The sequence below is a fragment of the Lepidothrix coronata genome, unplaced genomic scaffold, assembly GCF_001604755.1.
Source record: "Lepidothrix coronata isolate B3197 unplaced genomic scaffold, Lepidothrix_coronata-1.0 Scaffold47, whole genome shotgun sequence".
NCBI classification, from domain to species: Eukaryota; Metazoa; Chordata; class Aves; order Passeriformes; family Pipridae; genus Lepidothrix; species Lepidothrix coronata.
Genome location: NW_016690227.1, coordinates 809,779 through 953,957, shown reverse-complemented (window position 1 = coordinate 953,957; position 144,179 = coordinate 809,779). Strand labels below are relative to the sequence as shown.

General features: G+C 38.9%; 2 protein-coding genes across 6 annotated transcripts in view; both read right to left on the bottom strand.

Moving 5' to 3' along the window:
- CUNH7orf72 (chromosome unknown C7orf72 homolog) overlaps positions 1 to 19,955 on the bottom strand; it is a 21,502-nt gene extending 1,547 nt beyond the window's left edge. The window contains 7 exon segments of the mRNA XM_017814893.1: positions 1,843 to 1,950; positions 9,826 to 9,829; positions 13,159 to 13,262; positions 16,946 to 16,991; positions 16,994 to 17,287; positions 17,290 to 17,342; positions 19,810 to 19,955. Coding sequence (XP_017670382.1) covers positions 1,843 to 1,950; positions 9,826 to 9,829; positions 13,159 to 13,262; positions 16,946 to 16,991; positions 16,994 to 17,287; positions 17,290 to 17,342; positions 19,810 to 19,955 — 755 coding nt within the window.
- Positions 19,956 to 51,296: 31,341 nt separating this feature from the next.
- VWC2 (von Willebrand factor C domain containing 2) lies at positions 51,297 to 106,291 on the bottom strand. Of its 5 annotated transcripts, none has more exons than XM_017814974.1 (4): positions 106,235 to 106,291; positions 104,337 to 105,118; positions 97,546 to 97,675; positions 51,297 to 51,783 (listed from the first exon to the last, which is right to left on the bottom strand). In XM_017814974.1, exons 2-4 carry the CDS (start codon positions 105,048 to 105,050, stop codon positions 51,632 to 51,634), a joined length of 996 nt encoding a protein of 331 aa, XP_017670463.1. In that variant the 5' UTR covers positions 105,051 to 105,118; positions 106,235 to 106,291; the 3' UTR covers positions 51,297 to 51,631. The 5 variants fall into 5 exon arrangements, with proteins under 5 accessions (XP_017670463.1, XP_017670462.1, XP_017670466.1 ...); XM_017814973.1 differs by lacking the exon at positions 106,235 to 106,291 and adding an exon at positions 105,886 to 105,980; XM_017814977.1 differs by lacking the exon at positions 106,235 to 106,291 and adding an exon at positions 105,874 to 105,929.
- Between the last annotated feature and the right edge of the window lie 37,888 nt (positions 106,292 to 144,179).

The following is a 144,179-nucleotide window of genomic DNA, read 5'->3' as shown; positions in this document are numbered from 1 at the left end:
AATAATCTCCCTTCTCTTCACCTCTCCACTACAGTCTAGCTTGACCTGGGATTACTGAAATTAGTAGGATTTTTTATAATTTATTTTGCAAAGGGAAAGAATCAAATGTTAAGCTTCTCTCTTTTACGGGCATCACTAACTAATGTTGAGGGGAGATTCTCAGCATCCCTCATAGGTTTACATAGCAGTTTTATAGAGGACTAGAACCTTCCATCTTAACTCAGTGATTTTTAACACTAATTTACTCCACAAGTAGGACCAGAGAAAGTAAAATAGATCTGTTAAAATTTTGCAACCAGGGATACTGCCTACTCAGGGGAATGCACAATACAGCTCAGGAAGAAGGTGGTAAAACCTGCTCTACAACCTCTGGATATTAAAGTCGGGAGATTCTGTCCTGCTTGTGGAAAGTATTCATTAGCACAGAACAAGAACCCTGTTCTTGATATCTGTTAAAAATGAAGAAAATTCATCCACCATTAATTACACCCACAGTAACATCTGTGTAAAGTAAAAGGAAATAATTGATGTGTTTTCCTTAGATCACAATGGCACCTGTCTTTTTGCTTTTGAAATCTGGTACCTATCTGAAGTCTGTCAATAATCTTTTCTAAGATGCCTTTGCCTTTTTATTTGCCTGTGACATTTACAAGCAAATTAATGTTGCATCAGACTGCTATGAGTACAGCTTTATTAGCCTACAGAGACTCAGGACTTAGTCGCATCTTTTCATTCCCTGTCAACAACAACCCTTGACTACAGATGACTGCCTATTTTCCAAGTTTAATCACAAGAGAAAAAGAGCAGAGGTGACATGGATGGGCATGGAGGGCAGCAAAATGGAAATCAGTGCATTCATCACAATGATGAAACACTTGACAAGGTGAATTTTTTAAAAGCCATGAAGCTCCCTAAATCTCCTCAAGACTTTTCTGGATACTTTTCACTGGCAGTGCTGAAAAAGAGTGTGATGTGTTGTGAACAGAATCCTAAGGCCAATGAAACAGTTTATTAGAAGATAAATTTCTCAGGAAAAAGTGGAAACTTGGGATAGCATCGCCATATCCTAGATCATTACAGATAACAAGAAAACACAGTATAAGCACAAAATCATAAAGGAGAGAGGAAAAACAAATAGTTACTAAGTTGTTCCAAAGCTATTGGAAGAAAGGCTAGGTTGGTCCTCTGGCAGTGTCAGAAGCTCTTTGTATTAACAACAGAAAATGAATTTTTCAGTTGTTCTGACGTGTCCAGGTCTTTTGAAACCAACATCTAAGTATTTATACTAGCTCATAGCTTTAAAAAGCCATGTACAGAAGAGCAAGAGAGAATAAATATTACTAATTCACTTCATGAGGCAGCCATAGTAGTCATGGGGAGCTGCAATGATTTTGTAGTCACAGGGTCCTGGGCTGCATCAGTGTGGTGGCATGGCACGATTTTGCCTCTCACTGCCCTTTAAGTAAAACCACTGATTTTTAACATTTTTGTATAGAAAATACCGATTTCATAAGTCTGCCAACACCAGTTTAGAAACTTCACAGTTTTCTTTTGGGACTTTGACATTCATTACCCTCTTCAAAAACACAGAGATTAGTTATATATAAAACCAAAAAAGTCACCTTCCTAACGCATACTTATGATCCTGAAAAATTCTAAAACTTCAAAAGGATTTCAGATTAGCATCACAATAATATGGTGGGATCCAATCCCAACTGTTCTGTACTTTGTAAACCAATAGAATGTCATACTTAACATTTAATTGTTCTTTAACTAAATAAATACAATTATGATTTTCCTGTAATCTTTCTGAACAAGCTGAGAAATATACCTCATACCTACCCATGCATTCGTGCAATTACTGATGGGGTTGTTGATGGAAGATTAGAATTTCCTGGGTGAGTTGCTGATCAATGAACCTTGCCAGTGCATCCAGGGATAGTTGGAGTGCTAAAGGAAACAGTTAAAGGGGGGTGGGGGTGGAGAAAGGGTAAATTAAATGACTAGAGGCTTGAAATATAACTTATGGGTCAGTTCTAAAATGGTTAGTGTTTATCAAAGATGGATGGGGTAAAACCTCTCCATAATATAATCCTTAGTCCTTAGAATGTATCAACTGGCATAGCTTCTTTAAGGTCAGGGAAACGACTTTATGATGATCTAGCTGAAAATCTCTGGTTAGACATGGTGAAAGTGATTTCTTTAGAGACCTTTTTTTTTTTTTTCCAATTAGTTTAGGTTTAATATCTGTATGATATTCATGATCACAAGCAACATTCAATCATAAATAAGAAATGGAGTCACAGGGTTTGCAGAGACCACAAAAAGTAAGAAAATATACTTTAAAAATGTAATAGAGATTTAGCTCATATTTAGGTTCCACCTTCAGTATGGAATTTAGATAGCAGACTTTATGCCAACAGGTGTGATTTGTCATAAGCTAAACCACAAATGGTTTTCCAAATTATTCTACAGTTCTCTAATCTTCCCCTAGAATTTATTAAGATGTAATATTAACAACACTGCTAAGACATATCTACTTAAATTCTAGTTTGAGTGCACCAGTGGACTGAGACAGTAAGTGCCACATCTTGGAAAACTAAAACCTTTTGTTAATTCTAATGCTAAGTTTTAGTGTGAAAATGAAAAGCAGAGTTCCTTAAAGAGATGGAGTAAAAAAATTCTACTTATCTGAGGTAGCATAACAGAAGATTTTGATAACAACTACTGCAAGATGAATATGGACAAAATTAGAGAAAAAAATAGGTACTAATATGAATTCAGACAAATAATCCATGAATATTAGAAATAAAAAATATAAATTCCCAATATGGTACTTTTTTTTTTTTACAGCTCAAAGTTATTCAGAGAGTATCATCAATATTGTTCTATATTGACAGCTAAAGATAGTACATTGTTGAAGTATACAGACACAGATTGCCCATACATATGGAGATAAAGGCTCATGACAGGTTGTTGCATCCACTGAATTGACTAAATATTTGCCATTACACACCTTGTCTCCATTAGTCCCTTGTGGGTCTTCACACTGTATAAATGATAACAGCGCCTCCTTTAAAATAATTTCTGAGGTATTTTTTTAGTTCCCCTGTACTCTGGGTAAAAATAAACAAAATAAACAGTTCCTTTGATTAAAAAGTGCTATTAGTTTCATACAGCTGATCAGCTACTTCTCTGCAACTAAGTTCAGCACAGGATGCAAAAATGGGCATGTGAGTGATGTGGTTTATCAGACTTTGTGTGTCTTTGACTTGAGTACTAGGAAACTTGGCTCTGAAATTCCTCCCCAGAATAGCAGAGGTAGTGACAAAATGCTGTATCTACTAACCAGGATTATAACAAAGGACTGTGGGTGAACTATATTTGCCATGGGAGCATTGGGGGTATATGTTGTAGTCTTTGTAACCATAGTTAGTAAAAGCACCATCTAGGTCTTTGTCTTATTTTGGAGTAGTCTTGCACTAACCCATACATTCATACACTGCTACGCTCCCTGGGAGCACTGCTATGCTCCAGTATACGACCCTCCAGAGAAGATGGCTTTGTAGAATCAGTACAGAAGTTTTGCAGCACTTGGTGAGTTGTTGCCTACAGGGAATCACCAATTATTTGGCTGAGCACCTAACAAATCTACTGTCTGTCTTGACAGCAGCCACACAGGCACAACAAGTAGGCTTTAAAATCTAAGGCAGTAGTAGAACATATTTTCAGAATTGGCCAAAATTCCATCCAAGTTTGCTTTTTTGTGTCAAAGCAGGTAATTGTTAGGTTATGTGCAGATTAGGTGACTCTGTAGGAAATTTATTCTGCATATCAGGATCCCACTAAGGGACACAGTGGATACTGGGTGGCTGTGAGTATAAGCACGTGCATCCATCGAAACCTGAAAACGTACCTGATACCTGAAGGAATCAGTCAGACTCTGAAAACAGTTTTATTACCTTGGTGATGGGATACATACCAAGATACATCTCTCCCATGTCCTGGAATTCCACTGACTTCCTTGAAATTGTATGGATGTCACACAGAAGAGAAGCAAATCACAACAAGAAGCCCCATATTAACTTGCAATATTTTATAAGCCTATTTGAAGTTAACAAACGTAATAACTATACAACTGTGGAGATATTAGAATACACTGTGAGGCATCTGCTTGATCAAAACTTCTCACCTTTAAAACTTGCAAAAGTAGAAGAGAAGACAAAAGCATCAGAAATGTCCAAACGACCCAAAAGTCAGTCTGAGAGATGATACAAGATGAAGATTTGTTGTAGACTGTCTGTTAGAAGCAGTTGACAGAAGTTGGTACATTGATAACACGTGGGATGGATGTAGATCTAAAAGAGAAGAGAGGTGGGCATGGAGAAGACAAAAGTACCAGGAAAGTAAGTAAGCTTACACTAAAGTAAAGCAGCTACTCTCCTGGGAACATGCAAAGAAGATGCAAAAATGTGCTGCGGTTATGTAGGTGACAAGGCAGAAGAAACTGAGGTTCAAAAAATACTCCCCTGGGTTTTTGTTTTTTTCGATCATGCTGTCTAGCTCTCATGTGCTTTCTCTGATGAGCTGCTAAACCATATTGCTGCTGCTAAAGAAAACAACTAAGTGCCAAGCTACCACTGGGCAACACATACAACTCCTCTGTGGTTATGCTGTCGTCATCAAGCTTTCTTTCTCTAACCATGACATCTCTCTTGTTCATGCACTTCCTTGTTATCGTCCTAGCAGCTCTTAGTCCTGACAGTGAGAAACATATAGTGTTGACAGTTGAATCTGTGTAAGCACTAAGATTTTCAATTGGACTGTAGTGATTCTGAGTGCCTCTGCTTTGGTGTGCCTCTGTTTTGTATGCCCATAGAGTCATAGAATCACTAAGAGCTGAAAAGACCTCTAAGGTCACCGAGCCCAATTGTTAACCCAGCACTGCCAAGTCCAACACCAAACCATGTCCCTCAGTGCCACATCTACACGTTCTTCAAATATCTCCTGGGATGGTGACTCAGCCAGCCTGTTCCAGCGCTTGACAACCCTTCCCATGTAGAATTTTTTCCTAATATCCGATCTAAATCTCCTCTGGTGCAACTTGAGACCATTTTCTCTTGTCCTATTGTTTTTTACCTGGCAGAAGGGACCGAGCCCAACTGCCCCTCATCTGGTTTTCGGGTAGCCAGATAAGATCCTCCCTGAACCTCATTTTCTCCAGGCTAAACAACCCCAACTCAGCTCCTTTAGCTGTTCCTCAAAAGACTTGTGCTCCAGACCCTTCAGCAGCTCCTTTGCTCTTCTCTGGACATGCTCCAGCACCTCAGCGCTGCTTCTTGGAGTGAGGGTCCAAATCTTGAACACAGGATTTGAGGTCCAGCCTCACCATCTTGGGATGTCTTTGAAGACTTTTATTTCCTGGTAATGTTCAGGAAAAGCAGTGTGAACGTAATTTAGTTGGCCCTCCATACTGTTATTTAGAGCTATTTGAGATGCCTTAAGGTATCTGAGATAATCCCCTATAGCACAGGATTCGCAGGAGATACATATTTTTCTGAAGCTGCATCTGGTAGTGATGGTCTAGGGTGCCTCTAGGTTATTTGATGCCTAGGTTCGCCATGCAAATTCCGTGTCAGCTGTATTTCAGGGAGCAAAATCAAGATTCCCTCAATCTTGGATCTAGCACTTCAGCTTGAGCAGTGGAGGTATCCAAGTCCTTTATGCAAAAATTCTGTCAGGTGAAAGGAATACGGTAGATTCTTACCTTGCACTTCCAAGGAAAGAGTTCATAACATCTTACTCTTTCTTATAAACACTCCTGTATAAATATCATAGAACTAAATCACTATATTAAGTTATTAACTAGCTCTTCTTGTTACTGTAATTATAAAATAGGTCTCTCAGATCTCATTTTCAGTACCTAAGACTTGTAACTGTCTTCCACCTTAAATTTCCTTTCAGGAAGACTGACATGCCACATGTTTGTGGCCCTTCTTGATCCTATTTATCTCCATGATCCTACTTGCTAAACAGAATAACCTGTGATAAAAATGCCTCAGACATGATCCTGTTTCAGGAAACTCAATGCATACACTCTCTTGTGTTGGGAAAGACTACACCTAAGAATATTTGTAAAGTTAAACCAAAGTGCTTCATGCAGAGAATGGGACTGACAGGATTTTTGAGCAGTACATTATGAGTTGCATTTCATATCCTTCTCCCTCAGCCATCAACACAGGATAGGGAATGGGTACTTATAAACGGATTTGGGGTTTCTAAAAGAATAAAACCATCAAAATGGCAACTCCCTAGAAAAATTTTGAATCTTGTTGACCTGATTTTGTTTCTGCAATTTCAAACTGTTTTATTCTGCTTTCAACTTTTTCAGCCCCCCATTTTTAGTGTGGGATAATAATTTTCAGAAACAGTAAAGCATTTCAAGCCAGTAATAAAATCTCATTTGAAAAATGTCAGAGTAGGATATGTCAGCACACCCCTGCGCCCTGCCTCAAGCTCACCAATGAGTCAAACTGGAATACAACTAAAACGGTGTCCATGCTGGACAAGCTATCATTTTCTGAAGAAAAGATACATTGTGAGAAAGCTCTTAGGCAGCCCATGGAAATGACTGTGCAAGGTGCAAGGCACCACAGGGTCCTCTTCCCACCTAATTGTGCCTGTGAGGTTTTTATGATAACTTGAAATTATAAGGGATGCATGCACACAGTCAATTGGAAAATGACTACACTGAAGAAATATGACCAAAGTCACTACAGATATACTGATGTGATAGTAGCATTTTGCTCAATGTGCTTGAGAAACCACGATTAAAGGGGAGTGCAAGAACTGCAGGACTTGAAACACTTACGACTTTATCTTCTTAGAAACCGTATGTATTAAGTTCCCATTTCAATCAAATGCTTTTGGCCAGATCCCATCCTCTCTCTGACACAGACAATCTCTGTGGGCTTGAACAGGTCACTTCAGCCTCACCTGTTGATATCTTTCAAAAACCAGTATTGTAACCTATTTACCAGTGTTCTGGCAATGCATTAGTTGATGTTTCAAAGGTGCTGCCAAGTAATTAACGCTTAGTGAGAATGCACATGCATTGTGTAAGCACTGCCCTCTACTGTGGATTATGAGAGCTGAGGAATTACGAGTACCAAGTTTTAAAAAGCTAATGACTGCCAGATTTTTTTACTTAATTGTGGAGACAAAGGCTTTAAATCTAGAACAAGAAAACATAATCACTGTCCTGCTTTTGTCAAATTTCAAGAAGCAGGTTCCAATAAGTACCACAGTGAAAGCCCCGAAGTTGTTGTGCTATAGTATAAAAGACATACGAAAGAGGAAAGCACAACTCAGACATAACACTTCATTGATATGAACCGTTGCTGCACATGCTGGAACGCACTAAGTGTGCTACGCTATTACTGCAACAAGTACAGCCAGCTCACTAAAGGTGTAAGTGAGCTCTAACCATACCAAGGAGAGGAATTATTTACGCCTAACATACCAGAGCCCTGCCCATGAATACTACAGAGGAAATCCCCATCACCAGCGTGGGAGGCTTTTTTTCCATTGACCCTTAAAACACCTGCAGAACTAAAATACCACATAGAGCATAACCTTGTTTCAGCAGCTGCTTGGAGAAGAGGTCAACAAAGAAAAAAAGCTGGTGGCTCGGAGTGGAGGGGAATTATACAAAATTTTACATATATATGTATATATATAAAGATTTTAAAGTAAAAAATATTTTAAAGTAAAAAAGAACAGTAGATGATTATGTTGGAAATACATATGAGGCAGCAAAAGCACTTTCTCTACGATTTGCAAAATTATTAAGTTCAAAATACATTTCTGAATAAGAAAGAGAATTTTTCAAAGTAGTCGTTAGTAACAAGAAAATTAATTTGGTCATTACTTATTTTCACTTTTTAATAACACGGAACCTCTCAAAAGTGCCCAAAGGATTTATCAGTCAGTCTTCCTGGAAGTCTCTGTAGCTGTGATGCAAAGTTTCCTCCCCTGTATAACTTGCCCAAGGGAGATGAAAATACAGTGTTTCTCCAGAATTTGGACTGTGCTGCTCTTCCTTGATACACATTTGGGTTGGAGCGGCAGCTACAGGCAGGAGATGAGATTGTGGTGTTTGTGGCCAGGTTTTCACAGGAGCTTAGCGATCAACGTGCACTCTTTCAGAATTCTGGTTTTCATGTGTGGTTGCTGAGCTATTTTTGAAAGCCTGTCTGCCTGCACGAAACACACTTGTTAGCACTCAGTTGCTTATCTACCTAGTATATGGTTCGTTATGTGACATACAAAACCAAATGCAGTATTCATCTTCCACAATTAAATAAACATTATAAGCAAATACTTAATAATCAAACCAGTAAGAAACAAAATAAAAATAACCAAGGAAAACAGACACAATCAATTCAGAGTTTAAAATCTTGTAGAAGAAAAATCTTGTAAAGTCTTGTAAAAGAAATCACAGAGGTTGCAGTTTTGCAAAATATATGAACAGATACTCAATCCTGTCCCTGTTCAGGAAATCATGCTAAGCAGGTACCTTTAACTCACTGATTCCAATGAAATTTACACTTCATGAGTTTGAAAGACAAGAAAGCAAATATAAGGGAGGTTAAAGTTGGCAGACAAGTAGAGAAAGTAGGAAAAAACAAACAAGAAAAAGAAAACATGCACAAAATATAGGTAAATTTCAAAATACAGCAAAAGACATTTGAGCCACTGGACAATTGTTGTTTAGTAAATGTAAAAAAAAGCAACATATGATGAAAATACAAAAAAACATCAATGCATTCAGTTTGGAAGCTTGTTATTTAGTGGCATAAAAAGATGAGATTCAAGCCTGCAACACCCGTGCTCTGAAAATGTAGTCCTCTCAATGAAAAGTCTGTAAAATGAGATCATACTCTTAAAAGTCTAAAAGTGTAATCTCAAAAGTGTAAAAGTGATTACACTCTTTACAATGAGATTGTAAGTTTTAGAAAAGATTTTTGGAGATCTGTTGGTGAAAAAGACTGCATCAGAAAGAGATTTTCAGAGTGCTCTTTCACAACAACTTCCTAATTTTTTGATTGCCTCTTTACAAAACCCCTGATTTCTGTGTTACCCTTGGCAAAGAAATGACAGAAGATTCCAACTTTTAGGCATACATTGCTACATAACCAAGGATGAAAGAGAGGAACATGTTAATTTTAAAACAAATTCAAGAGTGCATATACAAAACATGGATATTAAGAAAGATGCTACATTCCAGGGCTGGAACAGACTTCAAGCGATTATGTCACTAATGCCTTTCCCCTAAGACAGGTTTTAATGTAAACCTGGAAGAGAATGAGAAGAACTGAATTATGATCCAGGATTTTCGGTCAAGTGTAAAGATGAAGCATCTGACCTGAAAAGCCACAGCTCACTTAGGGAAATTCCCACTGATCATCCTAGACTGCTACCACTTCACAAACATAATTGTAATTAATAAGTTCAGATTCATAAATTAAGCACTTCTAGATGAATCACAACACCTATGACATGGCTTTTTATGCATGCTGAAGGCTATCACAGCTATTCCATGTCTGAACCACTGAGAAAAACTGGATAAAATATGACTAAGATTCCCAAGTCTTCACTTACATCTCAGCCTAACTTTTAAGAACTATGGCCATAATTTTGTGCTAATTAATATTATTTAAAACCAAGTTTCAGCAAAGCACCATTTCAAAAGCTTCAAGATTGGAGTTCAGTTAAAAAACAGCAGAGACTTCGGCTCAAGTTATTTGAATTCTCATTCCTAACTGTGCTACAGATTCCGAATGGGATTTAGTAAACGAATTTATCACACTGCACCTGGATTTCCATCTGTAAAACTTCCAAATTGCATGGTAAAGGACTTCAGAATATTATCTAGAGTGCTGGATATATGCACAGCAGCTCTTCACAACATTATTGTGAAGATCTTATATTAGGTGCTTTTAGGCTGATCTACAGTACAAGTCAAGACTTCTATCTTTTTTCTAATTCCTTAAGAAAAAAGAAGAAAAACAGAAGATGGTTTCCTGTTCTGCCAAAAGGAAGAGAGGGTGGGTGCAAGGCTAACATACAAAACATGCCCAGGTTCACCACTCTTCCTGTTTGTCTCTGCAGTTACATGACAGATGACTCTTAGCTACTTGCAGCTTTGCTAATAATTTGAGTGTTGGCAACCACTTTCTTGCATGGTCTGGGGAAGAACAGTGTTTCACTCCGGAGTAATGCCTGAGCACCAATACTGCTGCCCGAGGGCTACAGGCAGGAAGTGCAGCTGTTGGTCCATGAGAGTGAAAGTGACTTATCTACAAAGAGGTTTTTATACTTTACATTTACAAACCATATTTAGGCTTCTAAATTCAAAACATAATCCTAACTTTTCAAGGATTTTGGTGGGAGATTAGCAGCCTTATATTTTTTCACCTCCTTCCAGAACTACTGACAAACACACAAAGTGGGAAAAACAAATTATAGGCAACAGTTTTATGCCTTCTCATTTTCTTCTTTCTTTTGCTCAGAATCATAGCAACCTTGATGTCTGAAAGTCATGGACAGGGAACAAATATGAAACACTTGATAGAATTTTCCAGGTGGAATTGAGTTTTTCACAGCTTTGACATGTTAGAATCTTTTAACTCTCAGAGATCTTGCTGGTTGCCAGAAATCAATGAAACCTATAGCCTCATTCACTAAAAACCAGAAAAATGAGATGTAGCATACCAGAGAAGGTAATACAGAACCAGTTGCTTGAATCCACCACAGTACCATATGCTGCAAATAGTTCCAGACAGGATGTCTGCCGGCAGCAGAGTGTACACATCAGCTTCTTTTCTTCAAAGCTCCACAGCAACAGCAATACAACACAGCAGAACTAAGGGTTAGCAGCTCTGTAATTTCACTACAACTCAGACCTCTGTTCAGCACTATGTTGTATTCTCTATGTGCTCTACTTTTAAAGCACATTCGTTTCTGCGTAATCATTTTATACTATTTTATGTTTTAATTCAAGCAGAAAAATTAGACACAGGTTATGAGAAACCAGATGACTTGTGCAGAAGGTGTAATAAAACTATTGGAATGGGGCATTATGTCATAAAAGCTTGGCATTAATAGGCTTGGCTGCAGTAACATGGGGTCAAATTTGACCACCTTACAATGCTTAGTGCCTTACTTTGCCTGTGAACCTACTGCTGTAATAAGGCTGTCTGAAGAATGATGGACTGTTTCCCACGTGTGTGAAAGCATTTGATGGATACACATTCACCTTGAATGCCATGTAAGAAACATAAATGAACAGACCTAAGGCAAAGTTCAGAAATTCCAGTTACTTACAAGGCAGCTCACAAAAAGAAGAAATATTTAGCACATACTCTGACATAAGCAAATAAGAGCCAGCATTGCATCTTCACAACAGAGAGGGCAATATTTTTACAGCTTTTGTCCCTCTGCTTTCCAAGTGAAATATCCCTTCTGTAGTTTCCTCACAACAGTGAATTGTGCAAGACCACTCCAAGGACACACAGGAGAGACTGATGAAAAGAAAAATTCTGATTAGGTAAACAGAAAGTCTCTTTCTTCTTTTGTTTTATTGTTTTTAGTTCTTACCATTAAGCTGCTACCTTTTTCATTTTGCTTACTCAAAAGTTTTTAAATTAATGCTTAATATCAGCTCAAGCTACTAAAGACAGGTTTAGGAAAGGCTTAAAGTGAAAACCTTCAAATTTTGAAGTTCATCATCTAGCTAAAAGTATGGTGTTCCTAATAGCATTCAGGGAGCTTTTGCACACTCAAAGGCCATCTAGTGACTAAAGTTAAAAGTCATACACTTTTAACATGGCAATATTCAAGTCATACTACCCATCAAACAATGGCACAGGTATTTCTACAGAACAGACTTGTCCATTAATACTAACGAACAGAAAGCATCCAAAGTATGAAAGTATGGCATAGTTTGAAAATAAACATATTTTTTTTGGAAGTAAGGACTCTATTCAGAATGGCATCAGCAGAAATTCCTGGTGTATACTACACTCAGAACCTTCTCTTCCATGTCCTACTCAGCTGAACCTTGTATGTAACACAAATCTACTTCCTGCTGCTGGGCATTCACAGGAATGTCTGTGTTAGGTAGTCTCAGCATCACCAGGAATCATGAGCCAGGTGTTTTGGGGTATGATCCAGCAGATGTGCACAAGCTAGCTTCACATGGAACCTTTCTCAATTCAGAAAAATGGAAAGGTGCCTGCTGAATTCCTAAAATTTGGTTGTGCAATTAGTCTAGCAAGATTAACAGCAGGAGAGATACTCTGATTTCCATCCCAGCCTAGGTCAGAGCCTGCTGAGCGTGAAGAGTTCATTATACCATGACAGTATATTGCACTGGTGTTACCACAGGCAGCTTTTACTTCCCAGGATGGGCACACCAGGGGTAGCTTTTGGTCTGATGATCAATTAATGTCAATTCCTTATGACCATTCTGTACAAGATGGATGGCAGGGTCACTTGGGCCACAGAGCAATTCCTGGATGACAACCCCCCCCCCAAATCAACATTTCTGTTGAAAAGCATGAGTGTGGTCTTAGGAGCATAATTTCCCTGAAGCTATAACATTAATGTGATACAATAAATAATCAGGCCTTAATGTTCTATGACAAATTCATACTTAATCAAAACAGGTTGCATTTCAGCTTACTGTGAGACAAGTAGATGGATAAAATCTGTTATGCTGTCATCTCAGTAGACATCTCTCTGGTCATTTTGTATTAGCTTCCTTGAGTATTTTTATATATCTATTCTGGATGGTCCTTTAGATTTTTACAGACCTAAACTGACCACTTGAGGGAGTTACCACTGTAGGCCATTTACTATTGACTCAATTATTAAAAAGGACTCTCAAAATTCAGCCCCGAATCTGAAACCCCGTGGTGCTTCTTGTGTTAACAGACTTCATTCAAGTTATTAAAAAGAATAAAGAGTGTTACCCCAAATTTTTCCATTCCTTTCATCAAGATCAGATTCTTAACTGTTTTTTCCCCCTTCTCCAAGTAGCAAGAACTCAAGAGGCAGTATCAAAATCATGCTAATAAACAAAACATGCTGTACAGTGGCTTGTATAGCGAGACTTTGAAGTTTGCACATGGTTAAGTGGGATTAAGTCTACACTGGCATTGTCAATGTCTTCAAAATATACTGCACCAGCACAGCCACTGTTCGGATAGAAATGAAACCAAAAATATGTACATTATTCATAAGACAGATGGTGGAGGCAGCTGAACAATATACTGCATGCTCCAAAATTCTAATTATTTATTAAAATGGTCCACAAGAAAAAAAAACCCACAGAGGTGAACTGCCCAGTGTGCTTGGCATGTCCCAAGATGAAAACAATCATCTGCTGAACTTGCAGGACACAACAAATGACAGCTCTACTACATATGTGAAGGCAAAAAAATGGAAATAAGATAGAAACGTGTAATCTATCTCCTTTTGGCTATGCTCATAATCAGATTGGGATATTCTTAAAAAAAGGAGATAATAGATTCTGATTTCTAGTTTACTGGTAAAAGGCTGGAGACACCCACAAGCCAAGGAAACATCTACAACTCATTTCAGAAAATGAGAGAGGGACTGGGCTAATAAAATATGTAGAAAGTAGAAACAATCCAGGGACGTTGTACATATACAAAGGGATATGACAGGTTCAAGAGCTTCAGCTTACACTGTTAAAGACAAAATAGATCAATCACTTTTTTCTCACCAGACAGAACATTCTGATAGAATATTTATGCGGTCCTAAAAGATAGGTCAAGGTTTTGCTCTTGGAATGATGCAGTGCTCATGTGAATTTGGTAAAATACTGTGGCAAATAATTAGGTTGGCATGTATGCTAAATGAACCAGTTCATCAGGGAGAATCTTACCTTTCAATCTCCTCAGATACTGGAACTTCGGTAAATTTCGTAAGCATGTTTTCTTTAAAAATGAACTGCTTCTCTTACTGTAATAAGTGTAATAACTTACTTCTCTCATTCAGTTCTTCATAACACAGGGCAACTTAACATCAGGTCTGAATTTCTCTCTTGGTCTCTCCCTGCAAGCGACTCTCACCGTCCATGTCTATATTTCTTTCAAAGAGTAAAATTCAAGAAACCATGAAAGGATTTTCTATCTACATATAGCATTTTTCTTCCACCCTGCAGAGGTACCTGTTTCTCCCATTGTATGCCTGACTGTGCCCAGTAACACACATGTCCACTGGATTTGCCTGAGCAACTCAGCTGCCTCATGGCCTGGAAAGATAGATGTGTTAGCTTCCAGCAAGGGCAAGAAGTCATCTCTGCTCCTTATCAGACATGTCAAACAACCTGGTTCATTCTGCAATCCCCATGCACACCTCTGTGTTAAGCCCTACAAATAGAATAAAAATTGCAAATTGGATATGGGGGCTTTGTCACCAGGTTCCCAGCTACAAATATACCTGCATAGTCAAATTCTGTGGTCCTCTCAAACACTGCAAATAAAACTTTAGACCACAGAGAAAAGAGTAGAAAATTCTGTTGTCATATGAGTGAGAGAAGGGGACTCTACAGGCAAACACTGTCAAGACCTTGTCTTCTAGCATTGAGCACCTTCCCTATACTGACTCAGAATACATGAAGGATAGTTCTTCAGCTGTCTCTTTCTCTGGCAGGCGATGATTCTCCAGTCTTAGAACGACCTTCATTGTCAGTTTTTTGCATTTGCTTTGCTGTTACAGAGCTTCCCTGAGTTTGCTTTGCTCAGCAGGTGCAAGCGCCTGCTAGGGAAGTTCAAAGTTGTTGACTGCCAAAGCCATAGCACTACATCTTCTCACAACAGAGAAGCTCCTGTCTGCTGCAGATGTTTTATAAACCGCAGCTCATCCGTATCAAAGACTGCTTCTGTCTCCTTTTTTTACATTCATCCTAGACACAGTGGAGAAAGTGACTGTAGAATTTGCTTGCAAAATGCCTGACTGATCTCTCTTTCAGCACAACTTCCCCAAACAACTTAGCTGTGGAATGTCTTGGGACTTACATCTAGAAAGATTAGCAACTTACATCACACAAAGTGCCTGCAGGTTGGTAGTTGGGCCCTGAATTATGTAGCTAAAATCTGGAATTCATTTATGCAGTCTCATTAAAAATAGTAGCTAAAAACTAATCTACTTTTTATATTTACTCATTTGTAGTTAATACCTCAGCATCACAGGAAAACTAGTAAATGCATACTATGTTTGGAAGAACACTTACACGACTGTCCTTAAGAAATTTATACTGGACTATGCCTGTTTCAAGGTTTGTCCAAGGGTTAAATTTGATTTTTTCTGATAGCTTGAGTGGAGTCGGCATTTCACTCTAATAGTGAACTTTACAAAAAAAAAAAGTCACCAGAAAGCCAACAGACAGTTTCTATTTGTGTTCTGGAACTACTCTCCATTTCAGACCACTTTCTTGACTGTAACCTGGATTACTGACTTGATGACATTCAGATTTTGTCTGTGTTCATTTCAGATGTGTCCCTATCTGACAGAGTATATCTCTGTCAGCTTTTATCTGCATTGGAATACTTAATGGTCAGATAGAACTGCATATCTCAAATATTCTTTCCCCTTCACTTTTGCAGAAAAAAACAGCTGAACAGTTCTGACTGATGTCTGAGGTCTAATTTCATATGTTAATGAAGAATACAGTAACTGAGAAATAAGAGTGAAAATTACATGGGATGGGCAAGAAAAAAAAAAGACAAATCATGTAGTCTATTTTTTATCCTTTGTGGTTTCTTAGGTTCTTTAGGGTTCTGTTATATGACTGCAGAAAACATAATGAAATTTAAAATGCAAAGTTTGAAGACAGAAACAAGGAACCAAAACCACTGTCTGAATTTACGACACTTAGAGATTTTTTTGGTGACAGTAATACATATAAAGCATCTCTAACTGTGCAGTAAGTAACTGCACTACTGCATAATAAAATGGAACAAGGACCTTATTTACATTTCTTTACCATGTTCTAAGAAATGTTTCCTCTCATCTATGAGCATGTAGCATGAGACACCATAAAATTTTGTTCTAGCTGTAATGAGCATCTCTCCATGAAAATCACTGAAATTGATTTCAATCATATTGCTTATTGTTGATTATGTCTATCTTTAGAAGCCCTGGGCAGATATTTCTGCTTTCCACAATTTTTATAAGACAATTCTGAAACCATCAACCCAATTTTGCTTCATGTTATAAGTGGTAAATTTCCATTTTGATGCTGTAATCAATATGAAATGATCAGCCTCAATCAGACTCAATGTGTAAGACATTGACATAAAATAAGAGAGTAATATGTACTTTGACTAACATGTGATGGCAGTCCTGAAGAACTTCTGTTCTCTGATCAGCTAGGCACTGGAATAGGTCTTTAAATGTGCTGCACCGCATCTTGTCAGGAAATACAAAGACACAGAAATATCCAGGGGATTTCCCAACTCTGGATTGACTTATTATTTTAGTTTGTAGTAAAGTAGGTGCTCATTAGAACTATGGTATGTAGCTTCACAATTTACATAAATAAATTTTTAAAAAACATTAATTACCTTCAAAGATTTTTTTCTTTTTTAGCATTTGAATTCCCATTGGAATTTGCTGACTAGTAGTTCCTTGCTTCAGCAGGGACAACGAAACATACAAACAGTACTGCAGTTTTTATATCCAGTTCAAATATCGAGGGCAAATATGTTTTATAAGCTTGTTCCTTTAGGACCCTGGAGAATGGAGCTCAGAAACTCATTTTATTTATTTGTCAAGCATCACCAATTTCTTTGGTGTTTAAGAAATAAAAATAGTAATTTGCTTTACCTCTGAATCATGTCCTGACTCCCACTATCTGTTCTGGCTAGTTTCCTCCTGGAGGCCTCCTGTGGGGACCACTGGTGAGGTTTCATATCACTGTAGTCTACCAGGGATTCAATAGCTCTTCCAACACTGGGCTGCTGTTCAGCATCTGCTATTGGACTCACAGAACCTGAGCAGGGATCTATTAAGGGCATAACATCCTGGTGTGGGAATTAAGGGTAATTCACGCCTACGGGAGGGGTGAGTAGATAAAATTTAGGGAAAGAATTACTGTTTTTCTCTTCAAAGCTGGAAAAGCCATGATTGCTCTCAAGACCCCTCACAACAGGCATGTACATCTTCCTTAACACTCTTGGATGCTGTTAGTGATCATCTTGTGAACTGGTTCAATGGGTAAGGCAGACTTTTCAAAGACACTCGTTGGCCTTTCAGGTCCATCAGAAGATAGTCATTCTCTTCTATCATCCTTATGTGGCAGTAAACTTAAAAGATGCAACTTGCCCCTGTTTCTTCAAGTTTCTGAAGTTCCAGCTAACAAATCACTGTAAAACTAGAGGTCATTCTCCAGAATATCAGTGCATAGAAAAGCATGGCAGTCGTTTAAGTACTGAATTCTTTCCTGAAAAGATATTTATCAAGTATGGCACAAAAAGAACAGAGCCATTGAATGCACAAAATTTTTGTTTCTCGGTAATGATGGAAAACACCTTACAATGAAATGTCTCCTGGTGTGAAACATAGCTCAGGAGTACCACTGTAACCCAGTCCTTCAAGGGACATACATAGCAACTTGCAATGGCTCTAAAAATTACTGATTCATTTAGCAGAGACAAAATGAAGAAGTTTTCAATCTCACTGACAATTACATGGTGTTTTCATTGAAAAATTTTAAAATAAACTATTCTGTTGCTATAGAAATCACAAACTAATTAAATTGAAACACAGATTTAACACGAAAAATTTATCAAATGCAAGCACAGACAAATGCAAATCCAGAAAACTTACAATTATTACTCAGAGTAAGTAAAACACATTAACATCAGAGTTTTCCATGCAGCTCACTTACCTCCAGAGCTTTGCCAGTTGTTCTATCAGTAGACAAGTCCGTTATTGTCTCAGCTCAGAATAAGCAGCACTCATTTCCTGATTCCAAGGTTGATAGTATGCATCTAGAACTCTAAACAAAAGCAGTCTGATTTATAAAGGTCCTCTCCGAATGAATTCAGTGCCAACTGCAAAGGTCTGGCTCTTCAGAAAAATCAAACTATGTTTATTTGGACAGCTTAATTCAGACTATGGGGCCCTTTATTTTATGGCCTTGTCAGGAGAAATTGGGGCAGAGAGTCTGATAATTCCTTCATTTATGTTAGTCTCACACAGATGTAATTTCTCTGAAATCCTAACTTGCTGCTGATTAATACAAAATTAGAAATGAGCCTAAAATTTATTACAGTACAGGTTTATAGTAATAAAAAGATGTGTTCTGTAATGCAGAATCATGGTGGGTCTTTTTTTTTTTTTGAGTAGTTTGTTGATGGAGCAGAATAAAGAAATAAATAAACACACCTTCCTTCTTTATCAAGGTTGGTTTCATATATAGATCACAAGAACTAAAATGTGTAAAAAGTGACAGCTGAGGATATTTTATTTGCTGTATGGGCAGTGTAAGGCTAAGCCAACACTCTGAAGACACAGAACTCCATCTGATACATCCTGCTTTCTATCACAGTTGTACATTCATCTGAGTGAAATGAAACTTTCAAAATTTGACTTCTGTCAGTAACAAGCCTTTAAAATGCCATACTGGTTTCTATATTTACTGAAACTCTGTAATCTCCATATCAAATATAATCAATTTTACACTAGAAATTACATTCAGTGTTGCAGATTGACTTTTTCCTCCATACCTTCTTACCTCCTCCTGGAAAGATTTAGAAAGAGATTACAGGAGAGGTAAAGACGTGGGAACCAGGTAAAGCATAGGATGGAAGACATTGCAAGGATGACTCATTTTTTGTTGCATTCCTTTTGTAGAGTGAAATGCAATTTAAACTTTACGTTAGATTTTGTTTACAGGGATTCTGTCCGGTTTATCCTGGGAAGTAAATTTGCCAAGGAAGGCCGAATTATTTCTGCTGTCAACATTCTGAAGTGATCTGTGCTTTTAAAGAAGCACATGGATGAATTGGTCACGTGTCCGAGCTAGTTCTCTTTGCTAGATGTCTGCCTTTTACTTTGTTTTAGGATTTCTGTGGAGCAGTCTTTTTTGCTTCTTTGACAAGAAACAGCTAGTTTCCCTCTCTGGCACAGTAACAACATACCAAATCTTTCAATAAAGTGACGTTTACCTGTCAGACTTTATTTACTTCCCAGAAAACTCCTCGCATCTCCCCCCCACCTTCAAAAACTATGCATTAAATACTCGTATGCCACAGGAACATGCAAGTGTCCTGGGATTCCAGACACTTCAACTGCTCTCTTGCAACAGCGCAATGTAGATGGAGCAGCAGAGCTGTAGGTGCTCATGACAGTGACTGGATCACTGAAGTTCTTTGGCTCTGCAGTGGCAACTTCCTTACTTGCTTTTTTTTAGGAACAACTGCCAGGAGTGGAAGGCCAGTTCCTTATGTCTCTGGCCGGGTGCACTCCGCACTGCCACAGGCCTGGCTGTTTCAAAGGAGCTGCCCCTGGAGTGGTGATGGATTGGGATTAAGTAATTTATCTCAGTGGTGGGATGATTTTGGATGGCACTGCGGCGCCAGCAGCAGCAGATGTTTCCCTGGGGTTTGAGGATGTGAAAGCCTCCCCTCCCCTGCCTTCCCTTCCCCGCTTTCGCCAGAAATGCAGAGCTTGGCACTGCGGCTTGGAAAGCCCCGCCGCCGCCTTCCCCACTGCAGATCCACGGCCGGGAACAATGCGCCCCGAAGGGCCTGGCGGGGCACGGGGCCTCTTCCCTCTCCTTGGGCTGCTCCTCCTCCTCCTGTATCACCTTCTCCTTCTGCTGCCCATCTTGCCCAGACAACCAACCCAGGTACCATCCTGGCGCTGGGCCAGGGGTTCAAACCATAGGCCACCCCTTCCCAGCTGAGTCCAACCATTAACCTGGCACTGCCGAGCCCGCCACTAACCCGTGTCCCTTCAGTGCCGCATCTACACGTGTTTTGAACACTTCGAGGGATAGTGACTCCACTATTTCCCTGACAGCCTGTTCCAATGCCTGACCAGCCTTTCAGTGAAGCCATTTTTCCTAATATGCAGTCTAAACCTCCCCTGGTGCAGCTTGAGGCCATTTCCTCTGGTCCTGTCACTCCTTACTTAGGAGAACTCTCTTTGCAGCCTGGTAGTTTTAAGGTTGTGTTGCTGTCTGGGACATGCTTTTTCATAATACAGGAGCTCTGCCCTTTAGTGTCCAGCTTTACCCCCGCGGGTTTAGTTCTACACCTGCCAGTGCTTTTCCCATGTACATTCACCATATTTACCAGCAGGATTAAACTTCCTTTCCACATATTTGGAGATTAATGCAGGAAAGCTAAAGAATGATCTAATTTGTCTAATTTGACCTTCCCCCTCCCCCCCCCAAAAAAAAAATGAGCAGTCAGTGCTGTGGGGAGGGGTTTTTCTCCTCCCTATGTATCAAAGAACCTGTGTGACGAGGTGGGCATAACACCACAGGTGAGTTGCATGGACAGCGAGTAGCTGGTAATGTTGGTACCCAGCTGAAGCAGCTGCATCACTTGGTCAAAGGCTCTGAGGTATAGAAATAGTTATGTGTTAGGATACCAAGACTGTACATTTCTGGTGTTCTAGTGCTGATTTTGTACCCAGTGTGTGTATACTTGCAGCTGTCAGCAGCCACGGATGGGGAAATTCCATCATACAGCCTCCTGAGGCTGGGAAGGGCCTGAAATGACAGTCTCTGCTTCCTACTGAGGTTTTGAAATTTGAACATGGTTAGTTGCTTAGGCTTTCTGATACTATTAAACTAGGTTATTTAATTTGTACATTAGTATGCATATGTGCCAGATTTTATTCTATGGCTTGGTTGTGATTGAGTTTCACCAATTCCTTTAGAAAGTCAAGGTCGTTTCCAGGAGCGAGATCAGAGGTGAAGTTCAAAGTTCTTCTACTCCCTGACAAAAAAGGGAAAACCATACACAATATTTCAGCATATATTCCCTGAGATGTCATAATATTCTTCTGTATCTGGTTTTAGTAGGCATAGTAGACATTGTCAGCTTCAGAAGAGACACTTCAATTAATAACACTTGGGTGTTTTTAATATAATATTATTTCAAACTAATATAAAAACCATGATTTTTTATTTATTAATTGTTTTTTAGTTTTTACTTACTAATGCTGACAGTTCTGGTGTATGTGTTTTTCCTTAAGTGAATAATTAAATTTTTTGAGGACAATGTGAAGCATGTTTCTTAAAATGCTTTGATTATATCTAAGTTTTCTGAGTCATCTTACTGAAAATATACAACCCTGTAAACTTAAGCATGCAATATGATAAGCAAAAAAGTCTCCTTTTTAACTTGTGAAATGCATTAGTGGTGTAATTGTCAGAAAGAAAATATGAAGGCCCACTTGAAATCATAATATAGTTCATATCTTACAGGCTTTCTGTCAAAAAAGTTATACTTAACTGAGACAGACTGAAGTTCAGTTTCTCCTGTATGACTTTAATATGACTAGTAATAGAAATGGTAATATTTGTGCACACAACATCAGTAGGCAGCTTAAAAATGCCAGCTGTAATTAAAAAACTGCTTGACTATTAGCATGATTGAACAAAAATAACTTAAGTAAGTAGAATCATTATCTATATAACCCTCTGGTGCAGAAATCTCTTTATGAAAATTATCTCAAAACATAATTACTTTGAAAAAACTTTTAGCAGTTACCATAACTTAAATATTTTCCTATCACTTTATAGAATTTTCATTTCTAAATAAATGGTTTGGAATTATGCCAGCTGAACATTATAATAATACAGAATTTTATTAATTAATGACTTGATTGTTTAATTATTTAAGGCTTGTTTTAAACTGTTTCCTGCCAATGCAATTTTCTGACTGAATTTAATTCTTTGATAAGTTATTGTGAAGATGATTGATTTTTGCAACGTAATGCTCATTTTAAGGCTAAAAGATTCAGGATAAAATATTTTATGAAATCGTAGAATATACTTGATGAGAAAACTTTCAGAGGGTGAATGGTATTTTCTTTCAACTCAATGGGCATAAGAATGAATGTTAATTCAATAAGTACTAATCTGCCCAGATTCCTCCTATGGGCAAGAAATGGGAAGAAAAGCCCTCTTTATCTGAGACTGTTGTAACTTTCTCCTCAGGGAGGAGCAGGAAGGGTTGTTTTTCCGTGCAGGTACAACCCACCTGCTATGGTCATCTTGAACTGAGACTCTTCCCACTCTGTGCAGAACCTAAAATACATGAGCTCAATTTCTCTGTGTTTAAATAGAATCTGCACAGCTGTCCAAGTAGATTTTAAACGCGTTGAACAGGATGTCAGCATTTTACACTTAAATTTAACTCACTTTTTGGCCTGTTTCAGTGGCATAAATTGGTAGTAAAGCTGTTGAATTGAACTCAGTCTGATTTCAAAGTTGCCCAATGAATCCTCAAGTAACAGATACTTTATATGGCAAATGTACTGTTTGGGGTACATTCCAGTCTTTAGGAATGGCTCTTCAGGCAGCTGGGAGGTTTGAACTACCCTAGACTTGGGGGTGAATTACTCCAAACTTCCGTGTGTCTGATGGGGATGTAAACTATTTTTCTTCATCTGTGTTCTTCTGCAAAAGGAACTGTTGCTTACACCTTGTATAATGCCCATAGGAAGTACAAGACGATGAGGAATCAGACCCTATATATTTTTAGTGTATTTGGCTGCTTAAAAAACTTAATTTTGGGAATTAATCCAGAAACTCATTTATTTTGCTCAAAAATGACTGAAACAAGACTTTTTGCAGTGCTTGTTAGGTACAAGTTCACACTGAAGGGAAGGAATAATATAATTAATGACTTTAAAATGTGGTTTAAGCAGTTCCCTTTCATTTATTTTTTGTTGCTCTTTCTGTGGGACTTAATGACCTCTTGATCCTTTTTTTTTTTCCTGTGGAAAGGATCTTTTTAACCTGGTCACGTGCACTCTTAAAACACAGACTGAGAATGGGAAGATCATTTGTCCTAAGCACTGCTGCACAAAGTACCATTTAAATTCCAAAGGAATTCCAGGGGGAAATCTAAACAAAAAGTTTTGAAAACATTTTGAAAGAGAGTGTCAAACGTTAGGGAAAGAGTGTATAAGAGTTGGGATTCATATGCGGACAGAAACATTTACCGAGTGAAATGGCTGCTATGCAAGTGAAATGTGTATAGACATGAAAGAGCATTTAATCTGACTTTCTCACAGTCTAGCATGCAATGTCATTGAAGGTAGTAAGAAAGTAATTCCAGAAGTTTTACATTATCTTTCTTTGGTAACTATATTGCCTTCATGTTTTCTAGTTCTTTTAAAATAAACAGTTCAAGAGCTCCATCTTCGGGTTTAAGCTATTATTGTAAAAGAATATTACTTTCCTTTGGCATTGATTAGGTAGTGCCTAAACGTCCTATAAAGTTATGTATATCTTATGTTACCTTCATACCTTGTCAGTTTGCAGTGCTTAACATTTCTAGATGCATTTGTTCAGTTGCCTTTTGATAAATTTTGAATACTTTCTTCATAATATTGTTGGTTTTAGTTTTTCTCTCAATAATTTATTTGGTTTTGGTGGATTGTTTTTCCTTTCCAATAATGATACATAAATCAGCTTGACAGTTCATAAAATATTTATGGACCATGACAGATAACAGTGGCAGAAGGAATTTTAAAAGAGGATGGTTTTCATGTAGGTTTTATTATTTGGTAGAAATTAGCATGGTTTTATTAAAATCAGAGCTTGTGCTGATTTTTGTCAAAGGGGAATCTGATCACGTTATTTTGGGAGCAGAATTTTGTTTCTCCCAGTGCAGCAGAATTCCAAAAGACTTAAATATTCCAGTGAGAAATTTTTAATCCATTTTGTTTTTCAGTAAAAAAACTCCAATCATTCCAGGAGATCTTTGGAGAAAATAAAGTTATTTGAAATTTTTTGCTCCTCAAAAAAGTTGTGGAAGTGGTACCTAGTGAAAAAATATTGCAAAGTAAATGAAACTGTTAATCAGAGAAATCCACCATATACGAGACACTCTTATCTCATTGCCTTCTGTCTTCTTTTTTTTTTATCTTCTGAAGCAAAGTTTTACTTCTTCCTACTTTCTAAGTATTTTCAATGGCATACTTTGCTGATATTTTGAAATGACAAGTACAGGCAGTTCTTTTAACTCACCTTGATTGTCTTGTCCTTACAGCTTGAGAATTTGCATTCTGTTTTCCATAGAAAATTGCTTCTGTTTTCCATAACAACACTGTAGAGAAGTACAACTGCCATTTTTGTAATAAAAGGGGTGAATTGATGATTACCCATTATTGTTTAAATCAAGATAAATCAAAAGAAAGCTGCGACTCAACCTCATCTCTCTCATTGTCCCCAACAAATGCCTCAATCTATAACCAACTTATGGAATTATTCATTGTTGCTTTAAATTTTTGTATATAATCTAAGTTAGCAAAAAGCACTGATCTGGTGCCACATAATTATTTAGCCCATCTTCATAAAATAATTGCTACTGACATGTTCAGTATTTTATTGCTCTCTTGTGTATTTGAGACTTTCTCATCCATTGTTACTTATTTTCTTTCCCAGATTTCTCCAAAAGAATTAGAAATCACAATACCTTAATTCCGTGCAACCCACGTTCTTTCCAAGCAGGAGGGGGAGACAAAGAACACAAAAAGCTGAGAGGATAATTGCTGTCTTTATCTTTCTGCTGGCTTCAATTCTGTATCTCTGCATGAGAAACTCAGATCTGACTGGTACTCGAATGCCACCTGAAAGATACTCCAGTTTGCTTCCAGAAGTCTTGTATGTCTTGCAAAGCTTCGCAATCTTTATGAACGTGTTTTTAATTTCTATTTAAAATAAAAGCGAATTACAATAGAAAGAAAATACCTTATATTTCATTTCATGAGGAAATTAAGAAAATCACAATAATGACAGAACCCAAATTGACTGCTTCATTAATGCTTGGTGAATATATTTGTCATATATTTGACATATATCTGATTGACAGACTGACTGAGGGCATTGTAACAATGCAACTAAATTTTATCCGCATTTTGGAAAGTGCCTATTCCCATTTTCCCCACTACGGACAATCTTAATTTAAAATGTGACAGATCTTTTGTAAATTAATATACTTAAGGGTAAATTTAAAGTGTTTAGAATAAGGATGCTTTTCTGATATCAGGTGTTTGCCATTGTTTTTTATTGCTTTAATGAGTTATGGTTGTATAAGATATTAAGCAGATATAAATTTAACACCCCTTGAAGAAAAAGATTATTAAAGGGTGTAGATTAACTTAAAGTATGTTGCTTGCTTTTGCAGATAAATTAAGCAGTTGTATTAATACCACTGTTTTAACAGTTCAACCCTCACAGAGTTTGTTAAAGTGCAATGCCAAGACAAAACAGCTTAAAAATGGTGGGATCTGTACTGATTTATATAAAATTTATAGCTCACCCCACAGACTGCTTTTTATGTTTTTTTCCTTACTCATAATTTTTATGAAGCCAAGAAAATTATTTTCTGTGCTTGTTGCAACAATAACAACATTGTACTCTTCCACCTGTCTGTAGAACGTTTACTCCAAAATGCTGCTTTCTTCTGCTGTAGGTATTCTAATTTCATCTAACTGGTTATGTTCACAGAACCTGAAGCTTGAATTTTATGTTATATTCCACAACAAAAATTAAGAAGAGTTAAGAATTAATTGTTTTCTAAGTTAAATCTATCTAACACCAGAATACAATATTATCACTTTTTTTAATTAAAGCAAACAATTGTACTTGGAGTGGAGAGAAAACTGTGGTGGCATTACTGCCAGTTGCCATAAGAAAAAGCCGAAAACTTTTTCTGTGCTTTAATTCTTTCCTGCAGCAAATACTTGAAGTGTTTTCCTCTTGCAGGGAATCTGAAATAGTCAATGGTAAAAGAACATTGAGATAATCTGTTTATTTGATTCAGTTTTAATTATTACTCAGACTCTCCAAATCAGAAATGTTGTAGTAGCTGTAATGTTTTATACTTGTAGCTTTTCAGTGGCATTTAAGTAGCCCGATACAGATCATACTATATTTAAGCTTAGACCTTACTAAAGTGTAAATATCTACCACCCCATCCTTTTGAAGGGGACAAATCCTTTGCAAAATATCACTGGGAATGAAAGTTAAAGAACATGTATACTCTGAAATCCTGCATGTTATGGAAGTCATTATCCCTGTAGCATCTCCCCTAAACTTTGGTAGAGCCTGGGGCAGGGCTGGAAAGCAGCCTTTGCTGGGAATGAGTGAAACAAGGGAGATGTTGCATACCTCAGTGTTTTCTATGTCATTTGTCACTAGATCACCAGCCGCCTTCTGCCAGGGGATGACACTTTTATTGCCCTTCCTCAGCTCTTTGCCTCTTCACATCCCTTCCCAGTTTCAACTTCTGGTTAATCCACTCATGGAGAATCGAAACATTCTTTTTCAGAAAGATGCCTCTAATGATGTCATTGTCCTAGTATGGTAGTAAGGCATGAAAAACCAAAATCATTGTTTCTACATGGAGTATGTGCAGTTACTTGTACGTTTGTTATTTTACTCACATCATAAGGGTTGCTTAGAGATTGTGACTGGCTCATCAGCTTCCAAGTCTGAGCAAGTTCTGTTTTTTGTTTCTGAGTTCTCTGTATGGCTCAATTACCCTTTAGTGTAATTTCATTTTTAAAAAGAATAATAAGATTATGATGAATTTATGAACCTGTTTAATCCCTTATTTTAGTTTACAATTCAGACTGTGAACCCTTCATCCTTTCACAAGGCAAATCCTATTTGCTTTCCTCTTAGTCTATACTAGTGTCTATCAGAACTCTGCCCTTGGTCTTTTATTTGCCTATTACAGAATCTGAAATACCATCTATACCATAGTGATTCTTCATTCTACATGCCACCCTTCATAGTAGAGCATCTCTCATTTATATGATATCTATCTAACACTGATCTGTGTTTTTGCTCTGAATCTGATAAGGGAATTTGCCCTCAGAATTTTTAGCATTCTTTGCCTCAAAGTGATATAGGTGGTTTTGTTTGTATTTAAGACTGTGGGCTGTGTAGTTTTACTTTAAGCTACTAATCTCCCTCTGGATGCATAGGTTCTGGTTATCTGAGTGTCCTGCATTGTAACTGATATATTTTAACGCCCAGTCTTGTGACTAATGACAGACACAGTATCGGGCATATTGTCATGTGTATAAGCACTGAGCTTAATCTGAACTGACAGAAGAAAACCTCCTGATTCACAGTTAACAAAAATTGCCTGGTTCACTCCTCTGGCTTCTGTTTACTCAAACTGCAGTTTCATCAATGTAGAACAGAAAACCATGGAGACCTCAGACTTCTTCCAGTTGACAGGGTTAAATCCCTTCGTGCAGATTGCTTGAATAGTATCCATAGTTGCTATGCCAACCTTGGTTCCTGAGCAAAAAAGCTATGGTGACAGGGCTTCTTGGGTCTGTGGCAACTTCAAGTGTACAAGAATCAGCAGCAGATGGGTAAAAAATGTTTCAGTAAGAGAAGAAAACTTGTGATTTCCTGATGTAATTGTATAGTGATGAGATAGGTTTTAGAAAAAAATATTTTTAAAAAGTGGTAATCAAAGGGCTTCAGCCACCACAGTTTTGGGTAAATAGCACAAAAACAATTCATATTTTAGAGCTGTCGACAATTATTTTTTTTTTTTTTTTTTACTCGAAGAAAGTCATCATGGCTAGGCTTTGCGAACGAAGATTTGGGAAGGGCTCTACCCACATTTGCTACAAGCCCGTTGGTAGCTAGAAAGGCCAATATGAGAGAGACAAGTCCAGTTGCAAAAGGCACAGCAGAAGGACTCCTTAGGTGGTATTGGCAAGATATGATTCTTTCTGTGTTGTCTTTTCTCCTCAAGGGTGATCCTGCCTGCATTCTCAAAGGAAGCAGCAGCATTATAGACAGTGTGTTTCCAGACCTCCCGACTGGAGGCCAGAGTAGGGCCTCCAGTTATGAGACCAGTTATGTTGATCAATATGGCCAAGGCTGAGATGTTGTTTCAGGGAGTCCTTGTATCTTCTCTTCGAGGCTCCTCTCTTGTGGCAGCTGGTGGCAAGTTCACCATAAAGCAAGATCTTGGGGAGGTGGTGGTCCTTCATCCTGGAGATGTGCCCTCAGAGAACGCAGCTGTGTTCTCAGCAACATGGCCTCAATACTTGTGACTGCTGCTTGTTCTAGAACGGATGTATTGGTCACATAATCTGACCAGTGGATGTTTAAGATTGTACGGAGGCAGCGTTGATGGAAGCGTTCTAGGAGTCGCAGGTGGTGGTGGTAGATGACCCATGATTCGGATCCATATAAAAGAGTAGACAGCACTGTGGCTCTGTAAATACTGATCTTTGTACTTTTCTTCAAGTGTTTATTACGCCATACTCTTTTATGGAGTTTTCCAAAAGCACTGTATGCCTTTGCTAACCTGTTGTCTATCTCTCCGTCGATCTTACCATCTGAGGAGATGAGGCTACCTAGGTAATTAAACTGCTGGACTGATTTGAGCTCTGATTGGCCAATGGTGATGTGGGGATGATGGGGGACTTTCTGAGGTGCAGGTTGATAGAGAACCTCTGTCTTCTTTAAACTGACTTCCAGCCCAAAAAGCTCAAAAAAAGTATAAACAGACAAAATGCAATTTAAAGTTTGTTGCTCATTAAATGTTTGCTGTGTAAAAGAACTTGATCATTTGGCCTTACACTTTTAGAATAAGTGTAATCCTCTGTAAGTGGCACAAAATACTGGGGTTTTGGTGTGACAATATCTCCGTAACCGTGGGAAATTAGGATTCATAAACCTTGCTTGATACATCATTTCATACTTTTTCAGTGCGGTTGTAGGAAAGAAAAGAATACTTTCAGTGGAAATGTAGAACTGTGAATCAAATTTTAGGAAACACTAATAAAATACTGCTTCTTCAGACGCTTTAAAATAAATGCAATTATTTAAGCATAAATCTGTAGGAAGAGAACCCATCTTTCATTATGCTATTTATCAGGGTTGGAAAAACCAGATTCTCTTTTCAGGCTCACCAGCTCTTGACACATACATATTCTAAGAAAGTGTTTTCTGCCCCAAAACTCTGTCTAGCTATATGCATCAAACATCATGACTGCAGTAAAAGCCCATAAAATGCAATAAACACTTCCCTTTCTGTAGCATTAAAAACCACTTGGTTTTTTTGAACAAGAAACTTTGTTCACAGATTGTTCCAGTCCACTTATATTCAGTTGAAAGAGTAATGAAAAATTAAATACTGCACAAAATGTAATTTAAAATCATTACAACTTCAAAATTAGCAAGTCATTTTTCTTCAGTTGGCATAGTGACTCTTTTGTACGGAGATCTGGAAATTGTACTTTGAAGTTTTTAAGCAGCTGTTGGGCTGGTTGAGAATAAGAGGTTTTCAAAATATACTTTAAATGGAGGAAAAAACTCTTCAAAATAATTGCTTCTTATGTTCAGGATCTTAAAGTTTTACTGCATAAACCAGCATTTTTGATGGTGTTCTGAACAACTAAATAGAACAGAAAAGAGACAGTGTTTCAATTTTTATTTTCAAATGCAAACATTGGAATAGGCCTGTTCCAGTTGGGTGAAAATGAATGTAGGAATTTGGATTTACAGGAAAGTAACCTCTTTTCCTACACACCACCACCTAATATATGCATAGAAGGAATATATGTGTGGGAAGATTGTGACTGTCCTTTCATAGGACTGAAAAAATGTGTACTATAATTTTGTAAAATAAGGCAAGGGAGAAATGAAATATCTGTTCAACCTCTCATCTACAAGCTCAACCCCTGAGATATTCTAAAACCTGCTGTTGATCTATCAAACAGTTCTTCTGTGGATAGGAAAAAAAAGAGAGTCATAAGAAATATGAAACTGCTTTTAGTAGATGTGTCTATGTGTATCTTCATGTTAATCCTTATAGCTGATACATGACTTACACGTATTTCCTGATAAGACTGTCAGAATCCTACAAAACAGAGTATGTTTCATTCCTAAGAAGCTTTTCAGTAAACTCAAGTTTATTATATACTTATAGATATAAATATATATATGTATCATATATGCTTATGAAACTATTACATATGCCAGCTTTTGTTTCTGTACATGCATAATTAACCACTGACTTTACCTATCTGGACATTGTTAGATATTACATATTAAAATTTGAACATCCTTGGTAGTTTCATCTGAATTTATGGTTTGGATTGATAGCTGCTTCTAAATGTCTGAAAAATCTGTTTCTGAAAAGCCCATTGCCCTGATTCTGCTGTCATTTAGTTTTGTTCTTAATATATAATTTCAAAATATATAAGTTGCTCTGCTGTAAAACTGGTCTGAATAAGAGATGGGGTGAGAGGATGGGAAGTAACTTCATTTTTTACACTGAAAGAATTGGAAGGAGAATCAATCTGTTGGTTTTAAGTTTAGTAAACAGAGAAAATAAAATATGGGAACACTTAGCTTTAAATATAATTACATAAGGCTTTGGAAAATTAAGGAATTTAGAATTCATAACATAGTTCTTACAGGAATAGCTCTGTTTGGCACCCTTCTAATTCCTGAGGGTCCTGGAAAATTGTCTAGCTTTCTCTCTTCGCATGAATTTAAAAAGAACTTCTGTTTTATAACATGCCAGTTTTTACTAACTCCAGAGAACCTCTGATATTGCTTTTGGTCCATCATGCAAGTAAAAAGCCTCCTGTGTAATAAAGGCATATTCACAGAATATTCTGAGTTGGAAGGGACCCAAAAGGATCATAGAAGTCCAATTCCTGGTCCTGCACAGGACAAGAGTCATACCACGTGCCTGAGAGCATTGTCCAAATGCTTCTTGAACTTTGTCAGGCTTGGTGCTGTGACCTCTTCCCTAAGGAGTCTTTTCCAATGCTCAACCACCCTTTGGGTGATAAACTTTTTCCTGATATCCAACCTAAACCTCCCATAACACAGGCCATTCCCTCAGGTGCTGTCACTGATCACCATAGAGAAGAGATCAGTGCCTGTTCCTCTGCTTCCCCTCACAAGGAAGTTCTAGACTGCAATGAGGTCCCCCCTCAGTCTCCTCTTCTCCAGGCTGAACAGAACAAGTGCCCTCAGCTGCTCCTCATACGGCTTCCCCTCAAGGTCCTTCACCATCTGTGTTGCCCTCCTTTGGACACTCTCTAAGAGCTTAATATCTTTCTTATACTGTGGTGCCCAAAATTGCACACAGTATTCAAGGTGAGGCCGCTCCAGTGCAGAGCAGAGCGGGACAATCCCCTCCCTTGACCAGCTGGCGAAGCCCCCAGGACACAGGACACAGGACACAGCTGGCCCTCCTGGCTCCAGGGCACTGCTGACTCATATTCAGCTTGCCGTCGACCATATTAAATCATAAAATGTAATTCACGTCACAAACCTGCTCACTTGTCTTACTAAACCTGCTGCAGAGAAATACCATGGAAAAAATTCTAGATTCAGAGAAGGGTGAATAGCTCAGTCACTTTAAAATTTTTGCTTTAAAGCTAACAGTCTACAGACATGAACACAAACTCATCTGAGTAGGTGCTATTCATTTACATAATCCCATGGAGCAAGGCGTTTTAAGTGTGGTTTCTTTTAAAAAACTAGGGGGAAAAAAACACCTAAACCATCAACTTAACGGGCTCTTGATTTCATGATCCAAAAGGAGATTCTTTGCACAGAGATGCAACATTGAAATAATTAATGGTTATCATGTAAAAATTCTGTTCTTTTCTGATATACGAAGCATTCATTGTTAAAGGTAGGATAAAGCTCCATAATAAAGTCAGCGACTCAGTCCAGCAGAAGAACCCTTTTCTGTTGCTGCTGCCGTACTTGCAAAAAATATTTGTGAACAGATCTCTTCACTGGATTTCCAAGCTTTGTCTTTTGCAGAATAGCAAAGTTGTCTGTGATATATCTTAAGGGTGTTTCAGCCATCCAGTCAACTAACAAGTGTAATTGCTTTTGGCCCACACAGAGCACTTGCATATGTCAAAGATCAGAACTACAGTTCTTAAATCTATGCTGTTTTTCTGGCAATAATAATCTATATATTAACTATTCCAGCATACAGTAGAAAAAGACATCTAGTTCATAGACTAAAAACCTTTTCATCATCCAAAAAATGAAAGATAGTGTACCATTAAAGTGAGGGCCTAGGCCGATATGGAATCCCAAACCATTCTTGTCAAAGAATTCGTACTTTCAGTCTTTTAATAGTGCTCTTTTTTTAACAGCACTTGAATTATTTTTTTAAACACAGTCATATTTATGACAAAATTAATTAAAAACTTGAATAGTTTCTTGTAGAACAAAGTTGTCCTATGACCTTCTGCTAAGCACATAAAAAGATGCACTTCAATCGTGTTATTATCCTCAATATCTTTCTTAAAATCACATACCAGGAAAATCAGTATGCATCTACAGTAATACGTTGGTTTGGATAGGAATGTGACTTTGAAGTGAATTGCTTGATTGTACCCACTTACCACATTTTGTTTGGATCATGGTCTATTTCTTGAGTGCACAAACTGGATTCATTTCGAATGAAGCTAATTTGCTTCCAGAAATACGTGTACAGTCTGTAAAACTAGATTAGAACCGGTCTGAAGTAAAAGCCCTAAGATGTGTGTAGTATAGGTCTTTCACTGATTTTTTTTCAGTCTAAAAATATGCTACTTTTGCACCACACTAATTGTCTAAGCTTGCACTGTTTACATAAAAGTTATAAATTATTTAGAATGTTTAAAGTTCTGATGTTGTGGGGGTTTCTTTTGTCTGAAAATGGAAACAAAAATCCTTTGTCTAAGTATTTTATCAAAGTGAGTATTTTACCTTGAAATACATTATAATTGACTCTAATACAGTGATTCCCAAGATTTTCTTAGCAAGATGGGCTGCATATTATTATTTGAGAAACCCACACCTATATTGTTACTGCCTGAAGACTTTTCAGGTCAAGAAGGGACTCATCATGTAACCCACATAGAGATTACATGGAAAGACTGTTTGGCTCATGTTCAGTGCCTAGCTCTGACCTTAAGCAGTGCTTTACTTTCTCTTTAAAAACCTAGCTTAAGAGCCATGCTTATGATTTGTTCTTTGAAGTAGGATCCTACTTCCTCTCTGCCTTGAACTGAGGAGTAATGTTAAGACTTTGGCCACCGTAACAATGCATATCTTTCCATTCAGAAGGGTTATTTTACAGTCTTAAACACGAGTCTCACTTTGGCATATATATATAATATTTTGAAGTTCCATTATAAAATACTTGCTTAATTTGAACTTCCTGTCTTGCCTAGTTTCATGTTTACTCCATGTTAAAACACAAGTGGCATGATTCATGATTCATGATTCATGAAGCAGTTCTGAAGGCTGTTAGTCTGTTTGGCTTTATAAAAGTACAAAAGGACATTATTTGCCTACTTTGACCTTTTTTTTTCCGGGATTTTTTTTTTTTGAGTGGAGTCTGCCTTTTCCCCCATTGTTTGCAGTTTCCAGTGCAACCTGACAGAGCCCTCATAATAAAGTATCTTACTTACGGTAAGTTATCAGTCCACAAAAGTGTGGTCTTGTTGCCTTGCAAAGGTTTTATTTCTTAAATATATGTTGCTATTTTAAAACAGATAGGCTTATTTAGAATTTAATTTGCAGACATAAGGACATTCTGTCTTTCTTGGAAATTGTTTTTATTATTAGTTACTAACAGGCAGTTCATTTAATGTCATTTAAAAGGCCTCAAATGAAACTCAGTGGCTGACTGAGAAACTTATGATACAGTTCATTTTATAAAAGGAAGATAAAACATTATTAAATGTAAGAAATTGAATAGGCAGTAATCCTTAATAACATTAAAATAGTATAATTTTAAACAATTATTCTTTATGAGATTAATTTTAGCGTAACCATATGGATTTATTTCACACAGTGTTTTTACAGAACATATAATACATGCAGAATTTAATGATATAATATTTGTAGCTTATTCTTTCCAGTTCTGATTACATTTTCTACTGTCAGATGGTAGAAAATCTTTGATAAAGTGAAAGATTGTAAAGGCAACATCGTTTATTCATTACTAGCTCTTCTTTTTCCTTTTAAGTCTATTTTGTTCTTGGGGTGATGAGTTTCCATCACCTTCAGCAGGAACTATGTCTGTTCTTGAACTTAAAATGCACACCAGTGCTCATTCAGAAACATGGTAAAGTACAATAGCTTAAGTTAACCTCTGACATAAATTAATTTTATTTGGCATGGTAGCCTTCATTCAGAACAACCATGACTTTTATCAGCTAGCTTCCTTCACAGAACTGGAAAGGAAAAGGTTCCTTTGAAACAATTTTAATGGCAAATTTTCAGCAGTGCAGACTCAAGTCCTTCAATAAGGATTAAATTTGGATATTAGCATAAAAAATTCAAGTTTCATACATATATACAAAAAAGTCTGGAATATTCAGCATCGAGGTAGAGGATCTAATGAGATGTCTTAATTGGGTACCATATTCTGGATGTTCTGCTTCTTCTTTCAGCTAGTTTGGTTTCTGTTCCTTCGTTCTTTCTTCCTTGCTGCCCCCTTCTCATTTCTGTGATTGTACTCACACCATGACGTCTGTTCTTCATTCTTTTACTCCTCTTTTCTATTTAACATCGTGCTCTTTTATCTTCAGCCTTGGATAAATAGAATGGTTATTATGAATTACTAGAAACATGCACTTTATGGTATATTGGGTTATTTGTAAAAGATGCCCAGGTCTGCATTTAGTTTCACAGTAAAGGTGAAATAGCTGATCCATCCATAAAAGCAAATTTCACACCTATATGGAGGCTCTTTCAGTTGCTTCTGCTCAGAGACGGAATTCCTGTTCATCTTCTATTAGTTCATCTTCTATTGATCTCTGGGCAAGAGGATTTGGTTTGTAAGCTCTTTAAAATACTTTTTTGGTAGTTGGTTAAAAATACGTAACATACTACTGTAATTGGCCATGAAGTGTGAGATGAAATATTGTGCCACATATTAAAGGGTATTTTGCATGCTTCTTAACCTTGGAGTTCATATTCCTGATCCCATTACTGTAATCTTCTGCTGGTTTAAAAATTAAAAAAAATACAACAACAAAGAGTAAGACTTACCTACGGATATAAATAAGCATGTTGAATTGTAAAACTCTCCTTAGTGTTTCCAACAGGCCCAACGTGTGCTATTTTATCATCAAAAATTCTCTGTGTGTGCAAAGTGTTTTTCTATACATTAAGGATTTAAATTGGCAATTTTATTTTCAAACACACAAATACTTTTCTCCTTTTGACTTCATATATGTTCCTCATCATCTTCCACAGTTTTTCTCACACCTTATTCTGATCTTAAAAATTGCTGTAAGTTCACAACCTGGTATCAAACAGCCCCCTGCAGCAGTTCTCATAAGACTTCTTCCGAGGGAGCACTGCTTTTGACACTAAGGAAAATTGTTTCTGAACTTTGTGAGTGTCTATTACTTAAGTCCATCTGCCATCAGTAAAAATGCAGAGAAGAAGTCTACAGAATTTAAGTTTTCAGGTAAAAATCTGCCTTGCTTTAAAAGAATGATTAGAAATGACCACGAATAATAGTTAATAGTATTTGCTGCTTATATGCAGAAGGTATTGTAAGAGCTTAATAATAAAGTTTCTTGACTGTAAAAGTGATATGTGAAATTCATGACAATAGCAAAAGCATAGTCTACTCAAGAGTTCATATTTGACATTATTTCAAAGAACTTTAGAACATTTTATGGCTGTGGACAGATCAAGATGTTTTTAATTTTGATTGTAAACCATTATAATGTCCCTTGTTGCACAGTAACATAGGAAGGAAAGTGATACAGTGCATTCTTTAATTCCCCTGATAACCTTCATCTAGCCACCTAAAACAGGTGTAGAAATCACTCCACAGATGTGCCTTGGTCTTTATACATAGCTTCCAAATTACAGACTAAGGCTGGATGTCTGATTTTCAAAAAGTTAAATGAGATGAACCTCAATACTTTTCCTTTAAGTGGCAACAGTAGAAGAGGAATATTTCATAATTTTCCATTTCTTTAAAACAAAAGGAGCCTGAAGGAGACCTGGGTGAAACTGAGTTGCCAGAACTATTGAGTTGACTTGATTTAAAGCAAACAATTAGAGGTGCTATTTATAATTGTTGAGATGAACGTACATAAGAACATCTGCAATATTTTCTTGAACTTACTTTTTCTAATTATTTAATTTCTAAAAAGGCCAGTTTCCATATGTTGTATTATACTAGCGACTATGTATCAAGCCATGCAATTTGAAAAGATCCCTTTCTACACCAATTAAGCTTCATTTCTTTTTTCATAAAAACAATGAAACCATTAGTCAGTTGTGTTTGTCAGAAAACTGTGTTTGTAGTGGATAGCACTGATGTAACTGAAAAGCCTCTTTACCGATATATAGTTACTAAAGGTTAATCTAAGGTTAGTGAGACTACATAAATGAGATTTAGCCAACGTGCAGGCTTTATAGAACATCTGAACATTAGTAGGAGAAATTCTTCAGTTAGAGATTTAGATGAATGTAAAGTTTTATATGACCCAGTAGTAAACTACGTGTTCTTAAGTGGCTTGAAGTCTTAGAAAGTACTTTTTGATTTCTAATTAGTATTTAGTTTTTCAGAATTACTTCCATGACAGAGGTAGGCAAAACCTGTAATATAAGGACGTAAATTCACATGTTAACAGTTAATTTTATTTTTAATATGGCAGCTTACTCTAACGTCAGTTATGGAGAGCAGTCCTGTAGTCTAGTTAATAATTTCCCAGGTCTTCACCATAACATGTTAATACTTGTCAGTTGATAAGGAATGTGGACCCATGGAAATGGATTACTAAAACATAACTCATTTTTATTTCAGTCTGTACTTGAAATCTCCCTTTGTCTCTATGTGTCAGAGACATTCCTGGGAAAATATAACAGGTTGAGCAGGTAAGGCTCAAGAACTGACATGTTTCTGCAGGGGGCTGAATCAGCAGAAATCTTTAATAGCACTAGATACTGCCCTAATTGATTGTTCTTGAGGAAAAACTTGAGTCCATAACAGAAAAATTCAGAAGCTGGAGCTGTTAGGGTTCCTAGATGACTGTTTTAAACCCTGATTCTTATGAAACCACAATAGCATGCAAGTTGAGAGGGAGTAGCTTATTTCTTTTGAAAAGATTCTTATAAATCTGGGAGGAGCCCAGAATTTTACATTTCCTTGCCATTAGAATTTGCAAATAAATGACAGTTTCCATAAAATATTTAAGTATACTGAAAATTAGATGTAGACGCGTGATATCTATAAGAGGTAAAAAACTCCTAAATACTTGCATCAGAACTGAGTAGAATCTTAAACCAAATAAAAAAATAGACTTTTCTTTCATTGAATTTGGTCTTCTATAATTCTTCTATAATCAGATTGTGTTTTGTTATTATTGCTTCCTTAGAGAAAAAGACAACAGCCTTTATCAGCAAAGTGCTTGTGATACATGTCATAGACTAAACAAGGTGCAGAAGATGGAAGAATAAAGAGGCAACTAACATTATAAGCTACTCTCACAATAAAGTAAAATAACATTAAAAATGAAACTTACTTTGTTTAGTAAAATAATAAATCAATAGAAAAGTTTTAGTGGATATAAAATTTTATCAGTTGAAATTGCTAATATTCTATTGCCATTATGGGTAAGGCAGATCACACTATCAGTGTACATGAAGAGTATGAAAAGTGGCAAGACAATGAGGAAACTGAACACATGCTATCTTACAAACATGCTGTTTTGCAATGGGAGTGCCTTTCCATCACTTCAGATCTGGCAGAATTATTTTTGATCTGGCAGAATTTTAGAGGGCATTTGGCTTTTACACTCAAGAACCAGAAGGCACAGTCTTGTGCACCATGTTAATTGTTAATTCAAAGGTTCTTAAAGGGGAAAGGACAAAGGGGAAGGGAAGTACAGGCGTAATACTAAGAAACAGTAGGTATACAAATGCTACTTTGGAATCCCAGAAGGTGAGAGAGTCTAAAGAAACACTGTACCCATTAAGCAGCTTCCATCTCATCCACTGAGAAAAACCTCTAAATTTGTGAGAAAAGCTCATGATCAAAGTTCATCTTTTCCATACAGACAAGGGGATCAAGTTAAGAGGGGATGAATAAATTTGTTTTTGCCAATTTGTGTGTGTACTGAACCTTGTAGCCTATTAAAGGCTTTTTTTTTGCTTTTTCCTTTTAGCTTTCTCTCTATATAATTAATCCCTTTATACAAAAAAGCACTGTCCGGATATGAAGCACAGGTACCTTTTACTGTTAGACCGTCAGATTGCTAATGAGTCTATTTTTGTTACGTATTTGATGTATTTTAGTCAGCTCAAAGTCACATTTTTAAATTGAACTGTTATGACATAAACCCTTTAATATTCCAAGGGGAGCCACTGTATAAAAACTCGTGAGAAAATAAAGCATTTTTAAAAACAAACATTGTCTTTGGCTAGGGAGATAGAACAGATATGATGGAATAGAGCGTCCTAACATTTCTGTGATTCTGTGCTGCAGGTTCTGCACTGATTGAAAGGAATGGTTTTCCTATCTAGTATTGTATTTGCACAACTCTGAGTAAGGGCATTAGTCTTCCATGATTATATTTGATAAATCATCATCATCATCCCTATACTTAACTTGGCTTCAGGAGACTTTTGGCATTATTTTTCTATTGAACAGAAATATTTAATATAGATGGAAAGTACATCTGGAATGTAAGTGCACCTAAATAAAAACACCTATAGTAGATGGGAAAGCTGCAAGTCTATTGATGGGGGGCTACAGATGCCTAATGTAGGCAAAATGGCCATGGTTAAGTGTTTAAAGTTCTATTTGTATAATCCTGAACGCTTTCAGAGTTGATTGCTGCTATCCCAGGAATATCCAGGGAATATCCATGGAGTGAATGCTCTAATATATCCATACTATGGTGGTAAGTGGTAAATTTATTTATCACACAAAGTATTAAATACTGGGACAATGGTTTTTGCTCTGATTGAACTCAGTACTTTGCTATTTAACTTTATAAAATTGTTATGCCAGGCGGTTTTGGGAAAAGCTTGCCAAGTTTAGGAGTTAAGAAGTACTAGATCAGGTTAGTACCTGGGTAGAACTTTCATAAGACCTTGCTGATTTAGATTTTAAGCCAGACCCTAAATTTCTATGCCTGATTCAAATTAAAACCAATCAGATTGAGTTCAGATCTTTAGATAGCAGTGGGTGGGTTTTTTTATAATTAGCATAAAAAATCTGTAATCTGACAAGGTATGTTTCAAGTGCTATTTTAAAGTGTGACAAACAAGACAATTATTTTTGTTCTTAAATTTTTAAAGAGGGGCATGATAATGCAATGCTTTGATCTGATTGCAAGCTCAAATCCTGCATTCCGAATCTGAGTAAAGTAAGAATAATAGATAAAATAGCTTTGCGAAATAAAGCTAAATTTGTAAATATTTGTAATCCATTTAGAATAAAAAGGAAAGGGGGAAGTGAATTCTGGTAATTTTATTTCTTTCAATCCTCATGTTAAAACAAGCCTTAGATGCTAAGGAGTAGATTGGTGTTTTAAAGAGCAGTTTTGCCAGATTGTATGTCATCCAAGAAGAGGTTATTCATACGATTCCCAAATACTGAGCCTGAAAATCTCAAAGGAACAATGGAAGACAAGAAATAGAGAATAAATCTTTGCTTAAGCTTTTTACAGACATGATTCCCTACAGACCTAAAATGGTCAAAGAAAACACTAAATTATATATTGAACGACAGTTTACAGAATGGAATATGCTATGGGAAGAAATAATATGGAAGAAAATAGAGACAAAAATTGCAGAACATGAAAAATGTTTCCAAATGTGATTGTTTTTTTATTTTGTTGTCTTCATCTGAAGATACTAAAATATTTTGGCCCATGTCTTTCAGCAAAAGTGACAAATATCTGAAAGGGATATATATAAATAACAACTTTATTATATTTATTCGAATACAGAATATTATGGTAGACGATTTCAAGGAAAGATACATGAAAATCAAGTTTAGAAAAGCAGGCTTTCTTAAGGATGATTTGCTTTGTATGGACTGCAGTTTTATTTTGGGCTTTTCCTCAGAATATTTTACTCCATACTAAACTAATTTGTATTTCTTTTTTCTTCAAAACGCAACTTTCACATCAGCTCTGGTGGCTGTTTAACATAAGTAGTAAAAAATAGTATTGTTTTCTTAGCTTTCATGCTCCATTACCTCCTGCACTAGTCAGGAACACTACATAGCCCTATACCAGCGTCAACCCTAAAAGCTGATCCCTGTTCAGCTGGGATGACAACAGACACCTTGTTGGCATGTACAGGGCAAGCTTCCACATCTGAGGCACCCAAGAATCTGAAACTGTCAGTCCTGAAACTTGACTGATGACTACTTCCCATAGTTGATATCATTCCGTCATGACGCTCAAAATTACACCCTTTTTCCTAGTTGACCTCCTGGTAAAAACAGTAATTTCCTTTCCCAGAATTCAAAACACATTTCTTATCACCCTCTGCTTATCATTTTACCTCAAGGCAAGATTTGAGCTTCAAATTATTCCTGACGAATGTACCTTCTGTAATCTTTAAAACCTCAGAAGACTACACAAGACTCCCAAGGAAACAGAACTCTGTACTACAGATGCTCACCATTGGAAAGCAAACCTGTATCTTATATGTCCTGCTTTGGTTTTGATATTCCTACACAGGGGTCACTAGAATTTAACATGGTATTTCGGATGAGCCCTTACCAGAGCCTTTTACATCATTAGTGTTTTTCTTTTGGTCCTAAGAACCTCTTTCTCAAGTGATGTAACAGTACATGCTTCCCCTTTCCATTGTGACTGTTCATTCTCACAGCCCTTTTTAATAGACAAATATACAGGCCCTTCTCATTCTTCTGTTTCTACCTGCCTATTTACATGTTGCCCTTATTCACAGCTTCTCACATGTCTATTGTCAGCACAGTTCATTGGGATTTTTTCCTGATAATCTTGTACATGGAAATATTTAGTAAAGTCTGTCTAAAAGCAAGCTCACGAGCAATCCCTTTAGCAAGTTCTCTCTTATTTCCCTTCTAAGCCTCATTCAGTACTCTTTTTTAAATTTCATTCTAATCACAGTCTTTTTTACTTTATTAAATTTGGATCTCCTACCATACCAGGTGTTTTCAAATTAATTACGTTTACATAATTTAAAAAACACATCAGATTGTATTACTTTACGCTTACCTGCATGTTTTCAGCATTCCTTCATTCATGAAATCTTTACATAGTACAGACGTCTGATAAGCTGTTCTGTGGTTCCTTGGGTTATTTTTACTTTTCTGAAAAAATTATAATACATTTTTTACCAGTCACAGGCTGTCATTACAGATACATTGCAAACTTCAGATTATCATCTGTGTAACCCTTTCATGGGCCAGTTCTATTTTGGAACATGCAAACAGATGTTACTTAGACTTCCTAAAGTACATTAAACTTTGAAAAGTGCATCTGTTTCTAGTCTTTGGGTCTTGATAAGCATATGACAGAATGCAAGAGGTTATGGAGTATGCCCAAGAGCATGGAGAAATAAAAAAACCTATGCATACTGTCTGCAGGTTTCATAAACAAGTTCACTCTTTTTTTTTTTTTACTTTTTATACAGCAAATTAGCAGGATGTTCAGTTAGACCTGTTCTCTTTCCTTTATTATTTTTAGAATATCTAGTTTCATTCAGTGTTCCAGTAGTTCTGTTCCTCGATGCTGTTGTGCAGTGCTCTGTGAGCAATGCATCATTCATCTCACACTGCCATCACACACTATCTGCTCTCTGCACTAGGTGTAAGCCTTTATGTACTGCATTATCTGCCAGTCTAAATCTCCGTCTCACGACTTGCATTAATTTTCTTCCCCACGCATCAGTCTCATGCTCTTCTGTATCAAACTCTATCCTGACTTGTTTTTCCACCTCTGCCTTTATTTTAAAATGGCAGTAAATACTGAGCTATTGTCTCAACTTCTACTCCCATTTTCTAGTCTAGATCTCTTTCTGAATTAGTCAGTTAAACATGTTATCCTGATTAGTCACTCTGTGCTGTATCTATCTTTTGAAAAATCTTTTTTGCAAGAAACATGGGTGGTAAAACATATCAAAATTTTGTTCATCAGGTACTAGATAAGCCTTGGGCACAACCCTTTACTGAGTGATTTTTTAGAGGCAATGTCTTAAACACATGGAATTACTGATGATTAGTCATTCCATTTAGTCTTTTGCCTCTGTAAAGAAGCCTTGAATAAACAGAATTGATGAGTGCAAACATCTTAGAAATGATTTCATATGAATTTGTATTAACTTAAATGTTTTTTTGCTTTTAAAGCCCTGTTTTATGTTAAAAGCATGCTATTCCAGAATAAGTTAATTGAATATTTTGGTAACGTGTTTGATCCACCATTAAATTTTACTCAACATAGGCAATGGAGTCGCTGTCAGGTCATCAAAACTTTTAAATATAAATTATATGCTTTATAAATATATATATTTAATCATATGCAGCTGTGAGATTAATACAGTACAAAATGTCATGTTTCTCAGTGCTTCTCTGGAGAGACAATTTGATATTATATCCTATAGTAACTTTCTGAAATATTTTTATTCTGCAGAGCTTGATTTCTGTGGTATTTTTAGTAGACTAGATACTGAATAGTCAGTTCTAATTTGGTTTTCTTCATTTCTTTCTCACAGTATGGCGATTATTTATATTATAGAAGCATAAAAACTTCAAAGTTCAAAACGAAATACATTATTCAAAAGAATTTTGAAATAGTCTTAAAAATCATAAGAAAGTGCAAAATACTAGTTAGCTTATAGGACACAAGAACAAATTAAGACGTTGCGTCCATTTCAGTTTGTGAGTGTGATATGACAAGTATGTAAAACACGTTGTAAAGATAAGAGTATTTTGCTAACATGTTTTTACACTAAAATTGAAGATAGAGAAACAGGAGTTTTCCATTAGTGAAAAGATTGAAACAATTAAAATTTAACAGTTGAAGAAACTTTCCAGCAGCTGGCTAAATACATTATAGGTCCCTACTTCAGATTCCTTTCTCTTTTTCATTTTTCTGTTAGACACCAATGCTTCTGACAAATAGACTTTTGATCCCATTGTAAGAGAAGTCTACTATGCTCCAATTAAATAAACTGAAAATTCTGAATGTTTTACTAAAAATGTGTGCCTATAATCTTCCATAAAGAGAGTATAATTATTCCTCTGGTACACAAGATGATGGATTTTCCAAACAGAAATTTTGAAAAATGCCTTTAGTTACCTGTAAAGCTTTCTCTTTCCCATAATGCCATCCTGGTCTGCCTGTACTAATGTATAGAAAAACACAAACTTTTGACATCACCTGCAGAGAATTCCTTCTCTCTTACATTTCACAACCTCTAAAACTTCCTTCAGTCAACAGCAGTGGCAAAAAATGGTGAGCTAATAACAGCCACTGAGGATCCAGTAACTATGCCAGCCCCAACAAATGAAGATAAACCAAACCAAATACTGAAAATCCTGCTGAAGATTTGTGCAGCAGTGACTAAGAAGTCATTATTAACACAGGCAAAACCCAGTAACAAGGAAAAAAAGGAAGGATGGTCTTAATTACCTTTGCTTACTGAACACTAGTGCTGTTAATTAAAGATCTATCCTAAAGAAAGGCTACCATTGCCAACTTGAAGTATGATTCAGGATAGTCATAACCAAGTAGCTCAAATCCTGCTTTTTTTCTGCCAAGAGCATAACGCTGCTAGTCTTTTCATCCTGCAAGTGACAGTTCAGACTTCATCAAACAACATAACACGATCCAAGAGGAAACAAGGTATTACACTCAGAACACTTGTTCCGATCATGCACTGGTTTCTGGTTTGGTGTATTATTTTTGCACTACTTCTTAATAATTAACAAAGCTTAGATTTCAGCTTTATTTTGTCTTGTATTATTTATACAAGGAGCCACAGAAGTGTATTTAAAACATTATTGCACATAGGTCATATTAAAATATAACTGATGGACATGTCTCCTGTATGTAAATGGAGTGAAAAGTGTTGAAAAGCATAGTGTACAAAACAGATGATGTAAAAAATACATACAACTTTTTCATCAACTCAGAATGGTGAAAAAATCCTCTTTTTCAAACAGATAAAGATGCATTCTACACATTTCAAATGTAACTTTTTTTGTTAATGTCCCTTATTTTCCACATTTAGTTGTATGCAGTAAAATGGAATTTACCATATTTGGTGTGACAGCACCATATATGGAGAAAAAAAGTGCTAACATCTGAGGGATTTGCAAAGCTCTTATGTATGTTCATGTATTAATATTTTTAAAATGTGTACAGTTTGTTTACATAAATAGAATACACGTTTATAAGAAATAGTGACTTATCATCATGTTGGTAAAATGTTTTAGGTCATACCACTTAGGACTACTTAATTCTTAAGGTCTTGAATACCTGCTAGGTTAATACCAACAGATAACTATTTGAATCACAAAACTATCTGAATACAAAAGTAGAGGCATTTTGCATTCTTAGTCCTTGGCTGATAAATCTCAGCTTCTCTCCACACGGGCTGATGTAAGGAGTCTATACAGTAATTTTCAGCTACCTGTCCATTCAGTTGTTAGGTAAGAGGATTATAGTGTAACAGCTTCTGATGTACATCCAGCCCTGAAAGGTCATGTAGCCTCAGATGCAAAAACATTCTAAAAACTTTCTTTGAAGATTATTTATCATATCACTACTGACTGGTTGGTAACTTCTTCCCAAAAAATGTTAAATTCCACTTGGGTCAGTCATCTGTCCATCTTTAAGATACACCATATTGAGTATAAGACTTCTGCTCTTACCTGAAGAAAACAAGCAGTCACATAAAATATCATACGATACAATCTTTACTTTTGTAAGACTGCTGAGAATTCCTAAGTGGTTGGCTGAATGCATTCCTTGTAATTCATTAACAACTGTATTTAAGTTGGTATTCGTTAATGGACTTCTGTTTAAAATCCTATTTGTTTTGTATTTGCAAATTCCTCAGTTTTTAATAAATATTACAGAGTTTATACTCTTTTTCCACTGAGCTCTTTTTTTCTATCTAGGTCATGCATAACAAAGACCTAGATGCGAAGGCCATTTTTACCTCTTTGTCTTATCTGGAAAATGAGGGTGGTAGGTATTTGTTTTATCAAGCACAAATATGGACCACAGACGTAAATATGTATGTCTTCAGAAACTCTACTCTGAAAAAAAAAGACTAAAAATAAATATTTTTGTTTAAACACAACTAAGAAATAATTTCTCAATATGATGTATTATCTTAAGATACTATGCTGTAAGTTTCCCACCAATATCCTGTTAACATAATAGAACCTGAAGCTCCAAATATATTTTGATTTGAAGAACACAAAACTGAAAACAGTACCTTTGAAAGTAAATACTAAGACTGTATTATTTGCCTTTCCAGTTTGAATAAAGTAATTTGTATATAAAACATATGTAACTGAGGCACTTGGAAAAAAATGGAAAGCAAGCATTTTTAGCATTCTACAGAGTGACACTTTATTGCTCATACATTAGTATAAACAGTGTAACTAGCACAATATATAAAGTAGCTCTTTTTATGAAATACCATTTGAAAATAGCTCTTTTTATGAAATGTCATTTGAAAATAAATAGCTGGCAAAGAACATGTTACAAAATGTTTAGCAGTTACAAAATTGAACTCTCTTTTACTGTAATCCTTAGAATGACTAAAGGCCACCTATTCCTTATTTTCTTGTAGTAACTAGAACTGAACAGACCACTGGGGCACTACATCAGGCTGAAGCACTGCATGTCTATGTTATCTCCATGACTTCCCACTCACAACAGCACTAAATAAGTTAGCATTCATTTGAATTATCAATGGCTAAAGAGAGAGCATAGTATGCAGTATTGCTTTTGTGAAAATATAGACTTTGTTCAAAAAATATGATAACAAGTAATATCAGCACATGGACCTTACTGTGGCATGGATAGCAAATTAATTTGAGAATTACCCTCTGAAAGGACTGCAGCTTTTTAAGGAAATAGCCATTTAAGTTAAGCAGCATTTTGACATTTTTATAATTTGCCTTCCTTTATATCATAAATGGAAAGCTCTGTTTGGCAGACAATTTCATCAATTAAAGGCATTTAAGGAATTGTATCTATATTTTGAGGGAGAATAAAGCTGATGTATTTTTCACTGGGGTATTATAAACACCAGAACATTGACTTTCTTCTCCATGTATCCATTTACGGATTTTAGCAGCGTATAGAAACAGTGGGTTTTGGTCCTCTTGATAGGTGAAGTTTACTTTGATTCAGAAAGTTTGCACACCCTCTAAGGCTTACTGGAAAAATTTAAGTGATTATAAAGGTTTGTCTTTAATTCTGCCTACTACGAACAAAAGCACTTTACACCAGGATTTCACTGACTGCAGTCAAGTACAAAAACTTTATTATACGTGCAATCTGTGGAAAAAATCCTGATTTCAGTCAAAAGTATTAACCTGAGCTTCTGAATTCCTCTTGATTTATGCTGGCTTGGCCAAGAAAAGAATTCTCATTTGTCAATGCGTACATGCTGTATATATACAAATAGACATCTCTTGTTGTTAAAATATTTTAGGTTTACTTCCTTGTATGGTTGGAACTAGAAAAAATAAATTTGTGTACAAAACCACGGATAAAAGTTTTCCTTGTTTATCTATGCCCAGAACAGGGACATGTTAAACTTGCTTTCATTTTGTCATGTTACATTTGGTATGTGTTTGCTGTTTTTCTGCACTGTGTGTGAAGTGATATTTGCATTCCAATTTTCACCATTTTTCATAAATTCACCTCTTCTCCACATGGTAAAATCTATGAAACACTCAGCATACTCCACTTTTGCAGATGGTCCTGCAGTTTGCTTGAAGTCTGCAGCAGGGCTCTAAATCCTGCTGGAAGGAGTATGCTTACCATTTTAGGTGATATTTTCCCCTTTCTGCCAAAGAAATGTGAAGTAGGCTATTTTCCTAAGTTCTACTAAACTGACAAGACTACTGACAAATGTAAGCGGCAAATGCAGCATTTACAATCAACAGATTACTATTATTCACCAAGACTAACCTGATATTCCATTGATATAGTCTATATTCTATATAACTTGATATACTATTGGTATAATCTGTCCGTTCTTTTCAACAATAACTTTAATTATGCTGTGTATTTGTTAAAAGCGGTGATCTTTTTAAATGCAGGAAACTGTTAAGTGTTACAGAAGGAGCACTACCAGTAGCTCATAGCCCCAAGTGAACCTAACAAGAACAACGTAACAAATATTTCTGGTAAATTGAGAATTGATTGTTTTCAAACATCAGCTTTTGCGATACTAATTGTGTCAGTGTTTTCCTATTACTGGTTAATTAACATTCCATATCAGTATTTCCAGTTCTCTGTAACTGATAATTGACATACTATTTTTCTTTTTTTGAACATTCCTATTGTAACACTCACTTCATCTGTCTCTCATATATTCTCTTTTTCCTCTTTTCCTTTTTAAATCTCATATAAGTACTTAAGTGAATATCAGCACTTCCATTTTTGTGGCTTAAATGAGTACTATAAAGAATCCTATGGCACACTAACTGTGCAATTTTATAATGACCTGAAACCATCCAGAACATAATCTCTTCAGGCACCTGCTGACACACCAAGAATTAATTTGTCTTGATTTCAACTGGGAAATACGCAGAAACAAGTGAAGCAGAAGCAGAAATTTCATATTCATGCCAATGTAGCTACATGAGAACATCTGAGAAGAATATGCAATATCCAAGCAACAGACCTTCAAATACAAAATTATTCAGTGTGTCTGGAAATACAGCTTTAATAGACACAACCCACCTGCAAAGCTGGAGAACTCCTCATGTGCAGGATGCATAATCCTGTCTGCACTGAAGCAAAAACCAGCTGACCACCTAGGCTTCAGCAGGGAAGGCAATATTCCCTGGAGTTTGGTTCACTGGAAATGATGCAGATAGCTTTCCTCTTACTTCTGAGGTTACATTTGAACAGGTATATTACAAAACCGAAGCGTGACATTTAGATCAGTACATGTGGCCACCACAGCAGTTCCAGGGTTGTTTTCTGTTTTGAGATTAAATTAGTTTAAAGATGAATGGTTTCCAGCTGCATTCCATAATGGCTAATTTTAAATCTTTTAATTTTCACATTTTCGTTATCTACTCCTGTAAAGAAAAAAATTTAAGTGTTTGTATGTGAAGTGACATTACACAGCAGGCCGGAAATCTCCGCTGCCCAGCTCCATTGCCAAAGGCCCACGTGGTGCTTGGGGCAGTTACCGGCTGTAGTTTTGGCTCTCAGGGTCTTCTGGCATGTTTGCCTCTGTGCTGGGGTCACTGGCAGTACCACTGTGTGATGGGACTCTTTGTAGTAGGCAATACAGTGATGTCTGGGGCTTAGATTTGTGACCATGCTGAAACACGCCAGTGTTTTGGCTACTGCTGAACAGTGAGTGCTGAACAGTGTCAAGGTCTTCTCTGCTTCTCACTCATCCCCTGTGAGTAGAATGGGGTGTGCGTAAGAGCATGGGAGGGGACACAACCCGGCAGGTGACCTGAACCAACTGAACAAAGAGATATTCCATGCCATACAGTCCCTGCTCGGCAGTAAAATGGAGAGGAGTGAGGTTGAGTTAAAGCTGGGAATTGGCTGTCCACTGCTTTGCTCGCAGGAGGTGGTGAGTGATGGTCGTTGTGCCATTTCTTTTGGTTTGTTTTCTCTTTTTTCTTTCACTTCTCTCTTTATTACATTATTTTCACCTTGACCCATGAGCTTTCTTGCTTTTACTCTTCCTTTTTTTTTTTCCCCTGTCCCACTGTGGGTGGGCAGCGGGGAAGTAAGTGATGGCTATGGGAGGCTGTATGGTGCTTAGCTCCCTACTAGGGTTATCCCAAAGCACACTGTGTGACAATTGGGGTTGGTTCCACGACTGGGCAAGGCTAGTGGGATCTGCCCAGGAAGAGTCACTTAGACTCACTCCATTTCAGGGATAACCAAAGAGCTCCTGTGTGGTAAAACTACACCAAAGCTGGATGTGGCCAGTGATCTAAGCATAAAGAAGGTGAAAAGCTTGTTATAACTTCTACTTCACTACATTAAAACAAACAAACAAACAAACAAAAAAACTAAAAAGACGTGAAGTTCGTTTCTCAAAAAGAAAGACAATTATATCTCAAAATATAATCTCTCAAAGAAATCACCACAGCACTGGGTGTCAAGACGAACGAGCCCAGGAAGTGTCATACAAAACGGAAAGGAACAACCTATTACTACAGTAAAAATGTAATGTAACAATGTAAAAACAACATAAACATGTTGGTACCAGGACTAAGAGACACAAAAATATTTTGGAAAAAATGTGCAATAGAAAATATTTACAAAAGCTACACCAGAAAACCATACTAAAATACATTCTAAGTTTGCACTCACTATTTCAACAAAGACAAAAGTCTCCAGAAAAACAGAAATTCAAGGCCTAGGTATATGGCTTAACAAGAACCTCCAGTGAAGGAGAAGCAAACTGTGACTAGCCTAAGGTAAGATTTCAAAGAACTTGAACATTATGGCCATACACTGAAAGACAAAAATTCTGAGTTTCTCACAATTTCACTGAAAAAGCATGTGTCGCTTAGACACCAAGCAGTCTATTTGAAAAGGCAATTCCACACAGTCCACCTTCTCTGCTCAATTTGCACAGCTCCTTCCTGTATGGGTATACTTCCACTTGTCTCAAGAAGTCGTGCATAGACTAAGACCACTGGCACTCATGGCACTTTCTCAGAGCTGCGCAGATACTTGATTTCAGTAAGCAGAGGCCCATGAAGCATGGGCCTGACTGATTTAGGGGCTAGCTTTCTGTCATATGACTCCTGACTCTTATGAAATAGATAGGTATACTTAAAAATTTATTACGATTTTTAGACAAAACATACCTCCTTTACTCCCAAACAATGCCCAGTGATAGACAGATTTACATTTTAGATGTAAAGCCACATTTAAGCGTTTTCTTGAGCCGTTGCCTTAATGGCTATTCAAAGCAAATGGAACGCTGGAGTTGGTGATAAACTAAACTAAAACCACAATGAATTTAAGCAAAGGCTGTTGGTGGCTTAAGCACGGAGATGTGATTCACCTCACATGTAGTCAGACTCAGATTCCATAATAAAAGTCCTCTGATGGATTCAAAGACCTAATTCTAAACCTTTCTCCTCAATACAAACCTTTCTCCTACCCACAAATTAACAATGTGGCCACATCAGTGAAGGCTTGTTTGGCTGCTGTAGCCTTTCCAAGCTGCACTTCCCCAGGTCCATTATGCATCACATTAACGATGCTGTGTGGTTACTTACCGTCATTTCCACCAGCTACGTGATGCGATATGGTTTATATCACAGAGAGATTTGCCCCGCTGATAAATTCTTTATCTTGAAGTTAATATTAAGAATTGAATTTGTCTGATTAATTTTTTATAACGACTGCTAAGAGAGACCAGTTTTGTATTAGCCACTGCTCCAAGTTATCTTGGCTGTGGAGTAGGAGGCAGGAGCATCAGTAGAATTAAGAGATGGAGCTGATGTACCTCTACATTACAACACATTTATATTCATAAATAAACACACTTTCTCAGAAAGCATAGTCTACTCTATTTTTTTCCAAAAGTGCGAATGTCAAAGTCTTGTCATATGCTGACTCTTTCCTGCCCCACTAAACTCAAAATATGCAACAGCAAAAAAACCCAAACCCAAAACAAAACAAAAAAAAAGGTAAGAAAACCCACATATGGTGAAACTAGAATAGAAATGTAATGTTTTAGTCATGGCGCATGTATACAACAGGAGAGGCAATGATACAGTACTTCAATCTGCATTGTCTATATAAAACATTTATTTTTAAGCTCTATAATGATATTATAGAAATACATAGAATATTTTATTGAGTGTATTTTAGTGTACTCACTGTGAAAATAACACATTTAAGACAGGTATTCTTATGTCCAAACATTTTAAATATATGCACTTCTTTGCTTGCAGTATTATGTTACTTTGAAAAACAAAATATTAGTGTTTTATTCTTTGCTCCTTTCCAGAATCTTCTCATTCAGATTTTCCTGGGTCATCTAGGGTGCTCACTGCTGTGAGATATTTTATAAAAACCACGAAAAGTACGTAGACTTGTAGAATTCCTATATTTGCTTGCATTCATGTCTAGTGCACATCGCTTGCCTTTCAATTCTCCACGTGCCTTCTTCGTAAGTACAGTGACATATAGTGCATTCATCAGTTTTCACCTCCCGGCCTGCTGGAATGACAAGGGTTTCTGCAAAGCAGTTTGGGCCTAAAAGAAGGAAAGAGATCATTATGCGATACCAGTAGCACACTGTAATCCAGCCTAGTGCAGTTTTGGCCGGAACACAGAAAACCTAATGCAAAGTGAGGAACACTGGGCATATTAAACAAACACAAGCATCGTGCACAAGGCACAAAAGCAGCAAAGAATGGTAGGACGCTGCCCTTCGAAGTGGCTGGATGTTTTTGGTACAGACTGTCCTGCCCTCCATGGGAAGGTGCAATAAAGCCTTTCTGTGAAACATGCAACTGTGACAGAGACCTGGAGATACACTGACGGCACAGATCAATACAGGTTTGAGCTACAGAAAATGACAGCTACTGATAATGCAACAGTGCTGCTGTAAGCTACTAGAGAGATGATTATAAATGTTATTAGCTTTTTCCCATTGGAAACAAGTGCTTTAGTTTGTGTAGTAATCAAAGTATCAGATTAGTTTATTTTCCATTTCGTGAGAATATAGTCATTTTCCAACAGAGTGGAATAGCTCCAGCCTCTTCTCAATGAAGACACTTTTCATGTATAAAAGAAATATTCAATTTTATGTAAGTCACCTACAAACACCTATTTTCATAGTACACTGAAATAACTTCATTTCCAAGGATGAGGCAGGAGAAAATCCACCAGCGCAATGTTCACAAGACAGATCTGATCCATTTCAATAGACATCCGCAAATCTCTCTCCTGCAGAAAGCTGCAACGGCTGCATTTTCTACATCTCTGTTAAAAAAGAAGTCTATTTCTGCCTTGGAAACCCACACGCACTTGTAGAGCAGCACTAAACCCTCCAACCATCTGTCTAAACACTCTCATGTCCTCAGTGGAACCTGGCCCTTCCACTCACTAAGCACACGCAGCAGCTGCTCAGGCAGAGCCTCGCCACTCAACAGCAATTCAGTACCACTGTCCATCCGGGCAGGATGTGTAGCAGGGGCCAGCATACACTTATCTGATACTGTTGAAATTCTTAAAGGCTATGGCCGTGCAAAACACTTACTGACTGCCAACCTGTGTGCCGTACAAGTAAATATATGCCAGATGGGCTCAGTTTTCCCTTGCTGGGGGTCTGTTCTTAAGACCTACGTCAAAGAGCACGACTACTACTTCTACAGAAATGTATGCTTCACATTTTAAAGCACAAATCAAATAGTTTTAATAAACACCCTGAGAATTAGAAGCCAAATGGGCCATAATGAAGGCCCTTCCTCACTGAAGAGAAACCCTCCAGAAGAGCCCTGCAAGACTTGCAGAAATTTTCTTCCTCAGGTTGCATCCATTAATACCCTGAATATTTAAGCCCATACTTTGTTTTCACAGGAGCGCAGCATCATAGAATCATTAAGGTTGGAAAAGACCTCTAAGGTCGTTGAATTCAACTGTTAACCCAGCACCATCATGTTCTCCACTAAACTGTGTCCTCAAATGCCACATTCATGTGCCTTTTGAGCACTTCCAGGGATAGGGATTCCACCATTTCCCTGGCAGCCTATTCCAATTTTAGGATTGACTGTTGACAATTATCTCTAACATGTGGCTTCTTGCATAGTTTTGGGTGGCTTCTTGCCCATTCAAGGCTTCAGATGCAGAATGGATAGTAAAATACAGCATATCTCATGTAAAATTGACTGCTTTACTATCCTAATGTTACTGTGATACTTCTGTGTTTTCAGTTGCCTCAGTCTGTCCATGCAAAGTAATCTTGGGCTGGACAACACAGGAATAAGGACTTTGGGGTGGAAGCCATGCTCCTGGGTCCCACTGTACACTGGGAGATGCCCCAGCTTTCAGCCAAGATAAAGCAGTGTTAACTATGCTATCCTCAGTGGAACTTTGTTTAAAACACTTGAATGCTAATCTATATAATTCTGTTTCAGTGAAATATAATATTCTTCTTACACCTTAAAAAAGTTTCATCCCAAGATAAGTTCACCTACTCTTTAGATAAAGATACCTGAATGTTTTGCCTGCTGGCCTGTAACAGCCCTATGAATTACAAAGCTATATGATATAAAGAGTTAAAAAAGTTAAAATACTAAAAGCAGAATCTACTTTCCATGGAGAATTTGTACGAAACCTGCAAGACCACTTGAAATTTAAACACTATGTAAAAGGCACCAGAGAAACAAAAGCAATGTCAATCCCCTATGAAGGATTTATTTCATTCTGGAAAGGTAAATGTTACAGGCTATACTTGGTTATAAAAACCAACCAGGCAATGAAGTAAAAATGGTGCAAAACCCGTAATATAATTCACTAGGATTTATAATGCAAATGCCTCCAGTCACAATTAGCAACACCTTAATGCCATGTGTGACGAGTCCTTCTTACATCAGAAAGTTATTAAATGTAAAGATACAAGTTACAGACCTCAACTGTTAAACTACTTAATATGGGGGAAAGTCATTGTTTGGGTGAACCTATAGAAGAGCAATACCCATCTACTTGAGAAAGGGACCCAACAAAAATAAATGACAACAACAAATGTTTTTTCAGTATCACGAAACTTTTCTGTAGAAAATTGCCTATTTTCTGGTTCTGCATTTGCATCCATACTTACTGCAACTTCAAACCTTATAATACTTAAACTGGCAATAGTCAACTGGCATCCTTGCCCTCACCTTTTTCTTCGCAATATCACGTGCGCACAATATTGTGGTTAATGTTACAGAAAAGGTCATCAATAAAAAGGCTGAACTGACTGTATTACTGCAATATCATGCACATAAATGTCAGTATAATATAGTGTCCAAACACAGGGATATAATTCCACAACTCTGCTTTTATAATTTCTCCAAAGCCTCTGACTTCTAGGGAAAAAAACCTCTGAGCTTCACCCAAAACTCTCATTCAATTTTCAAGCTGTATGAGATAGTTCTGGTTCTTGATTTCCTGTGGCTGCCTCCACACCAAGCAGGCAATTCTCATCCCTATCCATTTCCTTTTCCTCTGAGGAGCAGTCACAGAACCCAGACTTAGATGGTTGGACTGGCCCAAAGCAACCAGCCTGCAGAGACAGAGTATATGTGGGACAGCAGCAGTGGGCCCTCGGTGCAGGGCTGCCCTGGCTGCACTTGAGCCCCCAGTAGCCCTTCCCTGGGGATCTTCTGCCAGGGACGATGATGATGAAGCCTCTAATGGTCCTCTGCCTACCTAAAAGGACAGTGGGGAAACTGAGAAATTGAAGATTTTGAGCAGACAGTGGGAGGGTCACGATATACGGCAGACACACAAAAACTGGTGTTGAGAACTCAGGAGTGCCATTTCCTCAGTCTCAAGCTTAGCAGAGGGAGGTAGAAGAACATTTCACAGAATCACAGAATATTCTGAGTCGGAAGAGACCCTCAAGGATGATCTTGTCAACCTCTTAAGTGATTGGCCTGTACAGGGATCGAAACCATGACCTTGGTGTTATTAGCACCATGCTCTAATCAACTGAGTTTCCTCCAAATTCAGTGTCGCCAAGCTACCCTGAAGGCATGGCAGTTGCTGAAACTACTGCTTAATGCTGGGCAGTTTATATTGATTTGACAAAAATGTCAGATTTCCATCAAAAAAGGTGAGTCATTTTTAAGTTTTTAAGTTTGCAAAATTACCTGACAGCACATGTAAAGCATTTCAAAGTAAATTGGGGCTGTTCTAATCCCACAGCAGCGGTGGGCTTTCTTACTAGATGCTGCTGCTGCAGAAGTAGTGAATTTCTTCTCCTTGGTCTACAAAGGAGGCTGCCTGATTTCTAAACTCCTCTTGGCAACACCACTACTCTGCTCAACTTCAGCACCTGGTACTCGTTCAGTGCAGCACTGGCTGTATAGTATAAACCCCCTGGGCCCCATCCCCAACTGTATATACTTATATAGCTTTAAGGCACTCAATGGTGCTGCATATCCTCACAGCAGATGAAGATCTTGCTATATCACTCTTAAATCTGGCAGAAAATTCAGTATGACGTATTGTATCAATTCTAAGTGCAGCTTGAAATCAACCACGACATTGTTTGTTTTCCCGAAGTATACAGCTGGTGCTGTCAGACTCCACTTGAGCCATACCATGCTGGTATCAGCACAGATTTCTTTCCCAGGGTGAAGGCACAGTTGCTGCGATTGCAGCGATGTCTCAAAGCAACAAGTTCAGTACAAATCTTCAGTTCTCACACTGAGCACCCAACTGGCACGAAGCTCTTGGCTTCCACGCATCTCAAACGGTGAATCCGAGCTTCCTAGAAATCCTAGAAACATTTATACTGGGATCTAAGAAACTAGGAAGGCAGATTTCGAGGTCAATTCATTGAGAGATTATAATGGGATCCTCATCTCTGAAACAGTAAAAAACTAAAGTTTTCAAAATATTATTGGGTAAATGCTGTTATTGTTTTTTGGTTTTTTAAATCCTTACACTGGTCCTATGAAAAGTTTCCAATTACTTATGTTATGCTTCAGTGTTGACAAAGGCAACAATCTAATTAAAATGCAAATTTTGTTCTCTTAGAAGAAAACAGCTAATGCCAATTCTCAGGAGAGAATGCCCAAGCCAGTCACCTACAGAAGCAACAGCACCTGTAACCTTGACAACCTCGGAAGTGGCTCTCTGAAACTCCTCCCCCTATTCCTTTCCTTCCACAAAACCACAGCTGTACACCATGGAGCTGTTCCTGTTTCCTCTTCTGCCTGTCCTTGCTTTTGTATGGGCACATGTTCCGATCAGTTAAAAAATATGAGATACAGAAATTTTGTAAACCATGATTTAAGCTACTGTTTTCATCGTGTGTTAAACAAAATTACAAAAAAATGGACAAAGAAATCTGTTCAACTGCAAGTTGATGTGTTTGCCCAGAGTCATGACAGATTTTTGCCAATTAGAACTATAGTGAAAACCTCTGTAATACAACACTGATGTGAGACTGCTTTGGGCTCTGGTTTGCACTGAAGTTCTTCGCAGATGCTGTTTTAGCAGCTCCTTGCAGGAGGCGAACAGGCCACATACTTCTAAGGTACCCTGACAGCAGCCCCATCTACCCTAAAGGTTTTCTAGCATGCATCACTGTGGTATTGGAGCACTTTATAAATTATATAACTTAGACATTTAGCTTACCCCCCTTTCTTAAGGGGGGTTTCAAATTGTTTTCAATTTGCATGGAGATATTTCCAAGGGTTACAACACGAAAGTTTACAACTTGGAAGCCTTGAGAACTATGACATTATTCTAGAAGCAGCTGTGCAGCACGAGATCAGACATCCACCTGCAGCAGCCAGGAAGTATATGGGGACAGAGCGAGTACATGTACCCAACTTCCAGCACTTTCTTAATCAGAGACTTCGTAAATGGTTCCTGCTTGCTGAGTTAATGGAGTTAATGGATGGAGTTAATTGATTTATGATTAACTTCTCCAACATCCTGCTGAACCCAGATAAACAGCATTTGGTAGCAAGGAAGCCCACGGCTCTTGTGTGCAGGGTAGGACAGTTTTCTGTTGTTGTCCACCCACTACCTAAACTTGGTATTCCCAAATCTTCACAGTGGAAGAGGCAGTAACAACCATCCTCACCTTTATCATGCTGTTTGTGAGCTGACTGTCCTGTACCATGCTTCCTTTCCCTCCCATCACCTGCAGCCCGAGGAGGCCAGTTCTGCACTCTCTCTGTCCCTGCTACCTCCACAGACCTCTCCCTGTTCTGTTACCTCCTTTTGGGGCTGTGAGGACCAGACCTTGCACACCACACACAAGCTGGAGAAACAGCATGGACTTGTACAGTAGCACAGTGATACTCCCTGTTTTGTTTCTCATTTTTCTCCTACTTCCTGACATTTGCCTTTCTGTTGTAACCACTGATGAAAAAGTTGAGCTTATGCTTTCATGACTTATGAATTTTATACCAGATAGAAATCTTATAGAAACAAACATATCATTGCACTCAAGTAAAATCTGCTGCTGCCTTTCTGTGTTACAGAGAAGTTTTCCTTTTCAGAAATGCTACTTGACAGTCTTCCACGTACAGCAAGAGTGTTTCTGTTGCTCAGTAATTTCAGGAACATGGTGGGGAAAGCAAAGCCTTCCCTTGCACCTCAGATCTTTCTTCTTTCTGATGTTTTGAGGCTTCCTCCAGGATCTATTGTAGATGCCACAGAGACTAATGAAACACTGACTTGGAAGATGCAGAACTAGATACCTGCTTGCATTTCAAGCTGTCTGCTGTTGCAGATGACCCAGTATGCCACAGTACAAAACCAAGGACTCTTCAGAAGTTACACCAGGGAGCTAAGTGCTGAACCACGGATAGATGTTGGCTGTGCGTATCTCCCAGCACACTGGGACATAAAGTCCTTGTCACCTGCTAAGATATTTGATATGGGTTTCAAAACGTGCTAACGCAGCATGATGAGACATTAAAATAAGGCTTTTGTGCCACGCAGCATCGCAGCAGCAATATTTTTGAGACACAGGCATTATCTCCCTCATTCCTCTCAAATATAATCACTTTCTCCAGAGATGGCATCAGTACCTACTTTGTGTCCTTCTGATCTCTAATCTCTTTTAAGGAGTCTGTATCTCCCTGGCTTGATTTTGTTTCACTCTCATGAGGAGATATATTTTATATATATATGTATACATATACACACACACACACACACACACACACATATACACACATTTATAAAAAATACATCTACCTCCCCCAATACATCAGCACAGAAAATAAAGCACAAAAAGCAGCAGGCAAAAGTAGTCTGTGACCAGAATTACAGCACACTCTCATTCTTTCACAAAAATAAGTTCATCACCCCTGCTGCTGTCATGATTCTGACTTCTACCAATCCAGTGCAACCTTTTACTTGCCTAGGTACCTTCAGATGCTATTGAACCAAGTCCAAAAGAGAGTTTTCAATTACACAAGAAGGATTCAGGTAGACCCAATTTTAAATGCAATCTGAGACCCTGAAAAACCAAGTACTATTTTCATAGTTTATCAATGCTTTAAGATACTGGCAGCCAGAGAATGATGGCAGATACCCTACAGACTTCCAGTAAGTGTGTGTGTGTGTGTGTGTGTGTGTGTGTGTGTGTGTATGTATATATATATATATGACAAGGAGAAGAAAAATCCATTTTGTGATTCTTCCTAGCTGCTATGGGAAGTACAAAAAGGCAGTGTATGCAATGTGCAACCTTTCATCAAAGCATCTTTTTTTTTTCATGCTAGACAGAGCTTTGGTGCTTTTAAGAATAATAAAACCTCTCCCTCTAGTAGTGTCACACTTTGTTAGTTGCACAGGTAATGAATAGATTGGAAGAAACAATTAAATCTAATTAATTTTGCCACCTAATTTAGAAGGACGCGTATAGTAGCATCTCCTGTGAGTGGACAGACAGAAGAAAGCCCAGTAAATATCTCCTGTAACTAAATGGGGCGATCATGTCATCAGTGGCACTGCTATGACAAAGTGGGTATCAAAACTCTGGCACTTGCTGTAGTCTCTGTGTGCGCGCACGTGTGTGCACGTGCTTTAATACAGAAGATAAAATCAGCTATAAAATACTTAAGAGCTGGGTTTTAATATTGTGGTTATAAGACTCATGAGCCCTGTTTACAATCACATTCTATTGTCTTACCTTTCCATTTATCATGTGTGACAGCACCGTTGACGAACACTTCATTCTGGCCCCAGTCCTAGAAACTGGAGTAGTGTCCAGAAAGTCCCACAGAACATGAGACAAAGCCACCACCGCCCCTGGACTGATCTTTTTCACCACTGCTTCTTATCAGTTCTAATTCTTCATCGACTTTCACTTTGTGGTGGTGTTAGTATCCCTGGAATACAATGCCAAGTGCTACCAAAACCAGGGCTGCACAGTTTTGCACAGGTAGAAATGGTTTACAGGAAGGGAACAGTCCACCATCCTACCACTGCTGCTGTCTCCTTAGTTTTTCAGGTGTATTCAGAGAGCAGAATTTAGGTATCTGCTGTTTGTGTACTGAACAAAAAGAAGCAGAGAAACACTGAACACTGCACAATCCAATACTGCAAACAGAAAGCCTTGGAGCATAAAAGTGCCCAATTAAAACATGAGGCTTCAGTGTCATAAAAATAAACTACATCAAACAACTTCCTTTATCGGAGAAAATACAGAAAGACTCGATTAGGCTACTTAAAATGATTTTCAAAGGTCCTACAATTTGTAAGGGACATTGCATTCCATCCAGAAATGGTACCAATTAGACATGAGCCGAACATTGTGTGTATCTTACAGAAAATTATGTAAACACTTAGAAGCCAGCAACCCGTGCATCGATTTTGTGCTCAGCTTGCTTGCAGATCAGTCACCACCCAGATAATTAGGAAATTAGAGACACTGAGCTTGAATGCATTGGGAAAAATCATGTCAGATGCCTCAGATAACACAGAATCACAGAATTGTTTAGGTTGGAAAAGACCTCTAAAATCATGAAGTCTATATGTTAACCCAGCATTGTCAAGTTCACCGCTAAATCTGTGTCCCTCAGTGCCACATCCATGCACCTACTGAACACTATCAGGCATGGTGACTCCACCACTTCCCTGGGCAGCCTGTTCCAATGCCTGACCACCCTTCTAGTGAAGAAATTTTTCCTAATATCCAATCTAAATCTCCCCTGACACAACTTGAGGCCATTTCCTCTCATTCTGTTGCTTGTTACTTGGGAGAAGAATCCAACTTGCACTTGGCTACAACCTCCTTTCTGTTAGAGAGCAGTAAGGTCTCCCCTGAGACTCCTTTTCTCCAGGCTAAACAACCCCAGCTCCTTCAGCTGCACTTGATCCCTCTGTCAAGGTCACCGATAAAGAACAGGACTGGCCCCTGAGTCCTGGGGAACACCACAGGTGACCAGCCACCAATTGTATGTAACTCCATTCATTATCATTCTCTGTGTCCACCCATCCAGCTTATTTTTTTACTGAGCAAAGAGTGCACTGGTCCAAGCCATCAGCACCCCATTTCTCCAGGACAGTGCTGTGGAAGAAACAGAAATCTTCAAGGGCCGGAGCTCCTCACCCTGCTTACCACTGGCCCTGCCTGCTGGGAGCACGTTTTCATCGATGTTATGCTTACAGAAAGCTGCCTACCTGTGCTCCCTCCAGCTCTCTTTCTGCTCCCCCCTGCACCGTCCAGGCTAGACAGTGAACCAGTCTGGGCTAAAGCCAGCCTGGAAGAGAGGTCTGGGACGTGACCTGTGGTGTAGCATCCTGCAGAGATGCTCGCAGTGGAGCAGAGCCCAGGGACTACGAGCGAGTCACAGTACACAACAAAAGCATTGGCTACTTGGAAATTACCTCTGAAACCCAGAGAGGGCAGTCACATCTAAGAAAACAAACCAAATCATCGCTTAATTTTCCCTCTGTTACAGAAACTGCAGAAGCATTGCCGGGCACTGTGAGGATTGGCAACAGTGATGGGACATTGTGTGTGGGCTGCAGCAGGGTAAGATGCCTGTCTGCCCCAGCACTGGTAGCATAGCAGCTTAAAGCCCTGCTGTTGAGGTTAACGGGGCTAATCCTTCCCTTTATCAAGCTGTTTATTCATCCCAGTCACCCTGCTGGGCTTGGCAGGGTTACTGGGAGCCTGGTGAAAGACCTGCTCAGTACTAAGACATCTTCTTTGCATTGGGAAACATCGGCTTACTCTTCAGACTAAGCCAGCCACGTGAAATGCCTTTGTGGAAAGATCCTCAACAAGTTATCCTAAAAACTGTTAAGCAAATTTAAATAGACTCTGCTCTTCCACAAGCACATGCTACAGGCCGGTAATTTAATGCCTCAGAGATTTGCTGCAAAGACTATAACTAAAAGCATATTTTAATTAGCAAAAACACTGTACACTGGTGGGCTGTAGCGTCTATCATGCAGCAGGATTTTATATGTCCTGAAACACAGACTAAATGCAGGATAAATGCACGAAGGAAAAGATTTAGAGAATTATTTTTGGAAAATCCCTAAAAACTTCAACTAAATCAAAAGCTAAAGTGGTACCAAAGTACAGTATAATGCTGCTTTAGCAAAGAAGTGAATCTAAATCAGTATATTTTTCCAGTCACTATAAAACATTAGGTAGTGAGAATATGGTATTTGAGGATGGACAGTGGCTACCTACTACTACAAGAAATCAATCAAACCAACGAAACATTACCAGTCAAGCATCAGCAATTTTTTCACCCCATTTTAGAATAAATACACTGAATACAGTTAAACCAGGGGTTATCTTTCTTATTGAGTACGACTTATATCAAAATTCTGAATGTAGCATCATTCAAGCCCAGACAGACTGTCACAGCAGATAGTGACAACTCTCCCAATTAAACAGTCCTCTTGCTTATGAGGGCTTGGTTTGGCTTTTTTGTTGTTATTTTGGAGTTTGTGTCATCATTACTGATCCTTTGGTTTTTTTTTTTTTGTTTTAGTTATGATTTTAGGTGCTTGCCTATGCAGACAGATTTCTAGCCCCTATTCACTAGAGTTGGTTTGCTCTGGTTGTAGTTGTACAGATGTACCTAACATGTCTCTCTAGGTAATCTGCTGCTGAAGTGACACGCACCAACCTAGAAAAAGGCATCATCACAGAAGGAGCTGCATTTTGGGGTCTCAGACACCTGTGTAACCCTCTCATACAGACAAGCTGTAAGCAACACTGACAGCTGCAGAAAGAGGGAACAGAGATTAAGATTTTTAAAGGAAATCAAGTTTGTGCAGTAACAGAAAAAATAATAACATAATAAATGGTCCATCACATCTAAGCTGCTCAGCTTCGTACTTGAACACTTTGGTCCTGTGGCAGTTTCTGGACTGTATCTGTGATTTTGTGCTCATTTTATCCATTTCCTTAAAGTTACAAAAGGTAAGTACCTGGCCAAGACCAATCCCAGCACAACTGTTACTTAAAACATTAAAAAAAAACCCTGTCCCACAAAGGACTTTCTTTAATGTATACTGAAAACCAATCATCTTCCTTCCCCTGTCTACCTTTCTTATTAAGAATGTTTTCAATAACCTTCTTCCTAAAACCAGAACAATGGTACTCTTTTCTTACAGGAATAGAAGTGACAGGGATCTGTGCCAAAGTATGAATTGTAATTTTCAGCATGTCATGCATCGTTTTAAAATACAATGAATTCTAACAACATCCTTTGCTGTGCATTGTTAGCTCCACTGACTGAAGTAAAAAGCTGTCCTTGTAAAAAAACAAGTGTAATGCATGGGAATCATAATGGAAAAACAAAAACCTGTTTACTCACCAGCCCTAATGAATGATCACTATCTTTACGTGTGAAAATTTATAAAAAATACAGTTATAATTGCTAGTTGTTTTAATGTGCTTCTATTATATGTGAATATACCTGTAAAGAACTGAGTTAACTTTTCCTGAGAAAAACACTCCTTAACAGCTTTAAGACGCACCTAAGTTACTCCACAACAGAGAAAAATCACTGTATTTTTATGAGCAAAAGAGAGGTTATGCTTTGCCCTCCATGCTGCTCAATCAATAATTCTACCTTTTTATCCCCTTTAATGATTTTCCCCTGGTGGTTATGAAACACAGCCCTGAGACAGCTTGCTTTAGAGAGACTGTGTTTTGTACCCGTGGAGAAAGCCAAAGAGAAAATAATAGAAAAATGTTGCTGTGAGAGCACGCTCTTCTTGGCCCTGGTACCCCAAGCAGGGTACCCTGAGGAACCCTGTTGCCATGGCTGGCCAGGATGTGACCTTGGATAAATTTGGCATTGGCCCCTGTTGCAGCACACTCCTCCTGGACAGATACAGTCCTGGGCATAGGACCCAACCCTGACACCTGAAAACAAGGGATCTGGTCCAAGCCAGCCATCTGCGGATCCCATGTAAAGGAGGGAAAGGAAGAGGCACCTCTGGTGTAAGTCCTTGTACATCCTGCAGACAGATGCTGCCACAGTGGCTCACTAGTCTGGTCTGCAGCCTGCTCCCTTCACCAGCACACAGGCACCCTCCTCGTGTTTCAACTCCATTTCTGACATTGGCTCATAGTGTAATTTTCTTACCTTAACAGGGTCTTGTGCAGAAATAAAGACTGTCTTGCTAAAACAACACAGCCATTTACACCAAAGAAATACTCAGGATAGGAAGGGGTGCATCAAATAATAGTTATTATTCTGTTGATCAGAAACTGTCAACAAGTCAGGGCTGTAAATTTGAGACACCATTCCTGAGGAGACTTCACATACTTCACTTAGGACCATGTCTAAATCCAGCTGTTTAGAAATGAAACGGGTACTATGTAATCTAAATATATTAAGTTGCAACATGAAAATCCATCACTGTCAGAAGTTAATTTTCTCTTGCTTCTGTTTGCATCACCCTCACACAATTTATGAATCAAAAACTGGCCAAGAGAGATGCTTTGGAGTAGGAAGAGTGGGAAATCAGAAGATGGAAGGGTGATTCAGTGTGAAGGAAAAAGAGCAGGAAGCCACTGGTGTTAGAAGAAATGAAGTTAGTGGGATTTCAAGCAGAAAAGAAAAAGGCAGGCAATCAGGCAAGGTGGCTGGCAAAATTAACTTGAGGAATCCTTTTTGTGTAGATGGAAAGGCAGGTGATTTGAAGTGAGAGACATGAATCTTCATTCAATGCAAAGATTGCCTCTGTGAGTTATACAAATTCTTTCATCCAAGAGAACTGCAGCAGCATAGAAATTTCATGTCACTCACACGGGCAGACACAAAGGATACACACTACCAAAATAAATTTTCCACGTAATATTGCTCAACTTCTTCACTTTTGGTGTCTGAATCAGCATTTATTTTCCCATGTGCTGCAGAGCAAAGACCACCATTTGATAGCACAGTGTGCTTCTCCCATAATCTTATTAGTGCACATGTTTTCTTCCCATTACACAGGTGTGTGCAACTGGGCAGAGCACAGCAAAGAGCACAACCTGCTTAGGGCAGTCAGATCTGCAGGTACATAGATGTATGTTGGCTGGGCCAAGGTCTAGTGAAAAAAAAAGTAAAGTAAGGATGACAAGCTGAATGTTCCCTTCAATATTCTCACTGCAACTTGGCAAGAGGTATCAATGGATACAGTCTGCCTATTTAGTCACCAACCCTAATGACACAGGGTGGGCTGTTTTGGCTAGGAAGATTCCACAGTTCACCCCAGTCAGATGGCAGGATATGAAAAACACCAGGGCTCATGCAGAGACCTCTGTTTTTAGCCAGTGCAAACTCACAATCTAAGCAGCCAAAATCTGTATAATGGTTGCCTGCTCATCTAAGAAAGAAGAGACAGGATATTCCGTGTCAGGAGCTGAACTATTTAAATGTCCTACCACTAAGCCAAAGCACTAAGCATGTGAGGAGGCAGGCACTACCAACATCGCTGAAGTTCCTGTTCACAGGAGCAGCCATCAAGCTCCTGCAAAGATGCACGAGGAAAAGTAAGAAATCGGATCGGGCCTTTCATTAAATTAATAGTCCAGAAAACTCTGTCCTGAAAAAAGTCAAACTGGCTTCCAGAAATTGCCCCAAGATGGTGAAGGTGGCACCAGGAAACTGGGCTGCTTCCTGGAACTTTTTTATCCTTTTTTTTTGCCCAACACAGACCTCTAGAGCAGTTACTGGGGCATGAAAACTAGTAGTCTTTGTATTTACAGTAACAGAATTATTGTAAACCTATTCTTAAATATTTCCACATATTATATGCTTCTGCTTGTAAAATTATCTCCAAAGGCAATTATTATGGAAATAAAAATTCTGGGGAAAAACAGCTGGTGCTTTTATGTTTATCTGAAAGCTATGTTTGTTTTTTCCTAGGCAAAACCAGAGCCTTATGAAATGGTAAATGATTCCCAGGACACTTTGAACTGATTTTCTTAAAACTCAAATTACTACACTAGAAAAAGTGTAGTAAAATAATACAAAAGTGGCAAAACTAAAAATTAAATTATACTTTTGTAATGAAGTTATTACTCCAAAATGTCCTACAACCAACAATTAAACACTTGATGTATGATTACAATGACACTATTCAATCTGTCTTTGGGGTATTCTACTTTATGGTGATAAAAATGATCACTGCTCACCTGCCACATACACAGCATAAGCATAAAGAAGATCTGGCAAGTTGGTGTTGAATGTAAGTTATTAGGTTAGTTATTAGTTATGTCCCTAGAAGACAAAACTAAATTAAATTGAGAAACTCTTAATTACAGAGTAAATCAAAGTGTTGTAAAACGTGGGACTCAGAGATGTGGAAAGAGGATGTTTCCTGCAGAACTGATGTCCTAGTGAAGGAGGAATATCAGCCCAAGAGGAGGAAACCACCAACTCCTCTAATTCTTTCCCTTTTGCAAGGGGAGGTTCATTCCTGTCTTGTTCTGGGGCTTAATTTGCAAACACTCTCTTTGCACTTGATACCAGAACCATTAGTAGCACAACATGTACTTGCAAAGTCTACAACCACTAATGGATTAGTAATTTCTTTTCTCATTCTTTATTCCAAGTCTGTGTGTAATTTATGCACGTGCAATTCAAATCCTTGTATTAACATGCATAAAAATGTATTCTGTAAGGAATCTTTGTGGAACAAAAGCTTTGGATGAGTTTTTAAGAGAGGAGAGAGAATTGGTCAAGACAGGAGTTTTAAGTAGTCTCATTTCCGATAGTGAATGCACAAACACTGGAGGACAAAAGATCCAGTCCACAAACAGCGAACAGCTTAGGAGTCATATGGTATCTTCACAGATTTCCCTTCCTTCCTATTTGTACCTCTTCTTGCTTATTGCATTGTAAACTTTTGAGTGCTGAGGCTGTTTCTTGCAAATTTTTTTTGCACAGGACCTTGCAAGTTAGAACCCCAATGCTAATTTGGAGATTTACTACGATAATTATGATCAATATTTTCTTTCTATAGAACCATATAGGGCTTTGCCTGACAGTCCAAATACTAAATGTCAGTTACTTGACATCGCTACTAAACTGTGAAGTAACAAACAGCATTGAACAGTAAGGAAAAGATAAACACAATTGAGTTCTCTCAAAGGGGTGTTAGAGATGAAGCAAACAGCATGAAGAGCTTTTAGGGCTGTAACATTAGTAACGCAAACAAACTCACACATGTTACAAGGTGGTTCTGCAGTGACAGTTGTGCAAGTATCTGTATCCCTCCAACACTCCCTCCAACACTAAAAAGACACTAAAAAGTAAGACTGGCTGCCTTTCCAGTCTCTTCCCATCAACCAGCCTCATTCCCTCCAGCAGGTCAGCTGCTCCTCTCTGCACCTTCTCTACGTCCGCTGCAGCAGAGCCCAGGTCTGCATAGTGCTTATGTGTGATCGATGGGGAAAAATGGCATTTTCTATCTTATTATCCTTCTTGATTATGGACAGTAGTTCTGATTACAAGTAATACTTCACTGACTTTGTTGTCTGCCACCGCATGTGGAGCTGAGGATTTCGGAGACCTCTCTGTGACCACTCCTGATCTGCAACCACTGCTTCCTGCTCTAGCACAGTGACATTGTCTACACTATTTACTCTTGTGTAGACAAGAGTAAATAGTCTGTGTGTATCACCATACATGGAATTCCATTTTGCGAGCTAGTTTTGGAGATGTTTGCTACTGGCAGAGCATCTTGACTATCTGGGAGAGCTTCGTACCATCCAAAATTGTGGAAATCAACTGCATACTCCCTGTTACCAGTTCAGTGATGAAGACACTGACTCCTCCAGGAATCAACACGAGACCTTGGAATCAACCTTGGACCCCATGCTCCTTGCATTTTGTTTTATTGGAATTCTTTTCCATGAATATATCTAACCATTTTTCAAATCCATGCAAACTCTTAACAGCCAGAGGAAACTATGGGAATGCCTTCCAGAGTCACACCTTGCCATGTATGAAAAAGAACCTATGTCCCTTTGCTTGCTTTGAGCCTTCACCTAATAATTTCATTGGGCTAGACTGGTTATTTTAATGTAAGAGACACCAAAGCAGTTATTCAGAAGATGAACAGATGCAGTTCTCAATAATAAGGAACTTCCCCTTTTATGATGCCTTCCAGTCAAGGATTTTACACAACATCTTGGGAATTACATGCTGTAGGATCAGCCAGGGGTTCACTTTCTTAAGCACAAGGTCAGAAAATATTTTTAACACATTTTCGCCCACATAATTTGAAAAAGGGAAAATCACCAAAGTCCTTCAGATGAAATTGCAGTATAGAGCTACTAGTCAATTTTTGAATATACTCTATCTAAAGTGTATGTAGAAAGAATGTCCCTGGTATTATTATTTTACAGGCTAAAAAGGGATAATTTTATTTTTAAACTGCAATCACAAACAAACACCACCCCCCAAAAAAAAAAACAAACCCACAAACAAAAAAACCCCCAACCAAAACTCACAGTAGTTTTTAAGGGAAGTCTTGACCATAACACCATGAATAAGACCATGTAAATGCTTTAAAATAGACTAAAGCACTTTGGAATGGAAACTTTTATATGGAATTTGTATCATTCCAGGCAAATTACATCAAGGAATAACATACATCAAGGAGTCTCTTCCCTCATGCATGATTGTCAGCTGATTTCTACTGTACTAGGAACACACTTACAGGTAAAAACATCCAGTAGCAGGGCAAAATAATCCAGTTGCAAAGACAAGATTCCAAGAAGGAATCATAGGCAAATAGAAGCAACATCTCTTCAAAATGCCAGCAATAAAAAACACAGTAAAAATACATCTTCATCTTTGGCTAGTGCTGCAAACACCAGAACTTTCAAAGGATACTGGAACTAAGTCAAAATACCTTAATTACGGTTAAATAATCAGACTGATAAATTTAGATTCTAGATTTTAAGCCTTGGCATGTTGTGTCATTTCTTCTCTGGGCATGAAGTCTTACCAAATATAACACCTCTACACCTGTAGTTATTAGACTCATATTTCATCTAGTTATGGCATATTTATTCTTATTGAATAAAATCGTGTTCAAAAGTTACGACTGAACGCAGATGCTGAGAAGTCAGAAAGGAGAAAACTCTTAAAATAGGATAAAATGACAGATATAATGGAAGGCAGGAAGAAAAACTTTGCTTTTTATCTCTTCGGCACTTCCCCTCCTTAGACTTCACTTCTTTTCAAAATGAAACTTCTAAGAGCTGCACTCAGCCACTTATTTTTTCCCAATAACTAATTTATCGCAAGTTCTTCCTGCAGACGACACTGCTTTTAAAAGACCATTTCTAACACAGGTTTGTGATTAAAAGACAGGTTCCACTTCCAGGCTGTTAAAAAGTGAGAAAAAACACCTAAAGGAGAGGGCTAGCCTGCCTAGCCGTATCTGACCACATTTGGCTCCCATTATGGTCAGACCTTTTATGTCTTCTCTACTTACTTGTTGTCTTTCTGTTAAAAGAAAGATTTTAAGAAAAGCTTCCACCCTCACCACATTTATTTCCCCCCCTTAAGATGCTCTTCTGCCCTGTGTTCTGTTTTCAAATGTGAGCTCTGTGAAAAGATTGCAGGAAGATTGTGCAGGGCATTCAACCATATACACTTAGGAGAAGAGAGCACCTTGATCACACTGCAACAGAGAAGGAATGGGGATGGTAAATAAACTGTGAAAAAATAAAGTGAAGAAATGCAAGAAACAAGCAAGCAAGGTTTCCATGCAGGAACGTGCAAGTCAGCATGTTAGGGAAACAAGGCCCAAGGCATTAAAAATATTTCAAAAGAGCTCAAGCAGGTTAAACAGAACTTGAAAGCACACTTTCTTCCTGCAGCTATCAGGGCATAAGCATCTCACATCTAAACGAGTTTTGTCAAATCTATCCTATTGCTAAGTCCATATGTGTAGCAATCCCCAGCATCACCCTTAGCACATTACTTTTCTTATTACCTAAGTCCCTAACTTTCCACATACACACAAGAAGTAACATCTGTAAGGAATTTTCCTACCTTTTAATATCTGGGTTCTATAAAATAAAATTACTGTAAGCAAAGAGCTCCAAGTTTTCAATCCATTTAATTTTCTGTCTTCACCTCTAGTCTTTCTGTCTCTTCCTGATCCAGTTAGATTTACCTTGTTTTCTGTCTTCCCCTTAACCCCTCCTGATTTCTGAGACAGTTGCAGGACCTCATATGTTGTGCAGTAACACCAATTCATGCTGCCTGTTCAAGCACACACAGTAGAACTCACCAGAAAGGTGCACTGTATCATATTCTCACAGACAGGCACTGCAAGTATACTGGGCTGTACATTCACTTCAGGAATACCACATCCTGGTGAGGGATGCTTTCTCACTGCTTTCTTATTGTGCATGCTGCAGTTTTCATTTCATCAAAAATTTCCATGTTTCTAGTTTAGGCTATACATTGGCTTCATTTGATAGCACTGAGGTAATACAGAGCTTCTTCATACAGTTTCTTTTCTATCATTAACATTTTCTTTTAAAGACTTGCCCAATATGTAGCATATTGAATACCTTAAAAAAGTGCTGAAAACGGCTGTCTTCATGCACCTGTGTGCACACACATACAAACTCCAAAGAAGTTCAGCGAACTGAGGAGGACTCAAACCTCCTTTCCCAGAAAGAATGACACTGAGGAAACATAGTGAATAATTATGAGTATTTCGGCATTGCTAATCTATGTTCTTAGTATATTATAAATATATTTATTTGGATGTTCCCTAGTTCATGCTTTCAGAGTAAATGATACTTGCAGAAATCATAGACCAAGCAAACTGGAAAGCACTTTTCAGAGGATTAATAGCAGCCTGTGAACTTTTAAGGAGGGGACAGACACCTGTCATCTTCTAATAGATATACTTCAAGTTTCTTTTGGCATAGATTTAATGCCCATAAGAAAGCAAAATGTACAATCAGTACGTCAGTCAGAGATCCAACACCTCATGGCTCAAGCAGCCTGTCCTCCTGCTGACCGTGGTGCAGCATGAGCAGCGCTGACGATTCCAAAGACCAAACAAGATGTCAGACTCAGGATGAATCTGCACATTCAGCCAAATAGGACCCAGGACAGATGGAGGGAAGGGCTCGGTGGGAGCCCTTGTGGGAAGAAGGAGAGAACAGAATAAACTGGCTTCCCATCAAAGTTTATTCACTAAAATGTTATATATGGCTATAATAATTCAAAATCTGATCAACTGCAAATAGGAACACATACTGCTTGGTATAATAATTCCTGTATGCATTTGAGACTTGCATTTGCAATGAACATAGCAAGTCAACAAAATTCTACCAAGGCTTTGCATTGGTAAGAACATACTGGAGTCATATTCAAACATGCCACTCAGAAGAAAGATTACTCTCCTCCCCTCTAACTTCTGTTTAATAAATCTAACTAAACTAACTAAATTACTTTTAGATAGTACACATAACTTCTGTTGTTCATTCTGTGTTCAGGTGGCATGCAGACAGACACATGTGCTCAAAGTACTCGGAAATTTAATACTACTTATCCGTGCAATACAAAATGAAGCACCTATGCACACAAACACAGACAGAGGACCAGCATGGACAGCCACTGAAAAGCAAGAACAGCTGCTTAAATGAAAATCATACAAAATATAATACATCTATCGGAGACCCTAATCATGATACAATGTACTACTGTATAATAAAACTTTTTCTCCTATAATTCACATTCAAGTAAGAAAAAACAGATGAGGGAAGAGATTTTCATTCTCACAATTTTAAACGTAAGAAAGTTTTAAAATCTTTATTCCAAAGTCATGAGGAAACTCTGTGGCAAAGCAGAGGTTTGTATAAGCATGTTTACCAGTGTTCCCAGCATGTGAAAAATGAGCCAGATCCATGGCTGTTATACACCAGATTATCTCGATGGACTCTGAAGTACAAGCTTGAATGACTTGCATTAACAGGGCCTTGCTGAGAATGCAGACCAGTGCTCTTTTGCTGCATAGTAGTTAACAATCTGATTATTAATGAGGGCAAGAATTTAAGTATTTTCTTTTGAAGGCAAGCTTAAACTTTCAGCATGTAGCCAGTACCTTTGCAAATGGAAAAGAAGCAAAGCTAACTGTGTCCAGCCTGAGGGAGATAAAACTACTAGGTGCAGAGATGCCTAACTGGTACAGGGAGTGCATCACAGACACACAGCCTGGCACAGCAGGAAATGTCCAATGCAGAGATACTTTTTCTGTGTTATGAGATAATTTGGGGAGAACAATTGAATCAGGATTTGAAATGGATCAGGGTGAGAGACATTGTGGCCAGGTCGGTGATAAAAAACACTTCTGGAACACCTCCTGAAATGGACTCTAACATAAGTCTGCATGAGATCCAGCTTCAAACTCTTTAGGGACCCACGTGCATCAAGAATGTTTTCCACTCCTTCCCAGTGACTACTGCCCCCGAAAAGAAAGAGCCAGACTGGGACTCACGGTACACACATGGCAAGATGAATCTGAATTAAAAAATGGAAACATGCAGGAGCCCCAGATACCTCTCCCAGAGCAAAGGGGTAGTTGATGACACAGAGACTACACATACACCAGCTTCTGCACTTCTCTCATCTTTCTGCACAGCCCAGAAGAACAGCACAGGACAAACACCGAGCCTTCAAAATCATCGTAGTCTTGGTGAAGCTTTCTGACAATTTGGACAATCCACAGAAACAAGCACAGCTTGCAAGTTGACTAACCTCAGGCCTGACCTCAGTAGCTGCAGACAGGATTTGCAAAGAATTCTTCCACCATCTACAGCTGACAATTCTCATCATGTAATCATCTGAGATGTTTGTCTCACTAGTACTTATAAGTTTGAAGATAGTAAACGTCTGAGACCCTGCTTTTATTATTAATTTTCTGCAAAAAAATATATTGTTTTTTTAAGAAACTTCCCAAAAATCACTCTCCTCTTCCTATCAAAGCTTTACACTGCCTGCAGAAATTACATTAATTCTATAAAGACGAATGGGAGTTTAGGGGAAAAGCAGTCATCACTCAGAACTTAATCACTGGACATGGTGGCCTAGCATTCCTTTCTCAGTTCCTGTTCTCTCCGTAGGTGATGCAAGTAGGCACAGATGCCAAATCATTTTAGCAGCTGACTATAAACAAAGTCTTTTGAAAATATGTTTGTTTGAAGGATTAAAAGAGAAAGATTCTTTGAAGGATTAGAAGATGAACAGTAGGAAATCTGAAACAGTGTCACATCCCTTAAGCTGCATGAGTCCAGGTACGGGCCAGGGACTTTTAAAACTTGAGGGAAGTTTTACCCAGCTAGAGGTGTAATTAAACACAGCTGGAGAGCACACTTAAAAAGTGCCTCAAGGACTGCTCTTGGATGTGTGAGTTTTGTCCATCTTGATCACAACATGGAACTCGTCCAAGCACTTACAGGAAAACACAACCAGGAATCAGTCTGCTCCTCAGGCCCAGCTGGCACTCTTCGGTCTCCCCAGCGTGCCAGCTTGTAACTGCTCAAATTGCTGCTCTGTGTTGGATTGTGCTCTCACAACAGCAATAGACAGAACAGACAGATGAAGTTCCTTGCAAAAACAAAAAATCAGTCACAGAATTATTTAGTTCCCATCTGGTATTTCAACACTATCATCCACAGATACTTATATTTAACTTTTTTTATAATTAATTTAAATAAGACTGTCTCTAGTATGCATATATATATATATGCCATATATATATGAGATAGATAGATAGATAGATAGATAGATAGATAGATAGATAGATAGATAGATAGATAGATAGATAGATACAGGTGTGTGCCATCAGTAAGAATGTATTCATCACTCCTAGGTTAACACCACGAGGTGGTCATCAAGGGCAAACCAGAACCTACAAACAGGCACAATCCAGAAAAAAAATGAAGCATTTATGTTCACAGGCTGTAACAAGTTGAAATTTCTGATTACAGCTCAATGGCTAAAACAGACTGGTGGAGGACACCTACCCTATTGGAAGCACAGACTGAAATATATTTACCGTGTATTATGGCAGCCTTGCAGTGGCATTTTCTGTTCAGGAAAGCTGAATTTAATTGGAGAGAGACCAATTAAAGCAATTACAGAACATGTACCAGGGGACATCTACTAATGGGACTAAGTTGTGATCCTGCCATTAACTTGTTGTAAGTAGATGATTTTATACACAACTTTCACCTTCTTCTGGTCAGTGAGGTACTGTAATTACACCAAAACCCACTACCCCTGGAGGAGTACAGTTTTCAAAACTATGTGTATGCACACATATACGTGTGTATACACACACGGACATATAAAACTGTATGTTGTGTGTAGTATATAGTACATTATTGTAGAATGTACTATACATATAATTATTATATATTATGCCATATCTATACACTGTAGAAAGTGTAAAGGGAAAGACAATATTCTACTTCATATTATAAATCAGAGAAAAAAATTATACGCATATGGATAAATATTAGAATATAATGGCAAACAGAAGACTGCCAATGACAATAATTTCTGCTTTTACAAAACCTGGATTTCCTGTACCATGCTGCTTTAGAAACAACTCAATTTTTTTTCTAACTTTAAAGAGGCATTCAGGTTGCAGGGACATGCACATGCTCTAGCTGCCCTCTAACTACCTCCAGAAGAGCAACACCAGACTCTGTGGGAAGGGTGCTCTGGCCATCAGCTCAGCTTGGTTCACTTAAAAGCTGTCTTGAAGACAGCTCTGTCACCATTCACCTGTCCACTGTGCAAGCTGAATACTTGATCCTGAGAGTAAATAGCTTTGGTTCATCTGGCATGAAAACTCAGTGCAAAGGAAAGCACAAAAAGACTGACAAAGTCTTTGTTCTGCAAGATGAAATTTAAAGCAATAGCCTTAATCATGAATCATTGTTTGTTTCTTTTAAAAAACCAACACTATGCTATCCAGAAAACACCACAACAGAGCTCAGTCTCCCTTGCCAAACAAAATGAATGAGTGCACAAGCACAGACTTCTTTTCCCACATAGCTAGGACAGTCCTCTCTCACCCATACTGTGACAGGTACCTCTGTTTTGACAGTAGAACAAAATAACTGGAAAAAAAATACTGGAACAAAAAACAACTGCACACAAGGGAACAGGAGGACAATTCAGATTAGCTCGTTCTTAGTTCTTTAGCCACTTCTCTCGAACCTTTGCCTAAAACAGAAACTGCAGCTGTTTTAAGGAGCAGCAAATCTACTGGTTCAAGAGAATATCTTAAAGGCCTGATTGAGGCTCAGGACTTTCTTAGGCTGTCATGCCAGGAAGTCAGGAGCAGCAGTGGAATCTGATGCCTACAATGAATAGAGCCACTTGCTCCTCAAAACTCAAAACCAGGGATAAACTACTTCAGAGTGTTATTAATATTGGGCACGTAATTATGGGCAACTATTACAGAGATGATATCTGTAATATCATCTGTCCAGAATCACCATCATCCCCAAAAGATTATTAGCAGAGTCCGTGTTCATCTTACACTAATTATATAATATCCATTTTAATTCCCTCCTCCACTTTTAAGAAAGTAACTAGAAACTCTAATAATCAAATAAAGAAAATAAAAAGTAGTGCAACTGTGACAGCACACTGTATAGCAAAACACCAGTGTGTGGTTCCTGACCTCTGAAAGACTCAAAACTATTCACTGATGTTGAAAACACCTTAAATACGACCTTCATGCAGGATTTGAACATAATAATGCCATTCAAAGAAAACTGCAATGAAAGACATAATTACTCACAGGCTTCCAATTTTAATGCTTTGTATTGTAACAGGAATAGGGTATGATTAAAGGGTGCCTGGCCAGTGGAATTTCATATGCTGTGCCTATTTCTTACATTAGTTTTTACCAAACTGTAGAACTGAAATCATTAATTTAAAACCCTAAAATATCGACATGATATGTTTACTACCAAGTCTTAAAAATAATTGGATCATTATCATTAAAAGCTCCTTAACTGAGTGCAACTTGAAAGTGCTAGCAATGGTGGAGATATGATGTATAAAATGAGCATGTTTTTAATCTCATTTTTAATGCTATGTGATCTAAACAACCAAGACATCAAAGACTGCACACTTTCTAATGGGGGGGTTCAGTTTAATGACATCCAGTTTTCCATTGCACTTTTCTTTTTTGTCCTATGCCTTTCAATTTTCCCATTTATTTTAAATTACATTAAACTTACAGCAAAGAACACAGGTACAATCCTAAATGTCTGGTTGCATGACTCCCACAGTGGCAACCCCCAGTTCAGCGCAGCCAGCACCACCTCTCTCAGAGGTCACTTTATTTCCTTTTCAAATAATCATCAGCTTCACAGCACAGGCAAACGAATCAACATATCTTCTAATTATCAGTAATCCAAAGATGACTTGCAGAGTAAAGGAACTACAACTCTGATGAACCAACTCTCCGCTGCTGGTTTTGTCCTTATTTCCACTGCTTAGCAGAGCTGTCACTGACCGTATGATGGCACATCTATCACACTGGCTCATACTAATATATATCCTTTAAACAGCATAGATGATCCACTTCTATCATGCACCCTCTGCAGTCACATTTGATAATCTCTCCATTTCTCCACTGCCAGTTGTTTCACACTACACGAGCTGCTGAGACTGAGGTTTACCCTGTTTTGCTTGCTGGGACATCTGGAAGCCAGAAGAGGAGGTAGCAGCAATCCACATGTGAGGAGCTTAAGGGAAAGGGGTTTCTGCCCCTTTGTGGGTGAGCAGGAGCCTGAAAAGTCCAGAAAACTGCTGGCCAAACATAGGAAAAACAGAGAGAGCCCTGAATGTCTTGGAGAAGACTGGGCAGCACCACAGATAACCTGAAGCACTGCTGGAAGGAAGGGTGGAGGGAACTCTCCCCAGTTAAACCTTTCCAAGCCATACACATCTCATCTTGGGAGACACAGAGACACTGTGGACATCTCCTACGGTCGGACACACTCCAAATCAGCTGTTGACACAGAGGTCAACAGCTCAGTAGAGAGTTAAACTCACAATCTGCAGAGGGTAAAAAGATTCTGAATAGCTCAGCATCTTGAACACCTTCTGCACTGAGAAGTACTGGGTTACAGAGCATCTTCACACCATGATGGTGCGTGCACAAACTCACCCTCTTCCTTCTCCTGTTCTCCTTATGCTTGCACAATTATTTATTTAAGATCTGAGTTGTTCAAAGCAGGGACCATCTGCTTTCTCACCTCACAGCTGCTTTTCAGTTAAAAAAACCCTGTAAAATAACCCAACTCTGTCTTTACTGTTAAGCAGATGTAACATAGTTACATGGGTCACTTCAATTTTTTTTTCTGTGGTGAAATTCAACTGTTGATGTTTATTACAGGTAGCAACAGAAGACCTTGTCCTAGATCAGGATCCTGCTGAAGTGCTGTTGTCTGACTGTCTTGGTGTTTTCTTCTTTGTTTTTTTTTGTGTTAGGTTTGCTTGTTTGTTTCCTTTTTCTCCAGAGATAAGGTTAGAAAACAGTGTATACTAATTTCAATCTGTTAGGACTGCATGACCACCAGCCGTGCAACACAGCCAAATGAGACTGGGTAACTCAAAGAGCTCTGCCATTATACCTATGTGTCTATACCCAGGACAAGGAATTCCTTCCTTGTAGTTCTGCTAAATAAAATCTGTAAAATTGTTGCAATGGCAATCTGAATTCTCCCGTCCTGCACAACTGCATGTAGCAGAAGCCCATAGGAAACATTTATAAGAGAAGACACAAATCAACGCCTGCACTGTCTATTTTGAAAACCCTATAAACAGGCAATGACCCAAATGTAACTTGGCTACGGTACAAACCAGTGAGTCTGAAGGTTGGCAATTAAAATTATCCTAACCCAAGAAAACCACCAGAGAGACACTCCACCTTCATTCAGATGTAAATCCTTATCTAAAAATGCGCCTTACGCTTTTTTTTTTCAAATGAACTAGGCAACATGGCAATCTATTCATGGCACTAATAAATGCCTGTACACATATTCTTAATAAATAGATTGAACATGGAAGTGAAAAGCTCCCCATTTACTTAAACATTTACACCTTCTTTGTGGTTTAATGAAAGCAATTAAAGAAACTGAAGTCAGGGTTAAAAAAGCAACCTTATTAAACTGGAACAAACATGCTTATGAATAATAATTAATTACTTTTAAAGGTGTTCTGAAGGTTCCTTGCTTCCTTCAATGGCCAGTCTTCCAGATTAACGACTGACACTATTTTCTACCTTTTCAATACTTTCAAACTTCACTTTGGCACTGGATTATCAACAAAGTGTACTGAATTGTTCCATTCACAAATAATAATAATAATGATCAGATTTTTTTCCATCCATACTTGATACATATCCTTCAGTGTTAGTCAAATTCCCTATGTTTTGTGCATATATAAAAGATATGTCACAGTGAGAAAACCACCCTGTGTACAGAATAGGCAATTGATAGTTTCAGAAGTGATAGTTTGGGGACTGTGGCATTAAGAATTGTATTAATGTAAATAACAACACACTCCTTATGAGAAATGTGCATTTAGACTGCATACTTGTAAAGCAGAGATTTAATTTTTATTCTCCACTCATATATTACTTACTAACTAATGTAGTCCTGGTTCACAGATTCAGACTCTACAGTGCTATTGCCAACATAAGCCAATTGCTAAAGTAGTGAAAGCCGTCCCAAGACTAGAAGTTTCCCTAAGTAAGAGATTTTTTTTGATCATGTGGTTTGAGGACGGTGGCATCGAGATGCTGAGGTACACTGCTTCGTATGGTCAAGAAACCTATACTAGAAATCCTTTTTGAGTTACTTATGCAAGCAAACATAAAAACACCCAAAGGCAGCTGAGAGGGAGTCATTTTATCCAAGCAACAAACTCATTACCACTGCCAAAAAAGTCCTATGAGCTACAGGTATCACCAGACATTGGAAATACTTGTTTCAGAACCTCCTGTTTGAAACAGAAGGCATGTCCTTAAAATGAAAGTGGAAGAAAAAGCAAATCATTCCCCAAACCTCAACTGTTTTTCCAGCTGACACCAGCTTTGATGATAAAAACCAGAACTGGGTACCATGGTCTTCCCTCAAACAACAAAGCACAGTGATTTCATGGACTTACAGAGGATGAGATGCCCTTGGGTCCCCATTCCCTGAGTTACTCATGCTCAGGATGCTTATCCTAGACACTGAAAATCTGAGAGTCTCTGAAGTACATAACACAGAATTTGTGTATGATGCTGACCTTAGAACAAAGGAGAACCTTCTCCTCTTTCCTTCCCTTTCTTAAAAAACTAAAAACAATTTCCTTGTGATTTTTGTGCTTGCAAAAGACGAAATGGTATCTTTACAACCTAAAGCAGTGAAGTCTTTTGCCAACAATGAAAAGCATCTTATCTGTTCACCCAGAGAAAAAAAGTCAGAAGTAAAATCATTCAACCTTTCCTTAAGTTCCTCTGTTGTTCACAATTAATTCCAAGGTCATGAAAATCCATTATGACTAAAGGCAATAACTAATTAAAAAACCCAAACCAACAACAAAAAAACCTTATGAGTTTACAGTGCCTCTACTGACTATACTGACTACAGACCTCTACCAACACATTCCCCCCTTTTTTTAATTAGCATTTAGATGTGCCAAGGTCCCTCTTTGCTTCGTACATTAAAAAAAATAAAAATAAAAATAAAAAATCATCTGCCAAAGCAACAGAACCGTGCTTTGATGAAAGCCACACTGTCAGACGCACCTAAAATCTCAATAAGCTCATCAGTAAAATGGCTGCTTAGCTCCTACTGTAGGAGGAACGTATTAAGATGCTGATGGATGACTTGGTTGAGGATGATTAAAACAATGAAATAAATCTGATGCTTGCAGGAGAGCAGAATGGACTCAGGGAAGACAGAGACGCATGTACCACACAGTTTGCTCCCGTCTGCCTTGCAGGGCCATAGCCAGTCAAGCAGATGCAGGCAGGGTCTGTGCAGAATATATGGCCACCATGGCTCTGCTTTCCATGTCTCACACTCCCTAATTCTTCACTTGACAAACATTTGGACTTGACCATGCGGCTGGGTATATTCTTCTCCCCCAAACACAGATAACAACATACATCAGACTGCAGTAAAAGTGCATCTTGCCTATCCTGCTATGGGTACATAACCTTTTTTTAACTGTGTGTGTCTGATTCTCCCTCTCTTATCTTCCTTGACTCCTTTTCCCCTTTCTTCCCCTTCATTCTTCTCTCTCATTTTTTCCTCATTCCGATACCATCCATCTCCTTTCCTTAAATCACTTAAGTGGTATTTGAACTAAGACACTGGCAAAAGTAAAGACCAGCTTAGATGATCAAGAAATATCCACAAGAGACCAGTGTACCAAAGCAAATTTATCAGGAAAGGAAACAGTATTGCTTTGTTCCATATTGCTAAGGTATCGCAGACTTTTTCTATTTTCCAACAAATGAATGGTAAGTTTTTTGTTGAAACATTTCACTTTTCAATGACACCAGAAAAAGTGCCCATGTTTTCACTGCAGCACCAGAAGGGAGGGGTTTACTCTCTCTACAAGTCTGCATGTTTAAGAGGACATAACAAGGGCCAGCACACTCTTATTTTATTCATTTATGAAACTGTTTTAAACAGAGGTGGGAAAAATAAAAAAGAGGTAAGATTTTTTCTTTGAGATTTCCCTCCTTTATTACAGAGTTTCAAAACCTCTACATATCAGCACATTCCTGGGAAAGAATAATATTTTGTTTCCTCTTATCATTCTAGTGCATGTAATCTTTATCACAGTTTGGCACGGCTTTGCTCTGTGCCTCCCCGAATATGTATAGTTCATACCAGTGGGAAAATGGCTAGTGACAGAATTCAAGCTGCAAACCTGATAGCTACAGACCTATTGCAATAACGCCAGCGGTCTCAAAGCTCAGAGAGAAAATATGCAAACTGCACACCTGTTTGTGGTTAAACAAAGAAAATTGGATTTTTATCAGTTTCACTGCCACCTTTTATATAGCACTGTTTTGTCAAGAGTCACTAATGAAAGAGCTTAGCAGCAGATAAAGAAAATAGTTTTGACTGAATTCTTAGATTTATCTAAAACATTTTCCAGTCAGAATTATATTACATTCTTTTCAGAGCTGAAATAGGATTACGAAGCAAGGAAATGGATGTCTTAAAATATATATCTGTATTATAGCATATGACTGAGTGGTTTTATTAATAAAGAAGTCTCTAAAGATTTCAGTTTTGCACATATTCTTGGTGAAGGTTTAAATATACTGACAGTCAGAACCTATATTAATTTTGGCTGACATTTTAAATGGATGCCCTAGGAAAAATGGAGGGTTTTAGTAGTTCATATGCCAAGACAATACCCAAGACTTAACATGTAATTTCCTTTTTTGGCCATGTCTTGCGTGTACCTGACCAATGTGCTTGGTACTTGCTCCACAAGCATTCTTCTCCAACACTAGTTCTATGTGTTACAGAGGCACTGTGTGGCTAAACTGCACTGGAGATGGTTGGGCTGACTATACATTGTACTTGTGGAGGTCCGTATAAAGACTTAAAACAGACAATGCTAGCTGTAAGATGTTGCAGCTTGAAGAACTGGGGGTCTTTCTGAGAAGTCCACCTAATGTTTCAGTGGTACGAGAAGAATAAAAGAAACTTCTGAAAAACTGAAAAGAAGTTCTGAACCAACACACAGCTTTTACCCGTGCCCTGAGACCATTAAAAGAATGTGTTAAAAAAAACCCAAACAAAAACGGGATGGAAATGAGAGTCCCAGTAGCAGAGTACTAGAGGAAGCTCTCCCCATAAAACTGGAGATGCAAACTCTTTCCCAGAATCACATCTAAGGCTATTCTGGGCAACACAGCTGCCAGCAGATACCTTTCTGTTCATCCGAGGAGTCACAGCTGAATAAATAACGTGCTAACCACATCACTTCTTTGTGTACACAAACTGCAGGAAACTTGTGTGCCTCAAGCGCACTTGCCAGATGGGATAATTAGACTCAGACAGATCACTGACCTTCCTAATAAAAACAACCCAGAACTAGAGGTTGACTGAATAAATCTATGTCATGTTATCAAATTCCTAAACAATGCATGGAAACCCATCTATACTGACTCATTCAGCAGCTTGGTATTCCTGCAGATGCAACTCATTAGGGCAGAAATTACTGGGTTTGGGGTACTCTTAAGCATTTCTTGAATTTTCTTTATGGAAAACGGGCACTGAAATTTCACTGCTGGGAACTACTCAGTTGTCTTTCTATGAAAATGATGAAAGCACATACATATGCATATATGCTAAGCTATTCTCTCTTTAATTATCATTAAGGCTGGTTTGTCACACTAAAACAATTCTGGAGATGTCAGGCTTTGAAACAGCACAAAATAAAAATGCCATTTCTTCCATAAATGGAAGGTATGACAGCCATTTAAATAACACCATTTTAGCTGGAATTAGAAAGGTAAATATAATAAAAAAATCCAACGGTTGAAAATAAATTCATTATTTTAGAGTTTCAAAGTCCATATGAGACACCATGCTCTCCCTGTAATCTAGGAGGTTTCCATCCCTTCCAATCAATTCTGTTTTTCCTTCCTTGATGTGTACCACAATGTTCAAACCCATACTGATGAACAATCACATTCACACGAGGCTACTGTTATCTTCCAGGTGTTGTCATATCATATAATTCTCTTCCATGTCCTAAACCAGACAGGATTAGACACAGTGCCAATTATTGCTAAGCACAATCTGCTATGAACAAAGCACAGATCACAATTCCAAAGACAAGCAATTTTGCAAGTTCACAGGCAGAAGATAACTGCAACTCCTCAAGGGTCCCATCACACCCATGAAGATTAAGGCTGCCTCAGTGGGCTCCAGCAACTGGTAGCATCTTTTCTTTTAGACCCGTGGCCTGGCATTCTCATGCAGCCAAAAATTTAATTTATGCAGATTTCTATGAGCAAACGTTACATACCTCTACACAGACAGGCAGCTCCACTTGGCCATGCACTGGACGCTCGTGAATGAATAGATCCATCTTTCTGTTTGAGACTTAGATCTACATATGCTACTTCCACAAGGAAAGATTAGGCACCAAAGGCTAGTCCTTATTTTAATAAAACACATATCTTCCAAAAATAAAAATAACTAAATATTCTAATTCAACTCAGAGCAAGATCTGCCTTTTACAAACAGTGCTTCTTTGGCTGGAGTATTCAAAGGTGATTGAAGGGACTTACACCAAAGTTACAGGCAAGGCTTTGGTGAGCAAGTTTTATGTCTCTGATTCCATGCAAGATGCACTCGTACACATGGACACCCCTTCCTATATATTCAGCGGCTGATTTACAAAAAACAGTGAATCACAACAGAATCGTAACAGTATCTGTATATCTAAATTCTGATTCCAACCCTCAACTAAAAATTGTGTTAACAGCTATTCAATATGAACTCTGCTAAAGAAATAACCCACAAATTTGAAAAGAAAATCAGATTTTTAATTATAAAGCAGGCCAGTAAGCAAGGAGGGGAAACCAGAAGACAACAGATCAAATCATCCTGTCATTTATCTGGAGGTAAATCAGCAGTAAATCTATCAAAACAAGAGGTAACAAGGATGTAACAAGTGACCCAACGCAACTATTTAAGCTCCATATCTTACTCATTGTATGCAAGTCCCACCTGTGTCACAGGCTGAACCTATCGACAATTCACTACATAGTAAGAAGAGATTTGACCTTACAATTACTTTAATGCTAACTTCTAGTGACTAATGTGAATTTACCTTTCTATGGGCCTGCCCATTTGGGAATGCATCTTCAGGCTTCTTTATAATTACAGAGCTTTCTCTTGTATTTTCAATCCACAGCTACCCTCACTGCAACAAGCATGCAGCCAAGGAGGGACCTCCAACTCACGTGGATTAGTTACAGACATAGGTGAATTACGGGTGATTCACCACAATCTGTAGAAATGTTATGATTAAATCCAAACCTTTGTTTTCACTTATTAAAAAAAGGAAAAGGCAACAAAAAAGAAATACAAATACTAGGTTTCAAGCCTCCTAACTGTAACAAATGCATTACAGTATAAGCTAGGCACATCTAATGACAACTGCCCACATCTTCAGGCAGCCAATCAAAATGTCATCTTTCATCTCAGGGACCGTAATATCAAGGCAACCTCTTATCCTCTAATGCTCTGCAGCAAAAGCTGCCCTGCAGCTTGAGCAGTACTCTTGAAGCTTTCTCTGAAAAACAAGCGTGCAATGATCTGTGGGCCCACGGGAGCAGGTATTTCGCCCACACACACGGTGATATAGTCCAGATGGAAGGATAAGAATGTTACAGAGAGTTACCAACCGCCTCAGGAAAGCAGGAAGGAAATTACAGCTGCCAGTCCACTGGCAGCCCACCTTATTGTCTTTGCATGCACAATCATAGAACAGTTTGGGTTGGAAGGGACCTTTAAAGCTCACCTAGCCCAATCCCCCTGCCACGGACACGGGCATCTTCAACTAGAGCAGGCTGCTCACTGCCCCATCCAACCGGATCTTGAATGCTTCCAGTGATGAAGAATCAACAACTTCTGTAGGCAACCTGTTCTAGAGTTTTATCACCTTCACCGTAAAAATTTTCTTCCTTATATCTAGTCTAAAACTATCCTCTTTTAGTTTAAAACCATTACCCTTGTTCTATCAAAACAGGCCCTACTAAAAATTTGTCCCCAATGTCTGGGAGGCAAGGTAAGAGGGTGATGGCCACGGCCCACTGCCATGTAAGTGTCTCGAGATAGTCTGAAAAGTGGGAATGGCTTTCACTAAAAATGGTGTTTGAAGACCTCTGTACCATATGTATATATATATATATATACGTAAATATATACACACATACTTATGTGTGTGTGTATACGCACACATATTTAAAGAACATGCTTGGCCAGGAGGTTAGAAATCTGCCAGGTGGACCTCAAAGGGTGAGAACCTCCTTTGGAGCTGATCCCAGGTTGGGGTAAACATAAGTGGGCTTTATGTCATCTGAATCCATAAAGTTCCCTTTCACGTTGTCCAGATGTTGCAACCCATGTATGTCATTCCACTGACATGACCAGTGTCAAGGGAGATTTCCATCTTCTTTCAACTGTTAGGCCTTGTACTGGCTCTGGCTGAGCTGGAGTTCATTTTGCCACAGTAGCCCTCACAGTGCTGTGCTTTTCATTGATAGAAGGGTGTTGATAACACACCAGTGTTTTGGCTACTGCTGAGCGCAGCATCAGCACTGCAGTATTCCTTCCTCAATCAAGGGCAAGATTCTGAGAGGGGGACACAAGTAGGCCAGCTGACCCAAACTGACCAAAGGGATATTCCATACCATATGATGTCAGCTCAGATATAAAAGCTAAGGCAAGGAGCAGGAAGGCAGGCATTCACTGTCTCCAATGGCTGCCTGCTGAGGAACTGTAACATGTGCTGAAGCCCTGCCTCTTGGAGGTGGCCGAAGTAGAATGGGAAGTAGAGAATAAACCTTGTTATCTTTTGCTTTGCTTTCGCACGCACAAGCTTTTGCTTTGCCTCTGCTTTAACAAACTGCCCTATCCCAGCCCACAAGCTATTTTCCATCTTACTTGCTCCCCCATCTGGCTGGGAAGGGGAGTGAAAGAGCAGCTGGGTGGGCACCTGGCATCCAGCCAAGGTCAACCCACCACAGCCCCGAATATTTCTATCTGGTAGCAGTGCTCAAAACCAGAGTCCAGAAAATTTCTGCCTTCCCCAAATCATGCTTTCAGGTCCATAAAAGTTTCCACACTGCTTCCCCACTTAGCTGATACCACAGGGATTTTTATGGAAGCGTCTTCTGGTGTACAGCCATAGCCAGGTGACAGCACAGACAACAATACAGCCAGGGAGAGAGCACCAGAGCCCTGAGGGAGCGTGCACTGCAGAAGACCTCAGAGCCAAAGCCTAATCAGTCATACCTAGGCACAAATACAAACCCCATGTATTTAAAGATAATTGACTTGACTCTCTAGTCATTTTGACTGGAAAGAATCACCTGTCACAACAAACTTAACTAAGAAGAGTGAAGATTAAACACTCAGCTGATGTGAAATTAAAAAGTCCTCTCATACTGACAAATACATCACCTGCTCATAATGAAAACTGCACAACGGTTAAAACTTCTCTGCTGAACAAGCTGCCAGCAAAAAAATCCAAGGAAGCATTTATTTTTTCAGCTCCACAGGCATATAAACAGTACACTCATTGAACACCTGCTCGCCAGCAAGCCTGGCAGCCTTTGACAGCAAACCTGGACCTTGCTTCTCCCAATACTTGGACCTGGTAATTCTTCCATGTTTTAGCAGCTTATCTAATCACACCAAAACATGACAGCCACGTGAGAAGGAAAACATACCTTATTCAAACACACCGAAATCAAAACCCAACTTGCAGGTTTAATGATTAGGCTACAAACAAGGTAAATGAGGCTTCCTCATGTATTCCAGGTTATGTATGAGTGCTCAGAGATGTGCATGTATAATTAGATTTAATTATCTAAGGAAGTGGAGGGGGGCAGGAAGAGAGAGAGGAGAGGGGAAGAGAAAGAGAAAGGGGCGAGGGGGGTCAGAGGCTAAATAATGAATGCAGAATTGCCTATAAGCTGTCATCATCACCACCCAGCTTGGACATCAGCATGAAATGTTCTTAAAAACAATCATTCGCTCATGTTAGTAGCTGCCAAACCTCCATCTAATCCGTTCATTAACAATATATCAGGTTAGCATGCTGTCATGGCAGGAAAATAATTAGTTTTCCATTGTGGGGTGGCACATTCTCTATTACATTGACATAACAAATAACTCCATAAACTGCTATAATTTATTTGCTTCTGAGCCTTTTTTTTTTCTCAATTAGTTCTTCAGTAGATTGTATTAAACACACACGAACTACAAATACAGAGTCCTTTGACAATCTCAGAAGTCTTAAGATGGCATGGATAGCTACTACACAAGCAGTTTATGAGTGACCTGCCTTTAGGTCATTTAAATAAAGGTTTGATAGAATAGCTGAAAGCAAACCATGTCAAAAGGTGTCCTCATTAGGTCTCATCTCCATCATCTATATGTACTGAGTAATGTGCTATTCTGGCCCAGCACACAACACAGTGATTGTGCAGTGGTTGTGTCGGAAAAGGATTGCTGCTGTTTTAAAATCTCTTCATTAGTCTGTCTTCTTGCCTTAAAAAGAAAGTATACATACTTCCAGGATGGGTTTGGCTGGACTAATGTGAACACAGACTAGTTGCTTTTCTGCAAAGGGCTTTAAAAAGAGGCAGTTCAAAAAGGAAACTCTAGGAATGTGGACAGTAGAAAACAATAATATTACGTTTCTGCTCTTGTGAAAATGAACGGTTTTCTACGAGGCTCTATGGCATGTCATTCTAGGCAGTTTTGCTGTAGCTAGGTTAAGACAGTTTACTCCTCCTCACAAAGATATGATCTTTATTTTAATCCTAGGAAACTGTGTACCAGCACTATCTTCTGCAATGTGTTCATGGGTTAATTACATGGTGCATTAAAAACGCTACGTATGATGCTTTTTGATTTTCTTGCTGCTCTCTTGACTTTGCAATGTGAGCACAGGGAATATTTTCATTGGTACTATCCCTCTCCCCTGGTACCACAGTTTATCGCATGATTTTTAATTCATGTCCTATCACTACTAGAGACCTCATCTGTTCTCACAGGGAAACACTGAGCTTTCTTGCTGCTCTTTCTGTACTTCTGCAACCTCCTCTTGCTGAGTGCTCAGCAAATATGGAAGATTATACAAACCAGGTGGGAGGAACCAGTCTTTATATAATAGCGTACTTCTAATAAATGCAAGCCTTTCTTAACGAAGCCTGACAGATGCTTACATACAACATTTCACAGTGATACTTATCTAAACCCATTTAGTAGAAATCTTAACAAAAGGTCATCAAAATACCCAAGCAATTTCCTTCACTACCTGACATACAGTTTTACTGAACTTCATTTACCATTGTGCTGCCTTGTTGCTTGGTTTCATAAGAAATTATTAATGGTCACTACTTCTGCTTCCTCTTCTGTCTTTAACAGGACTCATTAACTGTGTATCTCCCCTAAAACTGCCCAGTTTAACCAGTGATTTCCCTTTTGAATTCAAAATGCTCGAGAAGCATCATATTATCAGAAAGGAATAGAAACTATTTTGGGAGCACAGCACGTAACACCTTTACTTTTTTCTGGAAAAGCAATTAACACCACACTTCAGTGAAACTACCTTTGAGAAAAGAGATAACACTGCAAGTATTTAAAACACAGGAGACACAAAAGCAATTGCTTGGATATAGATCTTCTTTATTCAATGCTATTCACCAAATTAAAAAAAAACAAAGAAAAAAATTAAATCATATGTTGGGTGAGCACACAGTGAAGATACTTATCCATGGGTAATAAACAGTGTGTGACTTGCTGCTTCAAAGTACTTAAAAGAAAGTGGTCAGTAACCAACGTGCAATAGCAGTGTGTTGCAATGTGAGAAGAAATGATGTAGGAGAAAACCCACTCATCATCTACAAGACTGTAAGGTAAGCTGAATTTATGCATGCAGTTTTTTAATGGGCCCCTATCCAAGGGCTATGGGCACAGAAATAAGCAAACAGAGGTGAAGACTCAGCAAAAGAACAGAGCATTTAGAAGAAAGAGCCCGCGACATATCCAATTTAGTGCCTTAGAATGTATGTTTTAAAGCCTCTGTGTAGTAACAAAAAAAAAAAAAAAAAAAAAAAAATTACAGAGCTTTCCCAAATGAAAATAGCAATCAAAGTTTCTGATTGCCTATGAGCTTTCAAATGTTAATCATTATGGTAACTGTGCTGGGGAAGGTAAGGAATTACTTATAATGTGTTATTTTCTATCTTTGGTTGTGTTTTTTGTTGTTTTTTTTAATCACTGATGCTGTACAGCTGAACATGCTCAAGGAAGCAAACCTGCATGGATAATTACCCCCATGGAAGCAATCCAAAGGTTCACAAAGTAAAAGCTCCTTCCACCTTAAAGATCAAGGTTTTAAATTAGGCAAGTACTTAAGTCTCCAGCTGATAAAGATGTTTGACCTGCTGGGCAAAGGTAATCGCCATGGACTTAATTTGGGACTCTCACAGCACACAGTGTAGGGGAGATCCCCACAGCAGTAGTTTGAAACAGTAAGATACTACTTAGAGCAACAAGGAAGACAAGCACTGCAATTTTATGAATATTAATAAAAAATATCAGAAGCTTTTAGCCTCTCCCCTAAGAACCCATCACTGCTTTTCCTTTAGAACCCTTTTCCAAACACTGGCAGATGTGTCCAAGTCAGCCCATGGTCAAACTGATGTCAGGAAAGGAAACAGGTTTTCCTGTTCTTCATCAGATCTTGACTTATTTACAAATACAGCTCAAACAGGATGACGAAAACTTCTGAGACTGCTGCCATGCTCATGTAAGACCTACAACAAACTAAAAAAAGAGGAGTCACGTCGAGTTAAGACAAACGTTGTATTAGCAATCCCGCACTGCTTGGAAATGCTATTGCCATTGCAAAGCACAACCATAGAAAAGCAAAGTGTTAAGGAAATGAAGTTTAACGAAATCAGCTAATTCCCTGCTTCTATCAATCAGTAAGTCACTCGGACCAATTCCTTAATGCCTAAACCTCAACTTCCTATGAAAAAAATAAGCAGAGAAAATTACACTGCACTTATAAGTAAAAGGAGATTTTGATTATATAATTTATCATCAGAGGGCAACTGTTATTATATCAGAGAGATATAGTAACAACATTTTAATATAAGCCTCCATCTCCCCTCAAAGCCAAGCAAACTCTTGGATGCTTCACTTAACATAATGAAATACTAATGAAAAAATGCAAAAGAATATAAAGCAACACACACAAGGTATCTTTCTTTATTGCTCCTTTTGATCACACTGGAAAATACTAATCAGCCATGTACTGCATCACTGTAGCACCTAGCTAGTAAATAGTTTCTATTTACAAACAGGATTATCTGCAAAGAACACAACTAAGAGCTCACATGGACACTGACAGTGGTTCAGCTAACACTGGATAATGAATTAACCTATGGTAATTCAATCTGGAGCAAGACAGTTTCAGAATCCAAGAGCTCACAATTTAATCAAACAGTACAGCATTCTACTGATAGGGAATATTACTCCAAGCATTTAGCACACAGCAAGATGCACACAAGTGTTTCAGACCTTGGAATCCTACCTGCCTCCCAAATGTGTGCTACAATTTCAGCTAGTGACAGATACAAAATTAAAATAGACATCCAATAGCGCAATGAGGGAGCAAAATTAACACTGGAAATATTTTCTGTAATCAACAGCAAAAAAAGAAATACTGGGTGTAGGGAAAAAAGCAACTCCTTTAATGTTTCCTGAACTTTCCTCAAACAGCAAAGAGCAAGTGCTGTGAGTAATGTGTGGAGCAGGAGGGGGCCATAATGTGAGATGTGGGATCCATTTTTTCTTTTAACATCTTAACTATCTCTACACGTGTGGGTATATAAACGTGCAATATAAACTCAGAAAATTCTTATATGAAGAACTTAAAAATACAAAACAAACAAGGGAACAAAAACCCAAAACAACTGATGACTTCATTTTGGAGAGCACAGGCTAGCTGCTTCACTAGAAAACAAGCAAATCCACAAATGCATCTCTATGTAACAGAGAAGGTGTCAGGAAAGACAAATCAAGCCATAGCACACTGCTTCTCCAATATACTTGTGGATATTAGCACAAAGGCACTTTCCTGTCTGAACCAGAATGAGCATCCTACACAGGATGGCAAATATGTGAAACTCTTGTGATGAGCAGTACAGGATACATCCGTTTTTGTTTTTTTTAAATACATGGAAGTTGCTAGGAAGGTTTTTTTTCTCCTCCCATCCCAGGATTTGAGTGTTTCTTTTTTTTATATCAGCACAGTAAGCATATTCATCTTTCTGCTCCTGAGGCTGATGCAAAACATCTTTTAAGAACCCTGGTAGCTGTGACACACACAATCTCTGACCACCATGGGAAACTGGCTGCTTGTTTCCCACACTCACCTGGAACCATCACTATTAAACAACTGTTGGGGCACATCATCATTCAACTTTTGCTTCAACCCACAGTAAAGTAACACCCCCTGCTAGCAGTTGCCATGAAAGTGACCGATACAACAGAATTTAGCTGTGACATATGAGCTGAGCCTGCAGTAGCAGGTAAGAGACGAAAAACTGACTGCTGAAGAAATGCTTTTCAGGCTCACTGTAGCAGTCTGTAATGATAAAATATTGCAAAGTGAGTTCTGAAAACCTTATAGGATACACTGCTTTTTTATTTTAATAGGCACTTCTACATCTTCCTACTTAAGTATAAAGTACCACTTTAACTATAACTATAGTTACTATAACTTCTGATTGTCCTCGTGTCTGAGCAAAATCATGGGACATGATAATTCAGGGACACTTACTGCTGCTTTTTGACAGCAAAATTCCCAACTGAGAGCATTCTGGCCTCTTCGTAAAAAAAAATAATTCACATTTTATATACAGGTGTACACACGATAAATACGCATACACTATATAAATTGATTTATCCTTGTAATTGATCTAGGCTCAGTATAACTGGATACTTTTGCCATATCTTCATACAGATCCTTCTCATCTTCTGATAGGTTTCTATATTGAGGAAAATAATCATATACCCTGAAAGTCCATGTAATTTGTACATTAACTTCTACATTCCCTTAGAGGAAATAACAACACCTACCACCATTTAGCCAACTGAACATGAAAACACAAAGTCAATGGTGGCTTATATATCCGTGTGCATGCATGCACATATATGTTATTATGCTGGAAACAATAAGGCCTCTCTGGTTTTGACACAAGTTTTGCTCAGCCCACTTTGCCGTGGTCATCCATGCACATTTAAACAGGTTCAGATCTAAGTGGAAAAAATGGCACAAGAATAAAATTCTGAGATTTCTGGACAGGAAGTATAGACAAATTACGTAGCAATCAACCTTCCCACAGTAGGGAGAGAAAATGGGAGAGGTGAGCAAAGAGATGAAATGAGTTTAAAGAAATTCCTTGAATTAAGACAACACAGACCAAACTTCCTCTCAACTTCATCAACAGCAGAAATCAAGAACAAAAACTACCGCAACGAGTTTACCAACTTCACCTACCAGATTTGGAAGCCATTTTAAATGTCCAATGCAGCCAAAAAGAAGCAAGTCTGTTATTTGTTTTCAATAAATGGCTGCCAAAATATCTGCTACAGTTTTTCAACCTACCTGCATATTCACTGGGCAATTTTAATCACATACAGCTGTTCATGCAACTTTAATGGTATTTTTTCCCCCCTGAAACATTCATTCCCCCTAAAACATTAATATTTCCTGGTTAAGAGTCCCATATTATAAATAATTTTGTGAAATACAGTCTATTACAGTGGGAAATCTACATAGAAGTTTTAGCAAAGCAACTCATGGACACAGAAACATGAAACAAATGTTACCCTGCATGCACATGTATTCAAATATCTGAACTACACATTACAAGGAAATAAAAACACGGTGCAGACAGTGTGGGTTGGAAATGGTATCAGTTTCAAATGATTTCTTCTTTATTAGGTTATTGCTTTTTAATGTACATTCTATCAATCTATTTTTTTAATAAATTAAATACTTATCAACTAGAATTTACAATCATTTTATGATACCTACATTTTGTATTACATCATGACCATTTGATTTGATCCCCTCCTTATAATGTAGGCTTAAGAACCACTCTCAGGCTTTAAAACCTCCGAGTCTTCTTTGCTATATATAAATTAGCTGTCAAAGCATGACTGAAAAAGGCATTTAAAATGAAAAGAGAAAGAGGCACTGATTGCTTAAATTTCAAAGCAGCTACATTCCTGATGTTTGCAACAGTCCTTCCTTGAACATACCTGAACTTGACCTCTACCTAGACAGCATGATGATACTTTCTTTATTGCTGAGATTAACGCATATATTGTCAAGGGCATAACATATTTTATTTAAACACTCTGCAAAAGGACATTAAATTTTACAGGTCAGATTCTCCCTGGTGCTTGAGCAAAGCTGGGGCTGCAGGGAAAAGCAAACAGCCAGCTCACATGAGAGCTGCCAAGGTGCTGCTTCCCTTTATCTGTCCAGAATAAACATCCTCATCCTTGTTATGGCAAGAGAGGTCTCTCAGTCCAACACAGTGTCTCTCCACACGGATTTTAGAGGAATGACTGTTTAGAGAGGCAACAGTACTGCCTCGACCAGCAACATTTTTTAACAGACCTGAGTCCCACAGTAAGACAAACAATTGTACAAACAGTAGAGAAGAGGACAGCTCCGTCAGTGGTTATCAGGGTTCTACCCCCTTGAGAGCTCCTTCCCACAGACACAGGTCTCATTCACTTCTCATTCAGAAGCACTCTCAAGTCACCTTGTGCCTAAACACTGTAATTGTACATAAAGGTACCAAAGTACTAAAGTTTCAGTGAGTCAACCTCACAGCTCAGGTATACAAAACCATGACCACTCACTGTCCCTGGCCACATCACGTTAGACCTGCACCTTACTAGCAGCAATCACTGCAACCAAATGGTGCATGTATTTCAACCGTAACTATGGACCCAAATATGAAATGAGGTACTGACTCATCCCACCTAAGACACTTGAGATGACTACAACCAAAGTCTCCCTCTTGCACAGACAGTGAGAACAGACAAGACATCTGCAGATGTTACAGCCCTGAGAACACACTAGCGCCCTTGGGCATCAGCGTTTTTATTTTCAACTGCGCAGCTACAAGCCTTTGCTGAAAGGAGAAGCCCAGCTCTCCCTGGTGTAGACAGAGAAACAACACTGACACACAGATAGATAAATGCTAGAAAGGACACAGGATCCACTTGATCTTATTTGGGGCAATCTTTCAGCCATATAATGAAATAAAAATCTCTTGGGGACCTTAGATCAAAATGTTTTTTGGTCTACCAGTGACGTCTCCCCCTCCAGGCTCCATGTGGGTTGCGGGTTTAATCTCATCTTCCTGCAAAGACAAGATCGGGGTCACCCTTCATTCCATCAGCTGCTCCACAGCTGTGGGCTTCAGGCAAAGCAGCATTCAGCTTGTATGCCTATTAGGGCTCTACTGATGGAAACAGAAGTGGAACACACAACCGAGGTAATCTAACCTAGAGCAACGTAATTCGCTACCAGTATTTCCCCCCACCCCCTTCCACTGCCTCAAATGCATAAGTGACAAGTCCCCAGCCTTTTCCCAATGAAAGGGCAATTGTATTCCTATTATCTTTACCCTGAACCCTGTACGAACTGTGGAAGTGTCTATACCTGATTCTAAGCTTATTGATATCTCTGTGAACAAGGATGGCTTCCAAAGAACAAACTACAATGCTAATACGGTAAAGCAGGATGGAGATCTGAACTGGGCACCTCTTACATAATGCAATTTTCTGAAGTTAGATTTAACTTCCTGGATGTTTTTTCTGATGGTGCTGATTCAAAAGCATGAAGCTCAACATGTTAATACACATGAGAAGGAAGCCTCTCCTCCATTCCCCCCTGTCCTCACTCTGCTTCCTTGCATGGCATTATATAAGACAAAGACAAAACAGCTCCCTTAATTGCAGTGACTTAAGATATAAAAAGCAGGAAAATTCCTCTCATCCCTAGATTTTCCTAGTGGTGTCACCTTTTATCCCTTCTATATACTACTTTTCAGAGCAAATATTTCTTTAAAGTACTCCCTGTCCCTGCTCACAAAGAAGAAAATAACATCTTCAGCTATGGAAGTATCTACTTCCCTTTTGAAAGTCAGGATGTGATATAGAAGATCATTAAATCCCACATATACAACTATTCTTTACTCCACAAGTTTACCATTCTCTACTTACATTCAAAGTAAGTCGTGTAAGCCTGATGTGCAGTTACATATCTGTCCCTCCTCATAAGGGTTGCCAGCAATTTTGTGAAAACAGGTTGGAGAAGTCAACTACACACCCTCCTTCCCACTAGAGGTAAGGTACCGTGTCTCACACTTGTCAAGACACTGAATTCAGTTATTTCTAATAATCGCAAGCTTTCACTAGATTTCCTCCATAATTCTTAATCAGGCACTTGTATGTGGTCTTACCACTGACAGAGGTAGTTGCTCAGCTCTCACTGTTGGTTCACTGCCAGCAATGCACAGACCAGGCAAGTTGGGAAGGTGGTGTATGTTAAGAAGTGGCAGGAAAGGGAGGGAAATCAGAGTTTGATTGTGTGCATTTTTAACATACAAATGCTAGTAGAGAACCCAAACTTTACCTCCCATCTCTTCTTGCTCTACCAAGGCTGAGATGCAGATCACGACAGCAGTTACCTGACCTGTATGCTTTCCACGGCTCCACCTTTCCCACCATTCAAGTTATATGGTTGAGCTCCCTGTCCATCACCCAAAGCTCTTTTTGGATCACTAACATGATGTCACCACTGCAATGATCAACCCTGAAGCACAGCACGATAACTGTTTCCCCAGTTCACATTCACAGAGCAGTTGTTCCAGTAGGCTTGAAAATGAGAGGATGAGGCAAGGTAGGTTACCCTGCTCAGTAGGTTTTTTCTCCAATCTAATTAAAAACATTCAGAAACTCACTGAAGTTCCTTGAGAACTGCACATGTCCCATGCTTTAATATTAGCTCTAAAAGCAAACAACCCATTTTTTTTAAAGGCACTTCCCAGGTGGAGAGGTTTCCTCAGAAGTTTCTATACTATACCAAAGCTGCTGAACCAGAAAAATTGATCTGCTTCTGAACTATCTTGGTTTTGTTGTTATTGCTAATGTTTTTTTTTCTTCATCTAAAAGCTAACAAGGAAAGCCACTGTTGGTTCTCTGACATGCAGAGAAGTGACAGTACAGCTCACTGGAAACAGGCAGCTTTAGTCACCTTGGTCTGAAACTGGGTCAGAGATGCCAGCTCATGGTAATACCCGAGGAATATGCAAGTAATATTAGGGATTCAGAGGCTGAGGACAAGACAACCCTTTTCTTGCAGGCAGAATTCAGGTAATACAGCTTTAACAGTCTGAGAAAAGGCAGCTTCCTCACAACAAAACATATGTTTTATGTGCAATTTTTCAAAAAGGCCTTATTTCTGGGAAAAGTGTCAGGGAATCTATGCAAACAGGCAAGCCCCACACTGCTCCACCATCTTAACCCAAAAGCAAGCCACCACCAGGAGATTGCTACTGCTGTGCCTTATGTTGATGCTTGTGGGAGAATGTGAATCGATAGAAAGTCAATCCAGCTCCAAATAGCATTAAGACTGCTGGACAAACTCAGTGGGAAAGACTACAGACAGCTAATGCATTATGCTTGTTACTCCATCCCTGATACTGAAAACAGACCTTTTGCCTGCTGAGAGTCACTTCGACCTGGGGAACTGCAGCAGAGTATGGCACACACAAAAAGCTTGTGAGCATGTCACAAAGATTCTTACCATCAAACAAGTGCTAAAGGATCCTTCAGACTGGCTAGCTATCACATCACCAGCTTCCAAATTCAGACTTTCTCAGGAACTGTCCCTAAATGCCTCAAAAAATGCCTGTCCTCATCTCCAAAAACACAGCGCCCTTAAGCTGTACAGCCGAGAACAAATTCCTTCAGGGTTGTAACAACCAATTAAGGGATGCTAAGCAATTATTTTTATATCCATACAAATGACACTCCTCCAATGCAATTAACTATCCCTTATCATCTACTCTTGAATTTGTGGAAATCATATGCCAAACACTCTCTCCTCCCCCAACTTTTCCACAATTTTAATCAGTTGGTTTAGCCAATGTAATGAAACCCACCTATTCAAGAGAAATAACAGATGTCTGCACATTATCTGAATATTTTTAAATGTCTTTTTTAATTTTAAATATAATTTCATTTGAGATTTTGCAGCTTTCATTTCTATTAATAAATTATCATTTCTTCTTTATAAGTGATGAGCTAGTATGTCATGTAATTTTTTTCCTCTAAATAGACCAAGACTTTGATCTAATGCAAGCTCTTGCTGGGAGTAGAGAGACTTTCTGTCTAATTTAGTTATGAAAAATATTCAATTAAACTCGGGAGTTTAATTCATTTAGTTATGAAAATTAAATGAGCTCAATAAGGTACATTTGATTTGCCTTGAGAAAAAAAAACACAAAAGAAAAAGAAGGAGGGAAGAATCTTCGAAAGGGGAACAAATAAGAATTCTAAACAAAAGTAACTTTTCCTGCTCATGTTGAAAGGTGGATAACATGACAAACCTGAGTTTCATTTTGTGTGCCTACATAAAACATAGCCACAACGAGTTCATGTAAAATTTATATCCACAAGACACATGAATAGATGATATTAACATCCTAATTGTCTCCCGGGTAACAAAAATCCCTTATGTCATAACTGAGTCCATCCCAGTCAAGGGAAGATCTGAGTCCTCGTATCAGGAAGACACCATCCCCACACAATACTTCTCCATCTCCATTCAAGGAAAAACATTTGAATTATTTTTCAAAACCAGAACAGAATAACATGGATCTCTCCAACAGAAGCCTCCTTCCAGTTTTCCAGCCGTCACTTACCGTTTTTGCAGATAGGACAGCACTGATCAGGCTCATACACTGGATCCACGCACTCGGTCTGGGGACAGGCTGAAACAGTGCATAGCACTTCACCATTGGCTTCACAGCGACACTTTTCACACGGAGAAACCTGAAACACAAATCCAGTTCACCTTTTAACTCCTTCTCTTAATGCACTCCTCCTCATCTGCGCTGTTTCCTTCACATCTTTTTCCTCCCCACTTTAAAACAAATGGGGTTTGTGGTCTGAATAATGCAAATAGCAAGACTGGGCTCCTGCAAAATTAGAGAACCACAGCAGAAAAAGATCTATGCTCTGAACTTATGCACCAAATGGGAAAGTCAGAGATCTTGAAAATAAGAACACTGCAGACTTTCACTACAAATAAAACCAAAATTTCCTGACTGCATTTCTAATGAACTTCCAGAAAATTAGGCTCATAATCTAGTTTATTTCTATTAGAGGTTCAAAAAATAAATTAGAAAAAAATATTATAATTAAAGAAGAAAAGTTTTGCTAAATGAAGTACGAAGCTTCTTTTAACGAAAATGAAATCTTTTTTTTTTTTCAGGTTTTAAAGCATTTTAGTAGGAGGAAGTTGTATTTTATTTAAAATTACATTTTTCAAAGAGAAGGCAGGAAAAAAATATCCTTTTTGAATTCAGGTATTTCCCACAGGTTAATTGTATTTGGGCTATTCTAATACTTGTAACTTTCTGAAAATAAATTGCTATTCAAAGAAAGGGGTAAAGTAAAATACAGGCAATCCTTTTTTACCCAGTGAAATGTTACTGGTTTTAAAGAACTCTTACAGCATGGGAATACCACAAGATAATTACTTGAGTGACCTACTTCAAAGAAATTAATTCCAAACAAAACAGTATCAAGGCTCTATTTAGTAAAAAATGGTCTTTCAATTCCCTATATTTGCCACATGTACAATTCCAGCTGCCCTCTTCAGCATTCCTGACCAGGGACAGCATATTGGATTGCTGACGTCCTCATACCACACAAGCAGCTGGAGGCAGAGGGAAGCAAGGATGCTGAAGAGCAATAAATGGTGTACTGTAAACCTCATTGCTGTACTCTGTAAAACCACATGGGCATCCATGCTCAGATGAAACACAGGATGAAAATGCAGCTGAATGTTATTATTAGTGATCCTCTAAATCTATAATCTGTGCAGATTACTGGTTTACTTAAGGAGGAGGTTGTTCTTTTCATAGACCCTTTTTACTTCCAGATTCCAGCTGATGCAAACAACCACCCATTGCATTTCTCCAATAAAAGTAGAAAAAACTCTCAAATCTAAAAAAAAAAAAAAAAAAAGAAAGAAAACAATTATTCTCTGTGAAGAATCACCCAGATGTCTAACTTGCAGATCATCTGCTTCTTCTCCCTAATTTTTAGGCAGCCCATGACATTTTTTCCTCAAATCCATTCTCTGCTTGTTTGCCTCTCACATCCTTCTCACTTCCAAAGTTCAAACATGCTGATGCTTGCACAGCATCATCTCCAACTAAATGCTCATTCATGCTTTGCTACTTCCCTTACCACCTGCCAGGGCTGTCATTTGCTTATGCACTTGCATATCTTTCATGCACTCCCCTCTGCTCAGAAAGCTTAAATAGGGTCTCTTGCTGTGTTGCTTTCTGCTTTTATTACTATTATTTATTTCGGGCTTCCTTTGCTAGCTACTCACTTTGTGTTTTCTCTTTGCTTTACACTCTACCACGGATGACACCCCAACACACATTTATAAAATCCTACAAGGAGTCTGACAGCCCAGTACTGCAGATCTTTACTAAAGACTTCAGGACAAGAACTTTGTCCTGTAATTGTTTGTAAACTGCCACGTTCACTTCCAGAGCTAAAGTGTAAACGGATGAGGAGATTTCTGATCCAGTGCTCAGAGTTGAAAGGTTCAAGTATTCAAGGTAATCAACTGCAGTGCATGTGAAGTTTTGAGTGCCAGCAAACCTGAGCTCCTAAGCATTGCCAAGTCAGTAATAAGAACCATTCCTTATGGAGTTATATCCAGAAACAATACTTACTAAATTATGAAAACATGCCATTTAGGGAGGATTGATTTTTATTTTTTTGGATTATTTTTAAGGAATCCTACTTGATAAAAGACACCAGACCTCAATTCCAAGGATCTGGGTCAACAAGGCAAACCTGTACTTTCGAACAGTTTTAACGCTTTTTGCCATGACTTGGAAAAGATGCAAATTTGTCAACCCGCAAAGTTCATTGAGACCAGTAACTACAGCAACAGATATTTCTTCTCCCAGGACACTGCTTAGTAGCTATGCCATTCAACATTAAAAGTGGTGTAAAAACTAGATTATCTCATCGGGAAACAAGGCAGCACACAGATGTTATTCCTAAAATCTCTCATCTGTAAAATTTAAACATATTCTAATTAAATAGCTTTACTAGAATTCCAAATTTGACAGAAGCCTAAAATTCTTAGAAAAAGAAGCAATTTAATGTAGCACTTAAAATACTATTAAATAACAAAACCGATCTAATCTTTATTTAATAACGATGATTCATGATACACATTTCTGTCCTATACAGCACATACACCTGGAGACTACATCTTTCACGAACATTGTTCATGTGATACTGCAGTAATGAATACACTTCCAGTCTAACAGATCATGAGATTTCAGGGCAATACTTACAGTATGGCCTTGGTAAGTACTGTAATCTCTACAACCCAGCAATACAAGTAATGGTAGCACTGATAAGGAAGGTCTCCACATGCTTATTTCTACAAAACTCTTTTCAGGCATATAAATAAACAACAGTGGCTGCTAAAATGGTATCAGTGTCAACAGTTATCTGTTCAACTTTGGACAAAACAACAGTGCATTGCTTTTTATACATCATCAGGATGCAGCAGGAACTGTAGAAAACCCCCACTCCTTTCCACACCTTAATGGCAGCTTAATACTTGGAGACAAAATCATCACTAGAGACAAAGACAGTAAGACAGTGTGTATATGTAACAGCAGCTAAATTAATCAGAATGAGAAGACACATTTGGTCTTTCATTTCCTCTCTTCTACTCATACAACGTAAGTGCAGTTCCCAGTGGCAGTCAATGCAACCAGCATCCCTTTTGTTCATCTGGGAAACGACCAGCCTGGCAGCAGTCACGCTCAGCACGTATGACACAACCAGGCCGGACTGGATATAATATCACGTATCAACCTCTCTCTGAGGACTAAGAGTACGACATCTCTGTGGTCTGCAGATTATTAACTCTAAAGTAACTGTAGTTCTGCCTATGCAAAAAATGCAAGAACATAAGAGGCACAGAAGTCATATGCATTCACCAAGCAGGCAGCCATAAAAACTGTAGATAATAGAGTACAGATGGCAAAAAAAAATAACCTCTTAAGAACTGTTTAAAGGGAAGTTTATTAGCAGAGGTATAAACGGAGTTGCATACATTCCAAAAGAGCAAACTATTGTGTAAACTGGTAAATTTCCCACTGGTGGCAGTGAAGAAAACTGTAGCTCAGAAAGGGTAGTAGGTTTATCCAGCAACTCAGTGTAAATTGTCATAATTAAGAAGTGACAAATCATTTTGTACTCATTGAAGTGCTATTGCAAAGTAATTTGAGCTTTCCCCTTTCTTTTTCCACAAGTCTAACTTCAAATAAAAACCCAAAAAGACATCAAAACTAAACCAACAAAAAGGCTGGAAAAAAACATATACAATCTTTACGTGATTCCTTGAGACTTGAAAATATCTAAATTTAAAAAAAAATCATAATCCACAACTTTCTTTTGTGCTAAAATTTTTATTAATACTTTTTTGCCACTTACACAACTCAAGAGAATATGAATGGGGTTACACTGACAATAATAAACATACCAGCCCTTCTTTTACTTCTCTGTGCCTTCTAAATACCACAGATCTTTCAAAATCCATTTGGGTTTGTTGACTTTCAGATTTCCAGGTAACTCACCCACTAAGAAGTACAACTTGTGAAAGCAAGGAAATTCTAAAAGACAAATGAAGCGGCAACTTTCAAATATGTAGGTCTTTCCCAAACATTTCACTTCTGAAGATAATTTATTGTCCTTGTAAGGCCATGACTTTTTACATCAGCCTGCATTTTCAAATCTTACTTTAATAATGAAAAATGTCTAGTGGACAACGTGCTCAGAAACCTTCAGTTTCAAGTGCAGAACTTTATCCTCACTGCATTTCACCAACTAAAGCTTTTGCTACCAGTCCCACTCATATGGACACTGTGATTCCTCTGCCATTTTGCCTCACAATATCCACAGGGGACCAGACTGGTGCTGATGGAAACAGCTTTACGAGACCTGATCCTTCCCCCTCACCCAAGCTGTGCTTTGTGGTGATATCCATGTCCTTTTTGAAAACAGAAAAACGCATACATACATGTGCACACAAGCAAAGCCCGTGGGACTGATTGTGAATCAAAGAAATGTATCAAACCTCCCATTCCCTGGCATACTCAGTTTCTGGCTCCAGTCAGGGCAATTTTTTGTCACATCAGGCCATATAGGAATTTTATATAAGCAAACTCCCAAACTTGTATGCATAATTACACATCTATACAGAAATGCTTTGCAAATAATGTCACTTCAAAGTTAGAAGGTCATCTTTTTCTTCCTTCAGTGATGTCTAGTATTCTTTGGCACAAACAGTAGGTACAGACACAGAGAAAAATCAGATCACTATCCATTTAGAACTCCTTTCGCGACCTTAAGCAAGAGATAGCATATTAGTAACCATCAGCTTTAAATTCACAAAATGACCTCTGAAACTGTGTGCAATTGCTTGCATTTTGCAATTGCTTTCACTGAGCAGCAGCAAACTGACTACAGCTGTACCTTATGTCACCAGGCAATCCCTCTGATCGGAGTGGCCTGGGCAAACAGCTGCATTTACAATTTGTGCTCACAATACTGAAACAACACTGAAGCTCAACTAAAAACCAAGATCCTCACACATGAAAATAATCAGGCTGCAGTTCCACTGCCTGTGTCAATAACTTTCCTTGCTCATCCTGACCAGACATCCTTTCTCACTTGTGCTTCCAAAGCTGGCTAAAACAAGCAATAAGGGAATCGATGTGTCATTTGAGGAAGGTATGAAGACAAGGACTGAAAGGTGAATGGGGTTAAAAAGCTAAAAGCCAAAGTATTTTCAGAACATTTCTGTAAATGTTACGTTACTGTTCAGCACTCCCTTTTTACCAAGGCTGCCAGCCATGTCCAAATGTACCAGGGAGCACTAACACAGTATTTTAAGCTTGCTTCACAGTCATTAATACACCACCACAATATAAAAGGGCTAGGAAATGGAACTCTGTAGAAGAGCGTGAATGAAAGGTGGTCAGAAGGCTTTAAAACTCTGACCTACAGAGAATGTGTGAAGAACCTTCATGTTCTGGCCACCCCTCAACAATTAAGTTTGCTGGAAAAGGAAGGATCTCAAAATCCATCTCTGAAAAGGTCACATCAACTAGCTGCTGTTAAAGTAGCTGCTCCCTCTTAAGTAGAAAACTACCACCCTGAAGTTGAATGCAATCCTTGGGGGTGATATGGAAAAAGGGAGGATGACACTGTTTTCTGCCATGTTTTGAAATTCACTAGTGCTCTACACATCACTGACTAAAGAGAGTAAGGAGAAATACTGTGATTTATTCCAAAGAAAGCAGTTCTGCTCCTTTATTTATTTACTTTTTCATACGTTGAAGAACATGGGAAAGACATTATGAACCAAAGTTAAGTTTCCATGAACATGCAAATACCACAGAGAGCAGAGTGGCAACTTTAGAGCCTTCACAAATACATTTTCTCCATCCTGAGAAGGGGCTCAGCTTCCAGAACCTTGAACTGGATTTTGTAGTCCCCTCAACATATTCAGCACAAAAATCTCTGGTGTGTTCAGAAATGGGGTTTGGACCAGCCCTGTATCTAACAGTCATTCATAAGCAAATTCACGTGTCTGTCTTAGAGTCTGCTCACAGATCTCAACCGCAATAAAATGCTAAATGAAAAAAGGTAAGCAATCAGAAAACTGGCCTCAACTCCAGAACTTTCAAGCGCACTGTCATAAGTTGCATTTTCACTGATAATGACCTTGCACAATAATGCTAAAAAGGCCATAATCTAAGAGGATTTCCCTAAACATAAGGCATTTTAAGTCCTTTTTTTTAAGTCCTTTAAGTCCTTTTTTAAACTATCACTGTAATTCAGACTGCAAACCACGCTCTTATTAAAAGAAGGCCCACAGTCATTCTCAGAAAGCAAACATTATGCAACCTTGGCAGCACCATTTAAACAGTTAAAAAGGAAAAGAGAAATGACTGTTACAAAAAAAAAGGCATCATCACAGAATGACTACTAGAAATAGAAGTCAGCCCATAAAACCCTGCTCAATCCCTGCAAGGTAGAAGTTTAACAGTTAACAGTTAAATAAGGAAACAAATGTATTGCCAAAAATTTTCATAAAATTTGTAACACCACTGAGTAGGATCCTTCCAAGTAGCATTTTTTACTGTAAATACCAAAGGCATTAATAAAGATCAGCCCACTCATTTAAAAATATTAGTGTCAGAGAGTAGAAAAGGTCATGTTTAAGGGGAATATTTTACAGCACTGCAGAAGTAATATTAACACAAAAATGAAAAAGGGAAGGGGCAGGACCCAGAACACCCTCAGAGAAAGCAGTTAAAGAACATAATATCACTTCAAACAAGAGAAGAATTCATAAAACTACTTTTCACCTTACCATGAACTCCTCTAGGGTCTGATAGTTTTTGCCTCGGAACTCGCAGTAGTTCTTCCTCTCCTTGCACTGCGGGCAGCACTGCGTGGTGTCCACATGGATGCAGCGAGGGTGGAGTCTGGGGCACTCGGGCTGGATACACAGCGGGCCCTCCTCCGTGCAGAGGCAGGGGCAGGCAGAGGGGCCCGGCGCAAACTTCTCCCCAATGGCATAGACGAAGCCGCTCTCGTCCACGCAGCCTTTCCCACGGTAGTCCGGATAGGCGTACTCCTCCGGAGGCTCGGGAGTGACACTCGCAACAGATGCTGGGAGAGAGGAGTCTTCAGCCACCTGAGGTTCCTCGGGAGCAGCGTCCCTTTGCTCTTGCACTTGAATGCTCCCAGATTTACTGCTTGTCCCCTGGCTGTTCCAAGCCTGCTTTTGCTTAGTCCACGACTCCTTGTTCGAGTAGTTCCTGTTTCCTTTGCTCTTCCAGTCCCTGCTACCCTCCTCCCTCCCGCTCCTGCCGATCTCATTCATTTTCCCTGGGCCTGTCTGGCTGTCCCTGGTAGACGTGTGATCCCTCTTTTCCTGGCTCGCCTTTATCTCCTGTTTGTCTTGAGCCTTGGCTAGTTTTTGTACGGGTATGGTGGAGCTACAGAGGGCAACCATGAGGCAGCAGGTTACAAGAAGAGAACTAGAGAGAGCTCCAATTGCCATTGCAGTAGAGCTGGGCATCACCTACTGCATCCCACAGGGGACACTGCACTCACATCGGAGGGAAGCGCCTCACAGATCCACGGTCCCTAGGAAAAAAAGAATTAGGAATACTTCAGCTTCTGCACTTCTTCCCCCCCCGCACCTCGCCTCCACTGATGCAACATCTCAAACAATATGCAACCTGCCTCGGTAGTTTATGCAAAAGGCAAACAACAGCCTGGTGCTGCATCCCTCCTCCTCCTCCCCCGCTCTGCCGAGTCTTATAAATAGCAGGGCTCCCGGACACGGACCGGGCGTCTTCGGCTCCGAGAGAGCACCACGCAGAACTCTGGAGAGTCAGCATTTGCAAAGGCAGGTGCAGGCAAAACCAGGCGCACTGGGGGGTTATTTTGCCTTTCAAATGGCAACACGAGAAGACGACGGACGCCCAATGAATTAAACGGAGCGCCCCATAACTTAGCAGTGTCCGGAACAGAAATTACCCAATTGAGTGCTATTCCCTGACTGCACGCACGATGATTTTCATTAATCTCTTATTCAGCCTGAAGTATCCTGGTTTGGGTTTTGTTTAAATACCTACCACTGAGCACATTTCTGTCACAGACAACTAAAACCAAGCATACTAAAGCGAGTAGAGACAAAACACCTCCCTTCCGAACTACCCAAACCAGCACACACACCCCTCTTCCTCCCCGTGTCTGAAAGGCAAGGCAGAGCTGCTCCGAGTTTCCGCAGCACAGGCTCATTTAACCCACATCCTCCAGGAGTTCGGCAGCGCTCCCGACTCCTCTCCCTGAAACGCTGCACGCGAAATCGGAAAAAAAAAAAACAAAACCCACACCAAAATACATACACTACTCCGGCCACGACCAGCATAGCCGCTCCAGCCTCCCGGCACGGCCCCACCTCCGCGGTACCGCTCCCCAAAGCCATGTCAAAGCCTCCCTCTCTGCCCGCCCGCCCGCCCGCCTCCCCGGCCCTCGGCAGCGGCACCGCGGGGCACCGTGCTCCGCCCGCCCGCCAGCGCTGCCCGGCCCGGCCCCCGCGGGGGACCCGAGGTACCGCGACGCTCGCCCAAAGTTTCCGGAGGGCCGGGCAGCGCCGCCCAACCCGCTGCCGGTGGGGCTGGGAGGGAGCGGGGCCAGCCCCTTCCCCAGCCCGGCCGCCTCCCCCGTGGCCCGGCGCGGCCCCTGCCTCCCTACCTGCGCTAGCGCCGGGCTCAGCCCCGCCGGCGGCTCGGGGCGGCCAGCCTCGCCCCGCGCCCGGCTCCCATGGCGGGGCCGCGGGCGCGGGCGGGCGGCAGCGGCGGCGGCTTGTTGCTGGCCGCTCGCCTCGGCGGACCTGCCCAGCCCGCAGCGCGGCGCGGCGGCCACAGCCGGTCCGGCCCCGCCGCGCCGGGGACGGGCTCTGCCGCGAGCCCCGCTGCTCTCACATGGCGGCCGTGCGCCCCCGTCCCCGGGGGCGGCGGGGCAGGACGGGGCGCTCCCTGCCTCCCTCCCTCCCTGCCAGCCGCCAGTGCGGGCCGGGAGCAGTGCGCGGCGCGGCGCGGGGAGGGCACTCGCCGCTCGCCGGGGGGCGGCAGCGCAGCGCCCCTTCCCGCCCCTGCCGCCGCCGGGGCCCCACCACGGCTGTCGGGAGGGAAAGCGGGGCAAGGCGGGCTCGTGTGGGGTCGGCCCCGCACGCCGGCGGGCGAAACTTTTGGCGGTGTTAGGGGCGCCAGTTCGGGCTGCGCGGTGCGGCGGGGGTGGGCGCTCTCCTGGCGGTGAGGGGCGCGCCCCCGCTGCCGAGGCCAGGCTGGCGCCGCTGCGCGGGCCGCTGAGCGGAGCTGGGTCGGGACAGGTGAGCTGTGCCCGCCTGTTACCGCCCGCGCCGCCGCATCGCCGTCACACAGGACTCTGCTGGAGCGCTGTCCTGCTAGCCTGTTCTAGCAGCGAAGTGGTACGTGGTTTACTAGTTGAAATACTTACGTACGCTTTCGGATGGCCGGTGGACACTTCTGTAATTAATATAGTTGCATTTTTCTCCTTAATACTTTTTGATACCAAAAAAAAAAAAAGGGACAGAATGGTCTGTTATGAAGATGGCTGCTGAAACTCTGTTGGGACAGAAACGCAAAAGAATACCTAGAGGTGCTTTTGTTCAGGATCTGAGCAGGGGCTTGGAACGCAAAAGGTTATTTATTTATGTAGTTATTTATTTTTAAGCCACATTAGATGACATATCGGTATAATCTTCTCTGAGTTTTGCTTTACAGATGTTCCATAGCAGTCCCAGCTGCGCTAACCCTGTGCTGCAGTAGCTCTTCAGCAGCTGGCTGTGCCCTACTCATGACTACGGCTGGATTTCCCAATGCACTTGGCACTATAACTGAAATTTTTAGGCTAGGTAAAATTTCCAGGGTGGTTTTTTTTTGTTTAGTTTTTGAGGGTTTTTTTGTTGTTTTGTTTTGGTTTTTTTTCGTTTAGAATAGTAGCACTGCAATATCAGTACTCAGGAGAGCAATGAAAATCTGCTCGATACTAATGTTTCACTGTTAAGTACCTTCCTGAGCGCCTGTTATTTGTGCAAACCCAGACACTTAAATTCCTCCACAGGAGGATGCAGGTGCTAAACTCTTTTGGCTGCTGGGTTGTTGATATTAAAAATTATGAGTCCTGTCTAGTTTTCAAAAATATTTCTATTGACAGCACCTCATATCTTCCAGTCAGATGTTCATCAGCTAAATAATGTTTTAATTCTCTGAAACTTTAAAATACCAGACTAAAGTTTTGAAGGATACGAAGTAAAACTTTTCTATATGGTGCACTATTAAAATGAAATTCTATATTGCTATGGGATTTCTAGACAAAGTCTTAAGGAGTTAAGATAGACATTTTTCATTACTTAACTGTTAATAATCATTAAGAAGTACTTGCCTTCAAATTATCATCTCATTACCTCTGAATAAAGAATTGAATCTTTGCCTTGTCTAAATCCAGTAATTTTATGCCTTACATAGCTTAAACCCTGACAGGGGGTGAGCAGCCAGTACACCACATCACTAATTCCAGAAGAACAACTTGAATGACAGACCTTACGCTGAGTTCACAAGCCTGTGAGCTTTGCTGTCAGGCAGCAGCTTGTTGTGGCTAGACCAAGGCAGAAGGAAATAGGGGCCTCGGGAAGGCAATGCTATGTCTGCGATAAAGAGCAGAGAGAAGCCAATTTATTGTTCTAGCATTTTCATATGTTCCCAGGTGAAACTTTGGTACCAAATCTGAGACCTTCTGCATCCAGGACCCTCTTTGTAGGAACTCTCCTTCTCCCATCCATAGTTACATAGCACACAGATCATCTGAGGCTGAAGGTTCAAGGTGCTACTACTCTGTAACAAGAAGGGCAAAGCCTCAGAGCACTTTTGTAATCACAAACTACAGCTCATCCTAGACTGCTGGGCAAAGTAAGAAGTAAATATCCTCATTTAGTTTTCTAAAAGATTTCTCATTGGACTTCAGCCTCTGTTTATTTAGATTTGTAGTTATATTAAGTGATGCATTGTACCTGACATCAAGACCTTTGCAGAACTGACACCTGACCACTTCATTAATATCATAGTATCAAATTGCAATATTTTATAGTCCAAGTGGATAAACAGCAGATAGGTAAAAAATGTTTGATTTTCATCTTCAGTGTGAATTCTGAACTAGAAGGAGAGAGAATAATGAAAATCTGTTATCTGAAGGCGGCTGCTAGTGAGATTATACTTCTTGTATAACGTGAGGTCCTGAAGTCCTGTTTATGCACAGGGCAAATATGGCATAAAAACACAGCTCCAAGTTTCACCACTCTGCTCTCCCCCTAGTCAATAGTAGAAAGGACAACTGTATGTCTGAGTGAGAATCAAATTCTGCATCCTGTTCAAGACTCTTTCCCTTCTGCTGGGTCTTATCTGCATGATGAGAACTTTGTATTAGCTAAATAAGAGCTGCTGTGTACACAAAATAGTATACACGGGTTTTAGCTTATTTTTACTAGGAATTAGCCTAATTTTACTAGGAAGCAGTTGAATGGAAAACAAAAAGGAACTCAGTAGCTGAAATAAAAATGGTTCTGGTGAGGAATAGCTTAAGTTGAATTGGCGTGTTGACCATTATCGTTAGGCCAGGCTCAAGACAGTGAGAGTGGACATCCATGCTGAAAATAGCTGGCTATTAGTCAGACATACTTAATTAACATCTAGTCCATGAGATTAGGGGGACTAAAATTTTGATGAATATCTTTTAAGAGTGACCTTGGGGTGAATAACAAGCACTCAAATGTAGGATTTTTTACCACATTAAAATTGATTGTCTGACTGATTGATTACAACATAAACTCAAAACCTCACAGCTAGGCTGACACTTGATCTGGACATCTAAAACCACTTTTAGCCTAACATATGGATAAACTGAGTTCTGGGATATGCACATACTCTTCTCAGTGTAAGCAGGCAGCCCCCACACACGAGGGAATCACCTAACATGCAACCCTTCCCATGATCTCATGCAGGGATCGTATCCTTTCCTGTTTTATTAAAAGAAGTGTCCCCTGCCTTCAGTGAGGAGACAGGGAGGGAAAAGAGGAGGAAGCCCCATGGGACCCTGCAAAGCTGGGCAGGGCAGGGGGAACAGAAGAGGAGCCCCAGTGCAATTAGAGAGTGGGCAGGGGTATTTAGAAAACCCTACATAACTAAGATTTGCTTTGGTGTATCTCCTGAGTATCTGCAGAGTCCATGGAGAGGACAGGGTGTGATTAAGGTGAGCAGTGCCGCAGGAGATGTGTGCTGCATGTGCCCATGCTGGTGCATTACCTCTGAAATTCTGGAAGGTGAGGGGGGGAGAAGATGTCCCCAAAGCATGACTCCTCTGGGAAAAGGGTTAGTTGTGCCTTTTTATTTTGCTTCATGTCATTATTCCTTCTGAAAGGAAGAGAGTTGTTATATGAAAGGTATTTTTTATTGTTGTGCTAAAGTGGCAGTTGTTCAGGCAGGTTCATATCACAGCCTTCAAAAGGTAGCAATTTGTGCAGTAGTATTAGTCCAGCCACATAAAATAAGGCCTTCAAATAACAGTCAATCTGAAGACAGAGACAAAGTTGAAGTACATATTACTCTAACAAATCGTGTATTTGAAAGGCTCAATTATAAATAAGCAGTTTAAACAACTCTTAAAAGAAAGGAAAAAAATAATAAAAGCAAGCCTCCATAACTATTTTTAAACTAGGTTAGCTTTTATCTTTTTTATTTTTACTTATTTCTTCTGTTTTCTTTATGCCACTTGTCAAAGGACACTGAAGATGTTTTACAGTTCCCTTTTTTCACTTATCTGATGCCTCTTTAGTTGAGTGATAAGTAATTATTGAAGAAATATTACACAGTAATATTTGCTTTGGTGTACAAGCTGTAGTTACAGTTGTCTTCATTAATTATTTTTAAATTATTTAGTTTTTCACAAATGCTGATATAACATTTTTTTTCTTTGCATGTGTGAAAACAAAACTTAAAAAACCTTCTGTCATTTGGGGTTTAGGATCTTCAGTACAAGGACTCTCTTTACACTTCTGTAAATCACAGTTTGCGTGCTGGGAAATAAATAATGATTTTTAAGTTTTGCTTATTCCTTGTAATACAAAAAAAGATCTCTGTAGACCAAGGGGAGATTTGAACTTTAGAAGTCATAACGTTATGAAACATCTTTTAAAACAGATTTTTGCTGCTCCTGATTTATGTTCTAGGAACTCCCCCTTTAGCTTATGATTTGTCTTATTATTAAGCAAAATATAAATATAATGCTGTGCTGCTTTTGACTTCTGGGTGGAGTTAATTTTCTTCACAGTAGCTGCTATGGGACTGTGTTTTGGATTTGTACTGAAAACAGTGTTGATTATTCAGGGAAGTTTTCCTTATAGCTGAGCAACGCTTACACAGAGCCAAGACCTTTTCTAGTCCTAACCCCACCCCACCAGTGAGGAGGCATGGGGTGCACAAGAAGTTGGGAGGGGACACGGTCGGGTCAGCTGATCCCAACTGACCCAAGGGATATTCCATACCATATGGCGTCATGCTCAGCATGTAAAGCTGGGAGAAGAATAAGGTAGGGAGAGGATTTGGAGTGATGACATTTGTCTTCCCCAGTCACCATTATGTGATGGAGTCCTGCCTGCCCACTGGAAGTGGTGAATCAAGTCCTTGTTTTGCTTTGCTTGTGTGTGCTGCTTTTGCTTTACCTATTGAACTATCTTTATCTCAACCCATGAGTTTTGTCATTTTTACTTTTCTGATTCTTTTCCTCATCCCACCAGGGAAGAGTGAACAAGTGACTGTGTGGGGTTGAACTGACATCTGGAGGTAAATCACGACAAATAGAAATAAAATACTCAATTTAATGTAAAATATCCTAATTGAAGGTATCCATAATGACACTTGTTTCAAAATGTTGGAAAGAAGACTGGGTTTGTTAAAAATAACTCTGAAAAGCTCTCTCTTTGGCAAGATCAATTTCTCTGTCCTGCAAGCTCTGCAGAGACTCTAATGGACATATTTACCACAGTAACCGTTTCCTTCTAGCTCCATGAAAGAGAGAGGGAAGTATAGGTTGCTTTTTTGTATATGAGATGTCTACAATTTCTACCACTTTTAATCACTTTTCTATTCTTACATGCCTGTGGCATCTCTAATGGTGGTTTTTCTAGAAAAATATTATTACCATCTTAATCATAACAAATAATACTAAAAAGTGCACAGTGAAACCTTTGGAGAGTGAGGAGGATTCAATTCAGGACTTGTACATATGGGCTCATTCTGAGGAAAAAATAATTTTCTATTCACAACACAGTATTTTGTGTTTGTAATTACAGGACATGAGAGACATTTATAAATGAATTTTGATACCCCTATTTTTACTACAATTTCAGTAGCCTGGTGAAAATGGATGTTAATCACAGCTCACAAGGTTTTTTGATATTTGTGCCTTTTTGCTCAAAAAGAGGTAAGAAAACGTTTTTGCAGGTACATAGACATGGACATGCACAAATAACATGAAACATTTAAATACACAATCTTTTGTATAAACAAGTCTTAATACTACACTTTGCTCTTCCCTTTTGCAAAGCCAAGGGATGGACTACCAATTTGTTTAGTTTGTCATTGTGATGGAAAAGTGAGCAAAGTATTTCTTAAGCTTGTGTTTAGCTCTCTTCACATAGAATCTGAAATTCAGTTGAAAGTACAGACCGGTATTACTTTCTCTTTTATTACTTATAATTACATTTGTTTTTTATATATTTATAATATTTAAGTTTCTCTAGATACATTTTTGCTTACATTAAAGTTTTTTAATAAAGGTAATATCAACTATCGAAAGATTTATTAAAAAATTTGGTTCCTGTGTTGTTCTGCATTTTAAGTTAATAGATCTCATCCTTCCACTACTCTTTAATATTACTGAAGAAAAAACAACCCCATAAAACCAAAACCCCAGCATTGCTCTCTCTTCAGTTCTCACAGGATTTCTTCACTTTTATTGTATTAAAAATTAACCTAAACTTAATGAATAAATGGAATTGAAGAAGAAAAATTCTTGTGTACCTTACAGGAAGATAGGGAAAAGTAAAAGTTATTATTGGCAAAATTGATTCAGCACTTTAATTCACACCAATATTTACTTTCATCCTCTAACTTTCTTTAAAACTTCAATAACAGAAATTGTACTGTTTAGTATTTGTTTTCCTTTAAATTATTTGAAAAACAACATATGTATATGAAATAAAAGTGTTTTAAACCACATTGTTCTTATTCAAATACCTTGTTAATGTTATTAGTGTGGAGTAAAAACATTTATTGTATGGTTGATAATTATAAACTCTTGTCTTCTACAAAGACAACTCCTTAAAAAATAGTGAAATTAAGTTTGCTAAGTCAAGAATTGGAAAGGTAAGGAATTCACAGTATCTGTGTAAAAGCCTGTCTTCTTCCCACAGTTTATAGAATTAGAGTATAATCCCCAGGCATCTGATCCTGTAATATTAAAAACAAAAAACCCAGACCAAAACCAACTGTCTGCAGACTCAGAGAACCATCTTGCCTCTTAAGAGATATTCTCCAAAAGTTGGTGAGCATAAACCCCTAGATAGAAAGCCCTTAGAGATATGCTCTCCAGAACACATCTTCAAACTTTTCCTATTCTTTACCTTCTTTTTCTTTCATTATTACTATCCAGTTGGTAAAAATTGAAGCTTTTGCAATGACACTTCCTGCATAATGCATACACATCTGATCCTGCAGCCCTCCCTACTTTCTGAACCTGCTGGCTAAGTTCAACCAAACTTGATGAAGGAATTGAATTCTGAAAGTTTCACAGAAAGAGGTGGATTAATAGTGAAGAGCAACCTCATAGTTGTCCCTGAAGATGTGCTGTGACCTTGTGCCTTATTAACCACCAGTGACTCTGCATGAGATAGTACTCGTATAAGTGCCCAGGCTACACTAGGCATGTAGAGTGGAGGTAACAGATTAAAAAAAGCACCAATATATAAGAAAATTCTGCTAATTATGATGTTCGAATGCTTTTGCTTTCCTGTCATTACCCTTCCCTACACTACTGTAGAAGTCCCTATCTCCCTTATCAGGTGCTTGTGATACAGTACCAGGTAAATGTATTATTTTGTTTGTCTTCTTAAAATAAAGGCCCAGTGAGGCCTTTAAAATAATTCATATACATTTGATAGTGTCATCGTTTTAAAAACTGAGCAAATTATGATTTGTAACATACTGAAAGTTTCATGAATTACAGAATCCCAAGTGGTCTGTCTTTAGATCTAATTACTGGAGATGATTACATTCAGGACCTTCTGCAATCACAGAGGCTGATGATGGAGTTTTCTCTCTAGTGAAAAAGTAACGTGGCTCAGAAATCATGATTTAGGCTTCAGGCTGTCAGAGCAGAGCAAAAAAAGTCAGAATAGACAATCTTTGGTCTAGAACTTCAGTTGGGAAACAGAGAAGGATTATTTTGCTGTGTTTGCACACAGGACCGAGACACCACAGATGCAACTAGGTGCCCACTGCACAAATTGGCTGGTATCCCTGGAGATGCATATCCTTCAGTGACCAGGAAAGAAGGGAAAGGAGAGCAGAAACGAGTGACCTGAAGTCATACAGAAGGTCAGTCACTGAACTGAGAAGTTTGTGTAAACCTCATGATTCTCTCTCATCTTCTCTTTTCAATGCACCATTTACTAGTCCGTGTTGACTCTATTCTCTAGTAGAATATTGGCTGCACTGTTGCATAGCTGGCATACTAAGTCCCTCATACATGTACAAAAATTTAGGTGTTCATTTGTGCAAAACACTTGGAGCCTTGTTCGCTTGTTACCACCAAGTCTTGATGTACTGATGTCCTTAGGTTGACAGTAGCAAGCAGGGTACTCAAGCACCATGGTACAAGGTTTAACATGAAAAAAATAGAGGTATTCTGTAATTGTGATAACAAATGCCAGCTGGTCATGCCAGTTGAGTTTACTGTTTGTTGGAAGAAGATAAGAGGGAACAACTCAATGTCCCTTGCTACTCACAGTACTAGTTGAGAGTTATTACAGAGAGGGCCTAGTAAGTAATTGACTTTTCAGATTAGGTCCTTGCAAAATCAATGAAGAAAGTGGCAGCCTAGATGCTCACAAAAACTCCCCTGTGACACTAGTGACAGTGAATCAGGGACCAAACACCATACAGAGCTACAAATTTTCTCCCTCTCCTGCCTGAGGACATTTAGCCCCATAGTCCTACCTTCTTTAATCACCAGGCTACTGGCAACTAATGTCTCACTTAATACTGTTTTGCTTTATTCATAGGAAATATTTTCTGGGAGAGGAGACCAAGACTCAGTCTTCACCACTGTCAATGCAAACAACTTCAGCAAGAAAAGGTAAGCAAACCTTATCTAATGCTGGTCTACAGCTTTACTCAGAGCTTAGAAGCAGATTGGGTTCAAGCTGTGATCTTAGAGGTCTTTTCCAAACTTTATGATTCTATGTGTTTTCTTCTAATAGGTCTATGAAACCTAACCATAACCAGAAAATATTCTCTAAACGTGACCCAAAAAAACAGGGCCCTGTGCCCTAAGGTGTCAGTCCCTACAGTTGCAAAGCCTGTTCTTCTGCTTGGTTTTAGAACAAAAACTATAGACCAAGAACTGACAAAAACTCTGGCTAAAAAAAAGAAAAAAAAGAGAAGTTGCATCTTACTCTAAGGTAAAATGGTTGTTGGAGACATATAAGGATATTAAACTGAATCAGCCATAAATTGGTTTGCCTGACTCAACCATCCTTATCTTGGTAATCCTCACAGTGTTAAACTCTTGCCTTGAAAGGCTTTCAAAATGCATCCTTCCTTCTACCATTATTAAAATTAAAGCAGATTTAACATGATTACTGTTTCCTAAAGCAGATCCAGGCTGCTGAACCAATGTGGTAATTTCAAAGGAGGCTAAAAGCTATACCTCAGCTTCTCCCTAAGAATAGCAGCAGCAGTACTGAAGAAGAAAAATCAGTGTATCTGGTACCTTCAAGTCTCATGAAGGACTTGGCTAGCTAGGACTTTTCACAGTCCTAACTGGCCCAGCAAATGACTACAATAACAAGGAGCTTGTTTGTCAAAGGTCCTCAGTCTACTCAATCCTCAGAGTTACAGCCTGCTCGTTTCACCAGCTGTTTGATTTCTGAAACTTAGGCAATTACAATTCTTTTTGCCTTATGTCATCTTTTGCCTTCCTTTTCTTACAAGGTTTCACTTAAATTTCTTTTTACAACAGATTCAAAAACAAGTATTTATGTGCACATTTGCAGTTTTCATGTACGATTGGAAGGAATTCTTGATGTTTTATTCGAAAAAGTAGCTTCTGTTTTACACCAGTAACTTCTACATAAAGAACATTCAAAGAATTGGGAACCTAAGTAATTCCCTAGTGCTAAAGCTATCATACCATTCATATTGTGCCTTATACTCTGAGTTTAATTTTCCTTCCGTATCTCTTGGAAATCAATCACTTCCAATTGTGAGGGTTGTTTTGTTTGGTTTGGTTTGGGGCTTGTGTTTTTTGGTTGGTTGTGTTTTTAAATTAAGGAGAGGAACGATTGATATGAGTTGTAGCCACAATAGTAGATGCCCTTGCCACTACTCCATCAAACACTGGTTCGGGCCTTTGGAGAGATCCTTACATAGCAGCTTGCAACCACCCTAAGCAGTCATATTTCTCTCTGTAAATTAAATTTCTTTAAAAAGTCTCATTTTATCCTGAGGCTGAAATTCTGTTCCAGTAAATTCTGATCTACAGAGACATCTACTTCCCATTGAAGCTGATGAGAGCTGCAGGTGACCGGTGCCTCTATAGCTCAGACCCCTAGGCTGGATTTCTCCCAGAGTATGAATATGTTATTAATAAGAGCTAGCTATCTTTAGCTAAAAGCCTGGTGAAAAACACTGTTATGCTTTTCACAAAAGTGAGATGGTTTATTATGGCACAAACTTCCAGCTCTCCTTCTCAAAAGTTTTTGCTTGAGTTTATTTTAAAGTAATTTTTTTTTTCAAGCAAAGCCTTAAGTAAGAATTAAACATAGGAACAGGCTATCAGAACTTTTCTACTTTTTCAATTGAACAGAACTGAATGAGATAAAGGGGAAAAAAAAAAACGAAACAAACCTTCTTCAATCTCCAATGCTTTTTTTTCTCAGTTAAGATTCATTTTTCTTTAGAAAAATAGAGGTTATAACTGGTTTTGGAAAAAGAAAATATCAAGCACACCTGAGGTTTTAAACAAACAGTTCCTGCTGTTAAACAAATCCATGGTGAATTGTAGATGGAAGAAAAATCCCTGAAGCAGAGGCAAATAATCTGGTAGTAGTTCACTGGATCTGTATCTAGGCTCTTGCTTTGGTACTAATGGGATTTCTTTGATAGGTTGACTCAGGCTTTTGATAGAAGCAAGATTTAGTGAGAATATGTTCACAGCTTCCTTTGCTGCCGTAGCTCATATACTTAGTTTCCAGGTTTCGTGTTTACATTGCTTTTTAGAGTCTCTGCACAGATCACAACTCTAATTTAATTTCTGTGCTCTTTTGTGCTGCAGTGTTCAGATTATCCAAGAAAGAGCATCTCTGCTTTGACGTGTACCTGACAGAGATTAATTTGCCAGGAAGTTGGGTTCAAATTAAAGAATAACTTTTTTCCCTTATTCTTAGCAACTCAAGATTGCCAAACACACCATAGGATAATAGAAGATGTGTGGATATATATGTTACTCTTTTTACTTGCCAGCTGGTGGCTGGATGATCAAGAGTTATTGAATTATTAGAAATGTTTTCTTATTTGGTTGTTGAACTATGGAAAATGGGTTCCCCAATTCTTCTTCATCTTAAATAGAGGTTTCAGTAGGTGATTCAGGAAGAAACCTGCATCACATAATCCATTAAGTTCTTGTCTAGGGGAGAGAAATTGAGTGTCATGCTGGTGTGAGGACCCCTCAGTTCCCAGGGTTAATTGATACAATGGCTGAAAAGGACTGTCAAAGCCAAACAGTCAATTATATCAAGCCTGCAGGAGCCTGATGACAAGCCTCAGGTCAAATCTCCCAGCACAGATACATGCCATATTTTGTCAGCTGCGTTGATGCTGCATCAAGGAAAGAAGTAGTAGAGCCAGCAAAGCTGGAGTGCTTTGCCCAACTTCCTGGAGCATCACAACTTGGATTTTTCATACTCAGAATAGAACTAATAGAACTAAGGAAATAATTAATTATTTCACCTCTAGTGATCTAAGAAGAATTTGGGTAATAGACCTTAAAATATTATCCCAGAATTGCATATTTTAAACATTAGAACAAAACAAAAAAACCCAAACCCCACAAAAACTGAAAAAAAAAAATCCTCTTCTTTCTTCTGATCTCTTCTGTCTTCACACAGTAAAGCCTCACTGGTTTGCTTTCTGTTTACAGTTTTGTTTGAGATCATCACACCATGAAAAGTAGAATATGAAAGGATGTGTTCAGGAGGGACAATACATCTGAGAAAGATTTCTGCAGTGTTTCTTTATTGCTGACATATAAAAAGTAAAGTGATTTTCAATTCTTTTTAAGAAATAGTTGGATTGTGATCAAATTAAATAATTCCTATTAAATGTATTCGATGGTGAAGGGCTGAGTGACATTCCAGAACATCTGATTTTCATTCCCAAAAGCCATACTTCAGTAACACTCTCAGTGCTGCATTTTCATATTGTCCAGACCCGCATCTATAATTTATAGATACCAACATCTCTCTCCAAATCAAGGATTATTTGCTTAGGTGTGGAGAAAGAAATACAAAGATCACCCAATGGGACTGACTCATTCACAACTTCTAAGGGCAGTAAAGATTAAACATAAAGATTTCCTACATCCTGTGCAATTGCCCCAACCCCTATGTAATAGTTATTCTACTACTACCCAAATACCCCACGAAGCAGCTGCACTTCCATGACTGCATTCACTCTGACTCAATCAATCAGAACTGTTTGAGAGAAACATCTTGTTAAAAAGTCTCCATCCAGCAGAGTGCAGAACTCGTGTCAGACTTCATTTGTAGCAGAAAAGAATCTCTTCAGTTTCTTGTTTTCACTCCTAGCTCAAGATAGACCTTTCATCCTTCACTGTTCTTCTTTAACTTAGTTGCAATATTGGTTTTATTGAGCTGCTTCAGCAGATTTACTCCTGTGTGTGTGTAAAATAAAGTAAGAATAGAATGAATCCTCCCTCTTTTGTACCATACACCCTTCTGCACAGTATGCAAAATGTAGGTACAACCCAAGTGTGCATATATGTTCTTGGTACTGACCATAAGAGGATTATGCAGTGTATTCTATTCCTTGAGTCCTCTCACTGGAGAGTAAAATATTTTAGTTTTGCAAAGGAAATAGAAAGCTAGGTGTCTTTTTGGAGCAAAATACATGAGAAGCTCTGGGAGGAAATGAGGCCATAACAGAGAAACTAAATGAATTTTTCTTATCTGTTCACTGTGAAAGAATCTTTCTTCACAGGGGTGCATCAGAGGTTGTATCTTTGTTTCAGAACAAAGTTGATATAAAGTACAGGAAACATTTCTCAGGATTCAGCCAAGAGTTCCAGCCTAATACCTAACTTTAACATCAATGTGCAGTTTCTCACATCAACCTTCATATCAGAAGATTGTAATGTGAACTCTAAGGGTTTCATGGAGTCCCACAGATAGCACTTACCAGAACAGCCTGACATACTGTGAAAATCTGTAGAAGAAAATCTGACTAATGTACAGGCTAAAACAATATTGAAGAATAAAAGTAGTAGGCATATAAAAAAGTAGTATACTCTGGGAGAGTCAGGCAGGATATTTATGCCTCACAAATCTGTTAGCATTGTTTGAGGAAACTGAGAAGGGTGTAGATTGATGTGATCCAGCTGATAACACTAATCTGGAGGGGAGAAGTCTTTTAAAAGTCTTTCCCAAAAGACTTTAACTGCCATGGGTAAAAGGGAAGGCATTTTCATGAACTAATAATGGACTAAAGCATAGGGAAAAAAAAGGCAATAACGCATTAGTTTTCACAGTGGAAAGAAATAGATATTTGTGCTGGGATGTGTTCTCTCTATTGCATTCAGAAATGATCTAGAAAAGGGATTGGATAGGAAGAAAGTAGTCAGAAGGGTAAAAACAGAAGCTGATTGAAAGCCATTGGACAGGATGTCTTATAAAGAAAAAGATCACCAATAAAATAGCAGATAAAATTCTGCATCAGTAAAGCAAAGTAAATCATGAGGGGAAAAACAAAAAAAAGAAAAAGAATTCCAGCTAGTCCCTAATCATGAGCTGCAGAGTAGCTGCTACCACTTAGGAAACAGATTTTTTAATTATAATAAGTAGATTTAAGACAATATTATCTTGGTGCTAATCAAAGAGAGACTAAGATGTTAGGCGTTCTTTTGAAAAGTGTAGAGCACTGTCATACCTACAGTTTTGATTCCCATCATCTCCTAATGAATGCAGTTGGCTGAGGAAAGAAACAGAAAAATGTGACAAGGATAAACCAAGAACTCAACCAACAAGGAGAGACTGTATATACCAGGAGTCCTCAACCTATAAAGGAACCTATGAGAACATGGTAGTCCAGAGAGACATGAAGAAGTATCAGCAAAAAAGTCTTTACAACAAATATATAAAATTCTTAATAAACCATCAGAACAGAATTCTAAGATTTCTTATGGAATTCTAGGAATTCCAGAAGAATTTAGATATGAAATTTGTAGCAGTTAAGTACTGTTGGCTGTATACCACTTATATTGGCCTTGATGTCTGAGAAATAGAAGATACTTTTAGAGTGAAAGTTACCTATTTTTAAAGGGCATCCAAAAGTACTTGTGGATCAGCAATTTTGATATTTCTGACATGAAAATTATATGAGACCATAATAGATACATGATTGTATAAAGAGATGGAAAATGTGTTATAATGAGGAATAAATCATGCCTCACAAATTTCCTAAAATTCTCCAAAAAAATGAATGATCCAGCTAGGGAAGTGGACTAAATTGCAGTTTTCCATAAAAATTTAGACAAAGTTCTTCACCAGAAGATACTAAGAAATAAACTAGTATGATACAGAAGAAAGATCTGCTCATGTGTAGAAAACTAGCTAAAAGGAAGGAAACAGCACAGGCAGACAGGAGTGGCAGCATTCCCTACGGCTAGATAATTTTTTTTTTTTCACCATAATATGAGAGATCTGTAGAAGAGGTGAAAAAAGGAGTGACTAAGTTTCATATAATGTGACAAGCAACATTAAAACAAAGGGCAAACAACTGATGGACTCAACATGAGGTATATTATCACTTAGGAAAGACTCCTGAGGCACTGTTAGTAGGTATTCAAAATCTACTCTACAAAACTCACTAGCAGTCAAAAGAAAGAAAAAGAAATGTAAGGAACTGTTAGGATGAAACAGGAAACAAATACAGACTATCATTATGATACAGCATAAATTCATATCCCAAATGTTACTATGGTACCCAAAAGTATCATAAGGACAAAATTGTATTTAGAGTTATTGAATGATTTATATTTCAGATAAAATAAACATCAAAGGCCACAAAAATTTAACAGAGAAATTACTTTTGGGCACAGGGAACAAGGGAAAGAAGAAATCTGTTGGATAACCTAGGCAAATTAAAGGGCTAGGCAATCACCAACCATATGAAGTGCAACAAGGGCAGGTATACTTGGCACGAGACAACCCTGGGTGTACCTACAGACAGGGGAGCAAGAGGCTGGAGAGCAACGGTACAGAAAGGAACCTGGGAGTCCTGGTCAGTGGCAAGTTGAATATGAGTCAGCAGTGCCCTGGCAGCCAGGAGGACCAACTGTGTCCTAGGGGGGCATCAGGCAAAGCATCAGCAGCTGGTTGAGGGAGGGGATTGTCCCACTCTGCTCTGCACTGGGGCAGCCTCACTTTGAATATTGTGTGCAGTTTGGGCATCGCAATATAAGAAAGATATAAAGCTATTGGAGAGCGTCCGAAGGAGGGCAACAAAGATAGTGAAGGGCCTAGAGGGGAAGGTGACTAAGGTCACTTGGTCTGTTCACCCTGGAGAAGAGGAGACTGAGGGGAGACCTCATTGCAGTCTTCATCATTCTCACAAGGGGAAGCAGAGGGGCAGATATGATCTTTTCACTCTTGTGACCAGTGACAGTACTTGAGGGAATGGCAGGAAGCTGAGTCAGGGCAGGTTTGGGTTGGATATCAAGAAAAGGTTTTTCACCTAGAGGGTGGTCAGGCACTGTAACAGGCTCCCCAGGGAAGTGGTCACAGCACCAAGCCTGTCTGAGTTCAAGAAGCATTTGGACAACACTTTCAGGCACATGGTGTGATTCTTGGGATGTCCTGTGCAGGGCCAGGATTTGGACTTCGATGATCCTTGTGGGTTCCTTCCAACTCAACATATTCTATGATTCTATGATTCTGTGAACTGTGAAACTATATGAGGAAGGAGTTCAGGGAACAATTTTTCAGCATTTGTTGTGCTATAGAAAGTAGGGGTACCCAATGAAAAGTAAACAAGTTACAATCAAACCAAAACCCCTGATTTTTAATATTATACATACTTAAATGGTGGTTTGTTTTTTGGGTTTTTTTTGGTCAGAGTATTGACTTCAAAGAAGAGTCAAAATTATGAAAGAAATGTCAAAAACTATTAAATAGGATGGTCCAATGCAACTTCTGGTTTAAAGTGTCTCTAAACTGCAGACTGCCAAGAGCAAGAGTCAACACCATGAAAATTTTATTCCATTTTTGGCCTGTTTTTACACTTTTTCCCTAGCAATCTCTTATATGCTACTATAAGAGAGAATAAAACAAAACTACAAATGGACCTCTGGCAGTTTTGTTAGGTAAACCTATCTTGTGGGTTTGGGGATTACATGTAGCCTCTCATTTGCTATATGTATTTATTTTTAAATTTTATTTATTAACATATTTTCTTCAATTTTCACAGAATCAATGCAACTGGAGCAACTTGTCTCTACTTGATATTGCTTCCTTCTCACAACATTGAACTTTAGGATTTTACTCAATTTTTTTACAGAATGATAGCTCTAGACCAACGTTCTCTAAAAGAACACTGGCAACTTATATTAAATAGTTTTAATTCCCTCTAACTATTCCCCATTGTCCAACACATTTTCGGAGATCCCAGAAAACACCATTTCTTTTCTCATTGATTTTTTCTTTAGTATAAAACAAAGCATTGATTTTCTCCCTTCTGTCTTGTGTTTCTAATGATACGTAAATTAACATGGTTCGTTCGTATGCCACCTTACCAGGACTCCTTGTCACACCAGCATCACCAATAATAGAATGTAGGACCCTCCACTTAATCAGCAACCTGATAAATGCTGCAACAGTTGACAAGAGCAATGGTTGGATTTGTATTCCTCTGTGCCCTTGGGCAAGACACTTAATCTAGCCTACCTTTTAATTCTATGAGTACAGCACAGGGAAACTGTTTATCTATCCCATACATGTTTGAGGATGATTCAGATCCATTAGTGAATGTTACATGTGCTCAAATACCTCTCGCAGAGGCACAATACACAGTCCCATTATTTGGATTCAGAAGAATGAACATATCACAGTTTCACTGGCACAACCTGTCTCGTCACTGCAGTAATCAATATGTTCTTGAAGCTGTACTATTCATCCTCTCTGGCACTTTACAGGAGCTATTCATCACTAAATAAAATTTGATTTTACAGAATAAGCATGATTCTTAAACTCTTGAAAAGCATTTGTTACCACCTGTTTTGCTTCTTACAAATTTCTTGCAGGTTCCTTGCTCTGTAATAGCTGCTAAATAGACCAACATTGCCATTATGCCTTGCAGAATTGTTAGATATACTCATGTAATGCCTCTTTGCCTAACATTTCTGTGACTCCCCAAAACAAAGTAATGCTTAACTAGCATTTATTCAATTGCTCCATTGTCTTTACCTCTTGAGGCACCTTGGGGTTTTTGAAGGGTTTTTTTGTTTGTTTTATTTGGCTTTTTTTCCACTTCCATAATGTAAGGTCATGCTGATGTATTCAGATGCAGAGCAGGCCTAAAGAACACAAATGTGAGGGGTTTTGCAACAGTTGTAAAGAGTACCCATGGCTCGGGCATTTGGCAATAAAATAAGGACCTTTTATATCTCAGGACAGTGTTCCTCAGACTAACAACTCAGAACTGAGAGGTGAAAGAGGCGTTCCCAATAATCGAAGTGCTATTTCTTCCAATATGCACCTTGCCAAAAGAAAACATCTGAAGAGCTGGATTTGCCTCCAGCCAGTGCCAGACCCTGAATGAAGACCTAGGGCTATAGTATTTGTTCATTCAGCACAACTCAAAACCACATAGTAAGTGCACTAAGAAATAGAATCTGTTGACCATGGCATTGGAGATCTCCCATTTAAAAAACTAGTTTCCTTGCTGAAGGAAGACAGGTGTAGAACTACATGGTCTAGTTATAACAGCACTTGGAAATACATCAGCAAACAGGACCTCTGTCAAGCACCTGAAACAGTTACTAAGCAAAATGCCAGGACCAGATTTTACAGACCAGGCTCCAATAGGTAACTTACTTGAAATTGTCTGTTCTTAAAGTTAAATGTTTTTAGAGCTGTTTTTTCCTTATGCTTATGTTGTGCTATTCTGCTGTGGCTGATGTTCATAAGTGTAGCAGTGAGAAAAGGATCCCATTTGTATGGATGAGATATGAAGAGAATCAAATGCTCTGTGTGATAGAAGAAAGCTTGCTAATATATTTCTTTCATTGAATTCTGTGTCAATTCAGAAAGGAAAATATTTAAGTGGGTATAAGTAAACCACATTCAGAAGTCAATGTTCAAAGTAGACTGATCCATTCATGCAAAGTTGCAATGCAACACGTTGTACATCCAGGTAGTAGTTTGTTTGTACTGTTCAATGACAACTTTGCCAGTAAAATTGAGCATCAGAAGAAATGAGCACCACATAGCACAAAAATAAAGCATAAGTGAATCATTCATACTTGTCAGAATGTGCTGATTCTGTGGATTGTCTCCTGAGCCTGAAATGTGTTCTTAAAGAAATGAAAAGAAGTCTTCAATGCTGCACTCTGATTGACAGACAGCCATTATCTTTTTTTCCAAGCAATAAAAAAAAAATGCTTAGAGCTCACTAACCACAAGTACTTATTAAACAACTAATGAAAAAGGGGAGGCCTAAAAGTGAAAGAATCTCACTTACAGGCAAGCGTTGCAGAGAGATGTGTGATCTTCGGGGATACCTGCCATGCACAAAGGAGTGAGCAGCATGTAGTGAAATTCTCGGGATGAGAACCATCCAGTTGGAAAACTGTTTATTTATTGAATTGCTTATGGCTGATACTGAACTGGGAAACTTTTACAGACCTCTTAATTTTTCATGAGTTTCTTTTTTTTCAAACCCATGAAAAAAACTATTGATAAACTGTTGTGAAACAGTTTGGAGATTAAATAAACCACCATTCACATAAACCATCACTAACATTAACTGGCCTCTTTAATTATAGTGCTAGAAAAGATAGTAGGGACTCAACTGGCACCAAAAGTGTAACAACCTTCACATTTTGCACACCTCAGGTTCATCCAGTCAGAAGCACAGGGGGAGCTGTGTAGTGACATGTTGATCTGTTATGCAGATTAAAAAGATTTTTCCATATTAGTCTGAAATGTTGTACCAAGACTAAATTCCTGTCAATATTTAATTAAAGGCAAGCCGTATATGACTGTTTCTTTAATGGGCCATGAAGCACCTCTTACAAGTGACTCTGGCTGCTGTGCATAAGCCTTACATTTCAAATGTTTGTAGCTACATAGAAAGCAGCTATGTTGATGGAAATCTCTCAGCTATAAGCAGTGAAACTGTTTGAAAATATACCACCTTGTGCCTGCAATGAACAAAGAAACAGATCTTTACCTGTTTGCAGCAGCAAATAAACCATATCTCAGGATAGTAGTGTATAACCTACGTAGAGAGTTGTGGGTATAATATTACAATGACAGAGGAAAAAATGCAGATGAGTAAAGAAAGTAATATTCCACATGTCAGCAAGCTTACCTAAGGAAGTCTCAGTCCTGGGAGTGGAGGCGGTTCAGGCTAAGTGATCTCCTCTGATCTCTCCCAAGCAAGAAGAGTTTTCCCCATTCATACTATGGGTAAACAACACACAATCACAAATTCAGTCTGTTTAAAATTGAAAACAGTCAATTCATTTAAAATGAATGAAATCCACTTGGAACAAACTTCTCAGGCTAAAGTGAGAGAATGATGTAACAGAGAGAAAGGATCAGATTAACATGGTAGAGCTTAGTAATAAAGTGAGGAAGCCAGCTGCTGGGAAGCCAGCCTGTGAAAAAGGAAAGGATCAACACTTTTTCATCTGAAGAAAAAAAAAAAAGTTATGTAACACACTGCAGCAGCTTTGATTTTTTCCTCTTCCTGGCCAGAAAATCTCTATGGGGAGAAAAAAAAAAAATCATAGTGAGCTTCATTCTGCTGTCCACAGGTAGGCAGACCAACAGGGCTCTGAAACTGAGATCAGGTCATTATAATAGGGCATAAATACTTGTGCATTTCAGTCTGCCTTGGAGGCTGGGAATGTTTGAAGTCCATTCACCTCCCTGAGGCTGTCCCGTCTAAACCAGATTCACCCTAAAACTCTCTATAATCTTTGATACCTGTCTCTCAAGTCCTGCAATTATCATTTCCATGTTTAAGCTTGCAAGAAGTACTCAAAGAGCAATTTCATGACTGCTGTCTGCTGTGCATGGTCAGAAAAGTCCCCCTGTTGCTATTGTCAGGGACTTTTGAACATCTTCATACCTTTTTTCACTTTGATTTTGTGTAAAGAGGTCAGAGCAAAGCTGCAGATTAGCATGGGAGTTCTAACAGAATGGTGTCTCCTTGAATTAGGTAGAGTGCATGTATTTGCATTAATGTTCAGTATAAAAGGCACACATCTTGCTATGTGAATGTGTTTGCAAAATCAAATAACTTCCATCTGACTGACAAACTCTATCCCAAAGAAAGTGCTCTGAATAATCCATTACATAAAAGGAAACAAAAGTGAAGCATATAAAAAGCAATGTAGTTAAAGCTTGTTCATTTAACAGACATTGGAACAAGAGCAGACATCTAATACTCTAGCTTTATATCCAGGCAAAGGCATTTGTGCTTTAATGGCAGTAAACAATTTCGGGATGCTTTTGAAATGTCATTGATCTTGGTTTGTAGTCCTCAGAACTGCAGCTGTCTTTTACTGCCTAGCTGGTGCTGGGAACTTGACTTAATTAATTTACATTTTCATTTCAGGTGCCCACCCTGCAAATTCACTGGGTAGAAATTGTGTTCCATGCATGGAACAAGAAGTTATAGCCATTTGAAGGCTTGAAGCAGACTAACCAAGTACTAACTATTTTCCTCCAATACTGGGGTCAAAAATTTGCGTAATAGTGGGACTTATCAGTTATTGAGTTTTAGCTTAAAGACAATGGATTTTACAGTACAGTACTTCCCACTTATGGTAACCTTAGAAGTCCCTGGGGAGGAAATGCTTATTTTCCTGATGTTTGTGATGAGTTTTCAGTCAGAGAATTTGGAAGAAAAGCAGAAATGAAATAATTACCAAAGTTAACTTAGGTAGACAATAATTTTATTCTCTCTTATTATTTGAAGACTTCTGCTCTCTTAATACAGCGTGCAACAGCAGGGCTAGTGATCTTTAATGGATGACCTGATCTGTACTTATTGCAGCAAAAACAAAGCTCCCATTCACTTTTGCGGTGCACAGGCACATGAAGTAATACTACTTTCTTTACTTAACTTGCTAAAATTTCTAGCTATCAAGTAGAAAATCCCTGGATTTTCAATTGTTTGCCTATACTTCTTGCCTTCTGAAGTCTGAAAATATAACAATTTCAGCCACTGGTGGGTGAGAGGTGGAAAGGCAAGTATTTTCTTATGCTAAAAACAAAAATTGTGCCCTTTTTTTGATCAGCGTCACAGACAAATTGTGGCTTGAAGCCACAATTGTGGCCTTATAAAAGTGAACATTTTTATTTCTACTGAAGACCATTTTTTGCCTTGAGAATTAGGAGTTTGTGAGAATTGCTTGCTAATGTTGCACAACAGATCAATAGAGCATCTTCTGCAGCCCATTTTGAAAGCATACGGCTGGCTATGACTTCCAAAAAGATTATGATGGTTTTTAGTACCCAAGTCCAAGTGCTGTCTTCCCAAATGGAATATCCAACTCCTTCAGCTTTTTCTGAAGGTGCTCTTCCCATGCTAGACTTGCCTGTGTTCTGTGCTGCTCCTCTGCTCATTACAGCTGACATAGCCCAAGAATAAGAATTGGATTTTTCAAAGCCATATGCTCATTTCCTGAAAACTCAGTGAAATGGGAGGACTTGGGGATTGTGTGTGCGAACCAAAACAATGTTGTTCTCCTCCCCATGTCCAAAAAAACCCCAAACAGCCCAGCACTTCAGGCCGTATGCAGCATATGAGTTGGCATATAATCTTGCTTGGCAAGATTTCTATGGATGCTACCTAAAATAAAACTGAAAAAATAAGCACAGCCTCAGCAGGCAAAGTCTTACACACAGTCTGGTTGCACAATCTGCTGTAGAGGAATGTATACCCCAAAGAAATTCTTAAACATGTATTCACTTTCAGCATTTTTCAGTTCATCTTCCTCTCTGAAATAGAAATTAACCCTGAGTAATCTAGATTTACTTTTACTCCCCCCCTCCCCAGCAAATTTGCCACACAAAACCTGCAGAAAGATAGCAAAGGAAGCCTTGCTTTGTGGAAAACATTGCTCTCCTGATGTCTAGCCAAAGGTTTGTTAAACTGAAGCACTGACAACTTATTTTGCTTGTCAGCAGGGCTCTGAAGTCACTGATGGAGAAGCTGTGTTTACCTCTTTTTGCTCTGCTGGGCAGAGCACTGCTCTGTGGTGTAGTTCACACAGCTTTTGGTGTAGAGTGCATCTCCCTCTTCCTGCATCTTGCAGGACAGCCTGGCTGCAATGTGTGGCAGAGACCTAAATTTCTCCTCTGCTGTCATCACAGCTGGGTTATCAGACTTGCTCTTCCAGGAATCCCAGTTTGTCTTTATATTTTTAGTTTATCTTTGGTACTAAACAGGCAGACTGGCCAGCGTCTCCACAGTGGTCCCTGAGGAGCTGAAAGGTGCCAACAATTTCCTCGTGTGTCTTGGGCAAAGAGGAGCAGAGAAAAGCACTGCTTAGCTCCTGGCTCCCAGCATAGCAAAGAACATGCACAATGAAATCAGAAGGTGTACTTATATAGTGCACATGCGAAAATTCAGTTAACGAAAACACTATAAGAAGCAAAGTTTTGCCTTTTTTATACAAGGAAAGAAAAAAAATTTTTTTTGTAAAAAAATTTACCTTTTCCTTCTCGTAAATCAAAACTCGATCTAATCTGTATGGGTCTTAGTCTAGAGAGAAGTCCTGCCCTCTAGAAAATGTGGCTGTTATCGTTTACTTTGGCTGAACACCAGGTATCCACTGGGCCTGCACCCAAGTCCCTCCAGAGGAAGGGGCGGGGGGCGGGGAGGAGAGGGGAAAGGAAAAAAACTACTAGAATCAGAACTGCTAAGAATTTATATTACACGAAGATAGGAAAGACTATAAGCAATATGTATACAAAGAAGAGCTAAAAATAAAGATACTTTCCAAACAACCAATGCTTTCTTCCTGAAACCACCTCGCTTCGCAACCGGAAGAGAAAAAAAAGTTGATTTCTTTCCCTTCTGTGTCTTTTAAGGAGTAAGTTCTACACCCTATCAGAACTGTTAGTAAAATTACAGGTATCCCCACAAGAACTGGGCAAATTGCCATGTTTTTGTTATATGTTCCTGACTTAGCGAAAACAAACAGATAAGTGAGGCAGTTGTTTTATAAACAATATTTCTTGGCAGTTTTTCCAGCTGTTTAAATAGCTGGGCTGACATAACATGGTATGGAATATCTTATTGGCAGAATACACATCAAATGACTTATCCTATTTCCGTTTTTCCCTCTCAGGGAGTATAGCAAACCCATTACAGTGGCTCATTTGGCCAGGGTAAATTAGGCACAAGATGATTTGCATTCTCCAAGTGCTGAAATGCTTTGGCCTCCATTTCACTTAACTAGAATATTCTCTCATGTTTGGAAAACCAAATGCTATGTTTTGCTCTTGTTTGTGCTTTCAAATTTAATATGCTCATGCTATTTGAACTGAAAACACTATGTTATTCCTAAATTTCCATATTAAAAATCTGCACATATAATAGAGTTTTCTACATACGTAAATATGAATACATGCATTAGAGACACATATATATAAAATTTTTAAGATTAATTATTAAGATCCTTTCTTTAGTCATACAGAACACTCTTTCTCTAGTGAGTGCTTTTGTGGAAAAAAAAGTTTTAAATAATACAAGTGAATAAATATGTCCCAATTTCAGACTAATGTAAGACTTGAAAATTATTTTATTCAAAACTAGCTACGTTGTAGCTGTATTTATGTATGTAGATTGACATCTGTGTAATCTGTTTTAGAAACCATTAATTGTGATTGTACCTATATTCCATCAATTACTATCAGAACACTGAGATAGATGACATTTTAGGTGGTGAAAGTAAGCACACTACAGTTACATTTTTCCCCTGGTACAGCATATGGAAGCAAATCTCTTTCATGACTTCCCAGTCATATATCACCCAAATCCAAAAGTTTGTTTAAATTTCCTGGAGACGATGGACCTCGCCCGGTTCTACAGCTTGTGCTCTCAGACTTTACTAGAAATTAGGAATAAAGGATTTCTTGCATCTTGGAAGATGCAAGCTCAGAGTACACATATATTTCCTAACTCTGTTCAGCAGTGTTCAGTATATGAATCATAGAATCATTACCGTTGGAAAAGACCTCTAATATCGAGTCCATGTGTTACAGCACCACTGTGTTCACCGCTAAACCATGTCCTCAAGTGCCACATCCACAAGACTTGATCCCTTTCAGGGATGGTGATTCCATCACTTCCCAGGGTAGCCTGTTCCAGAGCCTGACCACTCTTTCGGTGGACAAATTTTTCCTAATATCTAATCTAAACCTCCCCTGGTGCATCTTGAGGCTATGTCCTATACCTTGAACATAGTATTCCTTTAACTGTCCCTGACTTACATTTCCCCTTCCCTTCCACAGATTCTTACAGCTGCTCTTGTGGTTCCCAGGCAATAAAGAAATTACAGCTCTGCATCCAAGGAAGGAAGTTTCTCTTCATGGGACTTCCTACTCAGGAAACACAGCTAGCTGATATTTCTATCATTTCTATCATCAGACATCCCACATATAGCATGCCTCACTGCAAAGGTGTGTACCATAGGTCTTAGGGTTTAGAAAGCCTTAAGTTGAGACTTAAAAATGCTGATAGTTAGCTAGTCCTGCCTGGTGACCTCAGGGAGCAATTTTGCAAGCATTCAAAAGATGAAAAGGACATTTATAGATGTTTGGTCCGTAACTGTCACTGGGGCGATCTGGCGAAGAACACAAAGCTATCAGTTATATTTTTCTTATTTCTGCATTTTGTGATGGCAGTCATATGAACAAATGGTTGATTCTCCATAGCAATTGTGTGTAATAGAAAAAGATACTGATATTAACTGAGGCCACTGATCTGTTAGTTCACCTGGAGGAAACTGATGAAAGCTCATCATATGTCATTACCTATGGCAGTAGTCAATAGTCATTAAAGAGTTTCTAATGGCTATTGACAGAAGGAATGCAAAGAGAAGACAAATTCAAACACAATAAGCTATTAATTTTCAAGGGCTATGGTATTATCAAGACCTTTAAGCGAATGACAAAAAAATAGCTCTAATTGGTAACTCCAAATATATAATACTTTATTTATTTGGAGGCTGAGGAGCTTTATATATACACACTAAGAGGGTAACTCAACACTAAAGACCAAAACAAAGGTGGTGAGTTACTGCAGGATGCACTGGCATAAGGCTAGCAGGGCTCTGTAATTCTGATCTTTATGCATAAGCCTCAGCTCTTGGGATATGCAGCTTGGATGCTCTGAGCTGCATGAGCTCTTTTTCTGTCATCCCAGGGCTGTATGTCCTTCTTCACCAGCCCCCACCTTGTTCTGTTCCCTCTCTTGTCATTCTTCCTGAGCTGGAAGTGAGCTGTACTGTACTGCCATAACACAGAGCAACCTCTTCACTTGGGCCTAGCCTGCGAGGAATGAGGGAAGGAAAGAGATTGATCCTGATAATGCTGCAAATCAGGGAAGCAAGCCAAGGTTTAAAGCAACAGCTGTCATGGCTGACCTGCCAGCCCAGGGCAACCATCTGTGACTGACCAGCTGCCACATACCCTGAGAACATGAACACAAAAACATGCTTCCCTACTTTTGCTATACTGTCTCTTTCTCTTTTGTGTCTGTTTTGTCAAGTAGGAGAAAATTACTTCTGTTCTCACAGAACTCAAAAAGTCAACAATGCAACTTTCTTTTCAGCTTTATTTTACAGCCTAGGAGACTGTCTGTCAGACCCTTTGGGCCAAAGGGGCTTGTGTAGGCTTCAGTAGTTGGTCTTGCATTACTCCTCAGCCCAGTTTCAGAATTCACTGTGACTTGATTTTGATTTTGTTTTTCTTGTGATGTACTTTAAATATTTCCAAAAGGGGATATGTGTTTTCTAACATCTTCTGATGGAAAAAGTAAATTGAAAAATTTATACTCAAAGGCTGAGTCTTGTTGATTAATATTTTAGAAAAGCAGGATTTCACAATTTTAGCTCTCTACATCTTGTTTTTTGTCTTTGAAATTAATTCCTAATTAGTTTCTAGAGTGTCAAAGAACAATCTGTTATGGAAAATGCAGCCTCAACTTGCAGAAACACAGGAACTACTTATATGAAAAATAAACCACACCACTTACCATAAACAACTTCAGCAGCAATTAACTCCTTCCCTTAATTAGCAGCAATTAACTCCCTTTGCAGTTTGACTTTCAGTAGGTAAATGTCTTGCCATTTCATTTCTCTTTTGCCTTGTCTGATGATGTCTGCTGACATGTCTCCATCAACAGGTAATTGCTGCACAGCTACTAAGGAAAGGAGAGTTTCTTGCAAAGTTTTTTGCATTAGTATGAAGGAGATGCAAAACCATAGTATGATGTGTGTGCGGGTAGGAAAGGTATGAAACCTTTGATTTCTTACCTCTAAGCAACTTAGCAGTGTGTTCCACTGGCCTCTTGTGTTCTCCAGGACCACAATAGTCTGTTCTCCAGACTTCAGGTGCTTTCTGGGAAAACAGTCTCCAGGCCCTTGGGAAAAAGTTTAGTCAAGCACTCATACTTTCTTTCCTCAGGGAAGACTGTCCCTGAATGTTGGGACAAAGAGGTGATGGTATTGCGTGTTATTGCACAGAGGCATTGGCCTCACATCATGTCTCCCTTAGTGATACAAGACCAAGGCTGGAGTGCAGGAGGAACTGCTGGCAGTATCTTTCCTGCCAGAAATGGGATCCCTGTTTTATACTTCATGTATATGCCTAACTGTCACAGGAGGAATTCTCGTAGAAACCTTAGCCAAATGAAGGTTTTCATTATTTTTTTTCAAGCTCAGAATTTCTCTTTCCAGTATCAGAGAACACAGTGATTTCCTTCTCTTTGAAGAGTCAGTTTACCTGGAGTTTTAGGTGAATAGTTTAAAGCAGCTGTGTGGTTGCTCTTCCCTTTTTGGCTAACATCAAGCAGCAACAAGTCCTGCGTAGAAGGGTTTGCTGAAGCTCAATAGCACATCACTTTATTTCATGGCTTTTCTTCTTCTTTCCCTCTTTTTTTTTTCCCCCAATAAGCAGAGATAGTATAAAAAACGTGTGAAGAACTGATATCAGTGTAAGCTGTGGGGATTAATATATCTACACTACTGAAAGTATTCATGAAAACTTTTTTAAAATTTTTTGCTAACAGGTGTGTAGTTAGTGCTTGTGTGCTCTTCTGCAGAAAACATGCTATGCTATCAAAAGAAAATCAAAGGGGTTTGCCAGTTGCCTTGCTCCTCTCCAAATGGTGACAGCATTTCTCCTGCTGCTGGTCTCAGGGGGCCATACCCACAAGGCAGTGCTGTGTCACACAGGTAGGGTGGCAGACACAAGCATCATCCTCCACCCTCAGAGGTCCTGCCCTATACAGTCTCATCCTCATTTTTCCTCCATTAAGCTCCTTCTCAATCAAAAGGCAGTAGGTGTTTAAGAAGTTAAAGGCCTGCAGCATTATCGTGGCTGGGCTTCGCGAACGAAGATTTGGGAAAGGGCTCTACCCACGTTTGTCACAAGCATGCTGGTGGCTAAAAAGGCCAATACGAGACAGGCATGTCTGATTGCAAAAGGCACAGCAGAAAGACTCCTTAGGTGGTAAATTCTGCAAGGCACGATTCTTTCTGCATTGTCTTTTCTCCTCGAGAGTGATCTTGCGTGCTTTCTCAAAAGCATCAGCAGCGTTATAGATGGTGTGTCTCCAGACCTCCCGGTTGGAGGCCAGAGTAGACCAGTTACGTTGATCAGTACGGCCAAGGCTGAGATGTTGTTTCAGGGAGTCCTTGTATCTCCTCTTTGGGGCTCCTCTCATGCGGCAGCCAGTGGCAAGTTCACCATAAAGCAGGATCTTAGGGAGGCGGTGGTCCTTCATCCTTGAGACGTGCCCTGCCCAGCACAGCTGTGTTCTCGGCAACAGGGCCTCAATACTTGTGACTGCTGCTTGTTTTAGAACAGACATGTTAGTCACATAATCTGACCAGTGGATGTTTAAGATTGAGCGGAGGCAGCGTTGATGGAAGCGTTAGGCCTCCAGTATTATTAATGTGGAAAAGCCCATGACACATTCAAAGGAATTCCTCTTGCCTATGGAAATGTTTTATGGCTAGCAGAGAGCAGAGATTGGATTCCCTAGAAATGTAGCCTTCTTGTAGTACCGTTGGTTCAGCCTTTATGCTTCGCAGTCATGATTAAATAGAAGTAGAGATCCAGACACTCCGGATCCATTTCTGGAACTCTTATTTGGTTCTAGTATCATTGCATACTTTGCTTTTTCCAGCATTTTTATACTACCTGTGGCAAACTGATAAAATAGCTATAAAATGACAACATTTAAGTATATGCCATACTATGTTTGCCAGATAGGACACCAAAGCCATCTAATCTGGTTTTATGGTCAAGAGCTCTTTTGAACTAAAGTTGCCCAAGTAGGGCATCTCTCATGCTGACATCTACAACAGCTGTACTGAGAGGACCTCATCTGGAGTTAAGACACCTTGATTTTGGTCCAGGCAGATTTGACTGATCCTGACTATTTTTTATCATAGAAGGATTAACAAATTATTTGATAATGATTTTTATGACCAGGACAAAACTTACAGTGTATTAATCACATTACTAATGAAGTTATTGACACAACTTTTAGATGAATTTGTTATTAATTACTTATGTTACTTCTTTTTTTCCTGTTCATTGCAAATAAACTATTTCTAGAGGACCATGGTGACTCAGAAGATCCTGCTTTTGGTTTATCTTAATTTTCATATTTTCATAATTCTGTGTGTACTCTGATAAACCTTACCCAAGACAGTTTGCACTCTGTACCACAGATAGATTTCCTTCCTAGTCAGACTGTTTTTCAAACTTTAATGTTTATGCATTCGAAAGGAGACTGAATTAAAATAAAAAATATGAATAAAAATATTTTTTTTAGATAAAGCCTTAATAGAAAGCTGAGACAATGTAAAACAAATGAGAGCTGTTAGAAATGAATTATTAGCATAGCAAGCTGAAAAGTTACTCAGCTAGTATGTGGGGGACATGGTTTCAAATATCTGCTTATTTCATTTTCCCGGTGACTGTTCATGTTAAAGCAGTAATAGAAATGGCATTAGGGATTGATTAATAAGACATCTGAGAGGGTGAGAGCTCACATTCAACTCCCTGGTTTTAAATATAAATTCCCTTTTCCTTTTATTCCACACCTTGAATTAAAACAAATTCTTTAACAAAAAACATTGCCTAGAAGCTGGAATTGTTTTTCTTAATTAAATGAAAACATTGAAATAAGTAGCCTACAGCTCTATCTTCCCTAAAATCTGTGTTTAAGCATTTGCATTCTTTATTGTACATATTTTTAACATTTATGACAATATTTTGGCCCAGTATCCGTGCTGGTTACACCTATGTAGAGGGGCCATAACCAGTTTCTTTTCTCTGGTAGTTTTGATAGAAACTTAAGAATTTTAAAGTTCTGTGGAAACTGAAGATAGGAGACACTGTATTATATTTGGAGTAACTGCATTGTAAGCGTTTTTTGAAAATCTGAGAATTCAGCATATCATCAAGGTAGAACACATAAGGAAAAAATATAGCCATAATCATCTAGATAATAAAATCAATGTGTTCTGACAAGAGGAATGCCTCACGGCACTATATTTGTTAGAAATACCAGCTAAAGCCATTTGCATACCTTCTGAATACAAGCGATCTAATTGTTGTAAAGTGGTGATAGAAATATGCCTGGAAGGATACTTAGCATTCTTTACAGGATTTAATCAAGATATAAGCATTTAACAGAGAAGGTTTCTTCATAAATACTGCGTAATACTCACATGCAAATATTGATATTTTCTCAAATATCATGTTCTACGTATATTATCTTCAAGGCCTTCAGAAGCTACTCTTATTCCAAAACATACCATTTTTCTTTGTGGGAATGCATGAATAAGATTTTCTTCTTCTTGCCTGAGAGTCATGATCATAGCATTGGTAATTTCAGGAAACTGTGAATACACTTCATGCACTAAAATTGGACATGTGTTTATGTAAGTGTTTGGCACGTACAAATAAGCAAGACATACTGTTTTATCACAGGCTTCACTGGAAATTGCTAACTGTCCAAGGACACTGGCAAACTGAACTTATATTCATTTCTGTAATTTTCTTTTGATAGAAATTCAGGCCTGTACTGTTCTGCCAACAATTTCTAAAAGCATATGACTTGTAGAAGTAGCTCATAGCTGTAGAAGAACATAAGAACCCTAGGGAAGACATGGATATGTATTAAAATGAGATGAACACGTTCCTGCACATTTACTATTTATTAGACATCTGTATAGCAAACAATTTAATTGATCTGTTCAGAAAAATATTTATAGAGTGTGAGAGTGAGCTGGGACACTCAGCTCTCAGGCTCAGGTGCAAGGCTTCATTTAAATTTTATTTAATACAGCGGCATCCTTTTGTAGCTTCATAAATAACCTCTATTAAACATATGCTTTCCCTCTTTTGTTAATTATTACAATTTTGAGGCTGTCTTCTGTGCCTGAAGTTTTTGCTCTAGAATTCATGGCTCCCATATTCCCTTGTGCTGGGATTATGCTGTTTCACTGTGCAGCCATGATGAGCAGAACTATTAATAGCTCTCTCCCTTGTGCTGCACTTACTGGGCAGCTTGTGAACAGCCAGAAGAAGTGCAGCAACTCAGCACTACACGTCCTTCTGCTACAGCCTTTTACCATTTCTCTGTTACTCAACATACTTAATTACACAGCGCATTTACTGTGCTCTTCCACGTTCCTGGTGGGGCCTCAAAAGAAGAGGCACGCCGCTCTGAAGAACACCTGTGGAAATTCAAAGCCCCACTCCCACATTTAGTTGCTATACCTACCTGTAGCAAAATGCTTACTTTACAAAAGAATTATTTTCTTTTTCTTGCCTGCAACTGGGGCTGTTTCCAGGTATAGTCAGAACTGGCAATAAGCTCTCAGGAGCAGCTAAACACCCAGGACGTTGTTCTTCCTGCAACTCAGACACCCTGCAAAGCCAGAGCCACTCCTGCTTTCCTCAGGTAAGGGACAGAAGCAGAGATGGGGAATAAAATGGCAGCCTTCATCTAGTGCTTCCCAGCAGCAATCACAACCTGTCTCAGACCCTCATGTTGACAGGAGACACAGAAGGCTCATCTGCTCTGGAGTTCCCTGGAACCTTACTGTCCAGAGCAGTCTTGGCCTGCTGCCGTAGGACCCCTCAGCTTTGGTCATCCTGCCCAGCCCATCCTCTTTCTCCTCATGTGATGGTTGAATCTGCCCTGTAACTAGAATCCTATGTTGCCTACCTGCTTGAAAACACCTGAGCTATATCTGCTGCTGGCCTGGCTCTTTCTGGGTCTTCCATTTTTGTTGTGCCAGCTCTGGCTTTGCAGGCCAATGTACACCCATTTGTCTCAAGCCAAAACATCATGTCCCACACACACTGAGAGCTAAAATACATGTTTTCAGTCTTCCCTTGAGTGAACCTCAGCATGCAGCCTGCTGGTGCTTTAGTGCCAGAAAAGAGAGTTTACAAATCACTTTTTGATGTATTCATAGTCCTACACCATCCACCAAGACACAGGCAGAAATTGTTAATGCCAGGTCTCAATGCAGGCAGTAAATGATTCTGTGGTTTTGATTTACAAATGTGAGAAATGAGGCACCAGTGAATCGAACCAAACCAGACACCTTTTATAACTTATTTTGAATTAATATCCTTCTCTTCTTCCCCTCCTACTCATGTTAGGTTCTTACTGCTGTTCATTTACAATGTTCAGCATATAATAAATGTGAGTAGCTTCAGAAAAAGAGCTGATGCTGCTCACTGTTCTCCACTTTGGGGAGAGAAAGGGATTTTGTGTGCGGGACTGTGTGGGAAAATTCAGGGATGGTTTCAAGACTGTTAATAATTTCTTTCCTATTCTTATTCAAAGCTTTTCTATTCACTAGGGAAATATTCAATTAGGAAGCTCCTATGGAGTAGAGGGGGAACCCAGCAGGTGAGGAGTCAAAATTTCTGCAATCAGCACTGATAAAGGACTGTTATTTTGACAAATGGGATAAAAATAAAAAGCATAAAAGGCTGCAGCAGGAGGCCTGAAACAGACACTGAGCACTCTCCTTACTCAGCGAGGATGTGTTTGCCATGGTAAGTCATGCATGATGGTCTGAGGTGATATTCTCTTATTTGTTACTGCTTTTTTCTTATTAGCAGTTACTGTAGTTTGAAATATGTTAATGTTCTGTGAGTGAAATGCTTTCGAGACTTTGAGTGCAGCATTTTGATTCATTTCACAGGCCTTCGAGTGACAAATGGCTCTGTTTATGTTTCAATGTCTGCTCAGGTCTAAAAGAGAGTACAAACCAGACAGAGAAGATGTAGGCTCAGTTCAGCACACGTTGACAGATGTTTCATGGGACTGATCTTTCTTTGTCTGATGCATCAGGGGTCTACAGGACATCATATCTGACATTTGATTCTCTACTCTCTACTGTATTTCAGAGCATGTAGGATGGCAAACAGGCTGCCCAAAGCTGTTTCCTGTGGCTCATTGAAGCATGGTGACTGGGGAAGCACACTTCTGGAATGTTATAAGACCACACTCAGCAAAATCATCACTTTGCAGCATTGGCCCTGCAACATGCAAACCTAGCAACATCTGCCACAGAAGAGGAATTGTACATGCCCTCAGAGTTTTTATAAACCAACTCAAACTAACACTGTATACATACAGAGAGCAATGGAGAAAAGCTAGGAGGGTGGATATAGTGAGCTACATCTGAGACATTTGCACCTATTAGCATGCTGAAGTAAATTGGATTAATTTCTCAGCCATAAGTTCTCAAAAGTTGAGTCTGGATAATTAAATAAAATTCAGTCCCATCTTTGCCCAGCTTTTTTGGGAAGGCCGTATACTTCTAATGCTTAGGACATCAGAGTATCCTATAGCTGCATTTCTTGCTTCACTTGTGCTGTGCTGTGATGTCTGATAAACCTATTCAGCTCTCATTGTTGAGGTTTGTTATCTGTAAAGCAGGATTAAAATACTTGCTACCATCCCCTGAAGCACATGATGGATGTGTGCACCTCAGGATGGAGACAATGATGAATTGTCTTTGTGAGCCAATTTAGAACTGAAACAGCTTCACGTGGACTTACTATGCTCAGTAACATCAGAGTAGTATCAATACAAGCAAAGACTGTCCTAATCTGCAGAATCAAATTGTTTGGAAAACACTAGATTTTTCCAGTCAATGTGAATGCCTTTTAAAACTTCCCACATACATTTTAATCCTAAAGAAGTTAGTGACATGTTGATACTAGTCTACTTAGCAGACTGTGATACAATATTCATTACAAAGTGATCAAAACCAATCATACAGATATAATCTACTGAGGAGACAAAAGCCCTGAAAAACAGTCAGAGATTAGCAGCTCTGCTATATATGGAGTATGATGATGACAAAAGCCAGCTAATTATTGCAGTTATGCCTCAATAATTTATAAAGTTGGCCATTTCCCTAAAAGATCTATAGATCTCTTTTGACTCCTCAAGGGAAGAACAGATGTATCAGAAATAAGTGTCTAGATTCTCCACAAAGGGATTCAAATGCATGTTTAATACAGACCTCCAGTCCTTTGAGAGAGTAACTGAAAATTTAGATGGCTGTTTCAATGAGCATCCTGAATTTTAGGGTATGTCTCTAGGCTCCAAAAGGCTGACTATGAAAACAGAATCTTTTGTGTCTCAAAATAGTTTTCCCTAATCCACTAATAAGGCATAGACAAAAATGATAATAATACCATATCATACAAATGTGGCCTGAAATTTTCAGGTCTGTTTAGTGTTTAAATATCCAGATATTTAAGTCTGACCTTTCAGAAGGTCCTTTTTTCCTGAAAATGTCTATCCTTATTCTATTCTTCACATCAAATTTTAACTAGGTTTTTTGTTTGTTTTTTTAACTAAAGGAAATCACAAACTGTTTCGAAGGGTAATGCAAAGATAAGCCAGTCTATAACATCTCTAGGTTTTATATGATTACACAATTTCACTTCATACTAATCAGTCATCTTTGCTATCTTGGAAAGCAGGCAAGAATGTTCACTGAGCAGTTACCTGCCTCAGCTTTTAGGAGAATATTGAAACAATTAAAAGCATATACCTGTGTAATATGTGGGCAGACATTCAGGTGAATGCAGTTTGGGAGCTTAAAGTGTTATAAAACCCCAAGAGGCAAAGGCATTAGATTTCAACAGTGTTTATCAGCAAGTTGCTTCCAGGCTCCACCTGGTGCCAGATCAGACTTTTTTTGTCTCGTGCCACTTGTGTGCAGTGGTCTGATAACTGTGCCTGCATATGATACTCCAAAGAGACATCAAGGGTGCAAAGAATGAGCATTTACATCATTTTCTATGTGCAGTTAAGGCCCTTTGCAATGGCGTATGGTTTGTCATGGTACTTGCCCCCTCCTGCAGCCGCTCTATCTCAACTGGAAGGAACCCCTTCTCCCCAGAAGGGAATCTCTTTCCCCAGCCCCCATCAATGACATAAGGTGGTATAGAATAACCTCCGGGTCCTAGGCATGCCCCTTCCTGGCTATTGCAAAGATTAACCCTGTCCTGGCCAGAGCCAGGGCAGATGGACATCTTTCTATACTCTCATGGAAGCCTCCTCTTCCTTTCCCACAGCAGGGAGTAAGAAATAAACTTCCTCTTTCAGTTGTTACGTCTAAGGTGTTACAAGAAAAAATACCTTTTTATCCTCTATGCTAAGAATACTGTATTTACATGAGAGAAAATAAGAATTTTAATTGTAAGTCTGTTTTCCTACAACATCTAAGAGTATGTACATTATTTGTTGCTCGAAGAATTCAAGTGACAAAAAAAATTGTCATGATGGCTATGAGGAAGAGTATAAACTACTGAGATATGTGTGATGGGTGCAAGAATTTATGCTAACAAACAAAATATAGAGAGCCAGACAGCTTGAAAATTCAAAATTCTTAGCAAATGCAGCAATACATCCTGTTAGTAAAAGAACTCACTAAGAAAAGGACTTCAGGTTAGGGAAAGCACCCTGAGGTGAAATGAACATCCACAGATTTCTCTTTTTTCAGCGCTGCTACAGCTCTCCTTCGATAATTTATTCCCACCCAGTCTCTAGCACATTGTGTCCAGTCATCCATACAAACAAACATAGACCAAACAAAAACCTATAATAAATTAATCACGCTGTTTCTCCTGTCTCCAAGGAAGAAGAAAGGGGAGTAGCTGTTACCTCTATCTCAAAACACTTGGGTGACAGCCACATAAGTATTTTAAGGTAAATAAGTGAAGTGCAGCTTCATTAAAGGAATGAAATTCTATTGAAGTACATGGGCGTGGTCCAGAATTTTGACTGCACACTGGGCAGTTTTATTCAAAGTTTGCTATAAGGAGCTTTTGCTGCAGCTAGCACAGGTATGCTTACACATTACTTCTTTTCTATCACAGTTAGCTGTCTCCTTTCTACCAAACACCATTAATAACATTGATGTTCCACCGTTAAAAGAGGGTAAGTTGCTGGTCCCGAAGGATGTCATGCCATCCCATACTCTGAAAACCAGCCTAGAGAAATAGAAAATGCAATTAGCACAAACACAAAATAAAATAACTTATGTTTTTAGCATTATCACACTGAAAAAAACCCAAAACCAAAACAGCAAAAACCAAATGAACACCAGTGAGAAAGGCAATTATAAAAGACCCCAAACAATATTCGTCGCAAATACTCAACTGAACAAATTTTTCAACGCAGCACTTATGAGGGGATCATTGTGGTCAGGGTTGTACCTTCACCTGGTTCTCAGGCATGCAAAAGCTGACTGTTTGACAACTGCAGCCTACTTAGCCCCTGCAGAGGAAGCATGAACACCTCATTATCAGAGATGGGAGATTTGCAAGAGGGAATCTTGGAGGGGATACACGTATTTAGACAAGACTCTTCTCTCTCTCCATCATCAGAAAGTGAGAATGGACTCAAGAATTTCTACCACAGGCAATGTGTTCTGAATGAAAAGCGCCTAATGTGTATTTTATTGTGGTATTTTCTTCAAGAAATGAATGTGAAAGCCATTGTTGGCAGCCAGTCCTGCCTGTGCAGCCATTGCATAATCAAGGCCAGAAGCCCTAGGGACCTGACAGTCATTGACTTTCACAAAATCTCACTGTTTCACTGCAATTTACAGAGGATTTTTGTTACTTTTGCTCTGATTACTTTCCTAAGAAAAATCCCCTATAATTTTTCCATTGTTCATTATCTTGCTGTTTATTTTTTTCTAAACTTGGTTTAGAAAGTAGACATTCATTTTAAATAATTCAATTACTCCTATTGCTGTGCAGTTTGCCTTAAACTCCCTGTTTTTATGCCCAGAGCTATGCTCAGGGCAAGAGAAAACTTCTAATTATTTGGACAGTTTTGCTCTTTAATTATAGAAGATCTTTGGCTAGAATGACATTTTCAAGTAACGAGGAGAGGCTTGTTAAAGAAAGATAACAAAAACCCCCACAAAAGCCAAAAGCCTTAAATCTTTATGTATTCCTTGTTCTGATATAATGCTACCCATTATGATAGTGTTGAAGTAGATTAAAAGCCTGGGAGGTGGGAGGGAGAATAGATAACGTGGTGTATTAGAGAGTGTGAGAAGTACAGCTGCTGTCAATACTGATTTTTCTATTCTCTGAGCTCAGTGTCAGGATATCCTACGAACTGTTCTCAGTTTGTTTAATGTCCTTGAAGGTTTGGCTAAACCATTAAAAAATAGAATCATAGAGATCAGTGAAAATGGGTTGGTGACTAACATTTTACATATCAGCTCTGCTCTCTTGTTTCTCATGCAAGGGTGCTTGCATTTCCCAGGAAAATTCCCTGCTAACTTACGCTCTCCATCTGTTTAGCTGGCATTTGGGCATACTTCTCTTCTTCTTCCTCTTCACACTCTTCAGTTTAACTCCCAGTGGCCTGCCATTGTCCATTCTGCTCCACCTTTGCAATGCCCTGCCTACTGTGACTTCCTTTGTACCAGGTCCATTCCAGGTCCTTTGCTCTTCCTCACAGTGTGTTTCACAGGATGACAACACTGTGCCCTAAAAAATGGTTCATTCCTTTTTCAATACAGGTGTAGAAAGTACTCCCAGCCTAAGCTTAGCACTTCCAGCATCACATCATCATCCTGCTTCTTAAACTGAAGATAGCACTGGGGAGAGAATCTCATCCTATGAAACAATGAATTCTTTCATCAACTTCAGAATGAGTCAGCTTTACTGGAAACACTCCCTCCACATTGGAGCTTGCAGCAGCAACTTCCCCCAGGTTAACTGTGTGCTGCTGGGAATGTGGCAGCAGCTTCTGGCACCTGGGAAGGTTTTCAGGCAGAAGTAGTATCACACAGACACACACAGGTGTGATATGGAAGCTTCCAAGCCACAGCAGCTTTGGCAACAAGCCTGATGCCAGCTTTCGTGACATTGTGGGCACTAGTTGCAAGAAAAAGACCAAGAGGCATGGAGCACATATCTCGGAAAAGATAATATGATGATGATTTCTGACATGAAAGAATCATTAAGCCCAGTCACCACAGAAATATGAGCATATTCTGC

Coding starts and splice junctions, on each gene's coding strand:
- VWC2 (XM_017814974.1), bottom strand. CDS start 105,050: ATGCCCAGCTCTACTGCAATGGCAATTGGAGCTCTCTCTAGTTCTCTT. Junction 97,676..104,336: donor AGACCCTAGAGGAGTTCATG/GTAAGGTGAAAA, acceptor TTTGTGTTTCAG/GTTTCTCCGTGTGAAAAGTG. Junction 51,784..97,545: donor CTGTCCTATCTGCAAAAACG/GTAAGTGACGGC, acceptor TCCTTCTTTTAG/GCCCAAACTGCTTTGCAGAA.